This window comes from Rattus norvegicus, chromosome 13 (genome assembly GCF_021556685.1).
Source record: "Rattus norvegicus strain SHRSP/BbbUtx chromosome 13, alternate assembly SHRSP_T2T, whole genome shotgun sequence".
NCBI lineage: Eukaryota > Metazoa > Chordata > Mammalia > Rodentia > Muridae > Rattus > Rattus norvegicus.
This window is the reverse complement of record NC_141546.1, coordinates 24,228,256-24,372,434: the sequence shown is the minus strand read 5'-3', so window position 1 is coordinate 24,372,434 and position 144,179 is coordinate 24,228,256. Positions and strand designations below refer to the sequence as shown.

At 39.2% G+C, this 144,179-nt stretch overlaps 1 protein-coding gene and 1 non-coding gene across 13 annotated transcripts; both read right to left on the bottom strand.

Moving 5' to 3' along the window:
• Positions 1-52,218: 52,218 nt before the first annotated feature.
• Positions 52,219-141,310, bottom strand: LOC148001562 (uncharacterized). Of its 12 annotated transcripts, XM_087581935.1 has the most exons (14): positions 141,139-141,258; positions 137,602-137,701; positions 122,263-122,420; positions 81,698-81,759; positions 81,114-81,192; positions 78,913-78,956; positions 76,068-76,104; positions 75,657-75,703; positions 74,381-74,565; positions 74,061-74,212; positions 69,435-69,690; positions 60,595-60,666; positions 55,405-55,558; positions 52,219-53,595 (listed from the first exon to the last, which is right to left on the bottom strand). In XM_087581935.1, the coding sequence occupies exons 11-13, from the start codon at positions 69,546-69,548 to the stop codon at positions 55,427-55,429; spliced, it is 318 nt and encodes a 105-aa protein (XP_087438061.1). In that variant the 5' UTR covers positions 69,549-69,690; positions 74,061-74,212; positions 74,381-74,565; positions 75,657-75,703; positions 76,068-76,104; positions 78,913-78,956; positions 81,114-81,192; positions 81,698-81,759; positions 122,263-122,420; positions 137,602-137,701; positions 141,139-141,258; the 3' UTR covers positions 52,219-53,595; positions 55,405-55,426. The 12 variants fall into 12 exon arrangements, 1 of the variants encoding a protein (XP_087438061.1); XR_015635846.1 differs by lacking the exons at positions 74,061-74,212; positions 74,381-74,565; positions 75,657-75,703; ... (3 more) ...; positions 81,698-81,759; positions 141,139-141,258 and adding exons at positions 59,560-59,746; positions 131,715-131,900; positions 133,299-133,353; positions 141,033-141,121 and having other exon boundaries at positions 60,595-60,853; XR_015635848.1 differs by lacking the exons at positions 76,068-76,104; positions 78,913-78,956; positions 81,114-81,192; ... (2 more) ...; positions 137,602-137,701; positions 141,139-141,258 and adding exons at positions 59,198-59,255; positions 59,560-59,746.
• On the bottom strand, positions 90,824-90,955 carry LOC120096395 (small nucleolar RNA SNORA17). Its single transcript, XR_015636418.1, has one exon. It is a non-coding gene; the product is annotated as a small nucleolar RNA SNORA17 (small nucleolar RNA).
• Positions 141,311-144,179: the final 2,869 nt, after the last annotated feature.

Genomic DNA, 144,179 nt, shown 5'->3' with positions numbered 1-144,179 from the left:
ACTGGATGACTCTATGTGAAGAACCGAGATAGATTCATATCTATCACCAGGCATAAAATTTAAATCCAAGTGGATCAAAGACTTCAACATAAGCCTAGGCATGCTAAATTAGATAGAAGAGAAAGTGAATAATAGAGGGCTATTACCTAAAATATATAGAAACTCAAAAAAAAAAAAAAAAGCAGACATAAAGTAAAGAAGTAACCCAATTTAAATAAGATACAGACCTAAACAGAGAAATCTCAAATGAGGAAACAAATCTCTGACAAACATCAAAGGAATATTTGACATGCTTAATTGTCTTAATTAGGGTTCTATTGCTGCAATGACAAGAAAAATGACCAAAAACCAAGTCAGTAGGAAAGGGTTTATTTGGCTTATACTTCTGCATTATATTCCATTTTTAAATGAAGCCAGGATAGGAACTCAAATAGAACAGGAAAGGAATCAACCTGGAGGCAGGAGCTAATACATAGGCCATGTAGGTCTGCTCCTTACTTGTTTCCCATAGTTTACTCAGCCTACTTTCTTATAGAACCTAGGAACAACAGACCAGACATAGCACTGTGCACAATGGTTTGTTCTCTCCCTGTCAATCACTAATTATGAAAATGCCCTACAGGCTTGTCTAGAGCCTAATCTTATAAAGGTATGTTTTTTTAATTGTGCTTTCCTCCTCTCAGATGATGTTAAATCTGAGAATTGCAAGGAGAAAAGAGGATGTCCATAATTGTCAATTAAAGAAAGCTGAATTAAAGGATGCATTCAAGACCAGTCTACTGCCTGTCCTTAGCTGGCATTTGAGTGGCCCCTGATGTTCTCTTGAAGTCCTATTTATAGGAGAGATAAGATATTCACAGGAGATAGAGAAGTTGGCTGTTATACAATGTTAGAAAGACACTGAAAGGGAAGGAAGAAGGGTAAGGACATGCATCATGTGAATAGGGTTGCAAGCAGTTTACATTGGACCTAGGAAACAAAACTTATTCTTAATTACAAATGGAAACCTTACCTTCCATAGATTCAGCCCAAGACAAATAGGAACTTGTTCTTTAGCTACAAACAGAAACCTTACCCTGCACAGAACTAGTAGGAATTTCTTAATTATAAATAAAATCCTTAGCTTACAAAGGCACAGGTCAAATGGGAACTTAATTGTCTCAATTGCAAACAGAATTTTTAACCTACAAGGTATATTTATTGTGTTTTGGTCTCACAATGACTTTTGCTTCTGTCAAATTGGTATTAAACTATCCAACATGTAAACCAATTTTGAGGTTTCAACTTACAACAATCAGAATGGCCACAATCAAGTGACAGTTTATGATGCAGAGAATCAGGAGTAAAGGTATTTTGATGGGGATTGCATTGAATCTGTAGATCGCTTTTGGTAAAATGGCCATTTTTACTATATTAATCCTGCCAACCCATGAGCATGGGAGATCTTTCCATCTTCTGAGGTCTTCTTCAATTTCTTTCTTCAGTGTCTTGAAGTTCTTATTGTACAGATCTTTTACTTGCTTGGTTAAAGTCACACCGAGGAACTTTATATTATATTATCTGGGTCTATTATGAAGAGTGTCGTTTCCCTAATTTCTTTCTCAGCTTGTTTCTCTTTTGTGTAGAGGAAGGCTACTGATTTATTTGAGTTAATTTTATACTCAGCACCTTTGCTGAAGTTGTTTATCAGCTTTAGTAGTTCTCTGGTGGAACTTTTGGGATCACTTAAATAAACTATCATATCATCTGCAAATAGTGATATTTTGACTTCTTCTTTTCCGATCTGTATCCCCTTGACCTCCTTTTGTTGTCTGATTGCTCTGGCTAGAACTTCAAGAACTATATTGAATAAGAAGGGAGAGAGTGGGCAGCCTTGTCTAGTCCCTGATTTTAGTGGGATTGCTTCAAGTTTCTCTCCATTTAGTTTAATGTTAGCAATTGGTTTGCTGTATATGGCTTTTACTATGTTTAGGTATGGGCCTTGAATTCCTATTCTTTCCAGGACTTTTATCATGAAGGGGTGTTGGATTTTGTCAAATACTTTCTCAGCATCTAATGAAATGATCATGTGGTTCTGTTCTTTCAGTTTGTTTATATAATGGATCACGTTGATGGTTTTCCGTATATTAAACCATCCCTGCATGCCTGGGATGAAGCCTACTTGATCATGGTGGATGATTGTTTTGATGTGCTCTTGGATTCGGTTTGCCAGAATTTTATTGAGTATTTTTGCGTCGATATTCATAAGGGAAATTGGTCTGAAGTTCTCTTTCTTTGTTGGGTCTTTGTGTGGTTTAGGTATAAGAGTAATTGTGGCTTCATAGAAGGAATTCGGTAGTGATCCATCTGTTTCAATTTTGTGGAATAGTTTGGATAATATTGGTATGAGGTCTTCTATGAAGGTTTGATAAAATTCTGCACTAAACCCGTATGGACCTGGGCTCTTTTTGGTTGGGAGACCTTTAATGACTGCTTCTATTTCCTTAGGAGTTATGGGGTTGTTTAAGTGGTTTATCTGTTCCTGATTTAACTTCGGTACCTGGTATCTGTCTAGGAAATTGTCCATTTCCTGTAGATTTTCAAGTTTTGTTGAATATAGGCTTTTATAGTAAGATCTGATAATTTTTTGAATTTCCTCTGAATCTGTAGTTATGTCTCCCTTTTCATTTCTGATTTTGTTAATTTGGACACACTCTCTGTGTCCTCTCGTTAGTCTGGCTAAGGGTTTATGTATCTTGTTGATTTTCTCAACTTTTGGTTCTGCTGATTCTTTCTATGGTACTTTTTGTTTCTACTTGGTTGATTTCAGCTCTGAGTTTGATTATTTCCTGCCTCCTACTCCTCCTGGGTGTATTTGCTTCTTTTTGTTCTAGAGCTTTTAGGTGTTCTGTCAAGCTGCTGACATATGCTCTTTCCTGTTTCTTTCTGCAGGCACTCAGCGCTAAGAGTTTTCCTCTTAGTACAGCTTTCATTATGTCCCATAAGTTTGGGTATGTTGTACCTTCATTTTCATTAAATTCTAAAAAGTTTTTAATTTCTTTCTTTACTTCTTCCTTGACAAGGTTATCATTGAGTAGAGCATTGTTCAATTTCCACGTATATGTGGGCATTCTTCCCTTATTGTTATTGAAGACCAGTTTTAGGCCGTGGTGGTCTGATAGCACGCATGGGATTATTTCTATCTTTCTGTACCTGTTGAGGCCCGTTTTTTGACCAACTATATGGTCGATTTTGGAGAAAGTACCATGAGGAGCTGAGAAGAAGGTATATCCTTTTGCTTTAGGATAGAATGTTCTATAAATATCTGTTAAGTCCATTTGGCTCATGACTTCTCTTAGTCTGTCTATGTCTCTGTCTAATTTCTGTTTCCATGATCTGTCCATTGATGAGAGTTGGGTGTTGAAATCTCCCACTATTATTGTGTGAGGTGCAATGTGTGTTTTGAGCTTTAGTAAGGTTTCTTTTACGTATGTAGGTGCCCTTGTATTTGGGGCATAGATATTTAGGATTGAGAGTTCATCTTGGTGGATTTTTCCTTTGATGAATATGAAGTGTCCTTCCTTATCTTTTTTGATGACTTTTAATTGAAAATTGATTTTATTTGATATTAGAATGGCTACTCCAGCTTGCTTCTTCTGACCATTTGCTTGGAAAGTTGTTTTCCAGCCTTTCACTCTGAGGTAGTGTCTGTCTTTGTCTCTGAGGTGTGTTTCCTGTAGGCAGCAGAATGCAGGGTCCTCATTGCGCATCCAGTTTGTTAATTTATGTCTTTTTATTGGGGAGTTGAGGCCACTGATGTTAGGAGATATTAAGGAATAGTGATTATTGCTTCCTGTTATATTCATATTTGGATATGAGGTTATGTTTGTGTGCTTTTCTTCTCTTTGTTTTCTTGCCAAAATGATTAGTTTCTTGCTTCTTCTAGGGTATAGCTTGCCTCCTTATGTTGGGCTTTACCATTTATTATCCTTTGTAGTGCTGGATTTGTAGAAAGATATTGTGTAAATTTGGTTTTGTCATGGAATATCTTGGTTTCTCCATCTATGTTAATTGAGAGTTTTGCAGGATACAGTAACCTGGGCTGGCATTTGTGTTCTCTTAGGGTCTGTATGACATCTGTCCAGGATCTTCTGGCCTTCATAGTTTCTGGCGAAAAGTCTGGTGTGATTCTGATAGGTCTGCCTTTATATGTTACTTGACCTTTTTCCCTTACTGCTTTTAATATTCTTTCTTTATTTTGTGTGTTTGGTGTTTTGACTATTATGTGACGGGAGGTGTTTCTTTTCTGGTCCAATCTATTTGGAGTTCTGTAGGCTTCTTGTATGCCTATGGGTATCTCTTTTTTTTAGGTTAGGGAAGTTTTCTTCTATGATTTTATTGAAGATATTTACTGGTCCTTTGAGCTGGGAGTCTTCACTCTCTTCTATACCTATTATCCTTAGGTTTGATCTTCTCATTGAGTCCTGGATTTCCTGTATGTTTTGGACCAGTAGCTTCTGCTTTACATTATCTTTGACAGTTGAGTTGATGATTTCTATGGAATCTTCTGCTCCCAAGATTCTCTCTTCCATCTCTTGTATTCTGTCGGTGAAGCTAGTATCTACAGCTCTTTGTCTCTTCTTTTGATTTTCTATATCCAGGGTTGTTTCCCTGTGTTCTTTCTTGATTGCTTCTATTTCCATTTTTAATTCCTTCAACTGTTTGATTGTGTTCCTGGAATTCTTTCAGGGATTTTTGTGTCTCCTCTCTATGGGTTTCTACTTGTTTATTTATGTTTTCCTGGAATTCTTTCAGGCATTTTTGTGATTCCTCTCTGTAGGCTTCTACTTGTTCTCTAAGGGAGTTCTTCACGTCTTTCTTGAAGTCCTCCAGCATCATGATCAAATATGATTTTGAAACTAGATCTTGCTTTTCTGGTGTGTTTGGATATTCCATGTTTATTTTGGTGGGAGAATTGGGCTCCGATGATGCCATGTAGTCTTGGTTTCTGTTGCTTGGGTTCCTGCGCTTGCCTCTCGCCATCAGATTATCTCTAGTGTTACTTTGTTCTGCTATTTCTGACAGTGGCTAAACTGTCCTATAAGCCTGTGTGTCAGGAGTGGTATAGATCTGTTTTCCTGTTTTCTTTCAGCCAGTTATGGGGACAGAATGTTCTGCTTTCGGGCGTGTAGTTTTTCCTCTCTACAGGTCTTCAGCTGTTCCTGTGGGCCTGTGTCTTGAGTTCACCAGGAAGGTCACTTGCAGCAGAAAAGTTGGTCTTACCTGTGGTCCCGAGGCTCAATTTTGCTCTCGGGGTGCTGCCCACGAGCTCTCTGTGGCGGCAGCAACCAGGAAGATATGCACCAGCCTTTCCGGGAGCTTCCGTGCACTAGGGTTCCAGATGGCCTTTGGTATTTTCCTCTGGCGTCTGAGATGTGTGTGCAGAGTGCAGTCTCTTCTGGTTTCCCAGGCATGTCTGCCTCTCTGAAGGTTTAGCTCTCCCTCCCACAGGATTTGGGTGCAGAGGACTGTTTATCCGGTCTGTTTCCTTCAGGTTCGGCGGTGTCTCAGGCGCAGGGGTCCTGCCGCTCCTGGGCCCTCCCCTACGGGAACCCAGAGGCCTTATACAGTTTCCTCTTGGACCAGGGATGTGGGCAGGGGTGGGCAGTGTTGGTGGTCTCCTCCCCTCTGCAGCCTCAGGAGTGCCCACCTGACCAGGCGGTGAGGTCTCTCTCCCACGGGGTTTGGGAGCAGAGAGCTGCTCGCCTTACAGGTTCTTTGTGTATGTATTACAGATTCTGTTTTTATGTTTTTAATAAAATTCCTGGGTATGAACGTGCATTTTCTCCGTTTCAGTGTTTGTTTCTTATGCTTTTTCTTTGGCTCTTTTTCTGCTTTTGTTGTTTTATTCTATTCTGATTTGCTTGGTTTTGTTTTTTCTTACTTTACTAGTATTCCTTAGATACTGCTTTGTTTTCTAAGGAGTGACAGAGAACAAAAGACAGGAGGGAAAGCTGGGAGCAACTGGGAGGTACAGGGGGAAAGAAACTGTATCAGAATATATTCTATGAAAAAATTCATTTCAATAAGAATATGATAACAGGAATATCCACATCATCTGGAATAACTTGAATGTTTGACATAAAATTTGAAAGTGTTAAATTTTCTAATAAATCCAGAATATAGTCCCATATAGGAAGATGAAGTAATTAGGAATGTCTTCCGTGGGCTAGCTACATCCTTTCTACTCACATGGCAAAAGGAGAAATCTCACTCCCACAAGTCGCTTTCCTGCATCTACCATTTGGCATAGGTACCACCACCACCCACACAAAATAGCTTAATAAGTGATTAAAATTTTAAACATCTTACGTATGTATTGCCTTGCTATCTAAGATATTTGTTGTAGGAAGTGCTTCAACAACTGAAGTAACAATTAAATAAGAAAAATCGTGAGCCTGGAAAAGATTTATCATTTCTATCATGAAGACAGAACAGCAAGGTATATGTGTATAGGTATAAATACTACATAAATATTTTACATTTTTATGATCGAAAATAGCCCCATGCCAGATATGGTGAGTCATGTCGATAATCTTAGTCTTTCAGAGGCAGCAACACGAGCCTCACGAGTCGTGAACTACTGAGTTGGCCAGAGGAAATCAGGCCCGGTGCTCTGTTTCCCCGCACGTTTGTACCTTTGTACTTTGGTCCACCACATGTTGATTAACAGAGCTGAGGTCCTTTAAACGCCTGTGCTTCACAGAAAGCTTTTCCCACAGTGCAAGCTAGCAGCTGGGTGATGCTAAGAGCTGGTGACTCTAATGTTATTTGGAATCACAGCTCCAATGTTTTCTCATTTCTGACTTTTGTTTTTCTTTGTCTTTAATGTATCTCTCTCTCTCTCTCTCTCTCTCTCTCTCTCTCTCTCTCTCTCTCTTTCTCTCTCTCTCTGGATCTCACTATGTACCTCTAGAGTAGAGGCCTGGCCTCAGAATCCCAGAGATCTGACTGTTTTTGCCTCTTGAGTGCTAAGATTAAAGACAGTGACACAAACCATCCTTTGTCTACCAATGTAATAATACTAATTAAAGAATATTTAAAACTTCTGCTTCTCCACACCTCGACCACTTATTCGTATTAGGAAGTGAAGATGATATCCATACAATAGATTTATTCACATCTCCCACTATTGGAGGACACAGTAGGAAAATGCCCAATATGGAGCAAAGACCTCTCATTTTGCAATAATTTTAACTTCCCATCATCCAAACCCAAGTCACCCAGTTTTACAGTTTTACATCACATGGGCTAATCTACTTCACTAGGATAGCACAGACTATGACAGGTTTTGTGAAGAAAATGAAAGAGATATTTCAAGGGTGCTGGGTGTATCTATGTAATGCCAGCAGAGAGGACTTGGGATGACTTTTGACCTTTTGCAACTGTTCAAACTCAAGCTCTTTGACAGATGGAGCTACTAAGACCTGAAGCCTGAGGCAATCCAAAGTTTCATGTGCAATATTATACATTCCAGTTTTAAGTTGCTGCATTCAGGGAATGTTTGTTACTCAGAAGGACAAACGAACACATACAATAAAGAAATCAGGCTCAATGGAACAATGATTAACGACTGACAAGTTATTTAAGTCATTCTCTATTGTAATTTTGTTCATTACCAACGCCATGAAAATCAGTACATTAAAACAATCTGTGCTTGTCATCTTCCATAATGAGAAAATAAGAGTAAATCCTTCAAAGGAGGATTGGAAATTTTATAGAAGGGGCTTAGAATATTACATATCTGATATTATCCACAAAATAAGAAAATATCATTACCAGTCTCTAAGTGAGAAAGAGGGACCACCACTCAGTCTTGGGTTTAAAGTGTAACTAATGGTCTTTCTAGAGACAAATAAGTAAGAACTGTTCAAAAAGAGGGAGAATTCCCAAAATCTACAGATACACAACAGCAAAGGCTAGAAAACAATGTTTAGCAATTCTGAACGTTTTCCTTAGCACAGCACTGGCCTCACCAGTAAGACACAAAACAGGGGCTCCAGGCTCCAGGCTTACTCCCACTCCCTCTCATTCCGTATCCCCATCACCTCAAGCTGTGTGATGTTAAGCAACAAATTAAACTTCATTCCATTTTCTTCCTACTTTTAAATAGAAAAGATAGCAGGCATCTCATCTGCTCGCCATAAAGAGTAAATGCGATGTTGCCTATAAAGCAACTGGCTTGTTTCCTGACACACACTGGGTATAAATAAAGTAGTGCGCTATCCCCCGATACCTCAGAACTATCAGGCCATTTTCCTTCTGGGCTTTATGTTTCCCAAGGACAGCTTATACCCCACTAAAGTAATGATTCTACTTAGACAAATATTTTTTCAATTACTATGAATAAACATCCATGGTTTGCCTTTGTTTTATGATAAAGCGCCTTGCTGTAATGCATGTTTCTCTTCTCCACTGATTATATTTTATAACATGAGTACCAGGACTGTTAAATGAAGGAGAGATTGCAGACCAATTTGTTATAAGTCCTTATAGTGTCTTCTATAAGATGCCAAAATAACTACAGCAAAATATGCTTTTTTCTATTACAGGACCTACTTTCGGTCAAAAAAATACAGATTAGTTTTATATCTGCATCCTGGCATTTGAGATTGCTTTTATTTCTTTAGTGGCTGCCCAAAGTGCCCTCCAGTCCCTGTAGTATCATACCATTTTCTTACTGACCCTCACAAGGGAACTTTATGAAGCACTCATAGAGAAGTTAACAAAATAAAAACCAACGTTGTTTGTGACACTTTGAAGTAAATGTCTGTTCAGTTATATACTAGCTGTCCAAGCAGAGATTTGACTCAAACTGATTTCAAAGACAATGTTAGGCCTGGATTTGTGTTATTTTCACTGGAATTTACTTATGTAATTCAATTTTGTTAGGCTGAAAGTAAATAGAGTGAACAAATTACTTATTTTTCAGATAAAAGTCTCCATCTAACCGTAAAGATTTTTTAAAAGCCCCCATTTCTCTAAAAATACTCCAATTTAAATTTTTATTGGCATGAAAATCTTCTAAGCAATTTTCTTGTTAATGAATATACTTCTGACAGACGAAGCTTTTCCTGCTATTAATCTTATTTTTGCCTACAAATAATGTCTTGTCTATTCTTGAGATAAAATGTTCTCCTAGCTGACTCCATCTGATAACCTCTTGACATTCTTCATTACCCAATTTCTTCCAAGAATGGCTTCCAAAATATTCCTCAGGGGCAGATCTGGTCATGAGCTTAATATTGTTCTCCCTTAAACTGAGATGGCTGTACCTGGGGTCCAGCAGAACTCATAGGATCAAAGGAGAGTTTTCTATTCTTGCTCCACAAGCCACTGATGTGTTCGAGTCAAAAAAGGTGAGTCCCTCTCCTTTCTGAACATGAAAAGTTCCTGCCCTAAGTCGGGAATCTTTCAGACTGCATCTGGCATAAATTTGACCTGCAGGGGTCTCTGAAGGCTCCCCAACAGAAGAATAAATAAATTAGAATACAGATATTATCTCATTTGCCTTTTTATTTCATGCACGTAGAAAATATGGACCAGTGAGACAAGCATATACTTGAGTCTTGTTAAATAAACACATCCTTCCTACATTCTCCCATTTAAAAGAAATAATGAAGTTCAAATGAAATCTCAAATCCAATCCTACCATATTTCTTCTTTCCATCTTGGGATAATCTGGTTTCTAAATTTTTCATTCTTAAGCTTTGTGGTTTTAAGTGTGTAAAAATATAAATATGCATCATTATTTTGCATATTTAAAACTTTGTACGAATTACATTATTCTATATGCATCCTTTTGCAACTTGCTTAGCACTAGGTATTTTTAGATTTATCCACACAGCTTATTGCAAAGGTTGTATGATATTTAAATGCTGTGTGGTATGGAAGCAGAAAAATTAGTATGCACATCTCCTGGTGCTGAGGATGTTAGTAACCTTAGGTTTTTGTTACTTCTAAGATTGCTACAGTGAACTGTTTGGTATGCAGATCAACTGGTGCTGAGGATGTTAGTAACTTTGGGTATTTGTTACTCTAAGATTGCTACAGTGAACTGTCTGTGAATTTCTCTACAGGGCAGTAGGAGATCTGTTACCATCCAAATTGTATCCATGTGTTATGAACAAATACAGTCCCAACTAGAGACTAGAGAACTAGAGAACCTTCCCAGAGTGCAACTCTCCCCTTTGTCCAGCAGGATGATTTCTTAACTTTCTCCCTGTATGGTTGCCTAATTGCTTGTGTTTTCTTTTCCAATTTTTTGCTTATTAGACAGTAGGTTGGAAGACCTGTAGTCATCACTCCCCTGTATTTAATGGTGTTTGACACTTTTGTGATTAACTGATTTGGATTTCTTTTATATCAGCATCCTAGCCTCCATTTTATATAAGGCATTTAAAAATGACTTGAGGAACACGTGATATGCTTTGCATAACAATTCTATCCTGAAACTTGAAATATATATATGTATATATATATACATATATATATACATATATATATGTATATATAATAGTATATATAGTAGTAAAATGATTTCAATAAGATCCTTGGTCTCTACCCTTGCTGTTCACCATCCTTCTCACTCCTGAACACTAAGAATTCCTCTAAAACCTTTGGCTACATGGAGTAATTTATAGTGAACAATAGGACAGAAATGGCACAGTCTCACTTATGTGTGGAATTCATATGCGAAACTTAGAGAGCACAATGGATGGTAGTTTGGGATCTGAGAGGAGAGGAGGAGGAGGGTGGAGCATACAGAGATGCTGAGGAAGGACGCAAAGCTCCTCGTGAACATGAAGAATGTGCTGCCACGACCTACTGCATGGCACAGTAGCCATAGACAGTAATAATGTTCTGTGTACAGCAAAATTGCTAAAGGAGCACATTTTAAATGTTCCCTTGACAAGAAAAAATATGAGGTAGTAGATATGTTAGTTTAATAACATATTTTTATAATGTATTCATACATCAAAATATCACATTATGCTTCATAAATATATAATTATACTTTATTAACTCACCTAAAAAATTAAACAAAGTTATTATAAAGTAAAAGCCAAACTGAGCAGCTAATGGGTTGTCATTTTTTCCATTGTGTGGGCAGCCATTACTGGACTAAACAGCCAATCTGATAAATCACCATTATAATGTATATCCAGACTATAAGTTCTGTAATTCAAAAAATTCCCTGGTTAATATAGCTCTAAACACAAACGTGTTGTATAACTTCCGGCCTCGTGCCATTGTTAAGAAATCCTATTCATTGGCTGGAAATGTAGATCTCTTTGGAAAATGCAGCCTTAGCTCTGACACCACTGTGAGGATATGGGATTTATATGGATAACTGGCAATGGTACCTTCAGCTGCTAGGTTAAACAGGGGCTGACCTGTTGTCAGTGTCTTTCTCTCTGAGATCAGCTGTGATATCTAAAGACAAGAGAAGAAACAAATCCCAGTGGTCAGTATTCCTTATAAGTACATAATTACTTTAGAAAAATGCTATTTAGCTAAACTCAGCAGCATATTAAAGAAATTGCATGCTTCTCAAAATAAAATTCATCTCCAGAATGAAAGCATCCTTCAGCATATGATAACAGGACACTCATCTCCCAAAAATGTAAGGCGAAGCCCACTTTTTAAAATGAAATTCTTATCTATTTAACTGTAAAATCTATCAATTCTATCACTTATGACCATCACAGAAAACAAAAACATAAAGACTCCTTGAATTCAATAAAAGCCCTCCACAAATGTCCTTTAAGCAATACTGTACCTTAAGACAAAAATGTTCTTAAGATCAAGAACAAAACAGGAATATGGTTCTCTGCTTCAGTCACTATCTACTGGGAGTCCTACCCAAAGCAGTAAGACAACACAAGGAAACATCAAATACAAAATCTGGAAAGGAATAAAGAAAATTGGCTTTATTATCTATGACATGAACATCCTGAGGCATCCATAGAATCAATAGAATACAGAGGAGTTTATTAAGCATCGATTGGGGGTGTAGCCCTCTAATTATTAATGTGACAGTCTTAAATCACCTGAAAAGGAAGTCTCAGTCAGGATTTGCCTAAATAAGGTTGATCTGTGTCTATATGTCTGATGGAAATTATATTGATTCTTTTAATTGAGGTAGAAAAATGTGGCCACTGTAGGTGGCACCATTCCCTGGGCAAGAGATATTATTCTAAGAGTGGAGAATGTGAAACCTTGGATATGAAAACTTTTGCCTCAAATTTATGTTGCTTTTACATTTCCACAGTAAGGAACAGTAGCTTGGAGTTGCAAGCCAAAAGAGAAAAAAGAAAAAAAGAAAAAACCTTTCACTTTGCCTGAGTATTTATCATAGCAATAGGAAATTGAACTAGGACAAGAGTCTAAGATTGACACAATAACCAGTTATATTGTTATACATTATCAGTAAGCAATCTAAAAACTAAATCAAGAAAATTCACCAATGGCTTCCTAATAAAACATTATGATTCTCTTCCAGAAGGTGGCTATAGAAGTGTTTCAATCCCTTAAGAAGGGCAAGTCAGAACCCTAAGAAGTATGGTCCCTGGGAATGATTCTCAATTATCAGTGGATAGGAACTGGACAAGAAGTAGCTGAATTTCAGTGTCTCTGTTGTTTACTGAGTTTGAGATATTTTTAACTGTTTCCAAAGTCACTGGAAACAGACAATTCCTGTTTCCTACGTGGTAACCTGATTGCTTATAGACTGGATACAATGTCTTTTTTCTCTCATTCCTTCTATACTCCCATCCTCCATCCTCTAAATTTCTTTGCAAATAAATACTTCACACACATCAGTCTTTGTCTCAGACTCTGCAGCTGAGGGAATCCAGCTGAAGTTACTCTTACCGTTACACTTCAGTTTCACCTCTTCACAAAGTCTATCCAGGATAGGGATTCCACAGGAAGACCAACAGTCAACTAACCTGGACCCTTGGGGTCTCCCAGACTGAACCACCAACTGAAGGCCAAGCATGGGCTGGCCCTAGGTACTCCTGCATATATGTAGCAGATGAGCAACACCCGGGTCATCCACCAGCTGACCACAGGCAACCCCTGAATCTGTTGCCTGTCTATTAATCCCATTCCACTAACTGGGCTGCCTTGTCTGACCTCACTGGGAGAGGATGCACCTGGTCCTGCAGTACTTGACGCCAGCATAGAATGATGAGGGGGGGAGGAAAAGAGGGGAATGAGGGAGGAGCTGTGTGGGACTGGGAGAAGAAGGGAAGCTGATATTGCGAATGTAAAGTGAATAAATATATTAATTAATGCGGAAAGGGGGGAAGTCTATTTCTTTGTTCGTATTGCACTCAGAGAATTTGAGGTTGTCACTTCAAGTCTTCTAAAAAGCCTATTTGAATTTGTACATGTCATTGTCAGAGCAGATTTGAATTTAGGTTAAAAAAAAAAACAAAAAAAGTGTTTCTGTCTGCAGCATTATCACATGGAAAAACTGTTACAAGACAGGAAGAGAAAGTCTGCCAGTGGGGTGAACGAGTCTATCCTGAGATGTGCAGGTCTCCCAAGTTAGGAAGAAAAGATCTTTTCCCTTTAGTATTATTTAATTAAAATAAATGACCTCATTTATGCCTGTATTTTCCCCCCTTTTTATCCCTTCTAAATCCAATCAACCCACCTGCCAAGTTCATGGACTCTGTTGCTTCAATGACTGTTTTCCATTCAGATATAAATGAACCAGTATGTAAAAACCACCTGCTGTGTCCATTCAGTGCTTCCTACTTGTACATGTCTCTAGGGCCTTTCTTTTACACCCCAGAATTAGTAAGGCTTAAAAGCCAGATCTTGGAGAAGTGGAATAAGTCAGGTTGAATGTTGGAATGAGCTGACTTTCAACTATAGACAGTCCATGGGATGGAGTTTCACTAGCTTGACAGGAAGACGTGACACAATAAGCATCAAGGAGCAAACGAAGCAGCCTAAACTCAGTCCTTTGCTCATGGCTATAAGGAAACAGCAGAAAAGAGGCAACTTAAGGAAAGAGCTGTTTTGGCATCACTCTTTAAGGGTGTAGTCCCTCCCCACTGCAAAGGTGACCCTGGGAGTGACTGTCACCTGTGCTGCTAAGACCAAGGGGCAGCTGGGCCATGTTGAACCCACAGTGGGAAGCAGAGAGGTGGATGCTGCAGCTCCCTGGCTTTCACCTTGTATTCAACACAGGCCTAGTCCATGGGACAGTCTCACTCACAGACACTCTGGATGCTTCTTCCCTCAGTTAAACCATCCAGAAAGGCCCTCACCTACTTGCCCAGACGTTTCCTTTTGGTGTTACTGGAAGTTTTGGAGTAGTTCTGCAAGAGTTACCACAAACAACCAGGGAAATCTGGGTCTCCTCCCTGGGTTCTCAATCTCAACCGTAGAAGAACATAAGACTGACTTAGAAGAAAACTGAAGGACAATTATAGGCAAAACAGAGTTAAACAGAGGAACTAATCGTCGGACATCTGAGACAGGTGGACAGGCTGCTAAAGCTGCCCAGCTGCAGGGCTCTAAACAGCTGGGTCCACTGAGCTTGTTCTGGGTGGGAGAGCAAGTAAACATCTGTCTGTCTCCTTAACAAGTGTGAAAGGTGGCCCTGTCTTCCTAGGGTGACCCCTTACCAGAATGGCGGAGCTCCAGCTGTGCCTTCATCTAGCCTTTTGATCTGAAGGAAATGAGTTTTTGGTTATTTTTGAGTTTCCTGTTACTATAACAATAGATGACCCCACGTCCTTTCAAACCAACAACCAAAATTAACCATCACATGGCTCAATCACCTGAATCATGTCTACTGTGGGCCAAAGTAGGACAATTTGCCTCGAAGCACACAAATGCAATAGTCTAGGCCAGATCAGCACCCACCTTTCATACGATATTCTGAAATGTGCTTGAAGAGGAAGTGTCCTTAGAGCGGCATCGTTTATGTTTATTAAAGAAGAACGTTTTCCCACTCTTGGGAGGGGGGACTTGGTGCAGGTATCAGTCCTAACTTGACAAGTATACTTTTACGGCCCACTCCAAATGGAGTCTCAACATATTAGACTATTCCTCGGCCCTGCATACCTCAGCGAGTTTTTTACTTTGAATTTTCTCATAATCTTTGCTTATGAAATCTCAAGGTACCATTTATGTTCTTATTGCCCCAGGGTCAAAAAAGAATAACACAGGAGCACTCTGTCCTGATGCCCTCCCACCCACTCCCTTCCCCCAGTCTGAAAGTCCTTTTGAAGTTTACTTTGAGAAAAAGAGATTATCTGTCAAAAGAAGGTTTTTTCTCCATCCTTTCTTGGAGCCCACACTGACCAGGGCACTTTTTTAACAGCTGTTACCTGGAAGTAAAATGAATAAATCAGCGGGTCAGTGGGTGACTGACCAAACAGCAGCTGCAGCTGCAGCAAAGGACCGCTGAGTTCCCAGAAAGAAAAAAACGAAAAAAGAAAAGGATGTGGTGTGTGGTGTGGTATGATGTGTGTGTGTGTGTGTGTGTGTGTGTGTGTGTGTGTGTGTGTGTGTGTAAGTTTATTGAAAATAAAAAAGGCTCTGTTTACGTTTTCTTTACTATTCATACATAGCCCTTAGCCAGGCTCCTTCCACTTTCTCCCCCTTTGAGAGGATTTGCATATAAATGGCACTCAGTTTTGTCTTCTGAGTGTGTTGGCCCCTTGTGGTTTATTTCCCAACAGAAGCCTAATTTTTGCTTTGGTGTAACACAATCGGTTGTTGTAGAAATGATTATGTTGTCACAGAGGATTAGAACTTCAGGTGTAGAATAAGCCACAGGAAGAGGTGAACTCTTAATAAGAGGCTGCTAGCATCCAAATGCATGTGAACAGAGGAGAGAGCATGGCCGTCAGAGGGGAGAGAAAGACAACCAAAATGTATTCACTGTCTCCTGATAAATTGGAAAACAAGTTGAATTTAAAAGTGGAAAGTCAGTCTGCTGTAACAAAGAAAAGTCACAACTTGGGGCTAAAATATGAACACTACGCTTGTAACAAGAAGAGGACTTAGTAGGTTAATGTTCGGGGATTCTAAACATGAGTGGAAGAGGTCAGGAAAATACAAATAAATAAATAAATAAATAAATAGGAAGAGGAAGCACATATGTCACAAAAAATTTTTAGCAATACTGGTTCCAAGGGTCATTGGAAAAGGAAAGCCGAAAGTAGTTGGTTACCATTCACATGCCACCAGTAGTCACTGTCTTTGAGCAATGTGTCTGGAAAAGTCATTGACAAGGTCTCATAACAGCACATCATAAAGCAAATGCAAGGCATAGATGGGCAAGCTGAATCTCCACTAGTAGAAATACAGAAAGTGTTTCTTACACACCAGACTGCCTGACAGAGGAGCTCCTAGGAGGAGCACCCAGCTGGTAAAGCACATGAGGTCACCAACTTGGTTTGAGGTGTGTAGATGGAGAGGTGACTTCAATTTCTACTGCCTGTGAGAGGAGAGCGACTGAGGAAAGCTCACAGCATCGAGTATGAAATTATTGTGGTAGTGGCTCAGAGGAGGCAGAAGGCAGAAGGTAAGTTGCTTCTGACCCCAGGAGAGAACTTGTTTATGCACAGCAAATGGGTATTCTTGTCACCCTCATACCTGGATGATGACAAATGCCTACAGAAAAAAAAAATAACAGCCTTTTCACTGGGGAGAAAATGACTAATATTTGTTCATTAAGTTCCCTCCAACAGTCCCTTTCTTTCAGAGCTGGTTTGCCTGGCAGCAAGGGAAGGTCTTTTTATCAGGTAACTATCACCAGCAATTACTCCACCTACTACTCTTTTAAACATTGATGTCTTCTCCATCACTTTCCATGGTGTGTGCAGGAGGAGAAATGTCAGCTTTGTATAATTGCTTTGATACCTTTATACAAGAGTCCTGCAGAGGGAACAGCTCAGTTTGTGTTTTATCTCTCAGTGGCTACAATCATCTCTCCTGTGCGTCTTTCACCATAACTGCTTGCCTGGATTATTCATCGCTGTCCGTAAAGCAAGTGTAAAATGACTCTTGTTTTCTCCCATTTGAATAATACTATTTACACTGCCATCCATTCAGAGGTAAATTGTCAATACTTAACAGAAGGTTGAAAGCCATCCGTGAAGTCATATCAAAAGCTGTAAAATGACATTTGAAGCTATCTGGAGGTATTGGCAATCAAAGAACCACGAAATAGAAAATTACTGTAATTACTGGCCTTTGTGCTTGAAAACATCTATTCTATTTTTGTCTAAAATTGTACAATCTATTTATATGTAAGATTTGTGGATTGTGTTAAAGAAAGACTATTAATAATCAAACAATATTGTATGTCTTCTTTTTCTTTTTATTTAAAGGTGAGAAGGGGCAGAGAAAAGGAGAATGAGAAAATAAGTCTTTGGTGCTTAAGAATGTCACTAATGTACATTGTATCTCCTAAGTGGGCATCTTACCAATATGGCGACCTGTACTGAACAAAAGCTATGAGTTCATTGTTCGATTTTGGGCAAAAAGAGCTACTGTCTTCAGGCCTGGGCTTCTGGCCTGTAAAGAGATCAGATCTTTGCCTCAATGACAGGAAGCCGTCAGTCATGGTGTTCCAGGATATGCTTCAAGAAGAACAGAACACTGAGGATATTAATAACACTCCCTCGCTTGCTTTTCATCGGGCGACTGTAAAGACTGAACTTGCTTATGGAGCTGTTCATCCTTCTCAGTCCTCTGTGGCTCTCCAAAAGTCTAAATGCCACTGTCCTCCACAGGTAGGGAGTGGAGAGAAGTCACAGTCTAGACATCGAAGCAATCCAGGACATCCTGTTTCTCAGGAAGATTCAAGCACTTTTGGGAGTGACAAGGATCTCCAGTATAGCCAAGGTAAAGAGAGGAAGAGGAGCTGGCTTGGCATTCATGGAAGCTGCACTTTCTCGGGTCTTCTTTGAGGTTGTTGGAAATCAAGGGGAGAAATGACATATAGAACATGAAGAGCCCCACAGGGCAGCCCAGATGACAGCAAACTGACATTTCCTATCCATGTGAAAAAAGCAAGTTAAACTCATTTACAAGGGTCACTCCACTCCCTTTCAAACCAATTTGGGCACCACATCAAGGACTTCAGCTTCTCAGCTGGCTTATTAGCATTTCAGCAGAGAATGTCAGTCAAACACTGAGCAGGAGTCTTTGCCTTCACACTTCCCTTCTATATATCCTTTTGCTGAAAATGAGCTTGAAGCCCTTGAAACCAAGGCCCCTTTCAAAAAAAAAAAGAAAAAAAAGAGAAAAAAGAAAACACTGAAAGTCAATTTAAAGTACAGTTCCTAATGTAGGTGCTTCAGACATTACAGTACAAAGTAGGGGAGTTAAACGTCCAACAATGCACACCCATGCCCTTCACTCCTTCATTGGACAAATATTCAGAAAGCGGAGCATCCATGGAGCTGGGCACTGGGCCAGGCATGAGAACAAAGGTGTGGAAAGCAGACTTGTCTTTGTGGATCTTCATTCAAGGCTAGGATGTTGACTGCAGTAAGCAGACACACATGCTCAGTCTACGGGCATTTACTTGAGGGGTAATAAAACCTATATACTAACTAGTGCTAAAGTTAAGTAAGACTGGTTCTTCTTCCCAGCCACACAGCCCCAGGAATATGACTCTGACTTAAAATACATTTAGAAATACCCTGGCTATATAGGTAGGGCCTTGTCCGACTAGATCATAACTTAAATTAAGCTGTTTATTCTAATCCGCATTCTGCCATGTGGCTGAATACCCATGCTCAGGTATATGAGTCAGTCTGTCTAGTCACATCTTCCTGGGCAAACCTCCTATTCCTCCCTCTATCCCAGTATTCTTTTTGCCTCCCAGATGTTTCTCCTCCTCTTTCCTGTCTAAGCCATAGGTTATCAGATTTACTATTGACCAGTGCCACATCCATACAGACATAAGATATTATCACTACAAACTGGGTACTACTCATTCGTGCCGTTCTGTGTCCCAGGGACTTAAAGATTACAAAATGCCCAGTCAGAGTGCAAACATATAAGTCATCACCTGCACCTGTCACACCCCTGCAGAAATGAATCTTAATGTCAGTTGGGTGGTGTGGTCTCTGTGGCTCTCTTTGTCCAAGAAACCATGCTTTTGAACATTGTTTTAAATTCTATTCTAGATATATAAAGTTATTGCTTTATTCTCCATCGTTGCTATGATGCAATGTTTTTACTTAAGATCACGTTTAAAAACAATGTGAAAGTATTTGTTTGTGTATGTGTGTGTAAGTGTCTGTGTATGTGAGTATGTGTATGTGAGTGTGCATGTATGGGTGTGTATGTGTGTGTGAGTCTGTAAATGAGTGTGAGTGTGTGAATGTGTGTGTGCTTGTTAGTGTGTATAAGTATATGTGAGTGTGTATACGTGTGTGAGTGTGTGAGTGTGCGTATATGTGAGTATGTGTGAATATGTGTGTGACTGTATGTGTATGCATGTGAGAATATGTATGTGAGTGGGAGCATGTGTGAGTGTATGAATGTGCGTGTGTTAGTGTGTGTGAATGTGTGTGTGAGTATGTGTATGTGAGTGTGAGCGTGTGTGAGTGTATGAGTGTATGAGTATGTGCATGTGTGTGTGTGTGTGTGTGTGTGTGTGTGCAATGCATGAGTAAGATTTACCTTGTAATTATTTAAGAAGAATCTAAGAAACAAAGATGAGAACTCTGAGAAATGGAGGTTCATTTGAGGGACCACAAACATTACACTAAACATCACTTTCTTTCTTTTTTTTTTTTTCTGGAGCTGAGGACCGAACTCAGAGCCTTCCACTTGCTAAGCAAGCGCTCTACCACTGAGTTAAATCCCCAACCCTAAACATCACTTTCTATTTCTCTTCTCTTCTTCTTCATAATGAAAGGCATTATAATAGAAGTAAGATTTCCCCTGTCCCACAACTAGAGTTCCCCTTGTCTGCATGTGCTAACAATGATCAATTTTTGTCCTGCAATATTCAATAGAATTTGTGTGACTCTTTATCTTTGTCTTTGTAATGAATAATGCAGTGGTTCTCAACCCATGGGTCCCAAACCCTTTGGGGTAGAATGGCTTCTTCACAGGGAAAGCCTAAGACCATCAAAAAACACAGATATTTACATTTTTATTCATCATAGTAGCAAAATTACAGTTATGAAGTAGTAATGAAAACAATTTTATGGTGGGAGAATCACCATAAAATAAAGAACTCTATTAAAGGGTTGTAACATTCAGAGGGTTGAGGACCACTGGTTTGAAGGAAAGAAAGGAAATGGAGAAATAAAGTAATGATATTATCATTTCAGAACAAAATGGTAAAAGGTGCAGTTCTTCTTTCTTCTATTCTCACTCACAAGGAGAGGAATGATGCAAGTGCTGTTAGCCACGCTCTTAATTCTGGTGACTATAGCAGGGCGATCTCAGACCTTCCAGCCATATAATGGCAAGATGCTTTTCAATATGTTCAAGCTTTGGCCTTTAGCTTAGGCAGTCTCCGGGGTACCCTAAACTGAATAATCCTGGCATGAATCCATCCCACCACGTGCCCAGCTCTACCTCTCTGCTCAGCTTTGGTCCATCCATTCCTTGCTATGTCTGCTGGCTGAATCTCCCACCACTGATTCTTCTCTTAGCACTCCTTTTTCTGCCCAGAAGTTCTGAGTTCCGCTTCCTGCCCAGCTACTGGCCATCCTGTCCTTATTACAACCAATCAGATAAAAGTCTAGATTGCCTTAGGCAGGTGAAGAAGAACAAATATTTATAAAATATGAGATCGGTGATGGCTCATAGCAATAACAATGCCAACAACTTGGTAGCAGTTTGCTCTCTTTTGGTACAGATATAACAATTGAATACAGAGAGGCACACCTATAAACAATGTCCTCTAAGAGGTGACTAATTATGTAACTCTTTCATAAGGACACTGGTGTTATTCATCTGTTCCAATAACTAACTTATCAGTTAGTGCAAATGTCAATTTTGAGGTTTTTAAAATGTATTAAATACAAACATCCACTGAAAATAACATACATATCACATATCAGTTGTCCTGCATCTGGAATATTTACATTACGATTCATAATGATACCTAAATTACAGTTATGAAGTAGCAATAAAAATAATTTTTGATCAAGGGTCACCACAACATGAAGAACTGTACTAAAAGGCTGCAGCCTTAGAAGAGTGTGAGCCACTGGTATAATGCACCATTCAGAAATTTGACATATGCCTCAGTAACGCTGAAGGACACTGCAAACTTCAGGCAGGAAAAGTACAGCAAAGTAAACAGTCTCATGCCTGATTACTCTAGTACTCTGTCAAGCTCTCAGTGTAGTTGTTCTGGGAATCCACTCTCTGACTGTCCGCTCTTGAGGTGCTGAGGGAGAAACACTTCTAAGTGAAACACAAAGTGTTGGTTACCTGGGCATCACTTATGAAAACTGTAATGTATGCTACAGTGTGGCAGCTCCACCAGTCCCTTGCTCTCTTTCCACAAATGCTCTTGGAGACTCTACACTCCTGGGGCTCCTCTCACTTTGCATGAAATTTGTTGTTGTTGAAGGATCTGATATTTGCAAGTGAAAGGCAGTGAAGCTATACGTTGACATTAAATCACTATGACTTTTCTAAACCTTTCTCACTGTAGACCCAGAGCTGTCACTCCCTCACTGAACAGTCTTGTGTTCCTCATAAGTGCCAGGCACTCTCCTCCATTCCGGAACCAGAAAATTTTCACTCATCACTCTTTACAACTTACAAAAGCTGTTCCATAGTTAAGCTCAGAACACTGAATTCTGAGTCACAAGTTAACAGAACTGGGTTTTTGCCTTGCTTCTTTCATGACTTGAGCACAGTAATCATTGTTCCATTTCACAAAGAGTTTAAAATCTCAAGGTTGTCTCAACTACATTTCCAAAGCAATTAGACTCGAAATGAACAAAAAAAAATTTTCTAACTTAACGCTGACTCCGTGAACTAGGAAAAATAACACATTAAATCAACATTTTGCTAAGTGCAGTGTGGGAAAAATAAAAATTGGTGTTATGCATTAGATCAAAAAATGTTGAATTTTATTTGAGGTACTCATTTATTTGTGGAAATCTTACATAAGATCTTAAAATACTGAACAGTTTTTCAAGACAAAAAATGTTCCCTATATCGAAGCACTGAGGAAAGTCAGAATTTCCAATAAAAGTATTAACCTCGGTTTTGAAAATTTTGAATAAATATTGTTGATTTACAGCCATATTCTCCCAAGCAAAGGTTTCTTTAAGCTAACAACCAAGGCCTGTTGTTCTTCAGGCTGCTTTTGACTCTGTGGGCACAAGTGATCTGCGCCCTAGCTTACAAAGACAGTGTTGTTAAGCCAAGAGACATTGGCTTTTGTACTTAGGTTTATATAATTCTTCAAAAGTCAGTATCATACTAAATGTCTCTCTGTAAAAGTCACTTTGGTGTGCAGCAGAGAGTTCAAAATTGCACAGCTGGCAAGGAGAAGTCCAGTTCACATACAGAAGATAAGAACTTAAACCATAGAATAAAAAAAAGAAATGGATTCATTTTGTTGCTTTTGTTTTTGCTTTATTTCTAAACAAAATAAAACTGTTATCTCTTGCTGTTCTGGAACTTACTCTGTAGACCAGGCTGGCCTGGAACTCAGAGATCTTCCGGCCTCTGCCTAACAAATGTTGGCTATCATGGTGTGCACCATTGTACTATACCAAGCTGTGAAATGGATTCTTAAGAGGTCAAGGCTTTAAAGAGAAAAATACTACTATTATCTAATAGTAGGGAAGTTTTTCATAAGGTCTCATGGGTCACAGAGATCATGTAGAGCTCATGGGAAAAGTATGCTAGGCTCATTAGTCAACTAAGTAAAGGAAGAGAATTTGTGTGAAACAGGAAAAAATGATTAATGAAGAATAACATCTAGGAACCAGCATCATAAGGAGGTGTGTCAATAGCAGTACATTGGGAGACTTTGAAAGCTAGGGCAACTCCTTATATTTTATTTGATAGCAAATAAGAAACAAGGAGTGTTTTAATCCATAAATGTAATTCATAAAGTCTTACATTACAAAATATTAATCTCAAGCTATCAGAAAGAGAACATTTGCTTCAGTTTTTTGCAGATATTGCCTAAGCTAATCTACAAACTTCTCTCCTTTAAAATTCTGTAGCGTGGCAAACAACATACAACATAGTTTCTCTCAACTACCTAAGTTGTGAAAAAGTAGAAGTCACTACAACCAGAAATAAGTGAAGCTGAATGCTCATTTGGGACTCCACAAGGAGCCTTGCTTCACAATAGCTGTGCCTGGACGATGTAGTTAGATGTATTAGTTGAAACGTGAAATCTAGAGTAATTCTACATTTTTAAAAAATTATAACTTTTATTTATTCATGTTAATATGAACTTTTCTGAATTACTAATGGTAATGAATAAGTTTAAACATTCACACAATGTGTTGTTTGTGATGGTATTTTGATGGGTACAATATGGTCTAATAGCCAAGTGTAGAGACACATGTCTAAAATTCTGGCACTCAAAAGGCTAAGGCAGATGACTGTTTCTTTTTTTTTTTCTTTTTCTTTTTTTTTTAATAACTTGAGTATTTCTTATATACATTTCAAGTGTTATTCCCTTTCCCGGTTTCCGGGCAAACATCCCCCTCCCCCCCTCCCCTTCCTTATGGGTGTTCCCCTCCCCATCCTCCCCCCCTTGCTGCCCTCCCCCCAACAATCTAGTTCACTGGGGGTTCAGTCTTAGCAGGACCCAGGGCTTCCCCTTCCACTGGTGCTCTTACTAGGATATTCATTGCTACCTATGAGGTCAGAGTCCAGGGTCAGTCCATGTATAGTCTTTAGGTAGTGGCTTAGTCCCTGGAAGCTCTAGTGCTTGGCATTGTTGTACATATGGGGTCTCGAGCCCCTTCAAGCTCTTCCAGTTCTTTCTCTGATTCCTTCAACGGGGGTCCTATTCTCAATTCAGTGGTTTGCTGCTGGCATACGCCTCTGTATTTGCTGTATTCTGGCTGTGTCTCTCAGGAGAGATCTACATCCGGCTCCTGTCGGCCTGCACTTCTTTGCTTCATCCATCTTGTCTAATTGGATGGCTGTATATGCATGGGCCACATGTGGGGCAGGCTCTGAATGGGTATCCTTCAGTCTCTGTTTTAATCTTTGCCTCTCTATTCCCTGCCAAGTGTATTCTTGTTCCCCTTTTAAAGAAGGAGTGAAGCATTCACATTTTGATCATCCGTCTTGAGTTTCATTTGTTCTAGGCATCTAGGGTAATTCAAGCATTTGGGCTAATAGCCACTTATCAATGAGTGCATACCATGTGTGTTTTTCTGTGATTGGGTTAGCTCACTCAGGATGATATTTTCCAGTTCCGACCATTTGCCTACGAATTTCATAAAGTCATTGTTTTTGATAGCTGAGTAGTATTCCATTGTGTAGATGTACCACATTTTCTGTATCCATTCCTCTGTTGAAGGGGATCTGGGTTCTTTCCAGCTTCTGGCTATTATAAATAAGGCTGCAATGAACATAGTGGAGCACGTGTCTTTTTTATATGTTGGGGCATCTTTTGGGTATATGCCCAAGAGAGGTATAGCTGGATCATCAGGCAGTTCAATGTCCAATTTTCTGAGGAACCTCCAGACTGATTTCCAGAATGGTTGTACCAGTCTGCAATCCCACCAACAACGGAGGAGTGTTCCTCTTTCTCCGCATCCTCTCCAGCATCTGCTGTCACCTGAGTTTTTGATCTTAGCCATTCTCACTGGTGTGAGGTGAAATCTCAAGGTTGTTTTGATTTGCATTTCCCTTATGACTAAAGATGTTGAACATTTCTTTAGGTGTTTTTCAGCCATTCGGCATTCCTCAGCTGTGAATTCTTTCTTTAGCTCTGAACCCCATTTTTTTTATTAACTTGAGTATTTCTTATATACATTTCGAGTGTTATTCCCTTTCCCGGTTTCCGGGCAAACATCCCCCTCCCCCCTCCCCTTCCTTATGGGTGTTCCCCTCCCAGCCCTCCCCCCATTGCCGCCCTCCACTCAACAGTTTAGTTCACTGGGGGTTCAGTCTTAGCAGGACCCAGGGCTTCCCCTTCCACTGGTGCTCTTACTAGGATATTCATTGCTACCTATGAGGTCAGAGTCCAGGGTCAGTCCATGTATAGTCTTTAGGTAGTGGCTTAGTCCCTGGAAGCTCTGGTTGCTTGGCATTGTTGTACATATGGGGTCTCAAGCCCCTTCAAGCTCTTCCAGTTCTTTCTCTGATTCCTTCAACGGGGGTCCTGTTCTCAGTTCAGTGGTTTGCTGCTGGCATTCGCCTCTGTATTTGCTGTATTCTGGCTGTGTCTCTCAGGAGCGATCTACATCAGGCTCCTGTCAGTCTGCACTTCTTTGCTTCATCCATCTTGTCTAATTGGATGGCTGTATATGTATGGGCCACATGTGGGGCAGGTTCTGAATGGATGTTCCTTCACTCTCTGTTTTAATCTTTGCCTCTCTATTCCCTGCCAAGGGTATTCTTGTTCCCCTTTTAAAGAAGGAGTGAAGCATTCACATTTTGATCATCCGTCTTGAGTTTCATTTGTTCTAGGCATCTAGGGTAATTCAAGCATTTGGGCTAATAGCCACTTATCAATGAGTGCATACCATGTATGTCTTTCTGTGATTGGGTTAGCTCACTCAGGATGATATTTTCCAGTTCCAACCATTTGCCCACGAATTTCATAAAGTCATTGTTTTTGATAGCTGTGTAATATTCCATTGTGTAGATGTACCACATTTTCTGTATCCATTCCTCTGTTGAAGGGTATCTGTGAACCCCATTTTTTAATAGGGTTATTGGTCTCCCTGCGGTCTAACTTCTTCAGTTCTTTGTATATTTTGGATATAAGGCCTCTATCTCTTGTAGGATTGGTAAAGATCTTTTCCCAATCTGTTGGTTGCCGTTTTGTCCTAACCACAGTGTCCTTTGCCTTACAGAAGCTTTGCAGTTTTATGAGATCCTATTTGTCGATTCTTGATCTTAGAGCATAAGCCATTGGTGTTTTGTTCAGGAAACTTTTTCCAGTGCCCATGTGTTCCAGATGCTTCCCTAGTTTTTCTTCTATTAGTTTGAGTGTGTCTGGTTTGATGTGGAGGTGCTTGATCCACTTGGCCTTCAGCTTTGTACAGGGTGATAAGCATGGATCGATCTGCATTCTTCTACATGTTGACCTCCAGTTGAACCAGCACCATTTGCTGAAAATGCTATCTTTTTTCCATTGGATGGTTTTGGCTCCTTTGTCAAAAATCAAGTGCCCATAGGTGTGTGGGTTCATTTCTGGGTCTTCAATTCTGTTCCATTGGTCTATCTGTCTGCAGATGACTGTTTCTTAAAGCTTGCCTGTATTACATGGTGAGACCTTATGTCACAAAGAAATAAAGCATAGAAAGATAAACCATCATAATTAAATTATATTAAAATATTAAATAATGAAACATTGTTATGTAAATTGCTCAAATTGATATTAAAATCACAATAAATTTTATAATTTATTTCTTAAATTATTTTTTATCTGACATTTTATATTCTTTTTTATTTTACTGAACATAGATTCTTTTCATAATATACCGTGGTTATAATTTTTCCTCCCTCTGCTCCCCCCATTTCTCTCCACCTCCCCTCCACTCAAAACCACTCGCTTTTAGTTTCATTATAAAATAACAGACTTCTAAGAGATATCAAGCATGACAAAATGAAATATAATAAGAGGAAGCAAAAACTGTCATGTCAAATTGGACGAGGCAACCCAATAGGAGTAACAGGCCCCAAGAGCAGGCATTAGAGCCAAGCCTCACTGGTTATCAGAGGAATCCCATAAATATACCACGCTAATAGGTATAGTACCTATACTGAGGATCTGGGAGGCCCACGTAGACCTTACACTTGGGCGTCAGTCTCTGTAAGTCTATATGAACTTCCTTGGTTGCTTCAGAAGGCCTTGTTCTCTTTTGTCCTCCAGCCTCTCTGGCTACAATTTTCCAGAACCTCTTTCACAGGATTCTGACCCCAGAGAGGAGGGATTTGGTGGAGACCTGCAATTTAGAGTCTCCATATAATGTCTGGCTGTGGGTCTCTGCAAATGTTCCCATCTGAGCCAGAGGAAGCCTCAATAATGACTCAATAAGATACTGATCTATGAGTGTAACAGAACATCATGAGTTGTCTTTAAAAAACTTTTCAAACAATAGCAGGCTTTTACAATAGTTGGGTATGAAGTCTCTGGTTCTTGGTCACTCAAGCAAGCCATGTGGTTTCCTTCTAGTACAGTGGGCCTTCGATCAATCTTAGCTATCTTAGATGTTGTCTTAGATACTCAACTTCCCACACAATGTTGTCCCATGTTGCCTAGCTTATTTTGCAGTGGGCAGATTTTAAGTTAAATTTTGTGAAGTCAGTGTCCAAAAATAAAAATTGGTATTTTTGCATTAGATCATAACGCAAGGGTCAGGGTACTCATGTTATTTGATCATCTTCTCCATGGTCAAAAATATAACAGTGTTGTCCTTCGCAAAGCACTGAGGAAAGTCTCCAATAATGTTTAATTTTGTGAAAAATTTAGATAATATTGGTATTGGGTCTATTTAAGCAAGGTTTCTTACAAGCTACAAGAAGGCTGCTGTTCATCAGGCTGCTTTTGACTTGCAGCACAAGTGATCTGCCCTGCTTCAATGTTGTTACAAGACATTGGCTTTTTACTTAGGTTTATATAATTCCCACTTAAACTCAATGCCTGGTACCAGCTTGAGAAATTGCACAACCTGGAGAAGTCCAGTTTTCTTAAGATAAGAACTTATAGTAAAAAAAAGCCAAATGGATTTTTTGTTGCCTCTGTTTTTGCTTTATTTCTCCCTTGTTATCTCTTGCTGTTCCTTACTCTGTAGACCCTCTCCTGGAACTCTCATTAGGCCTCTGCCTAACAAATTTGGCTATCATGGTTGCACCATTGTACTATACCAAGCTGTGAAATGGATTCTTAAGAGGTCCTTTAAAGCCTCTACTATTATTAATTTAGGGAAGTTTTTCATAAGGTCCATGTCACCTCATGTAGAGCTCATGGGAAAAGTATGCTAGGCTCATTAGTCAACTAAGTAAAGGATTTTGTGTGAAACAGGAAAAAATGATTTTGAAGAATAACATCTAGGAACCAGCATCATAAGGAGGTGTGTCAATAGCAGTACATTGGGAGACTTTGAAAGCTAGGGCAACTGTTATACCTTATTTGATAGCAAATAAGAAACAAGTGTTTTCATTATGTAATTCATAAAGTCTTACATTACAAAATATTAATCTCAAGCTTCAGAAAGAGAACATTTGCTTCAGTTTCCACAGATATCTAAGCAATCTACAAACTTCTTCCTTTAAAATTCTTAGCGTGGCAAACAACATACAACATAGTTTCTCTCAACTACCTAAGTTGTTGAAAAAGTAGAAGTCACTACAACCAGAAATAAGTGAAGCTGAATGCCATTTGGGACTACAAGGAGTTGCTCACAATAGCTGTGCAGAATGTAGTTAGATGTATTAGTTGAAGTGAATTTGCTAATTCTACATTTTTAAAAAATTATAACTTTTATTTATTCATGTTAATATGAACTTTTCTGAATTACTAATGGTTAAGTTTAAACATTCACACAATGTGTTGTTTGTGAATGGTATTTTGATGGGTACAATATGGTCTAATACAGTGTAGAGACACATGTAATTCTGGCAAAAAGGCTAAGGCAGATGAGAGTTTCTTTTTTTTTTTTTTTCCTTTGAAGAATAAGAGTATTTCTTATATACATTTTTGATTCCCTTTCCCGGTTTTAAACATCCCCCTCCCCCCCTATTCCTTATGGGTGTTCCCCTCCCCATCCTCCCCCCCTTTGCCCAACAATCTAGTTCACTGGGGGTTCAGTTTAGCAGGACAGGGCTTCCCCTTTGGTCTCTTACTAGGATATTCATTACCTCAGAGTCCAGGGTCAGTCCATGTATAGTCTTTAGGTAGTGGCTTAGTCCCTGGAATTCTAGTGCTTGGCATTGAGTACATATGGGGTCTCGAGCCCCTTGCTTTCCAGTTCTTTCTCTGATTCCTAGGGGGTCCTATTCTCAATTCAGTGGTTTGCTGCCAGCCTGTATTCTTTTCTGGCTGTGTTCTAGGAGAGATCTACATCCGGCTCCTGTCGGCCTGCACTTCTTTGCTTCATCCATCTTGTCTAATTGGATGGCTGTATATGCATGACATGTGGGGCAGGCTCTGAATGGGTATCCTTCAGTCTCTGTTTTAATCTTTGCCTCTCTATTCCCTGCCAATTGTATTCTTGTTCCCCTTTTAAAGAAGGAGTGAAGCATTCACATTTTGATCATCCGTCTTGAGTTTCTGTTCTAGGCATCTAGGGTAATTCAAGCATTTGGGCTAATTACTTATCAATGAGTGCATACCATGTGTGTTTTTCTGATTGGGTCTAGCCACTTGATATTTTCCTTCCGACCATTTGCCTACGAATTTCATAAAGTCATTGTTTTTGATATGAGTAGTATTCCATTGTGTAGATGTACCACATTTTCTGTATCCATTCCTCTGTTGAAGGGGATCTGGGTTCTTTAGCTTCTGGCTATTATAAATAAGGCTGCAATGAACATAGTGGACACGTGTCTTCTTTATATGTTTCTTTTGGGTATATGCCCTGAGAGGTATAGCTGGATCATCAGGCAGTTCAATGTCCAATTTTCTGAGGAACCTCCAGACTGATTTCCAGAATGGTTGTACCAGTCTGCAATCCCACCAACAAGGATGTTCCTCTTTCTCCGCATCCTCTCCAGCATCTGCTGTCACCTGAGTTTTTGATCTTAGCCATTCTCACTGGTGTGAGGTGAAATCTCAAGGTTGTTTTGATTTGCATTTCCCTTATGACTAAAGATGTTGAACATTTCTTTAGGTGTTTTTCAGCCATTCGGCATTCCTCAGCTGTGAATTCTTTCTTTAGCTCTGAACCCCATTTTTTTTATTAACTTGAGTATTTCTTATATACATTTCGAGTGTTATTCCCTTTCCCGGTTTCCGGGCAAACATCCCCCTCCCCCCTCCCCTTCCTTATGGGTGTTCCCCTCCCAGCCCTCCCCCCATTGCCGCCCTCCACTCAACAGTTTAGTTCACTGGGGGTTCAGTCTTAGCAGGACCCAGGGCTTCCCCTTCCACTGGTGCTCTTACTAGGATATTCATTGCTACCTATGAGGTCAGAGTCCAGGGTCAGTCCATGTATAGTCTTTAGGTAGTGGCTTAGTCCCTGGAAGCTCTGGTTGCTTGGCATTGTTGTACATATGGGGTCTCAAGCCCCTTCAAGCTCTTCCAGTTCTTTCTCTGATTCCTTCAACGGGGGTCCTGTTCTCAGTTCAGTGGTTTGCTGCTGGCATTCGCCTCTGTATTTGCTGTATTCTGGCTGTGTCTCTCAGGAGCGATCTACATCAGGCTCCTGTCAGTCTGCACTTCTTTGCTTCATCCATCTTGTCTAATTGGATGGCTGTATATGTATGGGCCACATGTGGGGCAGGTTCTGAATGGATGTTCCTTCACTCTCTGTTTTAATCTTTGCCTCTCTATTCCCTGCCAAGGGTATTCTTGTTCCCCTTTTAAAGAAGGAGTGAAGCATTCACATTTTGATCATCCGTCTTGAGTTTCATTTGTTCTAGGCATCTAGGGTAATTCAAGCATTTGGGCTAATAGCCACTTATCAATGAGTGCATACCATGTATGTCTTTCTGTGATTGGGTTAGCTCACTCAGGATGATATTTTCCAGTTCCAACCATTTGCCCACGAATTTCATAAAGTCATTGTTTTTGATAGCTGTGTAATATTCCATTGTGTAGATGTACCACATTTTCTGTATCCATTCCTCTGTTGAAGGGTATCTGTGAACCCCATTTTTTAATAGGGTTATTGGTCTCCCTGCGGTCTAACTTCTTCAGTTCTTTGTATATTTTGGATATAAGGCCTCTATCTCTTGTAGGATTGGTAAAGATCTTTTCCCAATCTGTTGGTTGCCGTTTTGTCCTAACCACAGTGTCCTTTGCCTTACAGAAGCTTTGCAGTTTTATGAGATCCTATTTGTCGATTCTTGATCTTAGAGCATAAGCCATTGGTGTTTTGTTCAGGAAACTTTTTCCAGTGCCCATGTGTTCCAGATGCTTCCCTAGTTTTTCTTCTATTAGTTTGAGTGTGTCTGGTTTGATGTGGAGGTGCTTGATCCACTTGGCCTTCAGCTTTGTACAGGGTGATAAGCATGGATCGATCTGCATTCTTCTACATGTTGACCTCCAGTTGAACCAGCACCATTTGCTGAAAATGCTATCTTTTTTCCATTGGATGGTTTTGGCTCCTTTGTCAAAAATCAAGTGCCCATAGGTGTGTGGGTTCATTTCTGGGTCTTCAATTCTGTTCCATTGGTCTATCTGTCTGCAGATGACTGTTTCTTAAAGCTTGCCTGTATTACATGGTGAGACCTTATGTCACAAAGAAATAAAGCATAGAAAGATAAACCATCATAATTAAATTATATTAAAATATTAAATAATGAAACATTGTTATGTAAATTGCTCAAATTGATATTAAAATCACAATAAATTTTATAATTTATTTCTTAAATTATTTTTTATCTGACATTTTATATTCTTTTTTATTTTACTGAACATAGATTCTTTTCATAATATACCGTGGTTATAATTTTTCCTCCCTCTGCTCCCCCCATTTCTCTCCACCTCCCCTCCACTCAGAAACCACTCGCTTTTAGTTTCATTATAAAATAACAGACTTCTAAGAGATATCAAGCATGACAAAATGAAATATAATAAGAGGAAGCAAAAACTGTCATGTCAAATTGGACGAGGCAACCCAATAGGAGTAACAGGGCCCCAAGAGCAGGCATTAGAGCCATAGCCTCACTGGTTATCAGTCAGGAATCCCATAAATATACCACGCTAATAGGTATAGTACCTATACTGAGGATCTGGGACAGGCCCACGTAGACCTTACACTTGGGCGTCAGTCTCTGTAAGTCTATATGAACTTCCTTGGTTGCTTCAGAAGGCCTTGTTCTCTTGGTGTCCTCCAGCCTCTCTGGCTTCTACAATTATTCCACCTCCTCTTTCACAGGATTCTGACCCCAGAGAGGAGGGATTTGGTGGAGACCTGCAATTTAGAGTCTCCATATAATGTCTGGCTGTGGGTCTCTGCAAATGTTCCCATCTGATGCCAGAGGAAGCCTCTTTGATAATGACTCAATAAGATACTGATCTATGAGTGTAACAGAACATCATGAGTTGTCTTTAAAAAACAAAATCAAACAATAGCATTTGGCTTTGGTTTTACAATAGATCTCTGGGTATGAAGTCTCTGGTTCTTGGTCACTCAAGCAATTGCCATTGTGGTTTCCTTCTAGTACAGTGGGCCTTCGATCAAATCTTAGCTATCTTAGATCAATGTCTTAGATACTGGTGGCTACTCCCACACATGTTGTCCCACTGTTGCCCTAGCATATTTTGCAGTCAGGGCAGATTTTAAGTTAAAGATTTTGTGACTGTTTTGGTATCCATGCTTCTCTGTAAGTTGCATAGTATCTTTCTGCAGCAAAGAGACTATAACGCAAGGGTCAGGGCTCCATGTTACCATGAACTCAACTTCTCCATGGTCAATGAGTTGTATGGGTGTTGTCCTTCGCACTAATACTGACGGTGTTAGTCACTGACTGTGACTGACAATTCTGTTGTTGTAAAAATATAGAAATAATAATGGTATTGGTGTCTTTTACCCACTAGGTCCTCACCACAGTGCCCCAAGATATCTGCTAGATCATCTTGGCGGAAACACATCCCAGCCGCACACTTTCCTACACTCAAACCCTCACATAAAAGAACACACAACACAATAATCTTAGATCCAATTGGTAAGATATAATTGCCCACTTAAACATACAATGCCCGGTACTATCCATCCCTTGAGAACATTAATAACAACCTGTAAATACACAGAGCAGAATCTTAACATCACCTGCCATCTTGTCCTGCCACGGCTTCTCAGCCCCTCTCCTCTGCCCTGTCTCCTCCTCTCTCCCCTAGTCTCCTCCTCTTCCTTCAAACTTCTCTCCCGTCCATCCTTCCTTCTCCTCCAATGACAGACCTCCTTCTATCCTGTACCTGCCTCACCTGTGACATCCTACAACAATTCCTTGCTGTCAGTTTGTGGAGAGGAGCGTTTTGCCTTAGCCTGGGTTGTTTGAGGCCTTGTATGGGAACCCTTTAGCCAACAATTTAATTAAATACACTCCAGTCCACTAGAATCATACCACTAGAACCCTTGGCTGGCTATAAGAGATGGACAGTTGAGATTCCTTATCCCCTCTACTTAAAATTCTCATTAGGATCACATTCATAGATTACATACTTTTTCCACTGCACTAGGTTTTGATATCACCCCCAAAATCATCCCATCTAGTTGTCTCTCCTCATACTATCTCCCTCCATTCCATCTCCCCCAAAACGTGATCCTTCACTCCCCTCCATCCACTATGCTCCTGTCCCTACCAACCTCAGTCTGCCCATAAAATCTAGTCTATTTCCCAGTCTCGAGGAGATCATTTCATTAGTCCTAGATGCCCTCCTCTCTGTTTTTTTGTTTGTTTGCTTTTTGTTTTATTGGGGGAGTTGTTTTGTTTTGTTTTGTTTTCCTTAGTTATTATTTACTTAAAGGCCTCTATCCTTACATACCACATTTATCTTTGGGTCTGTGTTACCTTGTTCCGGATATTTTTTTTTTCAGTTCTCTCTATTTGCCTTCAACTTTTATGATGTCATTTTTTAACAGCTGGGTAACTCTGAATTGTGTAAATGTATTATATTTTCATTATCCATTCAGCTGTTGAAGGGCATCTAGGTTGATTCCAATTCCTGACTATGGTTATTTGAACAAAAATAGCCCACACAGACCCAAAAGGAGTGGCACTATTATAAGGTGGAGTAGGTATGGCTTTAATGGAAGGAAGGACTTGGTGCTCAAGCTAGGCCTAGTGTGGCATTCTCTTCCTGATGCCTGAAGACCAGAAGTAGAACTCAGCTCCTTCTCTAGCAGCATGTGTGCCTGAAGACCATCATGCTTTTAACCATGATGCTAATGGACTAACCCTCAGAAACTGTAAGCCAGCCTCAATGAAATGTTTTCCTTTGTAAGAGTTGCCATGGTCTGTCTTTACCCATGCACATCTTATAGAAAGGACAAATTGTGGGTGAAAGTTTTATGGCTGAGTTAGTGTCCCAATACCTCTATTAGAAGTCTTGCTGGTTACAGGAGATGGCCAGTTCAGGCTCCATATTTCCCACAGATAGGAGTCTTAGCACAATGAAGATTACCCTTTCAGATGCCAGGGAGTTTTCACACCCCTTGTTTCTTCTACCTTGTCCCAGAGAAGATGCCTCCCACTCCCATTTCAGTAGTCTCTCCTAAAACTCTCCCCCTCCTTCCTTCCCCAAGCTGATCCCTCTTGTTCCCATCTCTACCCTCAGTCCTGTCCAGTCCTCTACCCTTCCTGTCCACCCATGGTGTCTATTCTATTTCGCCTTCTCAGTGAGAGCCATGCATTCTCCATTGAGCTCTCTTTATTACTTAGCTTCTTTGGGTCTGGGGATTGTAGCATTATCCTGTACTTTTTGGCTAATATCCACTTATAATTGAGTACATACCACGTGCAGTGGTGAATTGTTAATCCGCTCTGAGCTCCCAACTCTGCAACCGCCTAAGAGCTCTGGATTCAGGAATGAAAGACACACAGGCCTAGTATTATTTTTAATATGTCTTATTAGTTTAGTGGCTGAGCCACTTCTGAACCTCCACATGGCTAACATACTCCCCTCAGGTATTTCTGAATTATTACTTGCTAAATTTGTATTTTATCTTTGCTAGGTCAGACCCAATTGGGGGAGTGGCCACTGGGACCACTTTCTCAGATTCCTACATGTTGGCAGGCCTTTAAGTCTAATCTTTCTGCTTTCCTCTTATAGCAGGAAATATTTTAAAAGCACCACCCCACACTAATGTCGGCTACTCTTTGGCCCTGGTGGTCTAACTGCCTCCATGGCTAGCTCCATGTAGCGACCACCCATCTTGTACTTCTCTTGATCCAGTTTCTGCTCATACTCCCAACCATCCATCCCTGTGGTTTGCTGTCCCCCCTTAACCAGATAAAATCAAAACTCTAGAGGCTTGTAATTTATCGGTCAGATTTATATCATTAAGTTCTCACCCCACAAAACGTCCACACAATGAACTCAGAGCCAATTGATATAAACTGTCTGCCTAGAAAAGACAAAATGTTCTGTAATTATCCATTCCTTATAAGATAGTCACAGCTACCTGTGACTATTTAAAGCCATGGGGAATGTGGATCATTTTCTTTTCTCTTCCTCTATCTTCCTTCCCTCTCTCTCTTTGTGTACACTATGCACTAGTCCCTAAAATTCTCAGCCCGCCTTCCCTTTCCACTGCCCAATCACAGGCTCTTGCCTTATCTTGTGCCTGCCTTCACATGTATATAGACAGCAATCTACACCCTGTCATGGTGATTTTGCCCTTTCTCTTCCCTTCATCCCTTGTAGCACCTCTGTTTCCCTGCCCAACCATTGGCAATTGGCAATTTTATTTCCCAATCAGAGCCAAGTGGGTGCAGGCTTCCATTAGCCTACATGCGGGACACTGCAAACAGGTCTTTTCTTGGGTAACACATTTAGCATGAGCACACAAGCCGCTACAACCATGTATCTTCCTGGATCTGGGTTACTTCACTCAGCACAATCTTTTCTAGTCCTATACATTTGCCTGCAATTTGCATGATGTCGCTATTTTTAATAGCTGAGTAATTTTCCATTATGTAAATGTACCATTTGTTTATCTGTTCTTTGGTTGAGAAATATCTAGGCTGTTTACAGTTTCTGGCTATTATAAATAAAGGTGCTGTGAAAAGAGTTGAGCATGTGTCTTTGTGATTGTGGAGCATCTTTCGCCCAGAAATGGTATCACTGGGTCTTGAGGTACATCTATTTCCAATTTTCTGAGAAACTTCCCAATTGATTTTTTTTTTTCGGAGCTGGGGACCGAACCCAGGGCCTTGCGCTTGCTAGGCAAGCGCTCTACCACTGAGCTAAATCCCCAACCCCCCAAATTGATTTCTAAAGTGGCTGTACAAGTTTGTACTTCTACCAGAAATGGAGGAGTGTTCTTCTTCCTCTACATCCTAGTCAGCATCCTAGTCCTTGACTTTTTGATCCTACCCATCCTGATAGGGGTAAGATAGAATCTCACGTTTTTGTGAGTTGGATCCTTTGACAAAGAATGTTGAACATTTCTTTAAGTGGTTCTCAACCATTAGGAATTGTTATGTGGAGAATTCTCTGTTTAGATTTGTACCCCATTTTTAATGCCACTATTTGGTTTGTTGATGCCTTGAGGGTTTTTGGTTTTATTTTGGATTTTTTTTAATTTTTTTATTTTATTTTATTTTTTTGACATTTTGGATATCAGCCCTCTATCAGAAGTGGGGTTGGTAAAGTTTTGGGGTCTGTTGTTGTTTGTTTTGTTTTGTTTTTGTTTTGTTTTGTTTGTTTGCTTGCTTTTTCCATTCTGGAGGTTACCCTTTTGTCCTATTGACAGTGTCCTTTGCCTTCCAGGGCTTTTCAAGTTCATAAAATCTCTCTTATTAATTGTTGATCTTAGTACAAGAAAGATTGGTGTTCAATTCACGAAGTTGTCTCCTGTGCCAATGTATTCAGAGCTGTTTCCCACTTTTTCCCCCTATGGATTAGTGTGTATGGTTTGTGTTGACATCTTTGATCTTGGGTTTTGTGTAGGATGACAGATATGAATCTATTTGCGTCCTTCTATATGCAGACTTCCAGTTTGGACGTGGCCATACAATGACTGGTGGAGCTTGAAACCTCTGTCATGAGAGAAGAAAGCCCACCCTTGACATTATTAATGATATTCTGCTATACCTCCTGACAGGTACCTAGCATAGCTGTTATCTGAGAGCTGTTAACCCAGCAACTGAGAGAAACAGATGCGGAGATCCACAGCCAAACATTAGGTGGAGCTTGGGGAAATCCTGCAAAATAGGAAGAAGAAGGATTCTAGGAGCCAGAAGGGTCAAGGACACCGCAAGAAAACCTACAGAATCAACTAACCTGGGACCACAAGAGCTCGCATTGACTGAACTGTCCACCAGGGAGCCTCCATGGGACTGGCCTAGGTCCTCTGCACATTTATTATATTTCTGTATCTTGTTCTTGGGGTTCCTAACAACAGGAGAAGCGCTGTCTGGGAACTCTGTTGCCTGCCTTTAGGACGCTTTCTTCCTACTGAGCTGCCTCAAGTAACCTTAATAGGAGAGGATGTGCCTAGTCTTACTGTAACTTGGTATGTTAGGGCTTGATATTCATTGGGAGCTCTCCTTTTTTTTTTGAAGACAAAGGGAGGAAGAGTGGATAAGCAGGGAGATACAGGGTGTTGGCAGGGGTTTGAGGGAAGGGGAAGGAAAGGAAGCAGGCCAGGGAAAGAGGAAGGAGTGGAAAATGCAGTCAGGATGTAAAGTTAATTAATTTAAAAAGTCAAAAAAGAGGAGGAGGAGGAGGAGGAGGAAGAGGAGGAGGAGGAGGAGGAGGAGAAAGGATAAGCAACAATACTTTAGATGAAGCTTAGTGGGTAATTCTAGTAGGAGCAAATGAGACAGTGGTGCTGAGGATACTTTCAATAGTGAGGGCCTACCTAACTCAAGACTTTTCAGAGGAGAAGAATTTTAGCATGTGCCCCTGTAGACTGTTCTTGTAATACTTTGGGAAAGAAAAAGTGGCTGTTTTCTGACCTTGTTGAAAAACACTGCCTGAAGTTAAATTGAAGCGTTTTGGACTTCTTTTGTTTGCAAAGTAGATTTCAAAATAACCTACTGAGGATTGTGTCATGTGGTTATTAGTGGTCACTCTTATAAAGATCTATAATGAAAAGGAGCAAGCTGAGCTAGGAATGTTGCAAAATGTACAATTTGAGGAGAGAGGGTGGAATAGAACTAAGTCCCATGGTCAAGGAGATAAGCAGGTTTTAAAAATACTGATGTTAATTGGAATGAACGGAGTGGTGACCTCAGGGCAAGACCAAACTAAGCTTCCAACTTGTCAAAAGTAATGAAAGAAAATTGAAAAAGAGTCAAAGAAAAGTTTAGAGTTAAATGTGGTTGTGTAAACTTTTAGTCTCAGAACTCAGAAGGCAGAGGCAGAAAGATCTTTGAGATTGAGCCAGCCTGGTCTACAAGGGAGTTCCATGACAACCTAGCTTAGGCAGAGAATAAAAACATGGCAAAAAAAAAAAAAGCTGATGAAAACATATTTGAATGAATGAGCGGGCCAAGTTCCAATCCCAGGAAGCTGCAGAACTCTACAGCTTTGGTCTCTGGCTTTAGAGTCAAGGAAATAGAATTGCCTTCCATGACTAAGGCAAGTCATTTAGGCCAGGCATGTGTCAGCAGTATCCATGCATGCAAGACTAGAGAGGTCAATGAGTGACACTGTGACTGCTTTGGAGACCCCAATATGCTAGAGATACCAGAGTTCTGAGATACTTGCCCCAGAATACTGCTAAGAGGGAGTAGAACTAGCCCAAGAGAAAGATGTACGCCATAGTCAACAAAGCTGAAAAAAGTGTTTTGATATCAGAAATTTAGATGCAGAGTTTAGAGTTTGTCCAGCTGGTTTTCTTAGGCCTACTATTGCCTCATTATGTTCCCTTTCCTCCTGTTTGGAATGGTAATGCATGTTCTGTGCTGGTACTGTGAAAAACTATAACATTTTTGAAGTTGGACTAAATTCATTATGCATTATGGTGTGACTACCAGTCTATGGGAACCAGGGAGTAGAATGTGTTAGTTTGATTAAAAATGGTCCCCACAGGTCCATAGGGAGCAGCACTATTAGAAGGTACTGCCTTGTTTGAGTAGCCATGACCCTGTTAAAAGGAGAGTATCAAAGGACGTGGGTTTTGAGGTCTCAGATGCTCATGATAGGCCCAGTGTGTTTAGAACTCTCAGCTCCTTCTCTAGAACCAAGTCTGCATATAGGCTACCAAGATTCCTACCGTGAATATAATGGACTAAACCTCTGAAACTGTAAACTAGCCCCAATTAAATGTTGGGTTCTTTTGTTTGTTTGTTTGTTTATTTGTTTGGTTTTGGTTTTGGTTTTGTTTGGTTTTAAATAAGAGTTTTCATGATCATGGTGTCTCTTCACAATAATAAAGCCGTAACTAAGACACGAGTTCTTATGAATAGAGAAGAAATGAAGATGACTGAACAAGTTTCCATATGCTATGATGGGATATCCTTTGGGTATGTGCACAAAAATACTATAACCATGTCTGGAGGTACATTGATTCTCAACTTTCTGAGGAACTACCATATTGATTTTTCAGAATGGCTGTGCAAATTTGCACTCGCACCAGCAATGAAGAGAGTTCCTCTTACTCCACATCCTTGTCAGTATGAGCAGTCACTTGCATTGTTGATCTTAGTCATTTTGGCAGGTGTAAGAAGGGATCTCAGAATAGACTTGATTTGTATTTCCTTAATGGCTAAGGACTTTGAACATTTCTTTAAGCGTTTTTTAGTTCATTCAAAATTCCTAGATTTTCAATTCACTGTTTAGATATTTTCTTCATTTACTAAGGGTTTTATTTGATATTTTTTGATATCTAGTTTCTTAACATCTTCATATAGTTTGCGTATTCGTCTTCTAGCACATATGGAGTTGGCAAAAATCTATTCCCATATGTGTGTAGATATTTTTCTGGGTCTTCAATTAGATTCCATTGATCAACATATCTGTCTTTAGGCTAATTTCAATAATTTTATTATTATAGCTCTGTAGTACAACTTGAAATCAGAATGGAGGGGCATCCAGAAGTTTTATTATTATTATTATTCAAGATTGTTTTAAATATCCTGTTTTATTTTTTTCTATATGATGTTGAGAATAGTCCTTTTTAAAAACTGTAAAAAATTGTGCACAGATTTTTTATCTGTAGATTGCTTTTGGTATGATGGCCATTTTTACTATGTTAAATCTACTAATCCATGAACATTAGAGGTTTTCAATCTTCTGATATATTCTTCAACTTCTTTCTTTAAAGGCTTGAAGTTCTTTACATGAGTTTTTCACTTGCATAGCTACAATTATCTCAAGATATTTTGTATTATTTGAAACTATTGTGAAAAGTTTTGTTTCTCTGATTTCTTTCTCAGTTCATTTGTAATTTGCATATAGGAGGGGGGGAGGCTACTGATTTTTTTTTAAAGTTAATCTCTTTTATCCAATTCCTTTGCTGAAACTCCCAGCTATAGGAGTTCCTTCATGGAATGTTTAGGGTCACTTATGTGTACTATCATATCATCTGCAAATAATGACAATTTGACTTCATCCTTTGCAGTCTGTATTTCGTTGATCTCTGTCAGTTATCTTATTGCTCTAGCAAAACCTCGAAGTCATGTATTGAGTAGGTACGGAGAACAACTTTGTCTTATTCCTGATTCCAGTGAAACTTCTTTGGGTCTCTCATAGTTTAACTTGATATTGAGTACAGGATTGCTGTGCATTGCCTCCAATGCATTTAGATAGGTCTCTTGTATCCCTAATATCTATAGGACTTTTCTTATGAATTGGTTTTGTATTTTGTCAGTCTTTTCTTTTTGATCGAGAGCTTTCTTATGTGCCATAAAGTTGCTACTATGAGATTGCTACAGTATTTTCACTTAGGTGCTTATTGCTTTGAACTTTACTCTTAGCAATGCTTTCCTTGTGTCCGTTAAGTTTAGGCATGCTTTGTATTCACTGTCAATAAGTTCTAAACAGTAATTTATGTATTTGTTTACGACTTAATTTATTTTTCATTCAGTAGTGAGTGTTTTGTTTTTGTTTGTAAATGCTATATGGTTTCTTCTCTTCTCAATATCCAACTTTAATCTGTGGTGTTCTGATAGAATGCAGTGACTTAGTTCAGTTTTCTTCTACTTCAGATTTGTTTGGTGTTAGGGTATATGGCCAATGTTTGAGAAAGTTCCATGGGGTGCAGAGTTGAAGGTATATTCTGTTGTGTGTCGCGCCCAACCTTGACCGGCAAGGAAGACACGACCAGCGAAGATCTTCTTCAAGCAGTTTTACTCAGGAACCTTGATACAATCTTCTGACCCCGGGAAATCCCTGCACCACACTTAAATAGCTAGCACTAGCCAATCCTAGCAAGCCATGTAGGGACAGCTGATAGGCTGTACTATGTGGAAGTGACCAGGCCAAGTAGGAACAGCCAAATAAGGACTTGTTTTTCTCAAGGACTTGTTTTTCTCAATGAACGGAAGACAGAAACCGGACTTGTTTTTCTCAATTAGCGGATGGCAGAAACCGGACTTGTTTTTCACAAGGAGTGGAAGGTGGAAACCAGCGCCATCCCTGGGGCATGGGACCTCGCAGCTTCCTACAGTTGTGTTTGGGTGAAATGATTTATAAATATTTGTTAGGTCCATTTAGCTTATAACATCTGTTAGCATCAGGATTTTTGTGTTTAGTTTTTGTTTGGATGGCCTGTCTATTGGTGAGAGAGGAGCACTTAAGTTTCTCATTATTAGTGACTGAGGGTCAATATGTGATTTAATCTGTAATCAGTAGTAGTGTTTGTTTTACAAGCTTGAGTACCCTGTGTTTGGAGCAGAGATGTTAAGAAATGAAATTTCATCTTGATGTTTTTATTTTTTCTTTTGAAGAGTATGCAGTGTCCTTCCTTTTCTCTTTTGACAAGTTTGGTCTATATTGTTAGAAATTAAAATGCCTGCAACAGCTTGTTTCTTAGGTCTATTTGCTTGGAATGTCTTTTTTGTACCTCTTCATCCTAAAGTGATATCTATTCTTTATGTCAAAGTGTATTTCTTGGCTGCAGCAAAACATTGGATCCTGTTTTCACATCCATTCTGTTAGTCTGTGTCTTTTTTATTAGGGAATTAAGTCCATTGTATTGAGAGATATCCATGACCAGTGATTGCTGATTTTTTGTTACTGGTCATGGAGGTATTTTTGTTTTGTTTTGTGTGTGTGTGTGTGTGTGTGTGTGTGTGTGTGTGTGTCTGTGTCTGTGTGTGTGTCTTGTGCGGTTCCCTTCTTTACATTTTGATGATATTAGACTATTTGTCCCATGGGTTTTTTTTTTCTGTTTAGTTAACCTTCTTAGGTTGAAGTTTTCCTTTTAATACCTTCTGTAGGGCTGGATTCATATATAGATTTTTTTTTAAATTTGATTTTATCATGAAATGTCTTGTTTTCTCCATCTACGGTGATTGAAAGTTTTGCTGGTTCTAGTAGATTAGTCTGGTATCTGAGGCCTGTTGGAGTCCAGACACCTGAGGCCTGTTGGAGTCTAGACAGCTGAGGCCTGTTGAAGTCTAGGCAGCTGAGGCCTGTTGGAGTCTAGACAGCTGAGGCCTGTTAGAGTCTAGGCAGCTGAGGCCTGTTGGAGTCTAGACAGCTGAGGCCTGTTAGAGTCTAGACAGCTGAGGCCTGTTGGAGTCTAGACAGCTGAGGCCTGTTGGAGTCTAGACAGCACATCTGTGCAGGCCCTTCTGGCACTCAGAGTGTCCATTGAGACGGCAGGTGTAATCCTAATAGACCTGCCTTCATATGCTACTTGGTCATTTTCCCTTGCAGCTCTTAATATATTTTAAATGTATGCTTAAGGTTTGATTACTTTGTAATAAGGAGACTTTCTTTTCTGGTCCAATCTTTAATGTTCTGTATGCTTCTTTTACCTTTATAGCCATTTATTTCTGTAAAGAAACAAACATGACCATGGCAACTCTTATAAAAGAAAATATTTACTTTGTGGTAGATTACAGTTTCAGAGGTTTAGTCCATTATCATCATGACAGGAAACAAGACAGCATACAGGCAGACATGGTATTGGAGAAGGAGCTGAGAGTTCTACATCTTGATTTCATAGGCAGTAGAAGGAGACTGTGTGCCACAGTGGGCACATCTTAAGCATAGGAGACCTCAAAGCCTGCCTTCACAGTTATACCCTTACTCCAATAAGGCCACACTTCCTAGTAGAGCCATTCCCTATGGACCAACCTTTCAAATACTTGAGTCTATGGGGGACCATTTCTATTCAAACCATCATAAGTTTCAGGAGTTTTTTGTCGAAGAAGTTAAAATGCTTCAATTCTTTACTTCTTCCCATTTATTTATTTATTTGTTTGTTTGTTTATTTATTCACTTTACATCCTAATCACAGACCCCCCTCTTCTCCCAGTTCCCTATCACATGTCCCTTCCCCTATGTCTCCTTTTCACGTTGGAGAAGGGAAGTCACTCATTCCCCTGAATACAAACACAACCTGGTACCTCAAGTCACTGCAGGACTTGGCACATCCTTTCCCACTGAAGTCAGACAAGGCAGCTCACTTAGGGGAACAGAATCCACAAGCAGGCAACAGAATTAGGGTAAGTCCCTATTCCAGTTGTTGGGGGACCCATATGAAAACCAAGCTGCACATGTGCTACATATGTACTGTGAGGGATGGGTAGGTTAAGCCCTTGTATGCTCTGGTTGTTGGTTCAGTCTCTGGAAGTCCCCAGGAGTCCAAGTTAGTTGACTCATTAGACTTCTTGTGGAATCTCTATTCTAGTTCCAGTTGTGGAGTCCAGGTTCCTCATGTCTTGCCCCAACTCTTCCTCAAGACTTCCTGAGCTTGGTCTAAGTTATCGCTGTGGGTCTCTGCATCTTTTTTGGTTAGGTGCTTGACGGAGCCTCTCAGAGGATACTTATGCTATGCTCCTGTCTGAGAATCCAGGCTGACAGATGAAAACATAGCCTGAGGCTCCAAGTTAGTTGGACAAAAAAGGTAGGCCTGCAGTGTATCCCTATTGATCCTCTGAGGACAGCTCAAAACACACACACACACACACACACACACACACACACACACACACACACACACACACACCTTTCATTTATGTCCACGTCATACCAGGTACCTGTGTATCCAGACCATTAGTAATGAATGTAAATGTCAACAATGTCTTCGCATGTCATATTATTGTGACAATGCTTTGATCAACAAAGAGGCATTCAAGTCTCACAGTGTGTTCCTACATGGGTAGTGGTACCCATGCATTCATAATAGTAGTTGTCTCCTCCATTCACACATAGTCCTCCATGAAGACATGAATGACTGTCACACTCATCAAAGTTGAGTTCTCAGTGGTTCCCAAAGACTCCAGGTATATAGTCACAGAAGTAAGCCCCAAAGCATGCTGACAAGTGGCATTATGCAGACACATTCATTAATTACCAACTCACAATTCACACCAGAATACTCTTAAGGTTATACACATAGGGGTATCTTATCTCATTGAGACATTCAGCCTCATTCATGCAGGGATCAGAAACACATTCATCCACTTCCAAGTCACAATGCCTGCCTTGTTATCCAACACATACCTTCTTTAGGTTAGGAGAAACTTCTATGACTTTGTTTAAAATATTTTCTGGACTTTAGAACTGTGTTTCTCCTCCTTCCTATATAACTATTCTTCTTAGGTTTGTTCTTTTCATAATGTCCCATATTTCCTGTATGTTTTGTGTCAGGGTTTTTTTGTTTGTTTGTTTTGTTTTGTTTGTTTTTAGATTTAACATTTTTTTTAAATGAAGTGTCCATGTCAAATCTGGTGAGACTTTCCTCTATAATTTGTGCTCAAATGTCTAAATTTTTCATTTCCAGATTTCCCTTTATTACTTCTATTTCCACTTTTAGGTCTTGAACAGTTTTATATATTTCCTTCAATTGTGTGTCTTTGTTTTCTTGACTTTCTTTCTTTGAAGGATTTATTCATGTCCTCCAACTGTTCCTTTTTGTGTTTTCCTAGGTTTCTTTAAAGTATTTGTTTACTTTTTAAGGTCACTATCACCTTCTTAGAGTTGGTTTTAAGGTTGTTTTCTTAAGCTTCAGCTATGGAGGGGGATGTTCAGGACTGCTGTGGTAGGATAGCTGGGCTCTGGTAGAGATACATTGCCCTGGCCGTTGCTCTTATTTTTATGCTACAATCTCTTCATCAAGGTTTAGAATGATTAAAGAGTTAAGTGCTGGTTTCTGATTTGTCTTTGTTGGGTGGGTCTTTTGTTCCTTTCTTTCTGTTTCGTCTCTGGATTTTATAAGTGTGCAAAGGTGGTGTGTTGCCTGTTTTCCTGTACTGCTTGCCTGGTGTGTTCACAGAAAATGACTGCTGGTGTGGAAGGCTGGGTAACTGGGATGAGTTGGAGGAAGGAAGGTTAGAGGAGAAGTAGTTTAGAATCCATTGAGGATGGGTTAGAGAAGAGAGGGAGACTACAACAGGTTTCCAGTTACAGAGCTGTAAATGGGACTGCAGGGATTGGATTGCAGGAGCAGTAGGAGAGGTGTGGGTTTGCCTTCAGACTACTTACTGCCCTGGTAGGAGCTGCTCTTGGCTTAACATGGCATGGCTACTGGTTAGGAAATCTGGAAAAAAAAGAAAAAAGTTGGTGGAGGAAGGCTAGGAGGGATGTGAGCCCACAGGTATGGGAAGAGATAAGGGAAGGCTGCAGCCGGAATTCTGGTGTATTATGTCTGGAGAAATAGAGAGAGAGAGGATCTATAAGGAGTTGACCTGGTTTTCCAGCAGGTGCAGCTTGTAGTTTAGCCATATCTTTTACTTTTTGGGTTTATAATATAATTACATAGTTTTTTCCTTCTCTTTCCTCTCCCCAAACCTTCCCATATACCTCTACTTGTTCCTTTTCAAATTCTCAGCCCCTTTTTGGATCAATTGTTGGTAAATGTGTATGTAGGTATATAGGTATGCTTATAAACATACATACACACACACACACACACACACACACACACACACACACACCACAGAGACACATACTCTACACAAAGAACTACAGGCAACTACAGAAAGTTACAAGTGGGAGAAATAGTTTTCTCGCAGGGAAAAGCATACAAATTGGAATATATATATATATATATTCCACCCTTAAAACATATATACAAGCAACACTGTACAGACTAAGCAGTTCATGCTTAGAAATTTATCTGGATATACATATATTTGCATATAACACCACTTAATGAACAAAGAGGCAATGAATTTGAAAGAGAGAAAGCAGGGGTATATGGGAAAGTTTGGAAGAAGGAAAAAGACTTGTCATAATTGTATATAATCACAAAAATAAAATAAACAATACACATTCATAGTACATATTAGTAGGATTTGGGGAAATGGTTCCATAGATCTAGCAGCTTTATTACATTATTAAAGTTTCAAAATCCTGAGAGCAATATTTACTTCATTTTTCATCTGCAAGTGCTAGGGATGGCACACAAATTGAGATAAAAGCCTTCCTTAATTTCCCAGAGATGAAACCAAGTCTGTTTTGACAATTCCTACCTAGTTTGAGGAAAGTGTAGTCAGTATCTTGGGGACTGAGACCTAGACAGATGAAGGGATGCTTGAAATACTGTGCACTTGGAACAGAACACAGTAGGCCTCAGTGCTACTGTGCAGTCGTCTGCCCTTTCACAGGAAGCGAGTGCGCCGTCTTTCCTCAAAGCAGAGCATCTACTGGCACTGCTTAAGCCTCACAAAGCCAAAGTATGTTTATCTGCTGGTGCCCTGAGAACCCCGCAGCATGAAAGGAGATATGCTGTAAGGCTTTTAAAACGATTAAGCGAAATAAACATTACAAGTATTTGTTGATAAAGTTACTCTCTTTCCTTGGTTTACATCTCAGTGCTTACAAGGCAAGACTTATTTGGACTTTAGTAAAGCTTATGCTTATGTTTAATGCAAATAGAAAAATCCCCGGAATATAAGAGCTAAATGCCTAGTAATTTTGGTAGGAAATGAGTAACATTAATTAAACCATTGGCATTTTGGACCAAAAGTAAGCAACTCACTTTAATCATAAAATCCCCATTCAGCGAATATTAATGGGATGCATGTTGGAATAAGGGATGCAAGGAATTATGACTAAGAATTGATAATTCCATATGAAATATAGAGAAGCAAGCAAATAGGCATGTTTAGAAAATGGAATACATAAGTCTGGTAATAAGACAACTTAATTGGGAATAAATTAAATCTAGAAGTAATAACCATACACTTGAATATTTTAAAAAGATTGATGATCCCATGTACTGTGAGGCTGGCTTCTAGATATCCATAACTGCAATAATTCTAATTGTTTCCTCAGAGCTACATATACAGGCACCACACACCCTGTAATTGGCCTTCCCAGAATTTGTGTATAACAAAACTTCTGAAAGGAATGCTCCATTGATTATAAACAGAAGTAAGAAAAACCCACAGTAGCTTTTTAATAGCACTTTATTGTATAATATATCATGATATACTTCTTTTTTAGACCATGCAGAACTTTGAAGAATATTGCTTGTGTCTTCCTTATTTCTCTCTTGTTTTCTTCATTTCTATCTTTTTCTGTGACTTTTTCTAGATTCTTTCCTATATGTTGCCGTTAAATTGAACCCCTGGGTGACTGTAGGAAGTTTCTAATTTCCTCCTGATAGAAGAATAGGTGAAAGATGGGTGCAATCGATTTAAGGTGTATATGCCCCTTTCCTCGGGTACGCATGTAAACTGGGATCATAGTGATATGGTCTCGTGACCACCTGCAGAGCAATGATTCAGGTCAAGTGGAAAAAGCTATGTTGTTGAGACCTAAAATAAGCATTATTTGCTCCAGAACATGAAGCTGTTATGTAATCAGCTTACAGAGAAGCAGGTTCCTCGACATTTCTGAGTAATGCTATTTGTCGATGTTGGTCACTGTGGGTTTGTAGCCATTCCTTTTCTCTGACTTTTAACTCATTGCACCTCTTTCTCTATGATGTTGCCAGGTCCCTGAAGGTCATCTAGCTTTTGTATGGTCCTTATTGAGTGAGCATTGGGTCACCATACTACAGAAATACTGCCACCATTACAGAAAGAGTAACCTATTCTTAGCAGTTTAATTAATGATGAATCTCCTGCACTCACCATTTCCTCCTCATCATAAGAACTTTCAGAACTAATTCAGACAGCAGCCAAGAACTGTGGATGTACACAGAAATCTTTAGAAGACCATTTGACAGATGTATAATATCTGCTTGACCAAATAATCAAGTACTGTCCCCATTGAATCTCTTCCAGGTATGGGGTTTTACCCTAGTTTACACTGTCACACATGGCTTTCTTCCTGTGAATTGGACCTTAAATCCAAACAGTAGATTGCACTCATCATAATTGTGCCTCAATTGAACAAGCATGTAAATCCTGCCTGGCATGTTGATGTTACAGTGTGTATTGTCCATAATGAAGTAGCACTATTGGTGACAATGTCACTACAATTACTAGTATAACACCTCTGAACAAGAAAAAAAAGGGCGAGCCTAAAAAGATATTTCCATCTTAATCTCAGCATGATTTCTTCATGTCCTAGAACCAAAAATATGTGGGTATTGGTTCATTAGCAATAAGGACTCATTGTCTGATTCTGATGTGGACCCTGAAGCAGTGGCAATAGTCCTTATGCTTGCATGGCATCAGGAGCTTGCCTGCTCAACAACTCCCAGGTACACAGTCCATTTCTAGCACCAAGGCTCTTTCATTAAAGAACTTCACAACTTTATGACCCTTAGGAGTGCTTTTTTTTTTCACCCACATGGGAGGTGTTCATTCAAGACCTCCAATTGCTAGTTTCCTTGTTTTCCATACATATTTTGTATGTGTAATACAAAATAATACCATGTAATACCTATAGAATGGTTCTACTAAGTTGTTTTACTAGGGTGGGCGGAGTCCTTGGGTGGGCAGAGTCATTGAAGGGATGATACCACTCATTCCACCCAAGCACGCACTGATCTTGGGATTCAGCAGAAAAAAAAGACTGTCATTAAAGCCTAATGTAGTATACTGTTAACCCATCACTTATATCAAAGGTTTTCAGGTTTTAGTACAGCAATACTGGGTATGGTGGTATTGGTTGGGGAATTAAGTCCATATAGATCTTCCATAATCCTTAGTCATTCTCCATAAACCATCTGTCCCTATTTTTTAAGGCACTGAAACAGAGCTGACATGCATCTTTCCATCCACTAGTTTACAGGACACTAACTCATGTTGCTGGTCCCAGATCAGTGACAAAGAGGAGCAGGACCACAGTCACACTACTACCCCTGTAACTTAATGCAGAGCCCAAGTTCTGACAGATTCTAAACCAGCACTATTTTGGTTGCCTCTCAGTCCGCTACAACTGGCTACTGAGAAGATCCGAAACAATCTCCATCTCAGTGTTCTCTCTTGCAGGGAGAATTGTACTTGGCATACATTATAGAAATGATCGCCACGCACTAGAACAGGCTTCATCTTTTCCACCTGAACAAACTGTGTGATCCAACCCTCTTTGTTGAACTGTTGAACTTTCAAACCTCCCAGAGTTTTACAAGCATTTTATTTGGCTTCCTATCAATGATTTCCTTAGAAACTCTAGCTTCACATAAATCTTCTACACTTACTTTCAAATGAGCAGGTTGGGCCCTACTGTCTGCTTTCTTGTTTGTTCATTCCTTCCTGGATACTTTAATATCTTACAAACCTAGTTACCAACTGACCCAGTCCGTTCAGACATGCCATAGCTACTTCTACACTGTAAATATCATATCCTATCAAGGGGCTCAGTCAAACCACGCCCATGTCTCATAGGTTCTGGTGAATTAACTTCTCTGTTAACTCTGTTTTAAGTACAGTTCTTTCTAACCAAATAAACACAGCATCCAACCGTGCCTCTCTCATGCCCAATTTCTTCAGGGATGCCTGTTCTTGTCATAATGTCCTCTATTCTCTGAGATTCATGGGATCTTGGCCAGCTAACTGTCACTAATGGCTTCTGTGAGCAAGTCCATCATGATTGATTTCTTCACATTTTTCCAATTGTGCAGTCTCCTTTTCAGAATATTAATCAACTTTCTTATTTGGTATCTCTGTTTATACAGCACTCCGACTGACCCTATCTGTCCCCATATCCCAATACCTCACACACTAGATCGTGACAAGAACTTTAGCTTCTTAAAAGTATTTCTCAATTCAATGAGTTCAGAATCAGAGTATTCCCATATGAGTACAGCTGCTTAAACTGGCTCACCACTAAGATCCCAAACTTCATGCTAGATTATGGATTTCCCTTCATCTGGACTAGAGCTGGGACTGAGGTGTATGTTCTATCAATTTAGCTTTGGTCTTGTCCACCTCCCTTGCTACCCAGTTTTCTCTGGGTAGTCTGTCCAGACAGTACTCCTTAGCTGAGATCACCTTTCTCTTGTCATTGGTCATCTGGAAGAAATGACACTTCTACGTCCAAGAAATTCCTACTTTACTGCCCAATCAAAGGCTAATGTCCTTAGATAGCATCCATGTCATTTTGTAATTCCTCCCTTCTTCGGTTAAGAGCTCTTGCCAATACCTCAGCCTCATTTGCATTCCTAATCACCCACAGCAAATGCCATCCAATTGCCACCACAGCCTGATTGTAATCCTGCCCCATACATGTTATTTTCAGGGCTTCTAATATATTGTTTAGTCCATTAGTTATTTAGAGGTTAGCTGTGTCTTTGCATGGTAAACCCATTCATTGAGAATGTACACTATCTTCACACAGAGAAAGATGGGCACCTGGGATTCCTCCCAGACATGCTCTAAAATCAGGTAGTTCAACCCAGTTACATCTTTATCACAAGAGTAGAAGTTACACAATTAACACATTACAAGCAGGCACACCATTCCATACTGCTTGAGGATAGCTGAATGTTTTGTCATTTCCAACACATGCACTCTATCCTCATACTCAACATGGGCGATACTGATAATTGCTTGGGGACTCACTCCATTTTCTTATTCCTCACATGGGTTTATTTCTAGTCACCTCAGAGGACAAAGGTGACCATGGGAGTGATTCTATACAACCCCTACTTGGGGAGTTGGTGAGCTTACTGAGTGGATTTTTAGCACCATTGTTGATTCACACACCTTCTCAGCATGGCTCACAACTCCTGAAAGCTGCTTCCTCAGAGTTCTAGTCATGAGTCTCAGGCAGCCTCACAAGAACCCTCCCGAAACCCAACAATGCCTTACTCTGCTGTAACTTGTAGGAACAACCTCAAAAGTCTCGAGTTTCTTATACCATCTTGTAACTTTCTTGTAAATTTTATTCCCTGCTTTCTTCTGCAAGAGAATGTTTTAATCTATAAGATATAGCTATGATAGTATTTTAGTATAATTTGGAAAATATCCTGACTCCATCACTCTAAATCTATATGTTTACTGTTACCTGAGGTAGTCCAGGAGTTATTAAATGGTATCATGTTACTTTTCATCCAAACAGTTAATTGAGTTCTGAGTTTTAGAGCAAAGAATCATGATCAATATACTATGGATGTTAAGAAATCAGTTTACCTGAGTCTTAACTTCATCATTAAGTTTGAACTAATTCCAAATTATCTTATGATTTTGCTCCAACTCTGAAAAGGCAGAGTGTATACAACAATACAACATGATATGAGATTCAGCAATTGTGTTAGATCATTATTAGAAGGCTCATTAAATACTGTGTAAAGATCTTCAGACAGTCTAAGAGACTGTTTTAACTTTTTCATAAGCTTATTTTACCTGCATTCTCATGTTGCCTGGAAAACACACTCAACCCTGATGAGCTGATTTCTGGTATTTTGATTATACCAGCTCTTGTAAATGTATCCTCAAAGAATAACACATATTTCAGAACAAGAGTATATAACTTTTGACTAATCATCTAGAATACCAACCCAAATTTAAAAACTATGTATAATATCTTGCACCATTATAAGATGGAGATATAAATTATCAGTTATCATCATATGAAAATTTCTACATGATTTTAGATGCATACATTGCAAAAGATAATGACATCATATATTAAAATAAAAACAAAAATTTCAGTACAGAGTGAAAGGTTATTTTAATATTATAATATATCTTATTTGGAAAATGCTTTTATAAGCAACAAAAACACTGAGAATATCTGTTATGCAGAATGTTATAGGTTACTGGCTTTACTTTATATATTTCATTTCTAATATAGTCCTATGATTCAAGCTATATGATTCAGCTTGGAATAATTATTTTGTAGAAAGGCAATACATAATGCATATCAATGTTTATTATTATTATTACTATTATTATTATTAGTAGTAGTAATAGTAGTAATAGTAGTAGTAGTAGTAGTAGTAGTAGCAGTAATAGTAGTAGAAATAACTTGTCACCCACATATTCATCAAAGAAGATTCCTCATTAACCACATGTGTTTAATGTTCTCAGCCACAGAGGTATATCTGACCTATATTCAGATAAGCTACACTATATTCTTTCTCCATTTTTATTGAAAATTGATACTTTTCTTATACAGTATATCCTGATTTCAGTTTCCCCTACCTGTAATTCTACCTCCTATCTCATTCTGATCTAGTCCCTTTTTGTCTCATCAGAAAATAATAGGCTTCTAAGAGATAGCAACTAAACATACCAGAAAAACATAATAAAGCAAAACAAAACCAATCATATCACAGTTCATATGAGTTTTGCTCAGTTGATTGAGAGGGCCTTGTCCTCTTAATATTCTACAGCCATCCGGTTCTCACACTTTCTGCCTCCTCTTCCACAGGGTTCCATGAGCTCTGAGAGGAGGTATTTGATGGAAACATCCCGTTAGAGTGGTCTACACCAGACATTATTTAAAAACTCTGGGGTCTGGAGTTCATGTCCCATGTAAGCTAAAAAATAGCACAATTTCTACATAAAGATTTTGGGATGTTAAGTTTGACAAAGTGAGATATAAAACTTCTTTGTTAGACAGACAAGACAGGGAGGATTCAAATAACTATGAGGACAAAAAGGGGTACAAAGAACTTGATGTTCACCCAGCTGTTGGTACCAGAGATCATTGTTCCACTGAATCCTGGTTTTTTTTTCCATAAGATTAAATCTGGCATCAGATCATTGACAACCAATTGTAGTCCTTAACCCAAAGCTTTCATATTCAGTAGGCGTGAGATTCCAATGGTCATTATTCTTGGTCATCAGATCATCTCATATCTAAGACTCACTTCTTTCATCCAGTACAATCCACTCAGTGAGTTGTTGCCAGTAGACAGGGAGGACTAAAACTGCAGTGTAAGCTTGATGCACAGTGGCACAACATTCCTAACAGGTGCTACAATGATCCTCATTGTCAGACTTCTGCAGCTGCTTCTCACCTTCACTCCTTACTCATCATGCACTTCTGGCCTTCACACCTTGACCAGATCAGTTCACCTAAAACATTCAGAATATGCTTGTCATCACCGCATCAAATGTCATGAGTGATATTTCAAGTAAAAAAATGAACCTCCTCTCCCTGGAATAAAAGACTCCACAATTTTCTTTTCCAGACTTCATAATAGCTCATTTTCCTAGAGCATGGCAGCTGCTGAAAAGGTTTTGCCTAAACGATCAAGGGCAAACATCGTCAGGTACTCAGAGAGCACACACACAGATAGTATTCATTCATCCATCCATCCATCCATCCATTCTTTCATCTATTCTTCATTCTCTGCATTCTTTCAACAGCCACTATTTTTTGAAAGGAGAATCAGCCTACTTAGCTATCATCACTCTAATATAAGAAGGGCTCTCGCAGGCACAAGCATGGCTAACATGCACCAACAGGAATTGCCTTTTCCCCTTCTTTCCCTTGCTAAAACATTGGATTACATTCCTAAGGCTCTCCTCCAAGGTTCATTCCCTTATTTGGCAACCAACTTATTCCTGAGACAAAATATTAAAGTCCAACAATCAAAATCATTATTTATCTAACACATCCAATCAAGATTTACAAACTCACTCTAGCACAGACCCCCCCACCCCCGTTTCCCCCTAAAATCCCACTCCTGCAGAAACACCTGCTGCTGCTTTCTTGTTTGCTTGGGCTTGCTTCTGCTGCTCGCTGTTGATTTTGCAGAGCCTCCCTCCCCTCCCCTCTGGAATAAGAAATCCCTTTTGAATTGGTGAATTGAATTTGGTGTCTGGGTATATCCTATAGTGACTGTGAGGGGGCTGACTTCCCTTACAATATAAACTTTATAAGATATCCTGCCATATCTAAAGATTACAATGCATAAATTGGTTTGTAGACCATATCCTTTGGTATAGATGACTAGTTCCATAAAAGGAATATGGTAAAAGTTATATATCAATAGGTATTGCTTAATGGCTTTATATGCAATCCCTCTGTTGGCTGTTTCAATGGACCTGCAGGCTGCTATAAAGATATTCGTTTTACTAATGATGAGATGAGGTTGTTGTTTAAATACCATGTAAAGTGTTTAATGCCAGGCCATTGCCTTCAGTGACTGACCCCTCCCTTTCTGCTTGTAGCCTTTGCATTCTACTCACAATTTGACAGAATCAGAAAGGTCAGGAATTTAAACATGACACTTCCTGACTTCATCTAAAGAGAAAAAGTGTGTCCTAGTAAAATCCATCTTATTACTTCAAGTCTCTATAGATAGGCAGTAAATTTTCAAAATGAGGCTTCCATTCCATATGGAATAATGGCATTTGGCATTTATGATTTGAGCTACCATTTTGATCTTTGAATCAGCTACACTATCTCTAATTAACAAGTCTCATTTGTCAAGCTCACTGTCACTGTTTACACAAAAGCCATTGTACGCACTCTGCATGCTGTCCGGAAGAGGCAAGCTTTGACTGTATAAAGCACTGGGGCCTGTTAACCTCATATTCCTCCAGGGCATCACACCTGCAAGGTCTTGAGAAATGCAAGTTCGAGGTCCTGTTTGCACCTGGCAAAGCTGTTAAGTGGCTTGACCTTCATAAAGTGCTGTTTAACTTTCTTTTGCAACCTTTCCCTAAGAGGCCTTTCCTCTGCAGCGGGAAGAAATACAGACTCCTATGGCCTTCACAGTAGTTAGGTTTTGAAATATTAAGTATGAGCAATAGGTACCTGTTCTACTGGGCTAGCTAGTCATTTGATGTTTTCAAAGGAAACTGGAAGTCATTTCTGGCCATGCTCCCAGCTGCTTAGGTAGCACTAGGCCAGCTCATCAGAGCTCCTCCACTCACCTGGGCAGTGGCAGGAAGCCATTCAACCTGTACAAGTTGCTTTATTGCTGCCGTCTTCTCTTCTTCCCCTTTCCTGCACCGCAGACCCTGGTCCAAAGGGAGATGCTACACAGAAAAGCCTTCTCACTGAAGAATTCCTGGCAAATTTCTTACACTATGGGGCAGGAGAAAAAGACACCTGACCAAGGAGTTTGCAGTGCTCCAAACTGTAAAATTCATTAATTCTAATCAAACATGGGTACTCCAGCAAACGTAGAAAACCCATGACGTTCAATCAAAGACAGCTGCTCCGACAAAGCTTATTCATTTATGCACTGTTCTGAGAGGGAGATTGGCTTGATAGAAAAATATTGTCTTATATGTGCTTGTTAAATGTTTCAGCAACGGTTTCATGAGAAAAAGAAATAGATGTTCTGACGTGACCAACTACTAACTACATAACTAAAATGTTATGAATTGTTATTCTATACCCATATTTTCTGTTATTTTATTTCTTGTGTGTGTTCATATAGTGTGTGTGTGTGTGTGTGTGTTTGTGTGTGTTCATATATACATAGTCATGTGTATGCATGGGACATGTGTGTATGGAGGTTACAGGACAACTGTCAGAGGCCAGAGGACACCATTCGGGAGTCAGTTTTTCCTTCTGTCAGATGGATTTCATGAGTCTGATATAGGACATCTGTCTTAGTAGCAAGTACCTTTGTGATGAACCAACTCACAGGTGTTCCAGTTTACAGGGCTGTGTTATTATTGTTGTTATTATTGTTGCTTGTATTGTTTTACTTTGCTTTACTTTTAGGTTTTTGTCCTTTGTCTGTCTATTAGCTGGGTCTAATGTATAATTCAAGAGTTGGGGAAATTATCATACAAAATACTGAAATGATTTTGTTAAACTTGACTCAAAATAATAAGAAATGATTTTTGTACATCTATGTACATGTCCTTAAGACACTCAGACATTTAGGTGCTAATTTAGTAAAAAACAATGATTTTGTGATATTTTCCACAGGGCACTGGGAGGTTTCAGAGCCAATTGCCTGCATTGAAAGTGTGGCCCTGCATTAACCAGGAGCAGGAGCACGATACTATAGTCCATGAGGTGTCTGTCTCCTTGTCAGTTTGACAGAAAAATAAGAGCCCTGAATGAAACTTAACTGAAGTGGTCAACCTTTTACAGCAGTCTGCTAGGATTGACATATATACACATACATATATACACACATATATATATATATGTATATATATGTATGTATGTATATATGTGTATATATATATGTATCTGTGTGTGTGTGTGTGTGTGTGTGTGTGTGTGTGTGAAATGTACTCTCTTAACTTTTGAGATAGAAGTTAGGAATCAAGAGGTCAGCCTCTACTTTTCTTGACCTCTTCCAAGTCAGTGGCCACAGGCCTTTCTTGGCTTCCAGATATATCCCTGGAGTGCTATTCAGTGCAGGCATTCTCAGATTCCAGTGGTGAGAACAGAGTATGTGGGAACATTTGCTTTGTGGATTTCCCACTTTTTTAAAAAGTAATCTTTACAATGCATTTATGTGATCTTGTCCTTCAAACTTTTCAAATGGATGTTTAAAATTGTACTCGGACTTTAAATTTGATCTTGATGAACTTATACACATTAAAGTTTGTTTTGGGATGACATTGGAAAGGATAGGGGAGACAAATGTCTTTGAAAATAATTGCTTTTCTCTTTTACTACATAAATACTAGCAAAGCAATTGGGGACTATTTATGGTAAAATATCACACACACCCACATATTGATTTTTCTTTCACTCTTTGTAAGATGCCATCTAAAGAACTGGCTTCTATTTATGGAATAAAGTAATGAATTTGATATATGTTCTTCAATCTCATAATACTGCCGCAAAGAACACTGTATTTCTGTGTGAAATTTCCATAATGAAAGGCTAAATTAAAACTCTCTGCAAGTCATTTTAAGGGTACTTTGTAGGGAAGTTCTTGCTACTTAGCTCTGGCTGGTCAGGCATCAACTATTTAGCCAGGCAGCATCAAACTCGCTACTAAACTGCTGCAGAACTGTGGAAATCCTAGAATTCTTCAAGCAACAATTTGAATCACAAACATTTGACTTTTCTATACAGAAACTCTCCACTATCTTGGGTTTTCTTTCTTTTGTTTATTTTTTTGTTTTGCTCTTCTTTTTGTATTTTTAAAACCACATTTTAATTTATTTTTAAAGGTATGCAAAAAGCAAAAGCAGTATGCATAGAGTTCTGTTCTTTCTCTAAGTGATGGTTTTTGTGTTAATGAAGAACCTCTGTAAGTTCTGCTCTAAGAACGCTGTCCTGAATTGAATCCAAGTCAGTGGACATCATTGACCACTTTCTCTTTCCTGTAACAGTGTTGGGATCTTGATAAGACAAAGAAATAAATTAAATGTTTGTTTCTGTTTGAACACGAACTCCTTCCAGCAGGCTTCTGTTTTTAGTTTAGTCCTCTGGTGATGATACATGGAGTGTACAAGTTTCTTGACCATGTGCTCCTACTGTAGTCATAATACTCAGACCATGTGCTTGTGGTTAAGCAACTACAAACTCTGAGCCAAAACAAACCCTTTTCCTTCCAGAGGCTTCTGTCAGGTGCTTGGTCATAGCAACAAGTAACTAATAAAAAAAAATCACACCACAGCCAAGATGCTGTGTTTCTTTATTAGTCAAATTTTAGAGGGGGTATGTCATGGTTAATATTGTCAACTTGATAGGATTTAGATTCACCACAGAAACAAATCTCAGGGCGTGCTTTTGAGGGACCGTATTTACATTAGGTTCACTGCATAGAAAGACATATCCCATAGATGGGCAACACTCATAATCTGAAATTACCAGACTGAATTTTTACAAAAGGGGGTGGGGGTGGGGGTGACGGGACTGTTCTTCATGTTTGCTTCCTTACTGAGAATGCAATGTGATTTTACTTTCAATGCAGTGTGACCTCACTGTCAATTTAGTGTAGCCAACTGTCAATGCAGTGCAACCTCACTGTGAACACAGTATGATCTCACTGTGAATACACGGTGATCATGTGTATGCAGTTCTTACTTAAATGCTTTCCCTGCATCTTCTGGAACCCAAAGAAGCCCTTCCTTTTTAAAATTGCTTTTGGTGCACAGCACCCACACAAAAACAAATACAGAGTACAACAAAAATTAAGATTGTGTAAGTTGTGGGGGAAAACTATTTAGTGAAAGGAACAGGCAGCCAGGCTGGGATGTGAAGTGCCCACACAGAGCAATGAAGATCACAGCCTGATTCCGGCTAGAAGATCACAGGAGACAGGCTTGGTAGGGTAGAAGGCTTGCTCTCTGTGTCAGAAAAACCATTGATCACTTATTGAACAGAGCAGTACAAGGTTAGTGAGTAAAATGACCACCATATGTTACATATTAGGTACACATAATACACAGTTAATATAAACATATAGCCTTAAAATTATTTCTGAGCAGAGGAAAAAGTTGAACTGCATGCGATTTTGAGTCTAATGAGCTGGTATTTGTCAAGTTCGAAGTCTTACGTCCATCCTCTGTTAAATAAGTAGAATGATCACAGAACTGTTGACTAATTAAGCACCATTACCAAAATACCCAGCACATTATATGGTACAGTGTTAATACCTATGGAATCACTATAAAGTTCCATGTAGAGAGACAAGAAATATGGGAGTTGAGATGCCCTCTCCATGGCCCAGGGTAATAGAGGGAACTGGATATGTACAAGAGGAAGAGATAACAAGTAGAATGTAGCATCACAACTCACCGAAGAAGAGGTGAAATTTCCACCAAGGCCACTAGAAGATTGAGTGCTATTTTTGACCCTGGAAGGAAGAGTTTTAGGGGTGTAATGCTGCAAATAACTGACTGGAGATTGGAAAAGAGAAGAGAGATGAGAAGACTGAAGAGATATGGCAATCCCAGGACTGTTTTAAAAGTAAAGATTACAAAGCTGTGGAAGGAGCTAGAATCAATCAAAACAGAGGGGTTGCCTCTGGGATCCCTGGCTCCAGCACAGTGCCTGGGATTTGCAGATACTATAGATTTAGATTTCTGAGCTTATCTTTGTTCAATGGGTATGTTTTGGCTGTTTTCCTTTTGGTTTCTGTTTTCTCTCTGACTACTGACCTGAGTGGCCTGGTGTTCTGGTGATTAGCTAGTCTTCAGGTCTAGCAGGTTGTCTCCCCTGGTTAGTCTGGCCTGCATGGCCTCTGGGGCTTTGGGTGTCCCTTTGTCTTGCTGATGTTCTTAGTACCATCAAGGCCTTGGGTCCTTGGTACTGTTGGGCCTCCAGGAAAGTAGGGCTGTTTGTTGGCTGGAAAAAGGAGTACAGAGGGTGGGGTCCACTTTGAGACTGAAGAAATAAGTTTCATAGATGCAAGAAATAAAGCTGTAAGAACGAAGTTCTATGAATACAGGAGCAAGGTCTTGGTGGTCAGAGTGGCCAGGCTTAATGGAAACTAGCCAAAACAAAAACAACTGTTCTTGGAAAGACACACCTACCCCTCCTTGTGGTGAATCCCTAGAACAATCACAGGATATCATCCTGACCCTGCCGGACCACCCAGTTCAGCCCCCACCTCCAAGGGAAGTGCCAACTTAGCCCTTTCCCAGTGATTCACCAAGGCCAGGTGTAGGGCTAGATGAGGAAAGTGACTAACTGAGCCAAGAACAGCCCCTTGAGCAGGCCAGCCAATAGCTGACCAGATACTTTGTCCTGTGTACCACCAATGAGAATAGACCAGCTAACCCTGTTGCTGAAGTCTGCCCTCTGTAACGAATAAAAGTTGTGTGCCTTTTGGGTTCGGGGTGGCTTCTCCCTGCATGGATGAGCAACCCCACATACGTGGAATAAAAATCTTAAACCCTCATGATATTGCAGCAGTCACTTTGTCAATCTGTGCTCTGTGGGTTGCGCTCCTGAGGTAAGGCCACTATGGGGTCTTACATCAAGACAGATGGGTGTGTTGGGGGGGAGAGTATAATGAGCAAGGACTTTGGGAAGCACCTTACCTGGTATCCCTGGTTAACTGCAGACCTACAGAAATGCAGGGAGAGTTGTGAGGCAGAAAATGGGTCACAAGGTATAGGGTGCAGTTACAGATGTTGGGTGAGCTTTCTAGCGAGTTGGCAAGCAGGAGCTTAGAGGGGAAAGGCACTTACCTGGTGTTGTTTTGTCTTCCTGGCCTCTGGGAAAGTCAGCAGAGTTGTGGGGTAGGAAAATCCCTCCAGGCTCTTAGTACAGAACATGGGGAGAAAGAAGCACCATGAGATAGACCAGTCTTCCTCACTGCAGACGACACATAGTGCCCACAATGATACACACAGTGATACACCTTCATGCTTTCAAAACCATTAGTGCATTACTAATTAGCTGGTATAATCATGGTGTCCATGCTGTAATGAAGACAGTGCACAGTTCCTGAAATGAAGATGCCATAGTTATTATTTTTATTCCCAAAGTCTCAGGTTACTGTGAATATCTTCAAAAATGTATTTTATGACAATGATTAAGTTACTTTCAAACTGGAGTGGGGGAGGAGGGGAAGAGCAGGTGGGAAAGAGCCTAGAAGGATGACTTTAAGGGTATGTGATTTTGGGTTTAGTAAAAGAGATAAACCTCGGGAAAGATTTTTAATATTACGTATAAACCCTTTCATTCAGAGGTAAACATACAAAGTACCAATTACCTCCTTAAAACATGTCACACATTAAAGCTTAGGAAGGATTTCTTGATTTGATTGTAACCAAATGCAAGATGGTGATTTCTGCCTGAATATTAGAGAAGCTCCTGGGGTGCTTGCTTTGAAAAACAAGGATACTGTGCACTGATCCTACCCTGTCTACATCCAATTCAACCCCAGCGTCAATGCCAACTTCCATATCCCTAGCCCTACCATCTACTTTCCACCCCAAGTCTTGCTGGCTTCTTCACAATGAAGAGTCTATATTTGTATCCATGCTCTCAAATCAATTCAAACCTTTGCTATTCCAGAAAAGAGCTAGTCTCTGAAAAGATTCTATCATCACAGTTAAAATTGTATCTTCCTCTATCTCCAAAGTGCTTATGTTAAGTCCGAATTCTTTCAACCCTGCTTAATTCGGGAGGAGGCGGTGCCCGCTCAACTCAGGGAGGAATGGTGCCCAAGAACGACAGGAAACCGGTCCGATGCAAAAGCAACAAGCTGTATCCGACAGAGCTCTGGACCAATACGTACATCACGCAGGAGGCAGAGGGATTGGTCCCGAACCACAAAAGCACAGAGTATATATAGCGTTTTTGAGAAGGAGCGGGAAAAGGATGGTGGGTCAATACATGATTGGTCCCTGCGCTTATTCAAACTTAAGCAGGTCTTGAGCAGCAGAAAAGATATCTGGGGTCCCACAGATGTTCTTTGTGGTTTTTCTCGGAGCTCTGGATGCAGGGCGGAGGAGCTCATTTTCTTGGAACTCACCCTTTGAGGACAGCTATCTAATCTCATGGCTTCAGAGTTCCTGGAACAAATCTCCCGATGCATGAGTTATGTCAGAATTAATTTGTACAGGCTGAAAGCTAGGTTCAGGTCTTGAGTAGGTCGGCAACAGGGCCGAGTTTTTTTTTTTTAACAATATTTCATTTACACAATTCAAATGGCTGAAATGTTTAAGACATTTATGAATAAGGGGAAGTCTTTTGTCCTTTTTGCCATTTTCCAACTCAAAGAAATTATTTTATAGATATTTACATCTTTGGCTGTTCACTTCAGTCTATTTTGGAGGTCTTCCACACAAGTATGTATTCTTTGTATATGAATAGTCAGTCAATAATAGTAAGTCCACTAAGTGCAAGTTGGGTATTAACTTTGTTATGCTGTATGATTCCAAATTCTGGGCTAGAACACAGGTGAGCCTGTAGATCCTGCTGCCAAGGGAGCAAGAAGTCCTGGGCTCTGCTGTAGATACTTCTGTGATAATTGCTATGCAGTAGTGTCTCCTAAGATTGTGCCAACTGTATGCTAATCACATTCATATATATTAACCTGACTTCCAATGACATTCTCATCTTGTTCATCCCTCCACAATAGCTAGAAAGTGTATAATATCATTTTAATGTTAGTTTGTAGCTCCCTTATAATAAATGCTGAAGGACCTTCTCTCCTGCTTTGAATACTCTTGGCTTTTCTTTCCTATGATAGGTTTGGCAGGATGGGTTTGTTTGTTTGTTTGTTTTTTGTTTTTTGTTTTTGTGTTGTAGATTTTTTGGGGATTGAAATTTAAGTATGTTTCTCCCTTTCCTTTACTCTCTCCATATTGACCCACATGTACCTCCCTGCTGTCGTTCACATTCATGACCACATTTTCCACTAATTATTATTGCATTATTGTATGTGTGTGTATGCACATTCACACACAAACACACACACAAATATATATATGTATATATATACATATATACATATATATATATATATATATTCCTAGATATAGCTGTTCAGTCTGTATAATGTTGCTTGTATGGGATAGGATAGATTTGTTTGTTGTTGTTATGTAGCTTTTCCCAGTGTATGAGATTAAAATCAAGGCCTAGTGCCCTAGTACAAGTTTTGATTCTTTGTTTGCTTGGTTTTGTTTTGCTTTCTGCTTTTCTTACTTCTAGGTATTCTTCACTCATTAAAGCATCAATTAAAATGATATAGATTGCAGATATTTGCTGCCTTGTCATTTACCCATTGGCATGATCTGAAGTAGTTTTAGCCATATTTAAAGCTCTGCTTTGTTTTGTTTTATTTTGCTTTTTGCCTGCCTTATATTGGCCTTGAGTACTATTGTATTACAAGTGGGCATATTTTTTAGTTCCACATATTAGCAAATTTCAAGATACTGAGTGGCGAGATGTATCCTTTTACATTTATTTTACTGGAGACTAAATAAATGAATAAGTTCCAAGATAAATATTCTCATTCCAAAAGCTTTGTTGAAATTTAAAACTTTCTGTTGCTTCTCTCATTTCCTCTGCCCTTCTTCTGAGTCTACTGTAATTCAAAGTGTGCTGCAGGTGTAACAGAGGAGTTTACACACAAACATGGCCAGAAAGGCTCAGGAGTTCTGTTGCTTCTTAGACCAAACACAAAAGCTAGAGGGAAATGCATCTTATTCTTCTCACACTTGGGTCCTTTTGGCTTACAGAAGCTATACTTAAACCAAGATCCATTTATCAAATAAAAATAAATCCATTCATAAACTCATTTCTGCTTACCTTGCTTAAAATATTCATCCACATTCTAAGAGCACTATGGTAACTCCGGAACAATTTTCTTTTAAAAGAAATTGGTTTTGAACTCAGCTATTAATACCCAAAGTTCTCAAGGAAGCTTCTATTAAAACTAGTAATGATGCATTACAGTCAAAATGTAATTTCCTCCAAGGGAAACAGTCTTAATTATGTTATGTTCTTTTACCACTGTATATAGGGGGAAACACTGTATATAGGTCCAAACAGTAATAGTATCGTTTCAATACAATGTCACTCAGTGGCCAATGATCTTACATGGAAATTCACCTCTTATTGTCACTGAAGGACACAGAAAAAAAATTTTTTTTCTTCAGGGTTGGAAATTTCGCTTACAATTTAATTTTGACATACAAGTAGTGAGATCCCAAGAAACCATGTGTATCTGCCACTAAGCTCCTCATTTTCTTGTGAAAATGAACATATATGAATTGTAGCATGCTTGTTTACATAGAACATGAAAAAATCAAGCCAAGTACCACAACCACAAATTAGTGGCAATAATCACTAATGTGTGTCCTTGTGGTTGCTTCTTCAACAAACTGCCCTCAGTTGTAAAATCAACGCTGTACATCTGAGCTTGGGTTTTTCCAGGTATAATTCTCAGGTTATTAATAAAGATAAATATATTAATTCTGTTTATAATGTTTTGAAAATGATAACAAAACACTTCTAAACCAATTTTATTTAATTTTTTCATATAATATATTCCGATCACATGCTTTTCCCTTCCAAACAAAAACACTTTTGAGGTTGGACAGAATGTTTATACCCCAGTTCACAAACATTCCAGATAAGTTAATTGTTTCACCTACGGCATCTATACTAAGACTTAACAGATTCTTACTATTCAGTGATACAAAGCATGAAATTACCATTCCCTAATAGATGTTACATGATTTAACTCACTATACAGTCTGTTCCACCGCTAACATTAGTGAACTCTTCACAAATAATTCCTTTAATATTTATAGAAGTTTTTTAGAATAATCTCATGTCTTAGTTAGGGATTCTATAGCTGTGATAAAACATCACAATCTAAAGCAACCAGGGGAGGAAAGAGTTTATTTTCATGTAAAACACTCCATCCCTGAGGGAAGTCAGGGCACAAAGTCAAGGCAAGAACCTGGAGGCAGGAACTGATGCACAGGTCAGGGGTAGTGCTTCAGAGATCACTGGCTCGCTTCTCCTGGATTCCTAAGCTTTCTGCATAATAGAACCTGGACCACCAGCCCAGGGGTGCCACCACCCACAATAGGCTGGGTCTTTCCACTTCAACCACTAATTAAGGAAGTATCTCAAAGTCTTGCTCACAGACCAACCAATTTGATGGGAACATTTTGCTGACTCATGTTCCCTCTCTCCAAACGACTCTAGCATGTGTCAAATTTACATACAAACTAGACGGAACGTTTGCCCTGTCCTTAGAGACTGTCCTCTAATCCAGGCAACCACTGTCTTGGGGAAATTGGGTGTTTCAGATTTGTCCAAGTTCATGCCAATTGGCTATGTAGACATTTTACGGCGCCCACAGAGGAACACAGTTAGGTTGTAGATCCCCACCTGAGTGACCAGCTGCTCTCAACCATCTGGCGCCATTGCATGTGACTTGAAGGAAGGAATGTAGCACAGAGTTGGGAAGACTCAGATGGGGGGATCAATATATGACTACAAGAAATCCCTTGTTGGTGCTGTGTAAGGCATTTTAGGTGCAACCAGTTGTGGGGAGGAGTGCCCACACACATCTTATTAACCCCTTACCTAGGCTTTGTCAGAAAACTTACTAATTTGTTAATTCCCCATAGTGAACTTTTGTGGAATCATCAGTTTGTCATTGGGACATTGGGAAAAGGGGTAGATTTTGCTTTATACTTTCCCCAGAAAAGGAATTTAGCAGCATCCCCACATTAGCAGGGAAAACAGCAGATATAGTATGAATTTACAGAAAGTTTTGGTATGCCTAGTTCATGAAGTTCTACAAGCTTTTTTTTTTCCTTTTGGCAAGATATCTTGCTTAGGAAGTGGGTGACATGGATAAATAAATGTGGGACCAGTCTGAAAATGCAGAGGATGTGCTTTCAGAGTAACATTTCCCGTTTCAATAGCTCATTGCTCAAGACAGGGTTCTATGAAAGCTGGACACTGCTTGACCCTTACCGTTATTTTTCTAGGAAGGCTTAAAGGTCAAGACTAAGAAAGGATGCTTTCTGTGTTGTTTTAAAGAATCCTAGCTAGTTGCTAACTGCAGCTGTGTTTAAGCTTTGAATTGGTCTATTTGAGGTCAAAATTGACTTGGAATGGGAAGCCAAGCAACTGAGGGAAATCATCAAAGCAATTGGATAGTTTAAGAAGAGCGAGTGATGCTGCTGTGACCTAATGATCCAGGTCACGTGGGAAAGGGTCAGGCACGTTTTGCTCATTTTCCTTCTAGTAGGAAAGCCACAGGGAGTTGCTGCTAGCTGGATAATATCAAATAGAACCTGTGCATTCGAATTTCTGCTTTAAGTCAGGTTCTTGTAGGGCTTCCAACAATGACAACGATCAACGATCATGCACTAGGGATATGATTAGATTAGATTTTAGCAGGATAAATGCTTTTCTGTCTAGAATAACTTCTTGTTCCCAGCAGTGACAAATGTTGCTGAGTATCAGACAGATAGGGGGGTAACGAGAAAGGTCAACCATTTCTAGTAGTCTGATAAGAATGCAGGCAGGCAGCTGCGTACAATAATTGTCCTCCTGGCCAAGACCTTATCAAAACACAAGCAAGCAAGGCTTAAAAATTATTTTTTTGGTGAGAGCAAGGGACGACAGCTTGGTAAGAAGGACATAAATCTAGAAGAATCTCTCTGGAAAGGGCAGTACTTGGGAAAGACGAGTGAGGAGAGGCCAGTCTCTTGTAGAACACTGTCAGAACACACTGGGAGTGACTGCAAATAAGTACAATTATAGTGAAGGCTTGCAAACCCTTCCATATGCAGATATCATACTCCAGGATGGCACCCCACTGGGGTTAACAATGGTTAGCCCATTGTGCTCTAAAGAGGCCTTAAAGTAGAGAAGCCAACAAAATATTTGGAAGTCATATCATCCAATTCATTAAACAGCACTTTTTAGCATGCAAAAGCAGATTCTTACTCAGACGTGTGTGTGTGTGTGTGTGTGTGTGTGTGTGTGTGTGTTAGAATGTAGGCAAATGTTACTCATTATTGCTCTGTATTCTACATCTATTATGTGGAAAGAAACTAGGGCAGAGAAAAAAGCATTAAGATCAGCAAATGAAAGAAACCAATAACAGTGAAAGACAGAAGAATGTCCCCTCCTTAACCAGAGCTTATATTAACAGAGTACAAGCAGAAAAAGTGTGCATTGTAAAAATGTCCCAATCTGCCCAGCACAGGTGTCATTGAGTTTCTGACCTTTCCACAGCTCTAGGGCATTTTCCTTCTCAGAGGTGATTTCTGACCTCATAAACTGGCTGCTTCTTCTACTCTCCATGTATCTGATCCAATCCTTTGTTGTGAAACACAGGGATCTAGAAATCCTAGCAGGTACACTTCATATGCTGATGAATGCTTACAACTTTGTAGGCACACACACACACACACACGCACACACACACACATAACCACACTTATATACATGCACACACGCTCATGTGTATATCTCTCTTTCTCTAATCTCATGTAAATAGAGATGGCTATTATATTCCATCAGAAGTTGTTCTTGAAGCAACTTGTTAATACAATTATAAAAATATATAGAAATGTATCTAATTTTCCTTTTAAGTTTCATTTTGTATTTAGTTGTAAACCGTCACTTAGTTTTGTAATTCATAAATTTCAAGTTTCCCCAAAGGAATTTGCAACTCTTTCACTGAAGAGTAATTATGAAATAATACTTAAAACTCTATTAATAATGTAGTAAGTAACTTAAATAAATAGCATGCTAAAATGAAAAATATATTTGCCCTTCATATTTCTAAGAAAATATGTTTTAAAATGTAAAAATAATATTAGAGTACAAGCAAAGAAGAAATTACTTCAACACAATAACTGAGTATTGCTTAAGGCTTCAGCATTTCAGATTCATAATAGACAGATATGAGAGAACGCATGTATAAATCTCAAATGATTCATTAATGTAATATATTTGCATATTACATTTTTAAATTATTGAATATTCTACTGAATTTTATCTTCAACAACCTCATTACATAGGTAGAAAAAAGCTTTGAAATCTCTAATTTTATCAGTGAGGAAAGAAAGAGAGGGCAGGGAGGTTAAATGACTTCTTAAAGGTCAGTGAGTGAGTCTGCAGGAAAAAGAGTGTGTATAATAATTAATGTCCCGTAAGCTCTGGCTTCTGAATGTGAATGTTATCCTCTCATTAATGAAGAAACCTGAGCTCCTAAACTGGAATATTGATGCCAGATACATTTAATTCTCTCGTGAGGAAAATTTACATTCCTCTAACATTTTTACTCACACATCGCACTTGATTTATATTTGTGAAGAAATCTTTACTTCTACTTCATCAATTAGAGAAACTGTGGTACAGGGAATTAAGTATTGGGAATTGATTCTTTCTGATATCAAGAAAGTTACAATGCAGAACATGTATGTTTATAAGGTTTTGTTTGTTTTTAAGAAAAAAGGAAAGAGGAAGGAAGGGAGGGAGGGAGGGAGAGAGAGAATTGAGAAAGGGCTGTCATATAGGTTGAAATAAGTAATTATTAGAGTTTAGCATTCATTAGTGGTTATTGTGTCCTACGTGTCCTTGAGTGTTTATCATCGTCAGTGCCCTCTTCTGTCCCTTAAACCTTTTATCTTATGACCTCACAGTGGTTTCTGTACTTCCAAGCTGAACGGTGATATGTGAAGGCAGAATCAGTAAATGAAGCTGGCAGCAGAGTCAGAGATCAGAGCTCTCTGTCTTTAGTCACCAAGACAAATAAACATTTCCCAGAAACTTTGCTGAAACATCCTCTTACATCTGTTTGATCAGAAAATCATCCAAAATCACCCTAATAAGATGAGGACATGAACAATAAATGACTTAGTCATTTTGTGCTGCTAGGATAGAATACTTAGTGTTGGGGAAAAAAGAACATAATCAGAAATTAGTTTTCTTATAGTTCCTGAAACTAGAAAGTTTATGGAGAAAGCAGAGCCCCTGATTCTAAATACCAAGATACTGATCTTGGAAAGCATGTGTTCCAAAATGGAGAGCTACTATCCTTCACATATCAGAGATAAATGGCAAATATCCGAGGGACTCTCTTGTTAAGTAAGTCCTTGCATGAAGACTTACTTAAATTGTTTATGTTGAAGAGTTCAAAAGACTGGAACTACCTTGCCATTAGACCCATTTCCACCTGACTGAGATTTTTCTTTTTAAAATTCTTTTCACTTAGTAGGCTGAGGCGGTTATGCCACTCAAAGGAGGAAGAAGTACATTAGCTCACAGTTAAAAGTACAGTCTACCATGGCATGGATGCCAGGGCATAAAGTCACACTGACCCTGCGGTCAGATGAGAGCAACACGTACATGCACACCTATATACCTAAGAGAAAATTAATATCCACAATATACAAAGAATTCAACACTTGGGTCTTTCACCCTGAAAGAAAACAATGGATAGTAATTATCTCAAAAAGGGTTCTCTCAAAAAATGTTCACTATTCCTAATAATTAGGTGAGTCAAATCAAAATGGTGCTGAGGTTTTCTTACCTCAATCAAGATGGCGAAGACCAGGTACCTGCAGCACTTGCATGCTGCCGGGAAAGCGGAGTCCTCATGAAATGTTAGTGGTATCATAAACCGATGAAGCCACTCTGCAAACATGTATGTGAGTGTTCAAAGAACCAAAGAGAAATCAGCCATATGACCTGGCATGTGTTACTCCTTTGCCTGTGTCCAAAGGACTGGATATTTTGTTCCACACACACTTGCTCAGTCACATTCACTGTGGCTGTATTCACAATATCTAGAAAATAAACACAACCTATAAACACTACAAGAAGCAGATTAATAATGAAAATATGATACATATACACTGTGAAATACTAGTCTGCTGGAAAGAAAGACAAAGTCATGGACATTGTGGGTAAATGGGTGGCACTAGAAAAGATTATATTGAGTGAGGTAACCCCAACTCAGAAAAAGAATTGTCTCATGTCCTCTCTCATTTGTCGTGCCTAGCTCCATATCTTAGATGAAAATACATATCCTGTAGTAATTACAGAAACCAAAAAAGTAAAATGGGACCATTTCCCAAATAGGAATTTTGGAGAGATCTGATGACATTTTAGAAGCTACCTATGGAAGGAAATAAAGCCTGTACACTAAGAGAACTGCAAGAGTTTTTAAAAATGTATTTTAGTAATAAATGCTGACATTTATGAAGTATGTATGTATATATATATATATGGAAATGGATCTGAGAGAATAAAACTTAGGAGAACAGACTGTTTATTAATCTAATTTACCAACATATGCACTGTTATATGGCTTCTGGATTTAATATCCTGGTTGATATATTTGCTGTGACAGTTATCTTGCCTGATTGACTAAAACTTTCACTTATCATTGAGTTAAATGTACAAAGTGTGCAATGTCAGATAATTCTTGGCATAGTACAGATACAAGAAGGAGTCTGAAAGGTTTTGGAGATAGAAACATAGGGGCATATATATATAATATTAAATCACTCCTACACATGCATATGCACAAAACAGAATATTATGGTACATGTATTCTCATTCACACACATGCAGGCATACAGACACACACACACACACAAGGAGAGAGATAGGGATAGTGAGGGAGAGAGAGAGAAAGAAAGAGAGAGAGAGAGAGAGAGAGAGGGAGGGAGGGAGAGAAAGGGAGAGAAAGGGAGAGAAAGGGAGAGAAAGAGAGAGAAAGAGAGAAAAGGAGACTATTTCTAAGGAGTCTAAAATACTCTCTGTTTTCACTTCATTAGAAACATTATAGTTAAAGACCAAGGCATTTCAGTAAACTCTCTATAATCCACGTTTTAGGTGGATACTCAACCAAAGTAATTCCACCAGTGAAGCTGTGTACGTGGAAAATACAAAACAATCCCATATTCAAAGTAAAGATGAGTGCTCCAAGTACAAAAAATGCACACATAACACACTTTAAGAGGCAAATACCAGTGATGATGGCAGTCTAATTAGAAAGCCTGAAACTGAAGTGCTCTTAATGAGCGGGCTATTTAAATGTTGAGCTTACAAGACAGACCTGGAGACTTAGATCTGAACAACTGCATGCTTTGCTGAATTACAGTCAACGCTAATATACAACGCTAATATACAACGCTAATATACAACGCTAATATAATATACAACGCTAATATAAATACAGACAACGCTATGATGGAAAAGGAAGATGATATATTATTGAAAATTGATTCTGAAGTCAACTCTGCCATCTGTTTGTAGCATTACCTTGGACAAATCACTTAGCTTCTCATGCCTAAGACTCTGACTTACAATCGGACGTCAACTCTGTGCTGCCTAGCTGTGATTTCTTTCTAGTCATGATTCCTGTTTCACTTGCCACTGTAGGAAATGAAGTGCTTCCCAGTCCTGGACTTTATATCCACACTTCCTGTTACTTTCTTTTTAAAAGGCACCAGATCGTTAGTGTTTATCTATTTCTAGGCCAATCACTGGCAACCTGCCTGCTCCACCCCTGTGATTGATTGGAAAGCTTAGAGCAATAGGAATGTTCTTTTCCTGTCTTAGTCTCAGGCAGGTAAGTATCTGCCATGGTTTGTTCTTGTAAATCTCATTTTGACCCTGGAGTCATATGCTTGGCTGCCTTTTCTGGACACAAAATTACCTTGGGGAGTACGTCTGGGTCATCAGAATTGCCCTGTACCATGAGCTCTTCTTCTGCATTCCCCTGGAATCTGTGTTTTCTCCGCCTGGAATTTCTATTCTATGTCTCTTTGCTCCTAACAGTATAACAGCATGTTCTACCACTGCTGCACAGGTTAGTATTATAATAATTTACCATTTTGTGCTCCCTTCAAATGATGTATAGAGGACTTCCTGAATGAACAGTGACTGTAATTGCTGGGGATATTGGGCTTCATCAGCCAATTACTGTGCACAGATGATTGCTCTCAAGTATTCCTCGCAGCACACTTGAAATAAAAAGCAACTGGCCCAGTTATGTCAGTGAATTTCATTGCTTCCACCCATGGGCTTGGAGGGGAGAGAAGTAGGGGAGGGGAGCATTTGCTCCAGAGAAGATAAATTCAGCACGCCGAGACTTCGCTTTCCAATTCCTATTTCCTACGAGCAGCATTTTCACAGAACCTTCAGGGCTGGCGTTTTCTGCTCTTTTATAATCCATTTCTCTAATGGCAATGTCAGGCAAAGGTCTTAGTAAGGAAGCCTTTAGCTTGTGCTCTTTAAAAAGGGCAAAAACAACAAAATAGTTTTCCGAGAATGAAGAAAATGATCTCCTCATTTCTATCCTTTTTATTGTTCTCAGTTTTGTCTACTTCTCTTGATTGTGACGGTTAGAACACTGTGGAAGACCTCTCTGCCTTTATTATCAGTTCTTGACAGTTGAGTAATTCCTCATGTTTGCCATACCGCTTTCCTTTGCACTCTTGATAGTTTAATCATTCATCTATACCGCCTGAGTCTAACTACTGTAAGCACAGTGACTGAAATCAGTACATCTTGTATTTCATTACTGCCTGGCCATGTTTCATGCTCAGTCAGCTTATCATCAGATCTTAGAACATCCTGGAAATATGAAAGTGCGGTATACAAAGCCATAGCTGGATGAATGGGGAGAATATGCTTAGCCTAAATCCAATCTTCTAAGTGTTGGCTATCAGCAGCAAAAGATGCCCTTATCAAGTGCTTGAATACCTACAAGGAGAACTAAAATTCACAGGATATGTAATGTCTGGGGAATATTAACCAGATGCTTTCTAAGATGCCTCTGTTCTATTGTAAGGGAGCCTGAGGTAGACATTTGGGGTAGAAGTACGAACTTCAAAATACAGCCCCAAGCTATAGAAATACAGTATTATCAGTAATCTTTCTTTAGTAGAGAAAGGGTATCAATTCAAACCCTCTCATTCCAAACAAAATGCTGTTACCAGTTGGCCTAAAAAATATCCTTTGTCTTTTCTTTGTCTTTTTCTTTTCCCTTGAATCAGGAGTATAAGCTTAAAGTCGACTAAATTATAGCACTACCAGAAGCTCTTGGTCTTGTTTTCAAGAAATGTGTAACATTGTGCTAGTTATCACGGTTTGCTTGAAGTTCAATATCCTAACAACCATGATTAAGGAAACTTGTTGCTTTTAAAATAATAGCTTAGAAAGAAAGATTACATACATGGACACTCTTAAACTACTATGAGCTTTAAAACACCAAGAGCGAGCTCTTCTGTTTTCTCTTTGAAATCAGACTTCTTCTTTTTTTCCAATTAATTTTTGAAATTTATTTACATCCTAAGTGTTGACCCCTTCCCTTCCCCTCTGAGAGAGTACTGTCCTAACCCCGCCCCCTTCCGACCCCTGGGCATCCCTCTTCTCAGGTGTCAAGTTTCTACAGTATTAGGCACATCCTCTCCCACTGTGGCCAAACAAGGCAGTCTGCTTTTACATAAGTGGCAGGGGTTTCAGGCCAGCCCCTTTGGTGGCTTAGACCATTCAGGAGTCAAGGTTAATTGATACTATTATTCTTCCTACGGGGTTGCCATCCCCTTCAGCTCGTTCAATCCTTCTCCTAACTTTCCACAGGAGTTCCTGACCTCAGTCCAATGGTTGGCTCTAAGTATCTGCATTTCTCTCAGTCAACTATTGGTGGAGCCTCTGAGAGGGCAGCCATGCTACAAGCACAACATAGTGTCAGCAATAGTCTCAGGATTTGGTGCCCACCCAAGTTAGGACCACTGGTTGGCAGAGCAAAATAATCACTGTAGGCAGAGGGAAGGACAGACCTGGGTGGGAAAAAGGAGGGGAAGGGAAGAAGGGGGCAGGATCAGGTATCAGAGGAGACATGAGAAAAGCCCATATGGCCAGGAGAATGAATAATGAAAATGTGCAGCTCCTGGGTTGGGTGTCAGGGGAACCTCTAGAAAGTCCCAGAGACCTGGAATGTAAGAGGTTCCCAGGATTCAATAAGGGTGACCTTAGTTAAAATGCCTAACCTAAAGGGACATTCTTCAGTAGTTAGACGGTGCCCCTAGTGGAGGGATGGAGTCACCAACCCATCTTCAAAATATTTAACCCAGAATTTCTCCTATCTAAAAGAAATGCAGGGACAAAAATGAAATCAGACTTCTTGAGAGAGCTGTGTTACCTCCTGCTACTTGTTCGTTTTCATCCCATCTCAGCGGCTGCCACTCTTCTGCGTCTGAGCTGACAAATGTGAAGAATAGTTTTCTCAATCCTAATGTATCCAGTTTACTAACTGTCTAGCTGGGCAGGTTATTGAAGAATACATGGAAGTTCCTAAAAACAAGCAATGGTAATAGGCATACTCAAGAATTCATTATGGTAGTCAAATAAGCTTAGTCCCGAGGTAGACAATGAGGCAATGGGGTGCGTCTAGCTTCTATCAGTGCAGAGTTCTCAACTCAACTCTATTCTAGGAATATTAGAAACAAACAGTTTACCTACCAGAAGAAGAGAAGAATCTTCTGTTACCAAACTCAAGACGAGACTCAATTTCAAATCTGGCATTGTAAGATGTCTTCCTCTATCTATACACATACCACCTTTATAAAATTAATCTCCTTTTCAAACTCCACATACAGCTTGTCTCTTAGTTATGCCATGCTTCATAGGATGGCCCTATGTGTGTCCTAAGAGTAGCAACATGTACAATACATGAATTTGTTTCTTAACAATAACAGGATTATATCAATTCCCAGCTTTTCATACAGTATAAACAAACAGCTCAATGCATTTTATCTTCTGTATGATACATTCCTTGCTGAGCTCTGCAATCCTATTTTTTACAACTACCATTTTCTTTTTATTTCTGCTTCTTCACTACTACTTTTGCATTTATGTTTGTCACCATCTCACCCCAGGATTCAAGGCACACCTAGTCACCAAATCTAACTCCCAGATTTGCTTTATTTTACTCTTCCTAATGTACCATAGGAATTCTTCAATAGATCCTTTGTTCTTTCATTTCTTTTCACCAATGGTTTTCATATTGACCACTCTGGTAAATTCCTCAGCGCCCTTTGTCTTTTCTGTTTATATTTCCTCGACATCTGTCTTTTCCTCTCCTCCTTTGAGAAGCCTTAGTGTTACATTGCCAAACTGACTTTAACAAACCTTGCATATAGTCATATGATCAAAATTAACTTTCTTATAAAGTCAGGATATTTGTTATGAAATATGAACAATAGAGAAAAATGTATAAATTGTAACAAATACAGTTTCTTTTGCACAAAGACAGTAATTAAAAAATAGAAATAAGTCTTGACATACCAACACTTCCTCATACATATGTATCTTCCTCATACATATGGCATGAGTTTGCATATCAGGGATAGACATGGATTCTCTAACATTCCCAGTCTCCCTAAGTTATATGGGGGCATATTATAATTTGTGTATATCAATTCTCATTTGAAAATATGCAGTACACGAATCTCTAAGTGTCATTTGTGGATGGAAAAGCTTTGATCAGTCTAAATAAATGAGTGTCTATGTGAAGCACAGCTGTTTCACACCCTTCCTCCTTGCCTACTCTGTGTGTGTGTGCCTGTGTGTGTGTCTGTCTGTCTGTCTGTCTGCTGTCTGTATATCTGACTCTCCCTCTCTGACCCACATTTGTATAAGAGACTAGAATTCATTCAGTAAGACATTTAATTTGGGGGATAAACTTTTGACACATGTCCTAATAAAGATAGCAGTTTAGCCATAAAATCAGACCTACTTCAAGAAACTTAAAGAAGAAGTGTGAAGTTCAAGGCTAGATGTGTCCTGGGAAAGAGATGTAAATTTAGTATTTCAAAACAAATCAGTGTACTCTCATCATTAATAATAAAACTGGAAAGGAAACCTTATATCAAAAATACAGTATTTAATAAAACTCTAATGTTTAGTTTTTATAAAAATAAACAAGTATTCAACAACAAAAATACTCAATGTTTGAGTAGCTAGAATGAAAAGGAAACCACTAATCTGATAAAGAGTATTGAAAATGTTCTCTAGTATACTTATCAGTACTAAAAGGTACTTATAGTATTTAAAGATCAAAGCATCACATTAGAGACTAGGAACAAGGTATATCTCCACTTTGGTCATGCTGTTCAATATTTGCGGACTTCCAGACAGAAGGCAATACCTTTCTTATCAAGCAAAACTCAGATGCATGGCTTGATCTAGAAAAAAAACACATGTTTTGTTTTGTTTCTCAGCTCCCATCCATAATGTAGCACTATCAAAGTATCATTCTTTTTTAGGTTTAATTTCTATGAAATCACAGATATTGAAGTAAAAATTCCTCCAATGTCACTAAACAGGAAATGTTTTGGATCAAAATTCACTTACTGCTAGCTCTAGGTATTCAAAGTTCTGCTCCAACCAAACAACATTAACAATGTCAAGAAAGGAACCACTTATCTTCCATATTTCTGTCACTAGCATGTAGCACATTGGATGAAACATAATAGACATTTCACACACCTTTAGAAATCAAATTATTTTGACATTTGAGGATACAGTATATCAAGTGTAGTCAAGTTGAAACACTGGAAAGGATTGAAGATAACTTACCTAAAAGAAAGAGAGGCCAAAGGCCATGAATTTGAGGGTTTGCAAAGGGGTACCTAGCTGGTTTTCAAGGCAGGAAGGGGAACAGAGAAAATGTCATTATATTTTAATTTACCAACAACAGCAGCAGCAATAAAACAGCAAAATGATACATTTTCTAAATTTTGACCTAAAGAGAAAAACTCATCAGTTTTTGTGGCTGAAAGTAAATCAAAGCCTGGGGTGGCAGTCCATCTTATACTGAATAGGCCATGGTCCTAGGGAACAATCAAATACTATTGTTCCACTAAAGAAACATAGTAAACCTAAAAAATTCCTAATGACATTGCGCTATAGCCTCATGTAGAGCAGTGCCTCCCTCAGCCATCCGCCATCAAAGATGCTTCCTCCTGCAGTAAATGGGAACCAACACAGAGACCCGCAAGTTGACAATGTGCACTGAGTATAAGATTTTGGAACAGTCCTTAAAAGGATGTCTTCATCAAACTGCTCTTGTCAAGGCTCAGGGAACTATAAAGAAGAGTTAAAGAGACCAGAATATATTGTACAATTTATTTTTCAATTTAAAACAATATGGAAAAAAATCACCAATTCCCTAAAATTTGGCAAAAAGCAAAGAACTCCATACCTTTCTGTAGGTTGATGTCAACCAAACCTTGTTTGTGACAAGTCAACTAGTGGCAGTTTAAACATTGTATTGGAAGCTCAAGAAACCTTCAGAGACACTTTAGGACATATATCTGGGGCCTTGCTCACCACATGATGACAAATTCACCAGGCAACTTTGTAGTTCAACCATACATTGACCCTTTGAGTGATCATTTAGCCAATAACCTAAATGCATGGGCGAGTATCTCCATGGTATTCTCTAATGCAGAAGGGAAGTTACAGCTACTGAGAAAGACAGTGGACCTGCTCAATTCAGAGTCACTGGTCTGGGGCAGACAAGGGAAAAATTAGCTTGTTTCCTAATGAAGCTAAGTCTTACCTTTATGGTACAAACCAATGAGGAATAAAAAATAAATAGCACATAATTTTGCATTTTTATAATAAGTTTGAAACTAAACACTGGGAAGCCTTGTCAGCTCCTGCTAAGCTGATTCCAATTAAGGCTCCTGGCAGAGTTCCAGCTGCTTTACTCCTCAAATAGCACAGAGCATAACAAGGTTTATGAAGCATTCAAAAGTCAAATACCCTATTAACATAAACATGTAGTGAAATAAATGCTTCTACCAATTTTCAGCTTGCTTTCTTTCTTTCAGATGGGCTGGGCTGATAGAAGATGAAATCTCTTTCCTTTGTGCTTCTTGGAATGCAAAGCAAGGCTTCCCTTATCACAATCAACAGTGGACTACTTCCTGTCCCTGCTTAGGCAGTCACTTGGATCATAATGAATTTCTTCTGATACTAATTTTGGTAGCAGGAGCTCAAGCTTTTACTTTCTGTTACAATGCTCAATTAACAACAACAACGATAACAACACACACACACACACACACACACACACACACACACACACACACCCCAAAAAGCAAGGTAAGCATCCGTAGAGGTTCACGTACTTCTATTTTGATTCACGTGTCTGTCTGGATGAGCTAGGAAATGGATTTGTTAGTATCGGCTGCCACGGCCGAGATTTAATGTAACAATCAGTCATTTCTTTGGACATGGGAGTCAAATAAACTACAAATTGAAGGATATTAGCAGGTAAAATGTTTAAAGGGGAAAAAAAAACAAGCAAAAAATTGGAGCAATAAATTTTTGTAAAGGTTCAGTTTAAGAAATAAGGGAGAAAGGAGACTATCATGTCAAAAGCCAACACCCTTTTGGCAACCCCCTTAAACAGTGATAAATTAAATAGAACAAGGTCTCCTTTGGACAGCACTGGTCATATATCTTTCTCTTACCATGCAATTCAATGATTTAGAAAAGGAACTGTGTGAAAGTCTGTTCTTAACAGAATGTAAAAATGGCTTACCTAGTAAATGCGTACATGTGTTTGCAAAATGAACAAAAGTAAATAAATACCCATGAGCATTTATATGCACTATGGTGATTATTAATACCAAAATAGTTTGATTGAATTTTAATGCCATCAGTTTAGAGAGGTAAGATGTATAAATACAGTTTTCAACCCACCAGTGTAATATCTGTGACCAAATAACAGTATATTTCCATGATGCGAATCTAGTGTTTATTTATATTTTAGAAATAGTTTGTATATTTTTATTTATCATATGGTGTTCTTATTAAAACATATATGCATAATATCTTATAAAAATTTTCCCAGTGTTTTTATACCGAAATATTCTTTCCAGATCATACCTAATAATACCCTAGTGAACTATGTGCCCTATAAGAACGTGATTCTTAACTTATTAAATTGTCTGAGTTTCTACTCTACACTGTGCACTCACCTTTCTTAGTTGTGGGGGTCTCAAGGATTTCAAGGACCATCTAACTGGGAAGAGAGATCTTTGTAGGTCATTCCACAATGGGACAAATACAAGGAGGTAAACATCATCATAAGGAAAACTGAAGGAAAGATACTCCTGGGCCAGCACTGGGCCTTCTTAGGTAGGCCTGCTGACTGCCATTGACAGCCAGGTCCTGTCATCATTTTCCCAATTGGTTCTTGATCTGTTAGTAAAGGAGCCATGGGCCAATTGCTAGGTGGAAGGAATAGACAAGACTTCTGGGTCCCTGGAGGAAAAGAGACAAGGGGGGAGAGACAGAGTTGGCCCCGCTTCGGAGGGAGAAAAGGTGACTCATCATGTGAGATTTGGGCCAGAGCAGCAGTCTCTAGCCACTCCTACCTGCAGGCGGTAGCGGTAGCGGATGTAACTGACCAAATAAGTTTAGGCTAGGTGGTAGGTGCTAAGGGTATTGCAAAGGGCACACTAGCAATGGCAATTCAATAATGCTCTGCAATTGTGCCAAGAGGGAAGGTGACAATGAACTATGTGTTCCCTCAAAAGATAAAATGGGACACGTATTGTCCTCATCTTATCTTTGAGGGGACGGAAGCACAAAAGATTAAGGAAATTTATCCATAGGCACACAATCAGTGAAGTGTTGTGTGTAGATTTACCTACCTCGCCTATGCTCTGGGAATGGGCCATGATACCAACCCCACCAAGGTTCCCTTGAATCCATGGATAAAGGGAACACAGGGTTGTTCATTTTCAACTATGGTTATACTTAAGAGTGGGGTTTCCACAAAGGATTTAGGGGAGCCCACAATAAGAGTTGATATGAATAGTGAAACGCTAGCTTACAACCCCTGATTGAGGACACTATGAGAAGGTGGTCAATTGTGGAACAGGAAGAAGGCCTCTCCCTAAAAGATAAGTCATACAATAACTCTATGCTTCAAGACCCCCATTAAATAAATGTTTACAAAGCTGTATTCATGGTATCTACAGCATATACGTAGCAAGGATACAAAGATTTCCAAAAATAGCAAGTGCAGAATAGAAAAATGAGATTACACAACTAAGTCACATAAAGGAAAGCCCACTATGTGAATTAACTGTGTAAGAAGTCTCTTGACTTTTCTTGTTTTTATAGGCCAGATGCAGATTAAAACAACAGGAAGATACTAAGTCCTTCAATGCCATGCCAACAGTTTGGTAAGACAGTTTGATCTCACAGATATTGGCATGAATGTAGAATTTCTAGGACTTCATATGTCGCCAGTACAAAATTCAGTTGTATAATGTGAGTCATTTGGATAGCAGGTAGGCAAAATATATAGCAGAAATATCTTTTGTGAATGTGTATTACATCACGACAGAAACAAAATGTGGAAAAATTCTCATTGCCCATCAATAAGTCACAAATAATTATATTGTGACACATCAAAACACAGAAACACACTGTAAATGAATGCACTTGAAGGTCAGTGTTATTGTAGACAACTTTTCTCAGACACGCCTGACTGATAGAAGATTATATAAGCATATGTGAAAAATAATATTTAGATGGTTTCTTGACTGCTCACCGCTGTCTCATATCTTATATGACTAACAACATATCTGTTATAAATACATGGGAATGAAAAGTCCAAATTCAGAGCAGCACTTACTCTTCTTGATTTGCTACAAGAATTCAGATTTTAGAAAAGGTTTCAGTAGCATGCTGACCACTTATTAGAAAGGTGGGATGCCGACATGAAGGGGGACTTAGGGGAGAAATCAGAAAAAATCTGTAGAGTTCTTTAATTCTCCCAGCCATGACCCGTGATTTGTGAAGCCCTAGCAATCAGAAGAATTCTCTTGAACCTGGATAGGTGCGTGGGCACCCATGGGCTCAGCTTTTCCCGTTCTATTCTCTGCCTCACCGCCATATTAAAGACAATCAAAAACATGGATCCCTACTCTGGAGTTAGCATATGCTGTTTGAAAGATCACTTAGCTTAACACTTGGGAAGACATAAGGCACTCATACATGAGAGTACTGAGGCAGTGTAAACTGAGCATGTGGTGAGGTCAGCTAAGAAGCCAAGCACACGTTTAATTTCCTTCAATATCTAAAACTCTCCTGTATATGACACAAACTTCCATATCAGGCTTATTGAACAACATTGCTTTTTGGAACACACATCACTTCCTCTCACCAGAGAATGGAGGGAGCACGGTTCCAATTCTGTGTGAAGTATCAACTGTGTGCTGGCAGGAAAATCACTCCCTGGCTCCCTGGAGAGTTGGAAGAAAAGTTGAAATTTTAAACTATTTCTTCTGTGCGTACATTTTATGAAAGTTCATTCTAAGTTATGCAGTAGTAGAAAGCATACATATTTCCATTTTATTTGAACATTTATTTTGACCAGATTGCAAATTTTCTGTTAAGTGAGCCTTGACTTGGCCACAGCCCCACTGTAGATCTGCTCCATAGCTTTTTCACATGGACTTTATTACAGCTTCTCCTCCACAGTTGCTCGTTTCATATGTTTAATCTAGCATGGTGCTTCCTTCATATGCAGGGGGTGGGAGTGACTATTAAATCAAAATGTGGAGGAGAAAAAGCTGAAAAATACTCACAGCTTAATTGCATCCACATTCTGGTTAAATAATAAAATATTAAATGGTCTAAGCTTATCATTTTGCTGAAATTATTACATGCTTCCCATGTTTTCATTACCCAAAAAATGTTAATTTCAGAAGTTGAGAAACCAGAGGTGAGCAAATTTGTTCAAGTTACCTTAAAATTTCTCAGAAATAACAGCTTTCAGGATGCTACTGTAGATGTTCATAAATGCTTCCCTGTGCAATAAATACAAACATACTTTAAACAGATGGCACTGTGCTTCTGCAAAGTATTTTTCAATTAACAGCAGAATTTTTCTCCCTTAATTGTAAGTGACCCTTTTGATGAAATAAGTATTTTTCCCATATCTCATATTGGGTGCCTAAGAAAATATTTCCATATGCACTCATTTAACATGGATTAACTCAATCCTACTCTATAAGAAATATAGACAGCTTAAATTATTCAACATATTTATTTCATCTGGCATTTAACATTCTTAAAGAACTAGTTCTAAACGGATACTACTTTTTAACAATAAATTCTGAGAGATAAAATTGCTGAGCATTTTTCCCTTAAAGTTTTGGCCTAAGTTGTCACAGTACTTTTAAAAAATTTTATAGCAAATTTTATCCTTTATAAAAAGCTCTTCCTGCAAATACTAGGTATTGTATTCCTATTTTCCTGTTGGAATCAAATATATAAAAAAGAAAGTATTTTATTCTATAATGTACATTTCAGCATTTCTTGCCTACTAGCAAGGTTAGATATCTTTTAATGTCATAGGCTAGCTACAGTTTTCCAAAGTGGTAGAAATTGTGTGTGTGTGTGTGTGTGTGTGTGTGTGTGTGTGTGTGTGTGTGTGTGTGTGTGTGTAGGCTGTCTCTGTGTATGTATCTATGTCTATGTGTGTGTACCTGTTTGTGCATATGTCTCTCTCTCTCTTTCTCTCTCTGTGGCACATATGTGTCTATGTGTGTGTTATATGTCTGTGTATGTGTCTATGTCTGCACGTCTATGAGTGTGTATGCATCTGCATGTGTATATATGTTGCTGTGTGTATTTGTGTGTCTATGCCTGTGAGAGTATGTGTCTGTTGGTGTGAGTATGTGTCTGTTGGGGTGTCTCTGTGTGAGTATGTGTCTGTTAGGGTGTCTCTGTGTCTGTAGGGGTGTGTCTGTGTTTGTTTCTGTGGGTGTGTGTCTGTGTATGTCTGTATCTGTATGTATCTGTGTATATCTATGTATCTGTGTCTATATATATCTCTGTGTGTATGTGTGTCTGTGTCGTTATTGAATATAATTATTTTTAGACAATGTATTCTGATCTTCAGAGAGTGGGAGATTTGGGAGCACTGACTCCTGAATGTAATGATGTCTTTATTACACCTCCCCTTAGGAATCTTCAGAAAAGGAAGCAGAATGATTGGTGTAAGAGTCAAAAGGGATGGATGACTCCCTGGAAACTGTCTGTTACAGATACAGGAGGACTGACTCACATATGAACACACAGACACTGGGCCACGTATACCTGCCAGTGTCTCGGTGCTCAGAGAGGGAAGTGGACATAAGCACTATCCTTAATCAAGGAACAGTCTTTTATTTATCTTTCAGAATCTAACGTTTGTTCCTGAAACAGGCAAATTGCTCTACATTTTAATACCACAAATAAAATACTATCTTAGTAAAATTATCTATCCCTTGTCTTGTAAGCTGCTCTCAAAAATGCATGCTGAGGTTTGCAGTGAAAAACGTTAATTGAATTCTTTTTCCCTCTTAGCCCACTTTCTCTTGTCATCTTCAAGAGCATTGAGTGAGAACCATGTAACTCATGTTATTTTCAAGATTAATAGACTCAGGGTGCAAAAGATGCAGCACTCCAAGCATGAAGAATTATTAACTAGCAACAACATTTGAAGAATGTTCTCGCATTTCCCATGCTTCATTGCTTCACTGAACAGTGAGCAGAGGAGTTCACTGGGAGGCAGATGTTACCCTTGCACATATTACAAATGCAAATGATTATCCCCAAAGTGAACAGCCAGCACTTGGAAAAGAAGGCACACAGCATTTTCAAATAAAAGGATAGAAACAATTACACTGGCTTTGAAAAAACAATTTTCCTCTCTAGGCATTATTCTCTCAGTTCAGGGATACGAGAGTAATCATAAATGTCTGAGGAGACGAAAGGAAGAAAACAAACAATAGTGCTCATTTCTGATGGTATTCAGTGCTGAGCTGATATCTAGAAGACAAACCAATATACCAAAAGGCTATCCTCAGAGAAGTAGTAAACTATCACTTAAAAATACTATAATTTTCTCAAAAATTCAATTTTGATTACCACATACATGTGTACGAATTCGTAAGGCAAGATCTTCAAGATTTAAACCTGTGCTTTTTGTAATTTTTATAAGATGTATTTATTTTATCATTTTATGCTTATAGCTGTTTTGACTGCATGTATGTGCATAACTGGTGCATGTAGAAGTCAGAAGAGGGCATAGGAACCTCTGGACTCTAGTTAAGGTTGGTTCTGTGTGGGTGCTGGGAACCGAAAGCAATATGTGATCTTAATGACTGAGTCACTGTTCCAGTTTTTTAAACCTAGTCTTAAAGAGGATAATAGACTGCTGAGATAGGATATACCCAACATATATCATGTATAGTCATGTCTTTATTAGTTCCACATGCTCTTTGTTGGAAATAAATTACCTTTCTTTTCACTCTTCAGATTTTTTGCAATGAAACAAAATTCTTATTAAAACTTCAAACCAAAGATTATCTTGTTAGCAAGATGAATTTAAATCAACAATCAGAGCATGCTATCCTTTTTTAGTGATATTTAAAAACCTACCACATTTCTGTCTCTTTAAAGTCACATGTCTGATTTTCTTGCATGTTAGTCTCATTAGAAAGGGATGCCAGAGATAGTATCTACTTTCTCTAGCACCCCTTTATTTTTCTTCTTGACCTATCTACTTTGAAAATGCTTAGAGCAAATGCTAACATTATGCAGGAGTGACCGAGAGACTGCTTAGATAAATGATATGTTATGTTGCCACATGACTGAAGCCTAATTTACCTTGTTCGTTTTACAACTCTGCACCCTGACCCACTGAATTACCTGATCCTGTGGCTGCATTCTACATTTAAGTTGCCACTGCAGTTTGTCCACAGAGGTAGGCTGCCTCGGTGTCTGAACCCTGTGTTGTTTCGAGATAAGATCACCTGCCTTGTCTTCAACTTCTCACCTTGCCAGTTTTAACTGCCAAGTGGGCAGCAGACTGGATTCTCTTCACTTAACAAAGCAAGAAGCCTGACATGGGACTGCTAGGATATATCCTTTAGTGTTCCAACTCTCTACGTTTGCACACTCCGTTTGCACATTTATTTTCTGTGTAGTATCCTTCAGATTAGAATGGATTCTAGGTTAATTTTTTTCTTGAAAAAAATCAAATATGTTTCAAGCATTTGTAGGTTATCAAAATGAGATTTCAACCACTCTGGAGGTTCAGAAAGAAAACACAGGGGTTCCTCTGGGGTTGCTATGAAAATAAGGACACAAAGCAGGCATGATGCACTCCCTGACTTCAAGGGTCTATGGGCACTTTTTGCTAATTATCTAGGACATTAAAAATTTATAATGATACAGTATGGATGACTGGATGATAGTGTGTCTATTTTTCAATTCCACTGGTTGTACTATGTGTCAGAAAGGAAAATACACCGAATAAAAGATAAATTGACATTTTCATACATTTTTACAGCAAAGAAATATTGCGAGAGGCAATAATGAGGCTTTTTTCTGAAATTTTATGATTATAGTATTATTTTGTAGTTAAGAAAGATCAAAATCAGAGTCAAAATGCTTTCAAGAGTTTTCTACTAGCTGCTTTAGTGAACTCAGAAGTCCTTACCACTCCTAATCCTCATTTCCCCTGTACTCAATTCCCTTCAAAGTGTCATCTACATTTAAAAAGTAAAGACTAATGATATTATTAAAAAAGATTAGAAGAGTCTTTGCAACTGCCAATTAGGACTGTCATGGTCTTTCTCTCCAAGAGCTCTTCTTTGCTTTGGAGTAAGGTTGCCTCTGCTTTATTTTAAATGCTGAGTTTAAAAAGACAGAATCCTTAGGCAGGCAGCAAACAGCAGGAGCTTCCCTACCATTCAAAACATCCCAGACAGAAGTGTTCCCTTGGGTGAGCTCAGGGCTTCTTCCTTGGGGAGGATTGACTTTCACTTTACCCTTCTGTGCATCTTCAGAAATAAAACTTGCAGTCCTAAATGGACTCGTCGACACTGTGTTAGCCTTTTTTAATTTCCCAAGCCGTTTAATTTATTTTGCATAACCAGTTACTTCCTCCCTTAAGGGAAAATCTTGAAAGAGAACAAGAACTTCCCCCATTGAAGGGGACAAAGCACCTAAGTCCTGGCCAAGGCTCCTGACAGGATTGCGCCTGCGCAGATCCAGACTCAAAGCTGTGCATAACGCTGCCGGTGCCTCCTGCTCCTCAATTCTGATGAAAATGGTACATCAGGGATCCTTTTGAAATTTCACTTCGTTGTGAAATCTTGACCTTCCTTGTTCTTTCTTTCTTTTTTTTTTAAATCTCTTTATTCTTTCTTATCCCTAGGACACATCACGCTTTAAGAAAATAAAAACAGCTTCGTTAGTCAGACAGTATCTATAACAGATGTCAGTGCAACCGAGAGCCCTAAAGAGATGCAAACTACACCCTGAGCAGTCAGAAATGAATACACTCTACATCCAACAAGACAAACATGTCCAAAGGGCTATTCTAACAGATTTGACTCCACATTGCTAAGTGCTTGAGTGAATGCAGCAATAAAGGGCAGATGTATATTTTAACACCCTAGGAGTTCATTTCTGTCAATCAGCGGCAGGAATTTACTTTGAAGATATTACCTAAAGGTGTTTTGAATCACTGGACATTTGGAAGCCTAGTCTGGAGCGTGTATTTAATAGAAGAGGAATGTTTAAAAAGCTTTCTAACTATTTGAAGCTGTTATTCTGAAAATAGCATTTCAGAATAATACGGCGACGGCATTCTATTTCCAGGGGAGGCTGAAGCTCGGTCAGGGTGAGTGAATTGTTTCACAAATGTGGTATGGTGGTATGGTTGGGAAGCCAGAAACCAGAATGAACCCAGGCTAGCTACGCCCCAACCCCCATGTGCTTTGTGATTTAGACAAGTCCCTTCCAAATTTTTAGAAAGGTCAAAAATACCTCTAGCAATACAAATTAAAGAAAAACATACTCAGGTGATGGTGGCACATGATGCCAATCCTTACGCTCTGGACGCAGAGGCAGATAGAACTCTGAGGTAGTGGCTGGCCTCCTCTTCACAGGGAGTTCCAGGACCACCAGGGATACAAAGAGAAATCCTGTCTTGAAATTCAAAAACTAGAGGGCTGGAGAGATGGCTCAGCAGTTAAGAGAACTGTCTGCTCTTCTCAAGGTCCTGAGTTCAATTCCCAGCAACCACTTGGTGGCTCACAACCATGTATAATGGGATCTTCTGGCATGCAGGCATATATACAAATAGAGCACATGTATGTATAAAATAAATAAAACCTTAAAAAAATAAATAAGTGAAAAACGATGGCATTCACCGGATGTCTACTGCTCACCAAACACGAGCTTTATCTTTTCTACAAACTAAAAGCTGCACATAGTATTATCAGACTCCTAGTGCAATGTATTTCCCAAACCTGGCAGCTTAGAATAACACAGTTCCATTCTCTTATCTCTATGGAGACCTAAAATTCTAAATCCCAGTGCAGTACATTCTCACAAATATAAGACTCAAGAAGTGACTGTTTTGTGGGATGAGCATTGTTCTGTCTACCATAATAATTTCATGTTGAGATAAGGAACTGATTGTCAAAATAGTAAAAAGAATTTACCAAAAAAAGTGAGGCAGGCACAAAGGAACACAACCTCCTTCACTGATAAGAACCAAAATGGTATTAAATCTTAATGTAGTAAGGCTTATTGCATAAACCTCCTCTTCCATGAAACATCTGTCTACCTCTAGTTTCTTTGTCTTTCAGTGAATGTCAAATTAGGTAAAGGTAAATTATGGATAAACTCAAACCCAAGTTCACTTCTATAAAGGTAACTTTAAGATGATACTTCTTGTAGTAGAGGAATAAATATTTCTGAACAAAAATATCCCTGCAAAAAAGATACCTTCTTGTTCTACTTAAAATGACTGAGGTGATCAATACATTCACTCTTTATGCTGTTAGTATGTAAACAGTTGTTTGTGGACAAGGCATAGATATGGCCTCACTACAGTAATGATAACATCTGCTCTTATATTGAGAAGGCTAGGCTAATCCCATGACAGGCTTCAAATTGACAGTTAAGGAGACTAGGCCTAAATCTCTGTTTCCAAGAACTGGACAATAGAAGCTGGCCTGCAGCAAGGAAATGGGTCAGCAGCAGTTTCCAGACTCCTCACCCACTTCCTCAATAACAGTTTCCAGACCTCCCCATCAGGTTCCCAGCCCCCACACCTTGCTAATGGAATACCTGTAGAAATGGACCCAACAAGTTAACATGGAGGTCACCTACTCCAGAATTCCCTAATGTGCTTTAAATCAGGCCTGCAAGCTCCTTTGGGTGTCCCTCTTCTTGGTAATGGGAGACCTCAGTGTGCTGTAGTTCTGCAGAATAAAACACCCTGTGATTACATACTATTTGAGTGTGTGGGGTCATTCTTCGGTGAATCATGAACCCTTACAATGTCTTATCTACATCTATGTGTCCATGTTCTTAAACGTTAGCTATTGTAACTACAGTCCCAGAAGGTCAGGACGTGATTTTCATTGCTCAATTCAGTCCATATAACAGAAGCAGAAGAGTCAGAGGAACAAGGTAGACCATGGAGAAACATAACTGCATGGAATATGGAAGGGGAAATAGAGCAGTAATGATTTATTCAGTGCATTTAGTGTGCCAAGCCTGTTTTAAGCATTTTATGTACATGGACTCATCAAAGCTTACATCAGTCCTTTGCAGTAAAAATGAATATTTTATGTATGTTACAAGTGAGAAATCTGGTATTCTGGCTGAAGCCATACAACCATGAAGATCTGGAATTGTTCAGACAGACAATCTGCCCTGTTATCTACTACCTACTTCTTGCATCAAGAAGCCCTCACCTCTATGCCTCAGCATGCAGCTTGGAAACTAAACCTTAGATGATTAGGCTCCCACCCCAAGTCATTTTCTTTACTACATAGATGTGACTGGGATGCTCTAAAGGCCTAATTCTCACAGTAACTAGGTCTGAACTACTAAGATAGACAAACATGAACATACATAGAATCTAGTCATGAACCAATAATCCAGAAAACTAGTCCCCACCCTCTCCCTCTGTATCTCTCTCTGTGTACCTCTGCATCTCTGTATCTCTCTCTCTCTCTCTCTCTCTCTCTCTCTGTCTCTCTCTCTCTGTCTCTCTCTCTCTCTCTCATTGGTTCTTTGTGAGTTTCATATCATGCAGCCCAATCCCATTCATTTCCCCTCCCCTTCATACCTGACTTTCACCCTTGCATCCTCAACAGAGGAAACATTTCACTGTGTAAACTGTAGTGTGTCCCAGTGTGCCCCACACCATGTCCTTTTGTTCATACTTCTTTGATTGCAAATGTTCATTGCAATGAGTCATCGATCTGGTACCTGGCACCTGCCTTCTGCTATCACTATCAACACTGGAACCTCACTGGACTCCTCTTGGATATCTTACTGTTACCTTTCTCATGGAAATCCTGTAGTTTTGGATCTGTAGGAATAGCTCCTTCATGCCTTCCAGCAGTTCACTGATGGGGTAGATACTGCGATAAAAGAACTCAAAGCCCTGGATCTGGGCCTGAGAACTGTGTGAGGTGAGCTGCTCAGCTCTTGCCTCTCTGTACCTCCTGCCTTCAGGGCCAGCATACTTGCAAGCCCTAAATGCAGAGACAGTTCGGTGCTGCCTGGGTGAAGGGCAGGGCCCACTCTCCTGACTTCTGCAGCTGATGAGGGACAGAGCCAGTTCTCCTGCTCTCATGACCCCAGGGTTAGCTCTTCCCTCTGTCATAGGGGGCAAAGGGCATGGATGAGAGAGGGCATCAGGACACACAGCACAAAGGCAGACAATTTCAGGGCCAGCTCTACCACACTCACGCTCTCAGGGCCGACTCCCCTGCTCCCCTGCACCAGGTTCACCTTTCCTGTGCTACCCAGGTGGGGTGCAAGGTTTGCTCTCTTGAATGTTGAAGTAGGTGAGGGGCAGAGACAGCTCTTCTGCTCTCATGACTCCATCCATCAGGATCAATTCTACCAATACCATAGCGCACCAGAGAAGACAGTGTCTGCTCTTCTACACTTATGTCCTTGGGGCTAGCTCACCCACAGCTCGCCGGAGTGAGTTCTATTGTGCTGCTCAGGTGAGGTGCAGTGCCTGCTCTCCCATGTGCTACAGCAAGTGAGGGACAGTGCCAGGGCTAGGTCTTCCACCTGCAGCAGGTGGAGAGGTATGAGGTGAGAGGAGGGTATACAGGAAACTAGTAGCAGGGCCACCTCTCCTACAATTGTATCCTCAGGGCCAGCCATCCACAACTCCTTCCAAGTTCAGGGGCCACTCCCTCCAGTACTACAACTGGCTGGAGGCAGGGTCACCTCTCTTGCTCTCATGCTCCCAGGATGTCCAGGTGAGAGGTGAGGCCAGTTAGGCACGGCTCTTAAACATGAACAGCACATACCAGGGACATCTGCCTGGTCTTTAGTGGTAACTTCAGTGCAGTTGGTCCAGATGTGGTCCCACTGGTAGCACAGATTAGGAACCCACCATGGTCCCATGTGGTATCACGAACTACTAACATCAGGCTGTTTCTCACTACCTTCCAGTTACCAGTTCTGCTTCTCTTCCTTGTCCCGTCATCCTTCCTTTTCCTTCTCTTCCATTTCTCTACCATTTTTATAGTCTTCTTAGTGGCATTTAAGGTCTCTGAGTGTCTGGAGTGGTATCAGGAGAATGATGCCCTACTTGTGCAGGGCTTGGGTCATCTCCATTTTAGTCTGCCCATAAGCCTGCATGGCACCAGCCTGGTGGTCATCTCAGACTGCCTGAGCCCTCTGGTGCCCATCTGGTAGACATCTTGAGCTTGCTCACCACCCAGGGTCCATGCCCCCAGGCAGGGTTCTTCTAGTCTCCACCTGGCTTCCCATCCTGGGCCTGCCTAGCACCAGATTGATGGTCATCTCAGGCTCACTTCTTTTCAGGAAATTAAACTACTAATCATTCAGATGTTCACAGGTCAGAACACTGAGCACAGACATGGTCTTTCTCCTCTTTACCACCTACTGAAACACACGTGATGCAGCAGCCACACCTACAAAGCCTCTAGGGGAAGCACCCTAATTCTCATTACGTATAGCTCCTAAAGGGATGCTATTATTAATTCTGTTCGTGATAATATTTGTAAACAAACCAGTAAAATTATTATTGTTTAGTTAAAAGTACCTGAGGGATGTAATGCTTTGGCAGAGTGCTTTCCTAGAGTGCACAAAGCCATGGGTAAAATTGAAGCACTACAAAAGCTAAATGGAGTACAGCTGCACCCAACTGTATTTAGAAGGCAAGGCAGGAAGTTCAGAAGTTCAAAGTCATCCTTAGCTACATAGAGTTCCGTACTAGCCCCAGTCACAGACATTGTATCGAAAACTACTAAATCAATTAAAATAAAAAATAAAAGTGTTCAAATCAGCTAGCACTTGGACTAATACAATATTCATTACAAATATATTACAGAAGATTTTGTATAACTTGGTAAATATTTGGCCTTAAAATAATTAAGATCTATAACAAACAACAAACATAGCTGTAAGTTAAGGTGGTCTATGTGTGGAGGCAATACATAGTTTGACTATGGAGTAATAGGAGATAAGTCAAATTTACAATCTCTTCATGCTCTCAGCATCACAAATGAATTTCTTTTTTCATATGTTTCAAACACATTTGTGTACATATGCAGCAAAGGCCGGTAAAGGTTGTTTATATAAATATATAATAGTCTCTTGATTCACTAACACCATTAATTGTTAATTTTATCTTTTAGAGGCTCTGTAATATTAGATCAAGAACCCCCAACCAGGATACAACTTTCAAAGAATACTTAAATTTTCTGTGCTCTACTCTCACTGGACTTGTCTTACAAGAACACTTATGCTGGGACATTAAGAAAAGCTTTGCTCATCGAGGACTCATGTTTTCCATGAGGGACTGTACTGTATTTCCTGGAAGATCATTCTAAAACTAGTCAATCTAGAATGTCCAGAAGCAGAAAGATATTAGCAATAGAAGGAGATCAAATTATAGCGATGGACATAAGTCATAATTGTTTATGCATGATATTTCCATAAGAAATGTTTTTAGAATCTTTACAAAGCAACTTTTATTTTAAAAGAAGCATATACTTAATATTGCCTGATTTAAATCTTATGAAATAAATGTTAGATAAATGTCATTGTATGAGAAGTGAGAATATTGACATGTGGAGTAAGATAAGGTAGGACGCCCTAACTCAAACTCCAGTAACTATGTCTAAGCCCCTGTTCCCTCTCCTGCAGCAATGTCATTAGGAAAAGCATCTTATTAATATTTTTATCAATAATTAAAGAATGCCTTGGGGTAGATTCATTTTAATCTGGATTATAAATGAGAAACTGAAAGCAGTATTCAAATTAGTCATAACATAAAATAAAACATTATTTTTCTTTATGGCCTGTGTATATTCATGCACAAGTTACATGGATATGTGTTTGTATCATAAGCAGAATACGTTTTTTTAATCATAGTGATTAGCTGTACACACTTTGTAGTTAGCTTTTGCCCATCCATTCTATATCATCATGTAGGGAATATGTGACTTAGGAACTTGATTACAGTACAGGAGAGGGTCGTATTGTTTAAAAACAATTTTATGAGACCCAACCGCCTGGTCAGGTGGGCAATCCTGAGGCTGCAGAGCGGAAGAAACCACCAACACTGCTCACCCCTGCCCACATCCCTGGCCCAAGAGGAAACTGTATAAGGCCTCTGGGCTCCCGTGGGGGAGGGCCCAGGAGCGGCAGGACCCCTGCCAGAGACACCGCCGGACCCTGAAGGAAACAGACCGGATAAACAGTTCTCAGCACCCAAATCCCGTGGGAGGGAGAGCTAAACCTTCAGAGAGGCAGACAAGCCTGGGAAACCAGAAGAGACTGCTCCCTGCACACACATCTCGGACGCCAGATGAAAAAGCCAAAGAGCATCTGGAACCCTGGTGCACTGAAGCTCCCGGAAGGGGCGGCACAGGTCTTCCTGGTTGCTGCCGCTGCAGAGAGCCCCTGGGCAGCACCCCACGAGCAAACCTGAGCCTCGGGACCACAGGTAAGACCAAATTTTCTGCTGCGAGAAAGCTGCCTGGTGAACTCAAGACACAGGCCCACAGGAACAGCTGAAGACCTGTAGAGAGGAAAAACTACACGCCCGAAAGCAGAACACTCTGTCCCCATAACTGACTGAAAGAGAGGAAAACAGGTCTACAGCACTCCTGACACACAGGCTTATAGGACAGTCTAGCCACTGTCAGAAATAGCAGAACAAAGTAACACTAGAGATAATCTGATGGCAAGAGGCAAGCGCAGGAACCCAAGCAACAGAAACCAAGACTACATGCCATCATCGGAGCCCAATTCTCCCACCAAAACAAACCTGGAATATCCAAACACACCAGAAAAGCAAGATCTAGTTTCAAAATCATATTTGATCATGATGCTGGAGGACTTCAAGAAAGACATGAACACACTTAGGGAAGCACAGGAAAACATTAATAAACAAGTAAAAGCCTACAGAGAGGAATCGCAAAAATCCCTGAAAGAATTCCAGGAAAACACAATCAAACTGTTGAAGGAATTAAAAATGGAAATAGAAGCAATCAAGAAAGAACACATGGAAACAACCCTGGATATAGAAAACCAAAAGAAGAGACAAGGAGCTGTAGATACAAACTTCACCAACAGAATACAAGAGATGGAAGAGAGAATCTCAGGAGCAGAAGATTCCATAGAAATCATTGACTCAACTGTCAAAGATAATGTAAAGCGGAAAAAGCTACTGGTCCAAAACATACAGGAAATCCAGGACTCAATGAGAAGATCAAACCTAAGGATAATAGGTATAGAAGAGAGTGAACACTCCCAGCTCAAAGGACCAGTAAATATCTTCAACAAAATCATAGAAGAAAACTTCCCTAACCTAAAAAAAGAGATACCCATAGACATACAAGAAGCCTACAGAACTCCAAATAGATTTGACCAGAAAAGAAACACCTCCCGTCACATAATTGTCAAAACACCAAACGCACAAAATAAAGAAAGAATATTAAAAGCAGTAAGGGAAAAAGGTCAAGTAACATATAAAGGGAGACCTATCAGAATCACACCAGACTTCTCACCAGAAACTATGAAGGCCAGAAGATCCTGGACTGATGTTATACAGACCCTAAGAGACACAAATGCCAGCCCAGGTTACTGTATCCAGCAAAACTCTCAATTAACATTGATGGAGAAACCAAGATATTCCATGACAAAACCAAATTTACACAATATCTTTCTACAAATCCAGCACTACAAAGGATAATAAATGGTAAAGCCCAACATAAGGAGGCAAGCTATACCCTAGAAGAAGCAAGAAACTAATCGTCTTGGCAACAAAACAAAGAGAATGAAAGCACACAAACATAACCTCACATCCAAATATGAATATAACGGGAAGCAATAATCACTATTCCTTAATATCTCTCAATATCAATGGCCTCAACTCCCCAATAAAAAGACATAGATTAACAAACTGGATACGCAACGAGGAACCTGCATTCTGCTGCCTACAGGAAACACACCTCAGAGACAAAGACAGACACTACCTCAGAGTGAAAGGCTGGAAAACAACTTTCCAAGCAAATGGTCAGAAGAAGCAAGCTGGAGTAGCCATTCTAATATCAAATAAAATCAATTTCCAACTAAAAGTCATCAAAAAAGATAAGGAAGGACACTTCATATTCATCAAAGGAAAAATCAACCAAGATGAACTCTCAATCCTAAATATCTATGCCCCAAATACAAGGGCACCTACATACGTAAAAGAAACCTTACTAAAGCTCAAAACACACATTGCACCTCACACAATAATAGTGGGAGATTTCAACACCCCACTCTCATCAATGGACAGATCATGGAAACAGAAATTAAACAGTGATGTAGACAGACTAAGAGAAGTCATGAGCCAAATGGACTTAACGGATATTTATAGAACATTCTATCCTAAAGCAAAAGGATATACCTTCTTCTCAGCTCCTCATGGTACTTTCTCCAAAATTGACCATATAATTGGTCAAAAAACGGGCCTCAACAGGTACAGAAAGATAGAAATAATCCCATGCGTGCTATCGGACCACCACGGCCTAAAACTGGTCTTCAATAACAATAAGGGAAGAATGCCCACATATACGTGGAAATTGAACAATGCTCTACTCAATGATAACCTGGTCAAGAAAGGAATAAAGAAAGAAATTAAAAACTTTTTAGAATTTAATGAAAATGAAGATACAACATACTCAAACTTATGGGACACAATGAAAGCTGTGCTAAGAGGAAAACTCATATCGCTGAGTGCCTGCAGAAAGAAACAGGAAAGAGCATATGTCAGCAGCTTGACAGCACACCTAAAAGCTCTAGAACAAAAAGAAGCAAATACACCCAGGAGGAGTAGAAGGCAGGAAATAATCAAACTCAGAGCTGAAATCAACCAAGTAGAAACAAAAAGGACCATAGAAAGAATCAACAGAACCAAAAGTTGGTTCTTTGAGAAAATCAACAAGATAGATAAACCCTTAGCCAGACTAACGAGAGGACACAGAGAGTGTGTCCAAATTAACAAAATCAGAAATGAAAAGGGAGACATAACTACAGATTCGGAGGAAATTCAAAAAATCATCAGATCTTACTATAAAAACCTATATTCAACAAAATTTGAAAATCTTCAGGAAATGGACAATTTCCTAGACAGATACCAGGTATCGAAGTTAAATCAGGAACAGATAAACCAGTTAAACAACCCCATAACTCCTAAGGAAATAGAAGCAGTCATTAAAGGTCTCCCAACCAAAAAGAGCCCAGGTCCAGACGGGTTTAGTGCAGAATTCTATCAAACCTTCATAGAAGACCTCATACCAATATTATCCAAACTATTCCACAAAATTGAAACAGATGGAGCCCTACCGAATTCCTTCTACGAAGCCACAATTACTCTTATACCTAAACCACACAAAGACAGAACAAAGAAAGAGAACTTCAGACCAATTTCCCTTATGAATATCGACGCAAAAATACTCAATAAAATTCTGGCAAACCGAATTCAAGAGCACATCAAAACAATCATCCACCATGATCAAGTAGGCTTCATCCCAGGCATGCAGGGATGGTTTAATATACAGAAAACCATCAACGTGATCCATCATATAAACAAACTGAAAGAACAGAACCACATGATCATTTCATTAGATGCTGAGAAAGCATTTGACAAAATTCAACACCCCTTCATGATAAAAGTCCTGGAAAGAATAGGAATTCAAGGCCCATACCTAAACATAGTAAAAGCCATATACAGCAAACCAGTTGCTAACATTAAACTAAATGGAGAGAATCTTGAAGCAATCCCACTAAAATCAGGGACTAGACAAGGCTGCCCACTCTCTCCCTACTTATTCAATATAGTTCTTGAAGTTCTAGCCAGAGCAATCAGACAACAAAAGGAGATCAAAGGGATACAGATCGGAAAAGAAGAGGTCAAAATATCACTATTTGCAGATGACATGATAGTATATTTAAGTGATCCCAAAAGTTCCACCAGAGAACTACTAAAGCTGATAAACAACTTCAGCAAAGTGGCTGGGTATAAAATTAACTCAAATAAATCAGTTGCCTTCCTCTATACAAAAGAGAAACAAGCCGAGAAAGAAATTAGGGAAACAACACCCTTCATAATAGACCCAAATAATATAAAGTACCTCGGTGTGACTTTAACCAAGCAAGTAAAAGATCTCTACAATAAGAACTTCAAGACACTGAGGAAAGAAATTGAAGAAGACCTAGGAAGATGGAAAGATCTCCCATGCTCATGGATTGGCAGGATTAATATAGTAAAAATGGCCATTTTACCAAAAGCAATCTACAGATTCAATGCAATCCCCATCAAAATACCAATCCAATTCTTCAAAGAGTTAGACAGAACAATTTGCAAATTCATCTGGAATAACAAAAAACCCAGGATAGCTAAAGCTATCCTCAACAATAAAAGGACTTCAGGGGGAATCACTATCCCTGAACTCAAGCAGTATTACAGAGCAATAGTGATAAAAACTGCATGGTATTGGTATAGAGACAGACAGATAGACCAATGGAATAGAATTGAAGACCCAGAAATGAACCCACACACCTATGGTCACTTGATTTTTGACAAAGGAGCCAAAACCATCCAATGGAAAAAAGATAGCATTTTCAGCAAATGGTGCTGGTTCAACTGGAGGGCAACATGTAGAAGAATGCAGATCGATCCATGCTTATCACCCTGTACAAAGCTTAAGTCCAAGTGGATCAAGGACCTCCACATCAAACCAGACACACTCAAACTAATAGAAGAAAAACTAGGGAAGCATCTGGAACACATGGGCACTGGAAAAAATTTCCTGAACAAAACACCAATGGCTTATGCTCTAAGATCAAGAATCGACAAATGGGATCTCATAAAACTGCAAAGCTTCTGTAAGGCAAAGGACACTGTGGTTAGGACAAAACGGCAACCAACAGATTGGGAAAAGATCTTTACCAATCCTACAACAGATAGAGGCCTTATATCCAAAATATACAAAGAACTCAAGAAGTTAGACCGCAGGGAAACAAATAATCCTATTAAAAAATGGGGTTCAGAGCTAAACAAAGAATTCAGAGCTGAGGAATGCCGAATGGCTGAGAAACACCTAAAGAAATGTTCAACATCTTTAGTCATAAGGGAAATGCAAATCAAAACAACCCTGAGATTTCACCTCACACCAGTGCGATTGGCTAAGATCAAAAACTCAGGTGACAGCAGATGCTGGCGAGGATGTGGAGAAAGAGGAACACTCCTCCATTGTTGGTGGGATTGCAGACTGGTAAAACCATTCTGGAAATCAGTCTGGAGGTTCCTCAGAAAATTGGACATTGAACTGCCTGAGGATCCAGCTATACCTCTCTTGGGCATATACCCAAAAGATGCCTCAACATATAAAAGAGACACGTGCTCCACTATGTTCATCGCAGCCTTATTTATAATAGCCAGAAAATGGAAAGAACCCAGATGCCCTTCAACAGAGGAATGGATACAGAAAATGTGGTACATCTACACAATGGAATATTACTCAGCTATCAAAAACAACGAGTTTATGAAATTCGTAGGCAAATGGTTGGAACTGGAAAATATCATCCTGAGTGAGCTAACCCAATCACAGAAAGACATACATGGTATGCACTCATTGATAAGTGGCTATTAGCCCAAATGCTTGAATTACCCTAGATCCCTAGAACAAACGAAACTCAAGATGGATGATCAAAATGTGAATGCTTCACTCCTTCTTTAAATGAGGAAAAAGAATACCCTTGGCAGGGAAGGGAGAGGCAAAGATTAAAACAGAGACTGAAGGAACACCCATTCAGAGCCTGCCCCACATGTGGCCCATACATATACAGCCACCCAATTAGACAAGATGGATGAAGCAAAGAAGTGCAGACCGACAGGAGCCGGATGTAGATCGCTCCTGAGAGACACAGCCAGAATACAGCAAATATAGAGGCGAATGCTAGCAGCAAACCACTGAACTGAGAATAGGTCCCCTATTGAAGGAATCAGAGAAAGAACTGGAAGAGCTTGAAGGGGCTCGAGACTCCAAAAGTACAACAATGCCAAGCAACCAGAGCTTCCAGGGACTAAGCCACTACCTAAAGACTATACATGGACTGACCCTGGACTCTGACCCCATAGGTAGCAATGAATATCCTAGTAAGAGCACCAGTGGAAGGGGAAGCCCTGGGTCCTGCTAAGACTGAACCCCCAGTGAACTAGTCTATGGGGGGAGGGCGGCAATGGGGGGAGGGTTGGGAGGGGAACACCCATAAGGAAGGGGAGGGGGGAGGGGGATGTTTGCCCGGAAACCGGGAAAGGGAATAACACTCGAAATGCATATAAGAAATACTCAAGTTAATAAAAAAAAAAAAGAATGTAAAAAAAAAAACAATTTTATTCCTGGCTCCAATATTCAATTTTAAAATATACACATGCAGTCTGTGGGGACTTCCAAGGTAATCTAGATTGTTCTTAACTCAGAATAAAAGAATTCTGATATATGATCTTACCATGATCCACAGTGGCTTCTGGACAAGTTTTGCTAACATACAGCAACTAATATATATGGAGCAATACAAGTGGTGATCAGCAGTAGCTAGAAGAGACAGTTCTGTGAGGAAATGAAACTTATGGCCAAACCAACATCTCAAGTGTTCTCCTGTGAGGATTTTTCTAGAGTGAAATGTGTACAGGAAACCCATGTCAGTCTTGAGGATATTTGTGAAGTTGAGACATTAGTAGAGACACCAAGACCTGAGCAGAACAGGGAGAGGAAAACTGAATAAGAGTGAAGGCATGGAATAGGCCCTTGAAAAGGCTTCTCTAAAGCAGAACTATGCTAATCTCAGGACAGAACTATACCACAGTTGTCTTAGTAAAATTTAACAACAAGCCCCCAAAGAACTGGGTGCCTCTGGAGTAAATTAATTACGTCCAAGAAAATAATTCAACACTCTTTAAGAGAAAGCAAAATGCAGATAAATTTCCAGTGTCAGTATACAAACAAAACCAAAACAAGCAAAATATCTGGATATAATATAATATAATATTTACAGGGCATTAAGGGTGAGACAGAGGGACCACCAGCAAAAGCAGACCAGATGGGAAAATTAAAGTTAAAATTATCAGAATAAGACAAAAGACATTGAATGATGTTCAATAAAGGTTTTTCACTAATGTTTTATGAAAAATAGCTTTGATTCACAAACAGAAGATTTTGAAAATATCCTTGCTTCACTATAATTTGGAAATTATAAGAATTTTAAGGCATGCAAGTTCCTTTACTGGGCCCTGGGAATGATAAAATAAACAAGATAAAAATGATGGTCTATCTTCATCTCAATTTGTCAGGAAGATAACATATCCAATTAAACTACAGGGCATTCTTCCATTTACAAACTCCAGAACTTCTCAATTGAGTTTCCTACTACAAATTAACTTCATGGCCTTAAGGTTTGATTACTAAATATTACACAGAGGTTCGTACATTAAATGTATGGTCAAGCCACTAGTTATTTGAAGATATTGTGAAAACTTTGTGAGGTGACATTAGATGGAGGAAGCAGATTATTCTGGATGATCCTTGAGGGTATATTATCCCTGACCTCTTTACATCTAACTTCCCATGGAGTAAAATACCTTTGGAGTAAAAATACCATGGAGTAAAATAGCCTTTGGAGCTCTGAGCCAAAGTAGCATTTTTTTTTTTTTGTCTATAAATTTCTTCTGTTGGGTAATACAAGTAAGAAACACAAAATATTCATATTGGTGAATGAAATAATTTCTTGGACAATACATGGCTATGTGACTTCTGAGCCAGGTTTGTAATAGGAACTTATGAAACTCTGGATAAAGAATAGAGGAAACCGTAGAGTGCTGTAAGCTCAGGTTAACAGACAATTCTGGAAGGGACCAAGAAGGACAGAATGCTGATGCCAAAGACTACATAGAGACCATACTGTAGTCTTCAGATATGAGCAAGACCTTCATTGAAAATTAGACCACAGACCATCCATAGTACATATCGATCAATAATTTGCCTGCATTTTGTGTGCCCTGAAACATTACTAGAGGGCCAGGTCACATACCAAATAACATGGTAAAGGAGGTTTCTGCATAGCATAGATCCAGGCTATATCATGGCTAATGCTATGGAGAAACTGGGGCCAAAATCTAAGTAAAAAACATTGAAAAATGTGTAGTCTGACCAAGCAGAATGAGTTGAAGATCATAGTCAAATATAATATGGTAATTATGAATTAGAACAACTAAATGAAAGAAAAGAACTTTGCACTGGCCCTTGGAATCATCTCAGAAATTTACCAGACCACTCATAGTTCTTTTGCCTCAGTTACATTCAAGCACAAGGTTACAGGAGGCCTTGATTTTATCCATGTGATGTTGGTTTCTGGATATTGTAAAATATAAGAGCCCCGGAGACATGAGAGGTTCAATGAGAACTAAAAAGTGATGCTCAAAGGGCATAAGTAATGTATAACAGGTTAAAGTTCTCATTAGGAAGTCCAAGGAAAATAATGTCTGAAGCTGAAGTTATGGAGATTCCACAAAAATTCAGATACCAGAAAATGGAATGTTTGAGGAAACAACTAAGTAATCAGAGAAATCAGCCCAGAGAAGATGCTATGTGGGGTTTTAAACTTGTGTGGTGTTTTGCTGAGACAAGACTTGTGGGAGGACATGTGCTGTTTGGAGAGAATCTAAAAAGAACCCAGTGGACAGTGATGGTGCACTTGCATAGCGAGACTTCCAATGCATTGTCTACCATCTTGATCTTTGCTTTTGCTGTTTTTCAGTTCATGAGAGAGGCATGGCAGAGAACTTCTCCTGCCATCCCGGCTGGCCCTGACTTTGAACCTATTCAGTGTATGCCTGGTGGTTTCTGCTGGAACATGCCTCTTCTGCTGATTTGGGCTTTTTATCTTGACACTAATGAACTGGATTGCAGGTATTCTGAAAAACAGAGATTGGACTCACTCTAGGAAACTACTAAACCTGTCCACATCCCCTTGTTCAATTACCATCTTTTCTCCCCTAGCTTTGGGTGGTGGGCTAGAAGGGATGTGGAAGCATTTGATAACCTTTACTAAAATAGGTTTAAAAAAATCTAAGCCTACACTGAAGGGTGTAATTAAGTCAAAGAACACCATCAATAGGCACAATGGTAGACCTTGGAATGAGAAGATATCCACCAATTCTACATATGACAGAGGTCTAATATTGAAAATATACAAAGAACTCAGTCATCAACAAACCAAATAACCCAAGTTAAAAATGAGATACATATCTAAACAGAAAATTTTCAATAGAGGAATCTAAAATGGCTAGGAAATTATTAAAGGAATATTTAATACCCTCAGCCATTAGAGAAATGCAAATCAAAATAACTCTGAGATTCCACCTTTCACCTGTCAGAATGGCTAAGATAAAAAACATCCTCATGCTAGTGAGTATATAGAGCAAGGGGAATATTCCTCCATTACTGGTGGGAGGGCAAACTTTTACAGTCACTTTGGAAATCAATATGGGGGGTTCTCAGAAAATTGGAAATTGATTTACCTGAAAACCCTACTCCTATTCCTAGGAGTAATACTACTCCTAGAATTATACCTAAAAGAGACTCTACCTTACTACAAGAACACTTGCTCAACTATGTTCATTGCAGTTTTATTCATAATATCCAGAAATTGAAAGCAACCTAGATGTTCTTCATCTGAAGAACTGATAAAGAGTATGTGGTTCATTTACACAGTGTTGTATCACTCAGCTGTTTTAAAAAATGACATCATGAAATTTGTAGACAAAATGATGGAACTAGAAGAAAAAAATTATCCTGAGTGATGTAACCCAGAACTAGAAAGACAAGTATAGTTTATACTCAATTACAAATGTTTGTTAGCTGTTAAGTAAAGAATAATCGTGTTAAAATCTATAGACCCAGGGAGGCTAGGAAACAGGGAGACCTGCATGGATAGAGTACATGAATCTCCCTTGGAAAAAGAAATAGAATAGATTTTGTGGGTGGAGTAGGGGCAGGTGGGATGGGAACAGGAGGGATCAGGTGAGGGTAGAGGGAGAGAGTGAAGGGAGAGACAACTGTAATTGGAGAGGGGGCATTGGAGGAGGTGATGATATAAAAACACAGTTTAGTGGAAACTTCTTGGTTAGGACAACTTTAACAAGGACTCCTAGCAATGAGTGATATAAAGCCATGTTCTGTAACTAGGCAAGGTCTCAAGTGGTGGGATAGAGACCGTACTTCAGCCACAAAACCTTAGGTCTACAAACCTCTGAAGTACACATTTCTAGTTTCTTTGGAGACTCAGTTGTGTCATGTGATGTTTTCCTGAAAATAGTCCTATGAAAGGATGTTTTTCCTAAAGCAGACATGTGGAAGGATGTTTTGCTAAGAATAGACACAGGGTGTTTTTCTGGAAGCAGCCTGGAAAGAGGGCATGTGAAGTTTTGCTAGAGTGGATGCTTGAGAGAACAAATGATGTTTGGAGAGGGTATACATATAATCCAACACATGATGTTGTGTGGTATTGGTGTGCCTTACCATTCTCTTTCGGTCACTGTTTGTCCTGACTTCATAAAAAAAGGGGCACCAATGAACTTCTTGTGATGTTCTGCTTCTTGCCCCTTCTGTAGCCTTGGGCTAATTGGCAGAGACTCTCAGTTTCTTCTGGATGGAACTGTCATTGCTAGTTTGTGAATGGTGTTTGAGTGTATCTAGTTACCACTGCTGATTCATGTGAACTGAGCTGTTGATATCCTGATAATGCAGATTAAATTTGCTCTGAAGAACTATTTCTAAACATGTCCACATCCTTCTTTTCCCTAGTAACCTTTTATTTCAACTACCTTGGTGAGTAGTAGGCTAGAAGGAAGTTTAAAGCATTCAAGAATCCTTATTAAAAGTAGATTTTGAAAAATTGGAGCCTATGAATCTCTCCTGCCTACAAGATATACTGATTAATGGTGGCTCAGGGCTTGTTGGAGTCAGTAACCAAGGACTGACCTAACTTGTCAACAAGATGCCTGGATGACCAGGAACCAGTAGCTAGATAGAGACCTAGGCTAGAACCAAACCTTTTTGGGGTGTGAGTAAATGAAATGAAATGATACTTTGCTATAGTCATAGAACATGCCTAACCCAATCTTCATTAGAGAAACTTTGGTGGGAGCAGATGCAGAGACCTACAGCCAAACAGTAGGAAGACCTCAGAGAACCCCTTGGAAAAGGGAGAGAAGGAATGTTAACAGCCAGAAGGAGTGAGGATGCCAGAAAAACATACCAACAGAATCAACTAAGCAGGGCTCATAGGAACTCACAGAAACTGAAATGCCAATCAAGGAGCCTGCACAAGTCTGAGCTAGGTCCTCTGCATACATTTTTTGAGTTGGGCAGCCTGGAGTTCTTGTGGGACTCCTAGCAGTGGGACTGAGGAGGTGTCTCTGACTTTTCTTGCCTGCTCTTATGACCCTTTTCCTCCTACTGGAATGCGTTGTCCAATTTTGATATTAGGGGTTGTACCTACTCATATTGAAGCTTGCTATAATGTGTCTTTAATATCTCTGGATAGCCTGTTATTTTCTGAAGGGAAACAGAGGAACAGTGGATCTTGGAGATAGGAGATGTAGATGGAGGAACTAGGAGGAGTTGGAAGAGGCCAAAATGAGGTTGGGATTTAATGTAAGAGAATACACTACACTACTACTACTACTACTACTACTACTACTACTACTACTACTACTACTGTTACTGCTACTAACAATAATAGTAATAGTGATGATGATGATGATGATGATGATAAAAACTATGCAGATTCCATAACTGGAGCCTTTGGGTATATATGTGTGTTCTGAAAAGAATGATTTTCTAGTTCTTGTGTGTGCATGTGTGTCTTTCTCAGGAAAAAATCACAGCAAACAGTCCTATGATGTGTTTGGCTGTCCTCAGGGAAGAAGCATATAAGCAAAAAGGGCCTAGGGTACTCTATGTTGTTTCTATTTTCTAAAATCTCCACAAGGTTAGTCAGCAGTGGGTCAATATCAATCCTTTAAAACATTCAAATGTTCACAAAAAATATATCAATTTTACCTTTCATCCTTTTCAGTGTCTGCCTTGTGCACACTTAGGGAAGATAAAAATATTACTTCATATCAGACACTCAGCCACCTTTCCTTCTCAGACTTCAATGCTTAGAAGGATGTTCTAGTGTTATCAGGAATCTTATTGCCCCCCAAAGCCTCCTAACAGATGCAGACAAGCCTCAGGAGAGAAATTATTTTAAAGCATGTTGGTACCACAAATGTCATGCAAACAGATACTATAGGAAAAGAGAGCTTCTTTGAGAACTAATGACCTCAGAGCTTCTTGGTCTCAAGTAGCCTCTGTAAAAGGTCAATTAATACAGGAGGCATGATTAACAAGCAGGAGAAGACCAATATCTTGCTAGGGAGTAGTAAGAAGGTAGGCTAATGGTCCTCACTACTTAGGCACTGACATACGCTCATTTGCTATGCAGACTGAGAGGCTGGTGTCAGAATTCTGTCTTTGTAAACATCTCTACTTTCCCAAAGAGATTATAATTATAACCCCTGGTGTGTTTCTTCTCTTATAGCTGTCTGAATGGAACAGGCAGATGTTTTATTTGGGGAATTGACTGCAAGGGTGATTGCTTTCAGGTGAAATAGTTAATAAATTAAAATTTAGGGAGCAAGATAAGTCTACCCAGGGAATAGAACTTTACCAGCCAAAGGTAGGGAGAAAAGATAGCAGGCTAGTTGTTCTTGGAATGGTTGTGAAGATAATTACATAATTAGGAGGAGATAGGAATGGAATAGTTGTATTGATTAGCTGTCTAAAAATTGCCCTATTGCTAAACCTGAAGCTAGACATTTTGTTACTGAAATAAAACATGTTGTATAAGCTTTGATCCCTATATAAAGGCAACTATTATTCCAATGCTTTGTATCTACGGATTGCCATTGGGATCTAGGCTTCTTCCGAGCAAAGTCAATTCCCTTTTAAAACCATCTGCTCAATTCTATCTCCTGCTCCATGAGTTCCAGTGTCTTTCATAATAGCAGAAAAAAATGTACTTAAAGGCATCCTATATCCATTAATTCAGTGCCTTATTCCCTACTCCTTTATAAGTTTACTCCTACATCATTTGGAACCTATAAACTCCACCATAAAACCTTTCCTTGAAAGGCCCAATATCTGGCTCTCCCAGCACCAAGAACACTTCAATCTTCTACCCAAAATCTGTCTTCTTCTAATTTCGACAGACCAAACACTTCTTTGCATTGCTCTTAATGTTGTATTCAGTTTCACATATATATAAATATGTCTGCAGTTCTGTCTCACATGGGTTCACACTGTGGTTCTGAGCAAATGTTTGTTCTACAAATAAAAACTAGAAGAGAAATAAAAGACAGACTTTATTTAGAAGAAAACATGGGGAGATGAGTTTTTCATGATCATTTCTCTCCATTACATTTTGGGAGCAGATATGAAAAAAAGATTACAACTGAGAATCAACCATTTATTTAACCCTAGATAATATGTGACCAGTACAGAGCTGTCTCAGTAGAGGTGGAGCTAAAAATATGATTAGTGTTTACTCAAAAGAGAGAAGATTTGATAATTTTTATTACTACAATTTGAAAGATCTAAGCAAATGTGAGAAAGTGTTCAGGACCTTCCTTTTGTCCTTCACAGCTGAAGTGAGAAGCAGGGGAGACAGTGGTCAGGAAGTGGGATTTTCAAGCTCTTTCCATTACCCTACCAGCTTCCTTTGACACGTATATTATTCTATTCAAGGAATGGTCAACAGGCAAGAGTATAATCAAGTGAGAAGGCAGAGGACAAACCACAGTAGGCTATGGAGGCAGCTTGGTGAATACAGGGCAGAATTCAGAGGTCTGATGTATAATCTAAAGAGGAGCATTGAGGAAGATGTGGGAAGAGGCACATGTAGTTTACGTGGCACACTAAAGAGAGAAACACAAGACTCGGTCCCCTTCATTCACCTAGCACAGAACAAGAACCTGGTAAGGCTTCTCTCTGTAGGATGGTCTGTACTGTGTTCTATTTCCTGTTAACTAGGTTCTGAATAATTACTATTTTAATACATTCCTTATGTACTGTTCATACTCGCGCTACCCAATAGACTTTTGTGATTTCTTTTATATTGTACTTTAAGTAAATATAATGGATGATGTATATAAACAAGAAAATAAGCACACAGTATTGCTTTGATGCTAAGGAACAAATGAAGGAGATTTTATAAGCAAAAGGTTTTGGAAAAGAAATCGAGAACTCAACCAGACAGAGGTTTAATTAAAAACTAATGAAGTGAGGAAGCTGGGCTTATCCAGTATGGGAATTATTTCATTGTATGCTAACCTATTTACTCATTATCTAAGCCAGTGTTTTCAATTCACTCATACACATCTAGAGAAAACTAATACTTTAGCAAAATTGATCATGTGCACTTCCAATCTGTGTCTATTTCTACCTATGCATTCATCCATTTCACATTGCATAATTACAAAATTTGGGATATTTGCACATGTTGCATAGTATTTGATACAGTTAAATGTGAATATTTATGACAACGTTTGAGGTTCCATGTTAGAAATGTATGCCTCCATATACTTGTAAAATCATTTTAAGCCTGGAAATAAACACTTAAAATTTTACCAATTATCTGTCTGTTATTTTTTCGACACTCTAGCACATAGTGTTGTACTGACTGTTTTCTTCCTTTGTATTTAGCAAACACTTCAGCACATCTGTGCTTATACTAATGAGAGTCCACCTGTTCATGTAGTGCCCTCTTTTGTCAATGTTCTTCACTTGCTAATTTCCCCCATGTTTTTCTCCTGGTCAGAATAAATCATTTCTTCTGCTTCAAATTATGATAGAATTCAAGGGCTCTGTCATATATTTTTCTGATATGTACTATGTGACTGTGGCAGAATTCTAGCTCCCAATATACTTTGTCTATAAATTGGGTGGAACAAAATCTATTTCAAATTTCTTCTGAAATTTAAATGAGTGAAGAAAAAGGTAAATTGGTTATTATAATTTGGTTCTAAAATGTGTGTCACATATTTTTGATTTTGAATATTTGGTCCCCAGTTGATGTTGCCGCACTAGAAGGCTGTATAGACTTTGATTTATTTAGCAAGAGTGGGTGCTGGGGTGAACTTGAAGGGGCTACCTTCTGATTCTGGCCTGGGCTCTATGTCTTCTTCTCCAAAGGGATGTGAGAAGCGTCTGACACATACTCTTTTCACCGTTTACTTACCAGCACAGTCACCATGCCTTCGTGCCATGATGGATTGATGACTGCTGAAATCATGAAGCAAAATAAATCCATCCCTGTTAAAGTTACTCTGAAAGATATTCTGTCACAATGACAAGAAAAGTAACTAAGAAAAAGGGCTTAGAATCAATAGCCAAGACCTTGTAAGTACCTAAAGGTGACATTGTTATAGCTCATCTTTGACATAACATAACAAAAAGGCCTTAGAAACAATGGCCAAGACCTTGTAAGCACTAAAGATGACATTGTTATAGCTCATCTTTGTTATAACAGAGCATCTAACTAAGTAGTCAGCTGATGTATTCATTGGTTTGTCAGATATCTGAAAATTTAAATATCTGTCTTCTTATGCTCAATGTTTTATCATGATATAACAGGCAACCAATAATTCATTTAAAATGCAATCTAGTCTCTCTGCTCCCAGACCCGGTGAGAGAGAGACCCAACCGCCTGGTCAGGTGGGCACTCCTGAGGCTGCAGAGCGGAAGAGACCACCAACACTGCTCACCCCTGCCCACATCACTGGCCCAAGAGGAAACTGTATAAGGCCTCTGGGCTCCCGTGGGGGAGGGCCCAGGAGCTGCAGGACCCCTGCCAGAGACACCGCCGGACCCTGAAGGAAACAGACCGGATAAACAGTTCTCTGCACCCAAATCCCTTGGGAGGGAGAGCTAAACCTTCAGAGAGGCAGACAAGCCTGGGAAACCAGAAGAGACTGCTCCCTGCACACACATCTCGGACGCCAGAGGAAAAAGCCAAAGAGCATCTGGAACCCTGGTGCACTGAAGCTCCCGGAAGGGGCGGCACAGGTCTTCCTGGTTGCTGCCACTGCAGAGAGCCCCTGGGCAGCACCCCACGAGCGAACCTGAGCCTCGGGACCACAGGTAAGACCAAATTTTCTGCTGCAAGAAAGCTGCCTGGTGAACTCAAGACACAGGCCCACAGGAACAGCTGAAGACCTGTAGAGAGGAAAAACTACACGCCCGAAAGCAGAACACTCTGTCCCCATAACTGACTGAAAGAGAGGAAAACAGGTCTACAGCACTCCTGACACACAGGCTTATAGGGCAGTCTAGCCACTGTCAGAAATAGCAGAACAAAGTAACACTAGAGATAATCTGATGGCGAGAGGCAAGCACAGGAACCCAAGCAACAGAAACCAAGACTACATGCCATCATCGGAGCCCAATTCTCCCACCAAAACAAACCTGGAATATCCAAACACACCAGAAAAGCAAGATCTAGTTTCAAAATCATATTTGATCATGATGCTGGAGGACTTCAAGAAAGACATGAACACACTTAGGGAAGCACAGGAAAACATTAATAAACAAGTAAAAGCCTACAGAGAGGAATCGCAAAAATCCCTGAAAGAATTCCAGGAAAACACAATCAAACAGTTGAAGGAATTAAAAATGGAAATAGAAGCAATCAAGAAAGAACACAAGGAAACAACCCTGGATATAGAAAACCAAAAGAAGAGACAAGGAGCTGTAGATACAAGCTTCACCAACAGAATATAAGAGATGGAAGAGAGAATCTCAGGAGCAGAAGATTCCATAGAAATCATTGACTCAACTGTCAAAGATAATGTAAAGCGGAAAAAGCTACTGGTCCAAAACATACAGGAAATCCAGGACTCAATGAGAAGATCAAACCTAAGGATAATAGGTATAGAAGAGAGTGAAGACTCCCAGTTCAAAGGACCAGTAAATATCTTCAACAAAATCATAGAAGAAAACTTCCCTAACCTAAAAAAAGAGATATCCATAGACATACAAGAAGCCTACAGAACTCCAAATAGATTGGACCAGAAAAGAAACACCTCCCGTCACATAATTGTCAAAACACCAAACGCACAAAATAAAGAAAGAATATTAAAAGCAGTAAGGGAAAAAGGTCAAGTAACATATAAAGGGAGACCTATCAGAATCACACCAGACTTCTCGCCAGAAACTATGAAGGCCAGAAGATCCTGGACTGATGTCATACAGACCCTAAGAGAATACAAATGCCAGCCCAGGTTACAGTATCCAGCAAAACTCTCAATTAACATTGATGGAGAAACCAAGATATTCCATGACAAAACCAAATTTACACAATATCTTTCTACAAATCCAGCACTACAAAGGATAATAAATGGTAAAGCCCAACATAAGGAGGCAAGCTATACCCTAGAAGAAGCAAGAAACTAATCGTCTTGGCAACAAAACAAAGAGAATGAAAGCACACAAACATAACCTCACATCCAAATATGAATATAACGGGAAGCAATAATCACTATTCCTTAATATCTCTTAACATCAGTGGCCTCAACTCCCCAATAAAAAGACATAGATTAACAAACTGGATACGCAACGAGGACCCTGCATTCTGCTGCCTACAGGAAACACACCTCAGAGACAAAGACAGACACTACCTCAGAGTGAAAGGCTGGAAAACAATTTTCCAAGCAAATGGTCAGAAGAAGCAAGCTGGAGTAGCCATTCTAATATCAAATAAAATCAATTTCCAACTAAAAGTCATCAAAAAAGATAAGGAAGGACACTTCATATTCATCAAAGGAAAAATCAACCAAGATGAACTCTCAATCCTAAATATCTATGCCCCAAATACAAGGGCACCTACATAAGTAAAAGAAACCTTACTAAAGCTCAAAACACACATTGCACCTCACACAATAATAGTGGGAGATTTCAACACACCACTCTCATCAATGGACAGATCATGGAAACAGAAATTAAACAGTGATGTCGACAGACTAAGAGAAGTCATGAGCCAAATGGACTTAACGGATATTTATAGAACATTCTATCCTAAAGCAAAAGGATATACCTTCTTCTCAGCTCCTCATGGTACTTTCTCCAAAATTGACCATATAATTGGTCAAAAAACGGGCCTCAACAGGTACAGGAAGATAGAAATAATCCCATGCGTGCTATCGGACCACCACGGCCTAAAACTGGTCTTCAATAACAATAAGGGAAGAATGCCCACATATATGTGGAAATTGAACAATGCTCTACTCAATGATAACCTGGTCAAGGAAGGAATAAAGAAAGAAATTAAAAACTTTTTAGAATTTAATGAAAATGAAGATACAACATACTCAAACTTATGGGACACAATGAAAGCTGTGCTAAGAGGAAAACTCATATCGCTGAGTGCCTGCAGAAAGAAACAGGAAAGAGCATATGTCAGCAGCTTGACAGCACACCTAAAAGCTCTAGAACAAAAAGAAGCAAATACACCCAGGAGGAGTAGAAGGCAGGAAATAATCAAACTCAGAGCTGAAATCAACCAAGTAGAAACAAAAAGGACCATAGAAAGAATCAACAGAACCAAAAGTTGGTTCTTTGAGAAAATCAACAAGATAGATAAACCCTTAGCCAGACTAACGAGAGGACACAGAGAGTGTGTCAAATTAACAAAATCAGAAATGAAAAGGGAGACATAACTACAGATTCGGAGGAAATTCAAAAAATCATCAGATCTTACTATAAAAACCTATATTCAACAGAATTTGAAAATCTTCAGGAAATGGACAATTTCCTAGACAGATACCAGGTATCGCAGTTAAATCAGGAACAGATAAACCAGTTAAACAACCCCATAACTCCTAAGGAAATAGAAGCAGTCATTAAAGGTCTCCCAACCAAAAAGAGCCCAGGTCCAGACGGGTTTAGTGCAGAATTCTATCAAACCTTCATAGAAGACCTCATACCAATATTATCCAAACTATTCCACAAAATTGAAACAGATGGAGCCCTACCGAATTCCTTCTACGAAGCCACAATTACTCTTATACCTAAACCACACAAAGACACAACAAAGAAAGAGAACTTCAGACCAATTTCCCTTATGAATATCGACGCAAAAATACTCAATAAAATTCTGGCAAACCGAATTCAAGAACACATCAAAACAATCATCCACCATGATCAAGTAGGCTTCATCCCAGGCATGCAGGGATGGTTTAATATACAGAAAACCATCAACGTGATCCATTATATAAACAAACTGAAAGAACTGAACCACATGATCATTTCATTAGATGCTGAGAAAGCATTTGACAAAATTCAACACCCCTTCATGATAAAAGTCCTGGAAAGAATAGGAATTCAAGGCCCATACCTAAACATAGTAAAAGCCATATACAGCAAACCAGTTGCTAACATTAAACTAAATGGAGAGAAACTTGAAGCAATCCCACTAAAATCAGGGACTAGACAAGGCTGCCCACTCTCTCCCTACTTATTCAATATACTTCTTGAAGTTAGCCAGAGCAATCAGACAACAAAAGGAGATCAAGGGGATACAGATCGGAAAAGAAGAGGTCAAAATATCACTATTTGCAGATGACATGATAGCATATTTAAGTGATCCCAAAAGTTCCACCAGAGAACTACTAAAGCTGATAAACAACTTCAGCAAAGTGGCTGGGTATAAAATTAACTCAAATAAATCAGTTGCCTTCCTCTATACAAAAGAGAAACAAGCCGAGAAAGAAATTAGGGAAACGACACCCTTCATAATAGACCCAAATAATATGAAGTACCTCGGTGTGACTTTAACCAAGCAAGTAAAAGATCTCTACAATAAGAACTTCAAGACACTGAGGAAAGAAATTGAAGAAGACCTCAGAAGATGGAAAGATCTCCCATGCTCATGGATTGGCAGGATTAATATAGTAAAAATGGCCATTTTACCAAAAGCAATCTACAGATTCAATGCAATCCCCATCAAAATACCAATCCAATTCTTCAAAGAGTTAGACAGAACAATTTGCAAATTCATCTGGAATAACAAAAAACCCAGGATAGCTAAAGCTATCCTCAACAATAAAAGGACTTCAGGGGGAATCACTATCCCTGAACTCAAGCAGTATTACAGAGCAATAGTGATAAAAACTGCATGGTATTGGTATAGAGACAGACAGATAGACCAATGGAATAGAATTGAAGACCCAGAAATGAACCCACACACCTATGGTCACTTGATTTTTGACAAAGGAGCCAAAACCATCCAATGGAAAAAAGACAGCATTTTCAGCAAATGGTGCTGGTTCAACTGGAGGGCAACATGTAGAAGAATGCAGATCGATCCATGCTTATCACCCTGTACAAAGCTTAAGTCCAAGTGGATCAAGGACCTCCACATCAAACCAGACACACTCAAACTAATAGAAGAAAAACTAGGGAAGCATCTGGAACACATGGGCACTGGAAAAAATTTCCTGAACAAAACACCAATGGCTTATGCTCTAAGATCAAGAATCGACAAATGGGATCTCATAAAACTGCAAAGCTTCTGTAAGGCAAAGGACACTGTGGTTAGGACAAAACGGCAACCAACAGATTGGGAAAAGATCTTTACCAATCCTACAACAGATAGAGGCCTTATATCCAAAATATACAAAGAACTCAAGAAGTTAGACCGCAGGGAAACAAATAATCCTATTAAAAAATGGGGTTCAGAGCTAAACAAAGAATTCAGAGCTGAGGAATGCCGAATGGCTGAGAAACACCTAAAGAAATGTTCAACATCTTTAGTCATAAGGGAAATGCAAATCAAAACAACCCTGAGATTTCACCTCACACCAGTGCGATTGGCTAAGATCAAAAACTCAGGTGACAGCAGATGCTGGCGAGGATGTGGAGAAAGAGGAACACTCCTCCATTGTTGGTGGGATTGCAGACTGGTAAAACCATTCTGGAAATCAGTCTGGAGGTTCCTCAGAAAATTGGACATTGAACTGCCTGAGGATCCAGCTATACCTCTCTTGGGCATATACCCAAAAGATGCCTCAACATATAAAAGAGACACGTGCTCCACTATGTTCATCGCAGCCTTATTTATAATAGCCAGAAAATGGAAAGAACCCAGATGCCCTTCAACAGAGGAATGGATACAGAAAATGTGGTACATCTACACAATGGAATATTACTCAGCTATCAAAAACAACGAGTTTATGAAATTCGTAGGCAAATGGTTGGAACTGGAAAATATCATCCTGAGTGAGCTAACCCAATCACAGAAAGACATACATGGTATGCACTCATTGATAAGTGGCTATTAGCCCAAATGCTTGAATTACCCTAGATCCCTAGAACAAACGAAACTCAAGACGGATGATCAAAATGTGAATGCTTCACTCCTTCTTTAAATGAGGAAAAAGAATACCCTTGGCAGGGAAGGGAGAGGCAAAGATTAAAACAGAGACTGAAGGAACACCCATTCAGAGCCTGCCCCACATGTGGCCCATACATATACAGCCACCCAATTAGACAAGATGGATGAAGCAAAGAAGTGCAGACCGACAGGAGCCGGATGTAGATCGCTCCTGAGAGACACAGCCAGAATACAGCAAATATAGAGGCGAATGCCAGCAGCAAACCACTGAACTGAGAATAGGTCCCCTATTGAAGGAATCAGAGAAAGAACTGGAAGAGCTTGAAGGGGCTCGAGACTCCAAAAGTACAACAATGCCAAGCAACCAGAGCTTCCAGGGACTAAGCCACTACCTAAAGACTATACATGGACTGACCCTGGACTCTGACCCCATAGGTAGCAATGAATATCCTAGTAAGAGCACCAGTGGAAGGGGAAGCCCTGGGTCCTGCTAAGACTGAACCCCCAGCGAACTAGTCTATGGGGGGAGGGCGGCAATGGGGGGAGGGTTGGGAAGGGAACACCCATAAGGAAGGGGAGGGGGGAGGGGGATGTTTGTCCGGAAACCGGGAAAGGGAATAACACTCGAAATGTATATAAGAAATACTCAAGTTAATAAAAAAAAAAATAAAATAAAAAAAAATAAAATAAAAAAAATAAATAAATAAAATGCAATCTACCCTACACATCATTCGGTGCAACATCTAAAATTTTACAGCTTAACAAACAAATCTCTTAATAAGAGTTGTTTCTTTTCTAAAACAAGCACAAATAATTTTCCAAAATAGAAAAAGTCTTCACAACACAGGACCCTAGAAAAGTGGACATAAATAACCAAGTTTTATTATACAGTTCGTTCATTAAAAGAAATGACAGCATTTCCAGCTATGTAACACAAGGAGTATACCAATGTTCTACTTTTTCACAGGGACTTCATGCTGTCATTTTTATGTTCGTCAGAAACAATAAATTGTAAAAGAAATTATTTCAAACAAATTACCCTTGGATATATAAATTACAAACATTCAAATTTTAATAACACAGATAAAAGATTTGATTCATACCTTCCCTGGGAGTGGGACTAAGGAGTGAGAAAGGCAAAATATGATTTGTTAGCAGACCATTCTTACTTTTGTAATAATAGTTTGTCAATGAGTAATTTAGACACTAGATATCTGACTTTAGACAATTATCTCAAAAGTTCTGGTCTACACAGAGATTAAAAACCAAGATTCCCAAAGCAATTTTTTTTCATTTATACATGTAATACCTAATAAAACAGACATCATTTGCATATGTTGGAGTAAATGGCAAAAGTATAACAATATTTTTAGTTGAAAGGAAAAGTAAGTAACTAGAGTTACCTCTAGAGCATATGAGCAGAATATAAAATTTAAAATTATGCCACAAAATAGTGCAATATTATTTTGTACCATTAGCAAATTTCAACTGTCATCTGAGACGCCTGCCTGTGAGTATGTGTCGTCCAAAATTCACAAGTCATAAAAGGACAGGTTGAGTGCTGAGTTTCTCTCTCCTCCCAGTAATTACTGTTCTGCTTCAAAAAAGAGGGCTGCATATTTTTCCTTCACTGTGAAGTCACTCAAAACTTACTGGCTACCATAGCATTTTCTTTTCCAGTCAGGTCAGCAGCTGCATTTTACAGAAATGAAACATCTGTCTATGGTTTGAAATGAAGCCTTTTCCATTGAGGTCATTAAATTACTGTGAAAATATTATAGATATAATTGCAGAAATTAAAAATGTCTTATTTTGCCTATTCTAGCCTCTGTTGTAGGTAAAAATTACTGAGTTCTCCTTCTTGAGGGCAGATTTTTTTTTATTTATAGTAGAAAATCTCATCATGAGGATGAAACCACCCATATTTACCATAAATCTATTCAAGAGCCGGTGCTTGGGGAGGTCTGTGTTCCTAACCAAAATTTACTAGAAGTGATTAAAAAAAAACCAGACATGAGTTAGACTGGATTCTAATATTTTTAATTTTACCTGTAAGTCATTGCTGCTCTCAATCTTCCTCAGAGAAGCAGATAACTGTCAATATAGGAGCTCATAACTGTTCAAAATGACAATAGTAAATGACATTGAAATGTTTGATTCTAAGTGGATAACTATATCTTCCCTCAGCAAGAATAGAAGAGCTAGAAAACAAGGTGATGTGCCGTGAAAAGCTCTGTGCCTTTGTACCCATGAGCTCACTGACGCTTACATACTTTTATGATACTTATATAAACAAGATGAGGTCCAGCAGTATTTCATCATGGCGTCAGGCCCACATTGGGCTCCACCTCTTGCCTAAGGAGCTATTGACAGTTAAGGGCTGCTGGTTGAGGTGGTGTCATTTTTCACTTCAGCTTATACTCTCTGCAAAGTAGATCATGCTTTAATAACTTCTTACCCATGTATGCACACACATAGTAGAGGCAAGGAGGAGGAGAATTTCTTGGGAAGAACGGGGTTTTCTCCAAAGGGTAGGGAAATCAGAGAGGGTAATGGAACTGGAAATCATGGAAATGCCCAGATATGAGTGTGAAACTGTGAAAGAAAAATACATAAATTTAAAGAATAAACAAACAAACAAAAATCTAAGGAAATAAGGAAACTGGAAAGGAGTAAGACAGAGAAGGAGGGGAGGAAGGGAGGAACAAAGGAAGTAGCCAAAGAAGGATCTCCTCTTATACAGAATGCTTCTTAAAACAATCCAGTACCCAGTGCCTCACCTTGGCAAATCCTAACAGACTTCTGAGGTGAGAGCTCTATGGATGATCCTCCTTGAGGGGAACTTTGACATCTTAAATAAAATTTGCTCTGTGTTTCCATGTTTCTATCTTCATGTACACTGGCTCTCACCCTAGCTTCTTCTGTATTGTCTTAAATATCAACCATTGTTAAGATACATGTCAACACCATGTATTCTACATGGTGGTACGGGTCTTAATAAAAACTATCGCTATAAACATAACTTCACTTTTGTGTAAGGTCAAATTTGAAATTTATTCTATACACATCTAAAAATATTTTTTTAAATCACTATGGCAATCAATAAAAGTTTTCACTAAATTTGTCCTTAAGATAACATTCGTAGATGCCACTATCTTATTCTACTTTTGTTGTGACACATAACATATAGAAAGGGAAAGAATGTCTTTGTACATGAATAGTACATAGATCACTGTGCAAAAACTCTTATTGCAGCAGAATAAGTAGAACAGAGCTCTGTTTACCTCAACGTAGGGAGATTCCGTCTGAAGGAAGTTTATTTCTTTACCTCTTTGTATTCTTCTATGTGAAGAGTACCATCTCTAAGGCTTGCTGCAACCAGGACAGCTAGCAAGCAGATTTCTATAGAGGTACTCAGAAGATGCCTTTCAACCAACCATAGAAAAGGCAAAGAGTAAATGTCTGTTAACCAAAGATAAAGCCATCTTCTGAGACTTCTGTGCTAGGTGCTCCTGGGCAACAAACACTAGCTCGTTGATTGCATCCTAGGCATCCTCTGGATATTATTTCTACATCAATAAAATCAGGTCTGCTTCTCACTGTGATCTAAAAATCTCAAGATGGCATTCCCACTCTACTATTTGTTTTTGCAAATTATACTCTGCTTTGATCCAAGGGGTGGTGAATAAAAGATATTTTAATTAAGATAATTATAAAATAAATTAAAAACTAACAATAACTCAGAGCAGAAGAGAGAAAACACCATGCAAACAAAATAATGCCTTTCAGGAGTTCCCAGCATGACTAAATCAGCAGCAAGCTGGAGCTACTAATTTTCAACTGTATTTACATGTTGTTTTACATTTTTATGCACCAATGAACAGTGAGTTTTATGCATACCCCATTAGAATTTTCCCAATTCTTTTTCCAAACAACACTCTAATTCCTTATGCAGATTGCATCTGTTTGAAAAGTTATTTCCCTCTTCTGTGAGAAAGTATCAACTAATTATTTACCCAAAATATCTTATAACGATGGTAAAAAAAAAAGGAATAGTTTTTATCTTCTCTAACCAGAACCAAATATGTCATTTAAAGATTATGTTTTCCTCGTTGGTCTTTTCTACTCCCAGTGGGCAGATTTGGGACTTCAGTCAATGGAAGAAGTGCTTTTCTTGTATCTGCATGGGGGCCTTTTCTATCTTCTACTTCTGGCTCCTCTAGTTAGAGTAGGAAGAGTCTTTTTGTCAGTGAGTTTTAAAAAGCGATAGGTCAGATTGATCATCAGGTACTAAGACACGGTTCAATCTGGCAAGGCATTTCTCCTGTGCTAATGCACAAGTAGCTATAGGTTCAGACAAGATGGCATTTTCTACAAAGTTAGAAGAAAAGATTGTGACTGGTTTGCTATAAGAATGATAAATGCTTGAGGAGATATATGTTCTCCTTACTTGAGCACAAACCATCTATATGTTTTCTTCTAAATATGTATCACTTATGAATATCATTTGTAATATTTCATGGATTTGTTGCTTCATACCTGTTATCCCAGCATTTCAGAGGTGCAATGATCATGAATTCAAGGTCAACAGTGATTATATAGTAAATTTAAGGCTATCCTTGACTACATGGGACTCCATCTCAGAACCATACACACACACACACACACACACACACACACACACACACACACACACACACCACAACCACCACTACAAGTGCCACCACATCATCAACAGCAACAGAAGGATTCTTGAAGGCAAACAAATGTTCACTAGGCCACAGGATATAGCTTAGTAGGTATGTAGGGAATATTTCCAAAGCTAGTATGATGAATAGAGGCAAGGAAAAAGACAAGCAGTAAGAGGGAGAGAGAATGAGATAGATAGATGATAGATAGATGATAGATAGATGGATAGATAGGCCGATAGGCAGATAGATAGATAGATAGATAGATAGGTAGAAAGAAAGATAGAATGAACTAAGCATTCATTTAATCAACTGAGAAGAAAATAACTTACATAGATGCAGTTTACAAACGACTTAACAGTTGGCACCTGTGTTTGTGAGAATTGGACAGAATTAGATTCATATATTTTTCTCTGCTGTTTAACTGTGTGTCTCTTATGTCAATCGGCTGACTGTTGTCATTGCCTCTTTTTTCTGAACTCACTTCTGGTTTCCTTTTTGTCTGTTTTGTTTGGGACAGAGTGTCCCTATGTATCCTATTGATTTGAACTCAGTATTTTTCAATCTAGATATGAAAGTGTGAGATGCTGCTAATCTCATCCCTCATTTTCCTTTGCTAATGGTTTACAATAGGTTGTTAGAAAAGAGACCGGAATGCTGGTGGGGAGGAAAATAGGGCATCCATCTGGTTTTCTTGCCACATTGACAATGTCACATTAGGACAATGATTTGTTCTAAAAGCATGGCTGATCCCTTCCTGCTTTCTTCTTACATTATCTAAGCTAGACTCCGAAACGTCATTATGGACTCATCAGCACCCTCCTGAGAGGGCTGATGAGTTCCAGCATCATGGCGAGAACTTCCAAGCTCCTCAGGCAATAGCAACACCTGCCTATAAGCCTGCTTTAGATGCCTGGGTGTTATCTCCATGTAGATTTTAAAACTCTCAGTCCAAAACAAACAACAACAACAAAATCCCCCTCCCAAAACAAACAAACAAACAAACAAACAAACCACTTAGCACTCTACTTTTTCAACTGCCATTGAAGAGGTAGCACATTCTACAGTTACTCCCTCTTTTAAACTGTTCTCCTAATCACTGTGTATTCCTCGGTCTGTCACAGCATAACACCATAAGAAGCCTGACTCACTCTATATACTACAGAGAAAAACCCTAGTTCACTGCATTATTGACATCATCACAAGGGTGATTCCTCTAGAACTCAAGTTTTCTTTAAAAAAAAAATCACATCAGCTAAGGGGCAAAGGATCCCAGTTTAGTCACATTCATGGGGTCTTTAGGGTTCTTCAATGTCAGCTAGTCATATAATAGATTCAATGGTTCAATAAGAATATCTTGAAAAAATATTTGTGGGTTTCACAAAAAAAGGTTCTCTACCTCATAATATATATATATATATATTTATATATATATGTGTGTGTGTGTGTGTGTGTGTGTGTGTGTATTACACATACACATATAATGTGCAGAACTCTTCAACTTCTAGGGTAGCCCCTATACAATAACCTGATAAAATTTTATTTTTAAATCTGAGCCTTTGTTGTGGTGGATCTCCTTGAGATATGGATGAAAACTAAAATTAGATAGTTGTGAGACTACAAGTCTGTGTTAGTCCTGAAAGTCATTTCAGACTTGGGGTAGGCTTGTGAGAGGGGCTTTGAGAAATACTCAGTATCTGGGTAAAGGAAATGATAGCATTAGTGATACATACAAAATCTTGGTGAAAAACATCATTTGAAACGTGAACAATATGAACAAAGGAGGAGCACAAGGGCAAAGACAAGGTTGTCTGTGACACAGAGCTTTGGGAGCACCTCACCAGGTATAAGGCACGTAAACCTTTGTATTCACACCAGTGTCTTCGAACACCTACTCCACATGGACATTGAAAAGCCAGATGTAAACTTATCCACTGAATGACAGCAGCCAACCTTTGTTCTCAGGCACTTCAGCGTCCAGGGAGAAAGCAGTTCTAGGGGGATGGGTGGAAGCTATGCAGAGTTCACTCAAGATTAGATCTCCATCCTCCAAGCTACAGGCACTGATATATGTGATATACCCAGAGTATAGAACAGCTTTGAGTCCACAATATGGTATTACTCAAATTGTCCACTTGGTAGCAATTTTACTGTGATAGTTCCCTGGGGCAGATGCCAATGGCATCTTAGAGGGATAAATCCATACCCTAGTTACTTTGATTCCTAGTGGGCACAGCCTTTGAAAGAGCATACATAATGCAGAAGTCAACTCTGATCCTACATTTCACTTTTTATGGTTTTAGTTATGTGCAGTCAACCACAGTCCAAAATTATTAAAAGGAAATTTCTATAAGCAATAAGTTTTAGGTTCTATATTGTTCTGAGTATTATGATAAAATCTCACATGATTTCAGTCTGCTCATCCCATCCTTCCTAGTGTATGAATCTTCTCGTCTTCAATGTATGGAATACACACTTACAGACACACACAGACACACACACACAGACACACACACATACACACTCACGCACACACACACACACACTCGCACACACAAACACACACCCCACCTAATAATCACATAGCCACCATCTAAGACTGCAGATTGACTATTATAACATAGAAATTTTAGCTTATGTTGCTAAGCCCTAAAGTAAGGATAAATGATGAAATTTTAAAGGAAGATGGAATCAAGGGGGCACAGGATAGGAAAATCATAAGAAAGTTTGGTTTCTGTCTGAGACCTCAAGCTTCTACTTAGAGCATCGTCCATGGAAAAGGGAAGTCTAATCTGTGCAATCTATTGATCCCAGATATTTTATAACCTAACATAGATATGAGACCTAGTTTATGTTGGAGGAGGGCCAGTGGCCACATAGGCATATGACCCTTTGGTTTTCTTATATACTATAGCATGAAGAAGGTGCTAGGCCATAGAAAACTGAAATGGGTCTTTTCAGAGCTTAGATCAAGAGCAGAGCTCCTGTGGGGTTGAGATGTTGCTATTCAGGGCACAGTATAAGTGGAATAAATGGACTGAATTCTACTATGCCGATTCCTCAGAAGCTAAAATGTACAGGAACAAGAAAAGAAGGATTGGGGCGGACCTTTGCAAGCCATTTTTGCTGACCCATTTTGTAGAATTTGTACAACCTATTTACACAATTAGATTAATTTTGACATATAGAGGGAATTATACTAGAAATAAAGCTGGGATCCATTAACCAGTTAACACCAGTTAACGTGTGGGGGTTTAAAAACTTTATTAATGTATTTAATTGGGTGATTGGGTATGGCACGAGCTTGTATTTGCATGTGATAATATAAAATATTAAGTGTCCTAAAATTCTCAACACATTTGTCTATGGCAAACAGTCTCCTTGCTTCAATGACTTTAGCTACAATTTTATAGGATAGTTCCTTGTTAAATGTTTGCTCTAGTCAATATACCCTTTCCTAAATGGGACATTCACTTTTTTTTCTAGTTCACCACTGGATTTCAACTTGAACATGCAGATAGGAGGCAAAGAACAGGTAAGTTTTCCACAGCTCATAGCACTTGCCTGTACCACGAGACAATGACCAGTTTAACCGTGGCTTCTCTGGCTTGATTCTTTTCTTGGTCCTTCCGGTCCTTCCGTGATACTTTTCTACAACCAGTGCTTTTCTTAATGGGCCTACTTTCCATTGTGCTGCTTCAATAGAGCTGCCTATCTGTCACCTGTGAAGAAAGGTATCATTTGGCTTACAATGAAATAGAATACAAACCATCAAAACAGCATTCAACCATTCATGTGTAATCTAAGCAAAATAAAGACAGTCTCCACCCCAAAAGAAGCAATGCTAAGATCTTTGAGCACAGATTATCTCACAACAAACTTTATTTTCTTGAAAAATATCATTCCACCAAAAGAAGCCTGAATACAAAAGGATCCTATTTTTATGGGCCATTGTTTCGTTTTGCACTTAAGCCCCCAGAAATCTCTGTCCATTATCTTATTTTGACACAGTTAGTTCAAAGAAACTATTAGGATGTTTATAAAAAGAGTGGAAGACAAATAGAGGTTACTCATTATTTGCGTTGTGTTTATCAACCACATGACCATGTGCTTTCCTTTCCTGCCTTCTGGGTTTTTACATGATTTGGGAATGAACCCTGATATTAGTGATATGAGCATGACTATTAAGTCTGTGCATCTCAGAGAGCAGCAGCTTAGGTGCACTATGGCAGGAACACTGCTTTTTTTACTGTCTTTGACTTACTTTGTTGAAAACATTAAAATTTTGACCCCTTTTAGAAATCAAAGGAAAGATCAGAGCAATCACTTGAAATATCGAGAAGTGATATGGGAATTTAAAAGATATAGACACTGTCTGCTAACACGTGAACTAGCTCCTCCTTAAACAGGTATAATGTTGAATAGAGCAATGCGATGCTAAGTATTGTGACTTGATAAGCAGCAGGTGGGACACACTGAACAGTGCAGCCACTCAGTCAGAAAATGTCAGGTGATGGACTACAATGGTCAGGTCTTGGTGTGTCTGACACGTTTAAAGCATATGTTTAATGTTGAAGAGTGCTTTGATCGTCCACTGAAATGTCAGCAGTGTGCAGTTTCTTCTACTCTTAAAAAATGTAGTCATACAGGCCTAACCACTCCTTAGTATAATAGGAACATAATTGTAATGTTGCCTCATCTGGAAATAATAAAACTTAAACATCCTAGAAGTTGAGGATACCTATTACTGAAAAAAAAAACACCTCTTTTGGGATAAAATTACAACTTCCAAGAAAATAATGGTCTACTTTCTTTTTCCTTAGGCATACATGATTCTAAACTATTAAATGCGGAAGAATTGGTATTTCATTCTCAAACTCAGATTATTTTCTATAATGGAAATGACTTTGGCAGAATAAAAGACTTGTTCACACACACTTGAAAAAGAAGAGAAGGAAGTGGAAGGATTATGACAAAGGATGTGGATGTTTGTAAAGCAAATATGACTGTATTCCCATCCTGTGTTTGTACCAGTACCCCTAGGCTTGTCAAAGAGAAAGTAGGTTGCAGGTCATTGTATAAACGTATCGAAAATACCACTACATCATTTGTTGTCATTCAATGTACAAGTGAAAGTGTATCTCCTTATACTTGATGGCAGCAAGGCAGCCTATGAGGTTGGTAGTTGGTTCTCTTCTCATTTCTAGGAAGGGACAGATGGTTAGGGTACCATTCAGCAGCATGCATGGGACTGGGCAAGGTGTGCTGGTGACTATTCCAGTGAGTCCCGCCTCCAACAATGCTTTCTGCAAAGTAGGGCAAACATGCTAGCTCACCATAGGAAGGCAAGCTTACCAGCTAGTCTCTAAACGTTAGATCATCAGTCTTTCTCCTTTGTTTTCCTCTGCCTTTTTGTTCTCTTTTCTTGCCTTCTTCAAAGAGCTTTCTCTTTTTCCTTCTGAGGATCTGGACAGGAAAGGAAGCTCTCAGTCTGCCAGCAACCTTAGGGGTTAGAAACTGTCTGAGGAAAAAGCCATTTTGCCTGAAGCCTCTGGGAATAATGTCAGCTCTGAAGGGAATTTAGATTATTACTTTTATCTACAATTGAAATCAAATATAAAGGAACAGTCAAAGAGCCACAGCAACAAGGACTGCAAGATAAGATTACAAAAAAAAATGAGTTTATATCATAAGGACGGAAATCCACATTAGGTGTGTTAGAAGCATGCTTGAGTAAAGGAAAGGCAAAGCAGGTGATGGGGTCTCTGTTCTAAAAGTTCCTTTAAAGACCGAGACAAAGAACGCCACATTTGGACAGCAACCAGCTCCAACTTAAGTGCTTGAAAGCAAGGGGCTAGTCTAAATGGCTTCTGCTATCTCTGCCTAGGATTTTATTTTTAGGACTGTCAATCAGCCCTCACAAAAACATGAAATGTTCCTATCTCCAGTTCTCAAAGGTCACATTCACCTAAGTTGTCAAAAATACATCAGCAAATATGTATAGACAAATGCCTCAAAACAAAATATTTTCAGTATTGACAGCATTAATATTTGTTTCAAATATAAAAATTCTTATGTTTTATCCCCCATAAATACCACAGAGTTAATGATGGGTATGTAGATTGTCTTCAAAGTAGAAAAAAAATTCAACTTTCCTGAGGATAACAAATATATCTAGATACAGGAAGAAGTGCAGTGGCTGTGTACTTTCCTGCTCTAGGTTCTGGACAACATTTCAGGGGATGAGGGACCGCAAGTCAAACACTACAGTCCTCTGCCCTACCCTGCACTCCCCAGACATCTTGGGGTGATGAGAGGACAAGGTCTCTTGAGTGAAACTAGTGATTGTGGACACTGAGGTGTTTCACACTCAGAAGAAAGAAGATCTGCTGACGAATCACTATGACCGGGTATGCAGCAAAGCTTCTTTTGGTGTTGTTTGTTTTCTTTTGTGTGTTTTGGAGGTTTTTTTTCATGGTGGTGTTTCTTTCTTTCTTTTTTTCTTTTGTCTAAAATTGATTCAAAGGGTTGTCAGGGCACATACTCCAATCCAGAATCTATATGTAGATAATAAAAGACCCCCAGAACCCCCAGGGACTAAACCAATAACCGAAGAGTACACATGGAGCAACCCATAGCTCCATCACTATGTAGCAGAGGATGTCATTGTCTGGCACCAATGGGAGGAGAGACCCTTGGTTCTATGAAGGCTCAGTGCCCCAGTGTAGGGGAATACCAGGATGGTGAGGTGGGAGTGGGTGGCTGGGGAAGCACCCTCATAGAAGCAGTGGGAGGGGGCATGGGATGGGGGTTTGCAGAGGGGAAACTGGGAAAAGGGATAACATTTGGAATGTAAATAAATAAAGTATCCAATAAAAAATTAAACTTGAAGAAAATAATGATACTTACATGTTTTAGCATTTTCTACAATATTATCAAAATAAAATTTATTAAAACAGAAAAAATACTTTAATAGTTGGAGAGTAAATGGGAAGAAAGTATATAGCTTACATTAATAAAATTCAAAACATGATGGTAGCTACCAAGAGGCATGAAGGAGATAAGCTGACCCCAGGGTAAAAAGAAAAAAAACCATATGGATAGCATATTGCCTCTGGGAAAGTATGCCATACCAGTAGAGAAAACCTTGTCACCAGTTTGGTGGGGTTAATTACATGAAACAAGAGTGGTTGAAGCCATGTTTGTCTTGCACAGATATGAACAGATTCTCTCCCTTTCATCCATCCAGACAGATATGAAGAAGGAGATGGTGCCACATCAGCTGCATTAAATATGACATCTTTATAAAAACTGAGAATTAAGCATTTAAAGTCTGTGACTGGAGGGTCTAAATGTTCCTAGCTAAGACAGACTACTATTGTAATTCAATGCAACTGGAAAGTCAAGAAACTATACAAAGATGTACAGGGAGCCCATAACCAAAGCCAAAGTAGGCTTTCATCACAGAACAACCCATACTCATAAAAACTTAAAATGTTACCTTAATGAGATACACATATAAAGACAAATTGATGTATAAATGTTAGTAAATAATAGTTTAATAAATTAATATATGGCAGATGGAAGGAAAGAAAGATTAGATAAATAGATAGATAGATAGATAATAGAGAGATAGGTGACAGATGATACACACACAGACATTTATATATGCATACATACATCAGGCATACATATATACATACATGATAGATACATAGATACAAAAACAATAGATACTGAGACATACATTGAAAAAAGTTCATATAGATGAATAGATAAAATTTGGTTCAATAGTACTGTCAATATCTTACAATATCAGAAAGGCCTGGAATAGCACATCCCCAGTCTTCAAGGCATCTATTCAAATAACCCTTTCCAAAAAGAATCCATTTTTAATTCTTGCTAATCCCAGAATAGTAAACTTCAGTTCCTTGCCAGTCATGGCAATTATTCAACATGGCAAATCATAAATTTCCACAGGGGGTACCCAGAGTACTCTCTCTCTTCCCGGATACGATAAAACCTGCCACCTGCAATTTTAGTTTTTACTTTCTGGTCGTGCAACCTCATTGCGTGCTGTTATCCTTCTCTGATTTGAAACTATACATGACTAGAACTGCCATCACTGTCCTCTGCTCAGTGTCCTGTATTGTGTGTTCACCATTTCCTGACTTCAGGGTAAAAACTGACCTTCACTGACAGAAATAAGGAAACAAGTGAAATGCTAAGGTTTGTTTTTCAGAAAAACATTAATAAATATTTTGTAAACCTAGTAGCCCTTATTAGGTAATGTGGAAATGCTAGGAAAAAAGAAATTGCCCATAAACCTGCTGAGTAGCAATGTTCCCACCTATGCCTTCACTAAACGTTGGGAAGCAGGAGGATAGTAATGGAGGCTCAGCACGAAGAATTACACTAGACTTGGTGTTTGTGTGTTAAAGTGTTCTCCGAAAAGCATATACTACAATCTGAATGTCCTAGGAAACAGTCTAGAGTGTGCCTAGTGGATGGTGTTTTGTCCATGAGGGCTGGACCCTCAGCAATGGATTAAAGAAAAACCTTACATGGCTTGAGGATGAATGTTGGCTTGCTTGCTTTCCCAGTGTTCTCCTGCTGTTCTGCCTTCATCCATGGATAACACAGGAAGCAAGAAGAACCTCTCCACCAATCTAGTAACCACATTCCCCAGGACTGGCCGAGTATGAAATATTCTGTTATACAGGTCTACCAGGTGCTAGTCTCTCCACGATGTCATGAACATCTAAAGTGTCGCTGCCTTATATGGTCATTGACGATGCTGCTTTTTCACAGCAGTAGAAAAGTAACTGAGACTGAAGTACCAGGAAGGGGGCTATTGCTTGACAAACCTGACCATGCTGGGTCTTATTGTTGTTGCTTGTTTGTTAGAAGAATTCGGGAGACCTTGGGAGTTTGGACTAGGAATGAAATTGAAAGCTACAAGTAGATATTAACAGGCCATCCTTGTAGAAACACGGAGAACAGTAGTATTAGAAGGAGAGCAATATTAGTAACTGGGCTAAAGACTGTTTTTGTAATATTTCACTAAAGTGAATGGCTGCATTTGTTTCTCCTAAGAATCTACCTGAAGGCAAATTAAGAAGTCCAGGATTAGTTTCATAAGGAGATTTGAAGACAGCCTAACATTCATTCTGTGGCTTGATTATTAATGATCAGTCTTAAGCAGATCCCCAGTGAAAAGGAGCAAGCATGATAAAATTAAATACAAAATGTACATTTGAGGAGAAAAAGAGTATCAGTGAATTTAATGTTGTAGCCAAGACTTGTAGTGAAAGAGAGGCAGAGAGGCCTTTTCCAATTTGGAATATAGAAAATGGTACCCTCAGGTCAAGACCCTGTTCAGCTAAGCTTCCAACTTGTGTCAAAGAAAGACTATGTCACAAGGAAGGGAACAGCTTTTCAAAACTTGTACACAGGCAATGCCAGGAGAGCTCAGATCCCATCCAAGTGACACATAATTTAGCAGCATCCAGCACATAGAGTAAAGAAAGATGCAGGAATAAAGCGGCTCAGAAATCTTTCTCTGCATTTAAAAAAGCCTTGAGGCCAAGTATGTGGGACAGGAGCCTCTGTTTCTAGTGTATGAAAGGCCACGGTAGGTAGCTATGAAGGCGTAACCTGGATTGAATTGCAGACCCCCAAGAGATGCCGGAGCCTGCTATATCTGTCAAGGAGAGCTATAGACAAGGAGTTGAACCAGTTGACAACAGAGAAGTTTGTTGAGCAGACCTATATAAACCCTGTAACATCAGACAGAGCAGCAAAGCATTTGGAGCTTGCCCTGTTGTGCTTCGGTCTTTCTTTGCTGCAGTATTTCCTTACTGTGCCAGCTTTCAGAGTGAGAATATACATTCTGCGCCCTTGCATATTGGAAGTATATAATTTGATTTTTTTACTTTCCAGGTATTATAGTTAAGAGACTGCCACAGTCTCAGAAGAGATCTTGGACTTTGTACTTTTAAAACTGTGTTGAGACTGTGAAAAGACTGTGGGGACTTTTAAAATTGAACTAAATGCATTTTACACTGTGATATGGCTACACACTTATAGGAGGCCAGGGCCTGATGGTTAGAATGAAAATGGCCCTCCTAGACTTGCTCATATATTCGAAAACTTGGTCTTCAGGTGGTGGAACAGTTTGCAATGATTAGGACAGTTGGCCTTATTGAAGCGGGTGGGTCACTGGGTATCCTTTGAGTTTCAAAAGCTCATGCCACTCACACTAAGTTCTTCTCTGTCTAGTGGTTGTTGTCTCAAGATGGGAAATCTCAGCTACAGCCCAAGTACCATGACTGCAGTCTGCCGCCATGTTGCCCACCATAATGGACTTGGACTAAGTCTCTGAAACTGTAAACCTCCAATAAATTTACCTTTACTAAGTTGTCCTGGTCATTGTGCGCCTTAAGGGGCTGGAGAGATGGCTTAGTGGTTAAGAGCACTGACTGCTCTTCCAGAGGTCCTGAGTTCAAATCCCAGCAACCATATGGTGGCTCACAACCATCTGTAATTGGATCTGATGCCCTCTTCTGGTGTGTCTGAAGACAGCTACAGTGTATTTATATATAATAAATAAATTAAAAAAAAAAAGAAGTGCACCTTAAATACTTTGGCAGTGTTGCTGTCCTTGTCTGTGATAATAGCTTACAGTTGCTGCAGTTCAGATGATGACAGTCGTCATTCATGACAGACGTGTCCTGCATGCCCTGTTCCTAAAACACTGGCATCTAAGTAAAACTTGAGTCATTATTTACTGTCTCCTCATTTCTACTCCTTCTTCCTTTCTGTTCTCCCTTCAAAGACTTTTAACTTGGTAAGTAGAATATGGTACAATATTAAATTTTTACAAACATTTGCACATACTTAACCCCAATCTGCTGCATGTTTTGAGAACTGAAACCAGCCTAAACTATCAGTTGATAACATTGTCATAAATTGAATTACCACTGAGCATAAAAAATAGCAAATGATTTGTGGTGCCAGAATTGCAGTATAAAGCAAGAAATTCACTGATTCTTTGACTCTTTCAAATAATTATACTGAATGATCAGTATACTCATGAGACAGATCCTAAACATCATTATGAAATAGTTGCAAAATTAAAATGATTGCTGGATTGGAAATCACCATCAGGGAGCTCTGAATCCTGATCCAAACCACCTTTTCCTGATTTGATCTAGTCTTCCCATCATTCCTAAGGCTACTCAGTGGTCTGAAATCAGGTCAGATGTAGATAGAGTTGTGCAAGAAAGTAAAAGGGCTTTTTAGTTATATTTTTTGTTTATTTTTATTTGTTTGTTTATTTTTAGATCCACTGATGTTTGGAGACTATATATCATGCTCTGAACAGTAGTAACCCCTCTCTATCATTATGAAAGAGAAGGTAACATTTACTCAAAAATACCTATTCCTACTACTGCCCTTTCCTGAGGCTATGAGCACCTGGACCCTGGAGTGTCAGAACCCTGACTAAGTTGGGAGATCCACACCACTATCTTTACTTAAGAGGTCCCACACGATGGTATTTTCAAGAGTAGGCCTTTGAAACGTGATCTGCATTATATGAGTTTGTGGGATTGGTACTCACATAATGAGGTTAATGTTCTTTTTAGGAAAAAAACAAGACTCCCCTTTACATGACAATAAGAATGTAGCCATATACAAGTCTAGAAAACAGCAGTTGTACCAAGTGACGATATGAAAAACCAATTCTTGTTTAAACCATCAAGGCAATGGTATTGCCTGAAGCAAGCTGAACTCAGTATGAGGTCAACGGTTATTCTCTATCTTTGCAAAGCCCCTGTCCTCTAAAACCAAAGTGCTTCTCCTTCCACTAACCCCACTACCTAGCACTGAGCACTTCTGCTGAGTATAAGCAACACTTCAGCACTTCAGCGTTACAAACAACGTTCCCTGAATTCCTCTTCTCCTGATCTCTGAGTCCAGTTTTTATTAGTAGGCTCTCTGCAATATCTTTTTGCAGTTAAGCAAGTGATGGCCCCTTGGAACTAGGACACTCTGGTCCCCGTGAAATTACACTGAACTTTCCCTTTGCAGTTGTTACCTAGTGACCACCTTAAGATCCATTTCTCTGCTTTTTTCATGCACTCTTTTTTTTGCTTTACAGATCTGAGACTCCTATTTATTCAAACTTCAAATTACTCAGTGCTTCGTCTCAGCTTCGGAGGCTTCCGTTCCCCAACCCCCTTTGTTTTCTGAGATATCAGCCTTGCGTTTCCCTCAGAGCTGAAATTCAGAGTGAATCCCCTTGACACTCAGAATGTTCAGACACTAAAGAATGCCAAGAAGCCAGGCGCTGCAGACTGTTGTTAGACAGGCACACATAGCTTTTCCTTCTGCGCTTGCTTTAGATCTTGGTGTCAACTGCCTTGACACTAAGCAGGAAATGAGTGTTACTTTACCGGAGGCCTCAGAGTCCTTACAGATCCATGTATGTATGTGAATAAAGTGGAATTGAGTCGGAGCATAGCCTTTGTCCTTTGAGAACCCAAAACAAAATGAAGACTCCACACATCACAGTGGAAGAGGTGAAATCGTGTTCCTAAACATTCTTTTAGAAAGAAGGTGAAGATTAACTTCAGGTACCCTTGAGGAACAGGCTGTGGGACTCACGAGCAGAGAATGGCTGACCAGATGAATGTGGTGAAGGAGCTGCAGCCAGACCTGATGAACAGATTCCCACCTCTGGCATCCACATGGTGTGTGTGTGGGCGGGGGACGACACTCCCACTTAGACACACATGGACAGAAGTTTTTAATTAAAAATATTATTTAAAGAAGGGCAAAAGACAGTGAGTAGAGAAAAGAAAGTGGTAATGTAAGGGGACAGAGCTCTGCTTCCCCTGCACCCGCTCGCACCACCCTCTCCCCTCACCCCCCCCCCCCCCCCCCACACACACATACACACTACCGCACATTCAGAGAAGAACGAAGTAAGTCAGAGCAGTGTCCATACCTACCTGCACCATTCCTTTTCCTCAACTGCTTTAGACAGACTTCCGCTCAACTATGGGACTATGACCTCGTTTTTCTTAGAGCACTTTTTTAGAAATCCCACCACTGTAATTTTCGCCATATACTTTGAAATGCAGATAAATCTTCTCCTAGCCTTTTGCCGTGTCTTTCTCAGAGGACCACAAAAAAACCTTTGGACAAGAGATCATAAGGAAAGATGAATTCCCTCTTGCCTGGTCTCCGTAGGAGTTGAGGAGCATCGCTTTGATAAAGCCAATTAGCAGACACGGATGGCCTGAGCACATTGACCATCTTCCCCTGTGTCCTCCAGGACTTTCATCCTACTTCATTCTAGTGTTTAAAAATCTTACTGTCTTTTGTTACATGGCAGTTGAGTTTAATCTCTCACCTCTACTGCAGTAGTCTTGAATAAAGTCCTCCTGCCTGTCTCACTCTGTCTCATGTAATTTTCTTTGATGGTTTCTAAAGCCAGTTTATGAATAACTAACATGGACTGAACTGCCCTCAGGTCCTTGAATGGGAAGAAGACAGCTTTCACTTCTCCATAGAAGTCAGAGGGTGAACACTGTAATAGTTTCTGTGGAGGAAAGTGTTTTTAAACTGGACAATTCTAATTCTGTCTTCACTATCATGAAAAAGGAAATGGCATTCCAAGAATCAGCAAGCTGAAAGCACAGAAAGAAGCCAGTGACTTTTACGATCCTCCTGCATTAATATAACTCTATTTGTTTATACAGATCTATGATTAGTTCTTTTGTAAAGATGTATTATAGAATCTTAAAATGTGTTAAGAAGTATAATCTTACCCAAATGATATGTCAATATCAACCATGATTATGAAAAAATTACATGATGGATTTTTGTAAGGATATCTTATCTTATCCAGACCCTGAGTGTATAGAAACCTACAAGAAAATAACGTGTAGGGCTGGAGAGACGGCTCAGCTGTTAAAGGCTAGGCTCACAACCAAATGTATAAGAAAAGAATGTGGAACTGTTTAATCCAATTTTCATCTTTTATTTTTAAAGGGAGCAAATTTTTCATTATATTTATTTGTAGTAAGTTATAAATGGAGGACATATAGCAAGAGAAAATTTATTGTGTATAATAAAATTCAAACTTTAACTAAAAAACTTACTTTACTTTCATATAATAACTGTGACTTAGACAAACACCATGTATTACACTTAGGAGACTTGCTACAGGAGAGGAAACTAAGCTAAAGCGTATTGAAAACAATAGTTTTAGGTCTTGAAATGTTAACAGTGGAAAAGAAGATATTCCAAGTAACACAGCAACTCAGATTCATCTACACTAAGGAGCCTGATGAATACTATCTCAGCCACTCTTGGTGATATATCAAAGGGAACACTATCTCAGCCACTGTTTGGTGGTATAGCAAAGGCAGGTGCTAAAATGTCAGCAGTTACGATTAAGTAAATCACAGCAAGGTTGAGGCAAGCTTTGAAGAGTCCCCTGGGAGACACAAGTGAACAGGCCATAATTAAAGCCCAAGAAAACTGTCTGGAATGAGAACTTGGGTGCACAGTGCTGCAGGGTCTCGTACCTGGAATCTAATTATTCCTTCATCCTGGCAAGAACAGAAGCCATGATTGCTGCCCCTGGGAAGAGGAATAATGGTGGTGCTTGAGCAATATAATTGTCACCCCAGATGTCTAATCAGCAGCTAGCACTGGGCCTTCATGATACATGGGGACATGATGGGGGTTCAAGTGACATTATTCTAAGACATTCATACATGTGACTACAAACAAGGACTCTTCCATACCCACTCGGCTCTTTGCCACCAGAGAAGCCTACAGAAGCACTACCATTTCTCTGCAGGATTTCCTGAGTGGAAATTAAGGGCAACATGTTAAGGACATTAAAGACATCAATTCATATTTCCTAAGGTACTCCAGTTCTTAATACAGTGACATGGCATGAAGAACACTAGAAAACGAGAAGGGAAAGTATCTCCATTGAACTGGGTCTTTATATTATTGTTTGTTATCAAGGAGGATTACACTGGTTCTTGTCTATACTAGGCAGTCAAATATTCTATGGAAATATAAATGAGAGAGAGAGAGAGAGAGAGAGAGAGAGAGAGAGAAAACAGATGATATATACAGAGTTAGGGACAGACACAGAGAGGCAAAAAGAGAGACAGACAGACAGAAAGAGAGACAGACAGACAGAAAGAGAGACAGACAGACAGACAGAGGAGACAGAGGAGACAGAGAGGCAGAGAAAGAGTAACTAGGGAGGAAGGGGTAAGAAGAAGCTCCTGAATTTAGAGACCTGCCTTTCCCACGGCTGGGGAATCACACCCTTTTGAATAGGTCAACCTGATGTTTACATGGTGTACATGCTGTCAGCTTTTCTGCCATATGTGCCACTTTCTTTCAAGAGGTGGAAATAGAAAGCTATGTTTACACAGAGTTTGTATCACAAACGTCATCACCTTTGCTTTCTCTTAGCACATTAAATTTTTTTTACCTTTAAAGCAAAGCAACCACTCTTGCTGCTAAAGATATGATGCTGGCCTTCACACTGAATTTCTTCTCACAGTTTACCCCAAGGGAAATGCAAAGAGGGTAAACAAGAGAGTGTATGGAAGTACTTAAAAAGTCAAGGAAACTGTTGATTGAATTTGCCCATCCTGGCCGTGAACATCTGAATAAACATCGTGTTAACTATCATACTGAGACATGTGTGGGAAATACTTTCATTATTACTACCTGACGGGCCATCCGGGCAGTAAAATATTAATGAGATGAGAGGTGATGAGCCTCAAGGCATTCTTGTCTAGTGTTGCAGATAAAATGTGTCCGTAGAATTTAAAACTATTCCAAGGCAAAATCAGTTAGTACAGTACCCTGTAAGTCAGGACAGAGGTTCTTGAGGCAGGATCCACTTGTATTGCTTTGCAGTCTGCACACACTCAACTCTACAGACAAAATCTGAGGAATGCTGGCACAAACAGCCAGGATCAGCTTGCTTGGGAAAGGATCTAGCTACAACTCCCCTTAAGGTTAGATGAGGTATACCTTATAAAAAAGATACAAAGACATCCAAACAAGTTTATCCCTGGATGGGCCTGATAAGAAAGTAAAGGTTAAACCTGATAGGAAAGTTGACGCATTTCAGTACTTCGAGAGAACACAACTTCAAAAACGTCAACTTCATCACAGAAGTCATGATGACTTTTAGGGACCATCCAACACGGAACATTTTTCCCTCAGGCAAATGAAATGGTGGCCTATTCTACATTTGGTTCATAAAACAAGAGATCTCAGGGAGAGGAAGCACCCAAAATTGGGCACTCATGGGCAAGGAATTGTTGGAAATGAAGCTTGAGAATTAATTAGTATTTTCATCTCTCCAAGAACTGAGGAGGACTCCATACTTAGTGTGTGGCTTGGAACAATACAGATCATGAGAGATATTTTTTCTGGAGTTAATAATGCAGATATAAGGAATTTATTTAGAAAGTAGAGGACCATAATACTGAATCAGGAAGAAAATCACCAAAGGAAGGAAGGAAGGAAGGAAGGAAGGAAGGAAGGAAGGAAGGATAGAACTCATAGGATTTCATGTAAGAAGTTCTCATATTAATTTTGGTGTTCTTATTAAAAACCCCTGGTAAATGAAGCCCATAGATGAACTGAATCCAAGCTGCAGTTGACTGAAAAAGACAAACACACATTGAAAAAAAAACAAACAAAATACTGAATTGTTCCAATTACAGGAAGTTCATGAATGAGCAACACAAATCTGCAGTGATAGGAATAAAACAGTAATTAGCTATGAGAATAAGTAGGAGTGCCAAGAACAAAGGCCAGAAAAAGTGATGTAGGTCAGAGATGCAGCCTGTGACTTTGCTGGCTGTGGTTACACGGGCATGCGTGTACATCTAAGATCCATACAGCTGCAGAGTTAAAAAAATTGCGCACTTAATAACAGAGTTTGATACTTGGCTTTGATCCACCTTAGACAAACTATCAACCTTTGTTCTGACTAGATTCAAAGACTTCACAGCCTTCATACTTGAAATCTGTTTGTAGCCAAGGAAGCACACATTTCACTCTCACTTCCTGATAAACAAAGTGAAGCCATCCTTGAACACTAACTCCCATCACCCCATTTGGTACTTAATACATTGTGAGTTTCCATAAATATTAAACAGGCACTCCCAGTTCAGGCACTAAGTGAAATGCAAAGGCGCACCAGGGAGGTGTTTACTGAACACTGGGATTAGGTACCACTGGGATATTAAAAGTAGCATATACTTAAGACATGGTTTTAAAAGCACATTGGAAAATGCGGTCAATACTTCGCTTGGTGGTTTAAACACCAAACTTCACAATGCACATGCATGCACTCACACACACACACACACACACACACACACACACACACAGAGAGAGAGAGAGAGACAGAGACAGAGACAGAGACAGAGAGACAGAGAGAGACAGAGAGACAGAGAGACAGAAAGAGAGAAAGACAAAGAGACAGAGAGAGACAGAGAGAGACAGAAAGAGAGAAAGACAGAGAGACATAGACAGACAGACAGGACAGACAGACCGACAGACACTACACACCACAAAAGCCATCATTCAATTTAATTCATAAGACTTACTCCTACATGATCATCTCTCAGCAATTCTAGCCTGTGGATGCTGTAAATAAATCTTGGTGGATAGAGAGAAAGAATCCCAGTTTTCAGGGTTCACGAGCCTTAATTCTCCATCTATTTCTTTAATGGAGTACCTTTGGCACTACTCTGCCCTGGAGTCACAGGTAAAGTACACTAATGATGACCAATAGGTAGGGAATGAAAACAGAGATGAGGGGAGTCCGTGATGCTTAGGTGAGGAGCACGAAACCATCTATCTCTTTTAACTCAGACTGTGAAAGGGTAGAAAAAAGATTTTGATTTCTTTTTTCTTTCTTGTTTACAACTAAGAACTCACAGAAAATATGTTTTTTTCTTTCCTTTATATAGTTAAAGAAAGAAAAATGAGAATATAAGACTAATTTATGCATCATATGTAAGGTTGTGGGAAGTGTGTGTGTGTGTGTGTGTGTGTGTGTGTGTGTGTGTGTGTGTGTGTATTAAGGGGACCTTGAGAAATACCTTCTCCTATGTGTGAGGTATGGAAGTTGGGGAAATATCCCTGCAGAGTGTGTTCGTGTGTGTGTGTGTGTGTGTGTGTGTGCCTGTGTGTGTGCCTGTGTGTGTGTCTGTGTGTGTACACATGTGACGAATGGAGCTGGAAAATGCCCCCATATGTAGGGCTATCAGGAGGTTTTCCAGGGATATTGCTGCCACCCTTGTGTCCCACTCCTTTCATTTTTGATGGCTGTGAGTATGGTAAAAAGAATCCAAAATGACAGGTCGAGACCACAAGAGAACTGCTATGTACTCATAAAAACAATTTATATTTTAGGTCAACATGTTCCTGGGTACTGTTTTGTCAGTTTTTGTTGTTCAAGTCCTGGTGGTTTCTATGTGAGACCATCTGATTCATAACCATATTTTACAGATAAGAACTAAGAAGATGAAATAGGTCCAGCAGAGGTGAGGAGGCAGAGCAGGAAGGAGTAGGAGCTTCATAAATGAGCTGCGCATTTCTTAGTCTTTCAAAATGTTCACTGATAATAATGTGTTCTGACTGGTGGCTCTGACAGCTATACCTGTGCACATCTCAGAGATTGTCTATGTAAGTGACCAACACAGCAAGGAAGCAAAAACACACAGTGGCTGGTAACTTTCTTCCATCACATATATAGTCAAGAACATGTAATTGCTATCTTACCTTACAGAGCACACTTAGCATATTAGTTATTTGAGAAAAGTAACTTACCTGTGCATGTAACTCCTTGATTTTGTTGGACCAATGAGGTCATTAGTTGATACATTCTGTAAACTGGATCATTTATCTCAATATTTTTGTAACTCTCTAGCTGGGGAAAAGCAAAACAAAATAATTGAGCTTTTATTTGGGAACTAAAATGAAGTCTTAATTTTTTGATAAATATCAGTTCATGAGATGAATGGAAGAAATTGCAATGTCTAAAATAGGGAATACTTAATAGCTGGAAGGAGGAATAGTGGAAGGGAACACTAGCCTCTCAGGTTTTCCTTGAAATCAGTATACTAGATGTGCTAATATGGGAAGATCTGGAAAAAATTTAAATTATGTGCTATGTGGTGTAAGAAAGATTAAAACAAAAAACAAACAACAACAAAAACAAATAGACATTAACAAGTAAATAATGCTCTGTGTGGTGGTTTAAATAAGAATTTCCCCCAAAGGCTCAGATATTTGAATGCTTGGTCTGTAGTTAATGAACTGTTTGGAAGGGTGTCAGAGGAGTAGATCTGTTGGAGGAAGTGGGCCATTGGAGGCTTGTTTTGAGAACTTAAAGACTTGTGTCATGTTGAGTTAATTCTCCCTGCTTTCTGCTTGTGGTTTCAGGATAGATGCCTTCTCTTGCTTCAGCTGCCATGTCTGCTGCTTGCTAGCATACTTTATTGCCATCACTTACTGTAAGCTTCAATAGACCTTTTCTTCTATAAGCTTCCTTCATCATGGAATGCTGTTAAGTAAAGTTTAATGGTTCATCTTAGTGGAAGTGCGGAAGACAGTAATGTAAAAGCTATTCAGACTACTGAGACGCAGCTCAAGAGTTTCAGAGGGAAACAATATTAACAACTGGGTTAGAGACCATTATTCTGATATTTTGCTGAGGGGGGGCGGGAGAGAGAGAGAAAGAGAGAGAGAAAGTTGTTTTCTAGCCATGTCCTAAGAACTTGCTACAAGCAAAGGAAATCTCAAGACAGCATAATATTGATCCAATTAGCAAGACCCTACCCAGTTAAGTTCCCCACTTATGAAAGAAAAAGTTACAAAATTTGGTGCTTGTCTTAGTCAGTGATTTTATTACTGTAAAGAAATACCATGACCATGGCAACTCTTCTAAAAGAAAGCATTTAACTGGGCCTTACTTGCAGTTTCAGAGGATTGGTGTATTATCAGCATGTAGGAAGCATAGCAGCACACAGACAGAAATGATGCTAGAGGACCTGAGAATTATACCTCCAGATCCACAGGCAGCAAGAAAGAGAGAGCCACTGGGCCTATATTGAGCTTCTGAAACCACAAAGCCCACCCTAAGTGACACGAGTTTTCTGAACAGGCCTCATGTACTCCAAGAAAGCCATACCTCCTAATATCTCTTATGAAGCACGTCTTCCTAATGACAAAGCATTCAAATATTTCAGCTAATGGAGATCATCCATACTCAAACCAGTATAAGTGCTTGCTCTGCCGGGTTTCAAACTTGCTTTGATTCAGTGCTTCCTCATCATTCGTCCATTCCTCCATTTGTAATGGTACTCTATATTCTGGGTATTTTATATTGGAAGTACACTATTTCAATTTTTAAAATTTTAGCGAGGCAGCCAAGCAGTGGTGGCACACACCTTTAATCCCAGTGCTTTAGAGGCAAAGGCAGGCAGATATTTGAGTTTGAGGCCAGTCTGGTCTACATAGTGAGTTCCTGGACAGGCAAGGCTACCCAGAGAAACTATCTCAAAACAGTAAAAATTTTAGGGATGGTTACAGTTAAAAATTAAGCACCAGAAGACACTTTGCATTTTAAATAGTATTGAAACTGAAAGGACATGGTAACTAAGCCTAAATGCATTTCTTGATGTGATATGAATATTGGTCTATTAAGGCCAGGGAATAGAATGTGGTGGTTTGAATGAGAATTTCTCCCATGTACTCTCATGTTTTATTACTGGACCATTGATGGTACCTCTGGGGATGAGGTATAGAGGTGTGGTCTAGTTGGAGGAGGTGTGGCCTTGATGAAAGAGGTATGTGTTTGGAGGTGAATATTAAGAGTTTGGAAACCTACCCTATCTAGAGTTTAATTTCTGCTTCTTGCTGGTGCTGGAAATATGAGTCCTCCATCTGCCATTAATGTAACTTACTGTCTTTGTTCCACATTATAGACCTGAATTTTCTTAACCATCTGAGATGGTTGTTTTGGCCATGATGTTTCCTCAAAGAAATTGAAAGCTAGCTTATACATGATGGCAAAGTTCTAGTTCATTATCTTCATCTACAAATCAATTTAATACTTTGCATTTTTACCATAGCACTTTTATGAACATCTCTACAATACTTAGATTTATTAGACGTGTTGTTATGACTGCCTCTGCTAACTTATATGCATTACTCTATGCTGCAGATCTTATCAGTTTCTAGTTCCCTTCATCAATACCTGTTCTCACATGCATATACCCACACACAGTCTCTGCTTGCTCTCTCTCTGTCTCTGTCTCTGTGTCTGTCTCTCTCTCTCTGTCTCTCTCTCTGTCTCTGTCTCTGTCTCTCTCTCTCTCTCTCTCACACACACACATACACAAACACACACACACAAACATACACACACAAAGTTGAGGGGTTTGAGAGAGAGAGGCATGGAAAGGTTTGAAGGGAAGAAAAATAATGCTAGAAGTCATGCAATTATATGTTAATTTTAAGATGGTAAAAAGTAAAAAGTAAAGTGACATTTAAAACATTTTAAACCACAACATATAAAGTCATTAAATTCTAGCTCATCATTATACATAATAATGTAACGTGTTTCTAATTTATGTTGCTGTTCTCACACTTTATTTCTGATTTAAAATTCAGTTTTTAATTTAAGAAATATTAAATTTTTCACAAAAGAGGGAGCATTTAAAGGGAAAAATAAGTGATTATTAATATATAGTTCTATAAAACACCACTCTGCTTTGACTGTCAAAGTAGTTTTAGATTTAGCAAAAAGTTCTCATGAAAAGAGTTAAATGTAATCCTTGACAAAGCTTCTAAATGACTTTGTTTCTTTTTGCTTTATTGCCTTTTCTCCCTAATAGATTGATTTCTCCCTAATAAAATGATTCAAAATACTGGGTTTCATAAGGCAAGGTCTAAGATTTCTAATCAAATCCCTTTATGTTAGTCATAGCTAATATAATTCAGAATAGAAATATGTGTACCAAAGAGTATTGTTTTGATGACATTTTAAACACCCGCACCCACACACAAACACACGTGCACGCTCATGCACAGATTCTTAATGTTAAATTATATCTTCTCCAAGTTTGATTTTGATCAATCCTCACAGCTACTCTTAATGATAAAAGACGTTGAGGAGGTAATGTAGTATACTGGGTTAATAATAATCAGATTTTCTTGTACTGAAATAACCTCCTGGTTCCAAGGAGCTTACATACCTTATAGATATTCTCTCATTAATCTGTAGAAGATCGATGTGAGGCAGATAGCGAACAGTATGCTCTACTGAGTACAACACACACGGAATGATGGTTAGAACCATACCTTGTGTTTGTAGATCGCCTTGTGCAGAGGTTCTCAGAATATTTTGCAGATGCTAGGAAATGAATTATCTAAGGCCGGGCTGGGCAGCAGCAGCAGAAGCCTTAGCTTCTTGGGTAATACAGAAACATGCATGGCAACTTGCTCCATTTCACCGGAGGTGATTAATTAGAAGGACACTGCTTTCAACTAATTACATATTTGAGTTTGACTTCAGGTAATTTATTAACAAAAGCATACTGCTTAGAAAAGAAGAGGGTAATAAAGAGTAGTCAGGTTAGAAATTTCTTATTTGGTAGTAATTACATTATCACGGCACTGTGATAACAAACTCAGAGAATCTGGTTAAAGAAAAAATGGATTTGGGGAGAAAAACATGAATTATTTTTTATTATAATGCACACAATTGGCAGGTTTGAAACAGAAATTTGATGCCTTTTGCTGTTTGTCAGAAAGTTGACTCAAAAACAGAAAAGAGAATCTTAGGGTGCAATGTAAGGTTCTTTTAATAGCAAATTATGACAGAGGCTCTACAAAAAATAAATCATGGCATGAAATATAATTGTTAATATGTCTACTATGTTTTTTTCTAACCCAGATAACATCACCTAACTCTGGTTGACTACAACAGTTAGCAGTGAAATAGCACTATGCGGGCAATCATAAATGTTTGGAAAGTTACGTAAAGAATCTAAAGAACAAATCGATTAACCTGGCTAGAAGACAGAAGAAGCAAAGTGCACATTCCTCGTTGATACATTCTTCAGAGAAAAGGTTAAAACTTGTTTTGGTTCACTTTACTTCACATAACACAAAACCAATGATTACTGAGCTCTTTCTATAGCAAGTTGAAAGGTTTTAAAATATACAGATGACCCTAGGAAGAGGCAGTGTGCACCTTTTTGCTTGCCCTGCCTTATCAAAGGTAAAAAAAAAAAATACTGATGGTTGAGCCTGCTCTATTTATGCCCACATCACTTTCTGTCATCCTTGTAACAGCCATTGGTTGAATGAAGGAAAAAGTGATTGCAAGGAATCTTCACCATGTGCTCAATATCCTATACTAATAGGTACACAAAGGATTCGAAACCTACCACCACCTATTTGATACTGATTTTGGATTTCTAATCTAGAATGAATGGTTTGACAATAGATACTTCATCTATACACCAGCCTCCTAACTTAAGATACAATTAAAAAATTTACTATCACTAATGAAACATGTTATATGTAGTAGGTTTAAATTCATACAAAGAGTGTAATGATTTACTTAGAGATTTTATTATAGTGACTAGCATCTTTAAGTAGAACTGATTGGAGTTTCTGTCCAATCTAAAATTCAAATTCTAAAAGGAAGCTAAGTGCAATTTAAGGGCCCTATTATCATACAACTATAAAGTGTGCTATAAAGAAATATATTACACAGTTTAAAATATAAAGTATCAATTGAAACGTCCCACAAAATTGCGATTTCAAAGCGGTTTTAATTTTTAAAGTTTCATAAATTAAAATAAAACCAAATGTATTCTACTTTCAAAGAAGAAAGAATGTGGCTTCTTAATGCAAAATGTAGGCTTTCTTACATTCAAATATGTCTCTATCATTAATTCTCAGACTTTATAACCCATGAATACTTCGCATATAATCTCCCAAATCAGGACAGGCCCTTAACCTGAATGCGAGGCAGAAGTTTACAGCACATTTTATTGGAGGCTACCGAATGAGGCAAAGGAAAAGAGAGGCTTCTATTTTTTATGGTACTAATGTCACCCTTTGCTCCTTAACACTGATGTATTTTCCTGTGCAGCTGAGCGATCTATTACACAAAATTGAGAAAGCTTTGCCTCAGCAGGACTTGTCGAGTGCTAAGTGGTTTATGGATTCGAATGTTGAGGCAATCAGCAAACAGTTAGGGCTGGGGAAAAGAGGACAACAGCTGAGCAGTGCTTACATGCACGTTGGCATGCCAAATATGGATTTCATTTATAAGTTAATGAACTATTTGCTTTAGTTGAAATAATCCATTCTTATTTAGGCACATCTGGTGCTAATTATGAAGTGTGTAAACAGTGGAAATATATTTTCCAACCAGTAAGTAGAATTCATTAATATTGCTAAGAGCCAAGTTGAAATCGCATCCCCTCTCTATTGCTCTCTATAGATGAAACATCTAAAACACAACTTACTATCCTGACAATTAATTAGAAGCAAAATAAAAGGTCTACACTAAAGTCTAATTGAAACTTCCAAAAAGAAAGATTGTATAAACTTAAAGATAGGTTCTGTATAACTATCAAACTTTCATTATTATCTATAGGCTAAACACAACACACTCAGGAAACAGCAAATGGTTTAAACTGAGGTTCACACTAATCATTTCCAAGTTATAAATTTTCTTTAAACAAAACAAAATATGCTGTTATCTCCTGTACATGCTTATATTTTTATATTATTATTAGTGTTCGCCATCTTGGTTGGTCTCAATATTATTTTAAGTGTCAATGAGTCATTGGAAAAATAGAAAAAAAAAGACAGGCATTTGAACCAGAAGAACAATGTTAAAAATTTAAGACAGTGTTTCTCAACCTTCTTAATGCTAGAACCCTTTTACATGGTTCTTCATGTTGTGTTGACCCAAAACCATAAAATTATTTTATTGCTTCTTTATAACTTCTTTAGTGTTATGAATCATAATGTAAATATGTTTGGAGATAGATGTTTGCCAAGGAGTCTCAACCCACAGATAAAGAATCACTGAGTGAAGAGGCTCTTAAAGATTTTATAATGGGCTGATGTATCAAAACAAATTTCTTCTAAGTGTTTTTGCAAACACTGCAAAAGAACTCAATTCTTATATTATTCCTGAGGGATTTATTAAGGGGTTTAATCACTAACTTACCCAGAAGATGCCAATGCTGAATGCGGACCATGTCTGTGCTGGTCTCCAGGCCTTCCTGCTGAGTCCTGATGTTATGAGCATGGGTTCTAGTGTATGGGTTACCTCATTCCTCAAACGTTTGCAATGCAGTGAATATGACTCGACC

Bases quoted from the DNA above. Each gene is read 5' to 3' on its own strand.
- LOC148001562 (XM_087581935.1), bottom strand. From the start codon at position 69,548: ATGTTTGCAGAGTGGCTTCATCGGTTTATGATACCACTAACATTTCAT. The intron at 60,667-69,434 runs GTAAGAAAACCT...TTCTGTACTAAG, and splicing joins TCTTCGCCATCTTGATTGAG to AGCCTGGAGGGATTTTCCTA. The intron at 55,559-60,594 runs GTAAGTGCCTTT...CCTGCCCCATAG, and splicing joins GGAAGACAAAACAACACCAG to TGTAAGAAATTTGCCAGGAA.